A 142,553-nucleotide genomic window follows, 5' to 3' on the forward strand; every position below is an offset into this window, starting at 1 on the left:
CATTCTTTGTATACATTTGTTATTGCGCTGAATGCTCACATAGTTGTAAATTACCAAAAAACATTGTTCTTAATGAATCCTTGAATGCGTGAAATAAAAATGAGCAGCTGTCAATGCAACGAAGGTAGAGGGGCAATGAAGGTTTAATTTTAATATCGTTTGATGTAATTATAAGCTTTTAAGCAGCTAATTAAAGACAAAAATAGATTAAAACAATCGGATATTTTTTATAAAAAGAATCTGCGAAAAAGGATTGTTTGGACTGTATAAAATAAATAATAATAATAATAAACTTCAGCTTGCCTAAATACATTTTCTCCCTCGCTTCTGGTTATAATATAATAACTGAATTGAAAAAAAAACCCATTTACATTGTGTAATCTTGCAATTACAATCGCAATAATGTATATTTTCCACAAACCAAATATCTGGAACCGAATTCGATTTGGGTCAGTGGTTCTAGTAAAGTATGATTTAGAATCGATAATGCAACCAAAATACGATTGATTGATTAATTTCAATTTTTGATTACACGCCATCATGCAATCCGCAATGGAACAGGGTGTTAAAAGGGTCTAAAAGAGGAGGAGAACAGACAATCGCCCAACATTTTGAGTGAAATTTATGCGTCTGCAAAACTTAGTCCCTTGCATTTATGGGTTTTGTGCTTGTTTGCGCCGATTTGCCATCAATCAATCAATCAATCAACAGCTGAATCAACAAAGACCTCTGCTGTCTCTCATTTTATCGGAATAAAGCACAAAATATTCTTAGTCATCTTAAAAAGAGAAGATATATTTGTAAGAACACTTTACATGGCATTACTTTTTGTTTTTAAAAAGGAAAATAATTAATTTAAGAAAATAGGAGATACAGTAAAATAGTTGGTTTATTACGCCTTTTGAAATCTACATATTTACATTATTGCCCAACCTGATTTGGGCATTTTAAAGCATGGTAGCTCTGAAACACCTTTATTTTTATATGTATGTTTTATTCGTGGTAAAAAATATTCTTGTTCGTATACCCTTGCAGAGGGTATTATAATTTACGTCAAAAGTTTGCAAAAAAGGCGAATCAATCTAGCCTGTTATTATATCCAGTAATATGGTTTTAATTTTATTAAAACCGGAGGACTATATAATATATCACCCATATAAGCAACAGGAAAATTAAAAATAAAAATGACACCTTCGTTTTTTTTTTATATTATTCAGCGGATATTCTTAAAAGCTTCACTGTTTTAAATAGTTGTTTAAAGGAATATTTAATTTGTGCAACCGCATCGAGGGCATAAATATATCTGAGTAACACTTATTATTTTATATTAAAATATATAGGAAATTCTGGCTCTATAAGAAATGTCGGACTTACGAAGTAAATTAAATTAAATTTTTTTTAAATTTACCAGTTTTGCGGATCCTAAAAAGATGCGTGGGCAGAAGTGGGTTAAGTCTCCCAGTTTTTCCCTGCGACAGTCTCACACTAATCTCCTGCGCTTTTGCAAGTGTGTGTGAGGAAAAGTTGACGATACAAATAATTGGCGTGTTTATTTGCGGCGAAAGAGGCGCCAGCAGAAAAGCAAAAATAAATGGCAACGAAAGTGAGTGTGCGGCCCTCCACAGTAGGCAATGCCACTGTGACAGGAGAAAGGGGCGAAAAGAAAGGTGAAATGCCACTTAAATATGAGTTTTAAACCATGCACAATTAGAAGCCAGGCAATGCATTAGCATTAGTGAGTGTTCGTGTGAAAGGGATACACACACACAGTGTGTGCTCCACTTTGAAACACAAAAGCGCGTCTGTGTGACACACTTATTGCGCCTTATCACACACACACACACACACACAAACACACACGGGCAATGGGAGAGGGAAAGGGAGAGTGGCGCACCGCACGTACGTTTTTCTTCTTCCCTTGCTTGTCGGTCAATAAACCGTCAGCGGATCAACAAGAAGCATAGAGAGAGAGAGAGCGAGAGAGGAGGGAAAGAGCCAAGCGGCAACAGGGATAAGGACCTGCAGCTCTGGCATTGAATAATTGATTTGACTGAAAGCCAAGTAAAGAGAGACTAACAAAATAGAGCGTATTGATTGCGATTGAGATTGCTTACCCAAAATGTACCGCTATGCCATCCAACAACAGCTGGTCGTGGCTCCTGCTCAGCACCTGTGTGTGCGTGTCGCTCTCCTGGAATTCAATACGAATACGCTTGTGTGCGTAAGCGACTAACTCCGATTGCACTTGTCCCTTGTACACTCACTTTATTTTTGGCAATTTTTGTAATTGATAAATAAACACTCTCCTTTTATTCAGTTTTGCGAATTTTTCCCGATTTATCTTACGGCTGGTAAATGCGTTTCGTTTCGTTTGATTGTAACGTTTTTTTTCTATTTCTCGAGTTTCAGCCAGTGTGGCCGAATAACGACACTTAAATATTCCGATACATAACGCATTCGTTTAATATTACACTGATATACCAATAAAATTAATTGGGGTATTCTTTGCAGAATCAAACAATTTCAGCCAGCTATTCTATTCAAATTCAACTTTTTAGATATTTAAGCAACAACCTCTAAATATAAAATTTAACATGAGCAATTTAATGCCGTTCTTCAAATGCTTGAAATTGGTTTGACTTCTTAAATTTAGCTAATTAATCCTACTATTCAATTGAAATCATTTGATTTACTTGTTCACTCATTGTTTTAAAAATAAACTATAAGGCCTGCCTCCATATTTTGGAACCTCGTTGTTCTTTATGTTTGTAAGCAAATTTAAAAAAATTATATGTCTCAGAAAATATTGGTTGAAACATACATTTTTCGTAGATATATCAACATTTTAGCAATCCAAATAAATATGTTGACCATTATTTGTATTAGAACTTCAAATAATTATCTTGATTTTTATTAACAAAACAATTAATTTTAACCGATCATTATTTAATTAATAATTTATAAGGCACCTTTTTGCAAACAATGCCCACTGTAATTGTGTTTAGTACTTTGAAATTCTCGGTATGTTTTGGTATTTTAGTACAGATGCCCCGCCGAGTTGCCGTTATTTGTGAGACTTTAGCAATTATCGATATTATCTTCATCGATAGCATTTTTTCTTTTCTAAGGATTTTAAGGATTTGTAAATAAATATTATTATTTTATTTATTATTATACATATATATATATTATTATATTTGATATAAAAATTTTAAATATGTTGGTTTAAATTAATTTAAATTGTATTTTAATGAAAATAATTAAGTGCAAAATATTATTGAATATAATAATAATAATAATATATCTAAACTGTTGGGATAGTCTAAGAAGAAACAAACGTGGCGGCCGTAGCCCAACCGCCGATACTATCGATACGATAAATGACAGCTCTAGTTTTCAGCCGGATAATCGTTGTCGGTATCGAAGCCGCATTGCAAATAATTATTTATTATTTAAGCGGTTTTAAAGCGTGGCCTCGAGCGATTTGCCAGCGATATTTGCCAGCGTCTAGTCCGCCGACAGAGAAGGTACGATCCGGGCCAAAGTAGAAGTGAGCAGGACAGCGGCAAGGGCGGGAAAAAACGCCGGCAAAACGTCGGGACAAAACAACAACAAACAGTGCAGAGGCAGGAACAGGAAGCAACAACAACAACAATGTCGTCGGCAAGGGATCTTATCAAAATTGACATAGTAAGTGAAATTGGAGCAATTAAATGGGCAAATTCTAATGTTAATGTGAATGTAACCCAATGGCCACCAGGAATGGGGCATGGAGCGTCTGGTGCGGGCCCAACAAGTGGTGGAGCTGCGTCCCTACGACATCGAGTCCTGGAGCGTCATGATCCGCGAGGCCCAAACGCGTCCCATCCACGAGGTGCGCAGCCTGTACGAATCGCTGGTCAACGTGTTCCCCACCACCGCCCGCTACTGGAAGCTGTACATCGAGATGGAGATGCGCAGCCGGTACTACGAACGCGTGGAGAAGCTCTTCCAGCGGTGTCTGGTCAAGATCCTGAACATCGATCTCTGGAAGCTCTACCTAACCTACGTGAAGGAAACCAAGTCGGGTCTCAGCACACACAAGTGAGTATTGAGGTTATATGGTTGATTTAAGATTTGGCTTATTCCTGAAAATACCTAGTTTTACATTAGTTTCGTAAAACGAAGCGGTGAACTACTTCATACTGGATATCCGGAGGATTACTATACTCCTTTTATTTGTGCACGCAGATCAAGTTTAAGATCGGACTTATAGCTGTCATGGGAAAAATGCCGCTTATTTTGAGAAAATCTATTTGTTTTTGCGTAATAAGTTGTTTTAAAACCACTTTAAATTAAATTAAGACAAGCTTCAAATATATATGTAACTTACCTCCTTTTCCAGGGAAAAAATGGCTCAGGCTTATGATTTCGCCCTGGAGAAGATCGGCATGGACCTGCACTCGTTCAGCATCTGGCAGGATTATATATACTTTCTGCGCGGCGTTGAAGCCGTTGGCAATTATGCGGAGAACCAGAAGATCACCGCCGTGCGCCGCGTCTACCAAAAGGCGGTGGTTACGCCCATCGTGGGCATTGAGCAGCTGTGGAAGGACTACATCGCCTTCGAGCAGAACATAAACCCGATCATATCCGAGAAGATGAGCCTGGAGCGATCCAAGTATGTTTTCCACGCATCTCCGGCAGCAGTATCTTTGTAAAGTGACCCACTTTCTTTTTTTTTCTATAACCAGAGACTACATGAACGCGCGCCGCGTGGCCAAGGAGCTGGAGTACCACACAAAGGGCCTCAATCGCAACCTGCCCGCTGTTCCGCCCACACTCACCAAGGAGGAGGTGAAGCAGGTGGAGCTGTGGAAGCGCTTCATCACGTACGAGAAGTCCAATCCGTTGCGCACCGAAGACACGGCCCTGGTCACCCGCCGCGTAATGTTCGCCACGGAGCAGTGCCTGCTGGTGCTCACCCACCATCCGGCCGTGTGGCACCAGGCCTCCCAGTTCCTGGACACCAGTGCTCGCGTGCTCACCGAGAAAGGCGTGCGTACTAGTGGTGCAACCACCTTCTGCGTTCCTGAAGTCAAGCAAATAGACTGGATTTTGGCCATTGCCCCATGCTGGGCGACGGTCAAGATCAAAAACGAAATCAAACATAGTCTCTTGTTCGCTGGGAAGTGTCGCCCCTCGGGTAAAGGAGCACGCGGTGGCCGAATGCAGATCCGATCCCGTTCTGCCGCTTGCTCCATTGCCCTTGGCCAGGCCGCACGCGTTTTACTCTCTCTATTGACTAAGCCAAACTCTGTCTATTCCTCAGCTAATTGCTTTTGCCTACTTTACAGGACGTCCAGGCGGCAAAGATCTTTGCGGATGAGTGTGCCAATATACTGGAACGCTCCATCAACGGCGTGCTGAACCGGAATGCTTTGCTCTATTTCGCCTATGCGGACTTCGAGGAGGGAAGGTTGAAGTACGAGAAGGTGCACTCCATGTACAACAAGCTGCTACAGCTACCGGACATCGATCCCACACTGGTAGGAGCACATGATATTCAGGATCGCATGCATGAACAGAAAACTAATTTGAAACAATATGTGTGTAGGTGTATGTTCAGTACATGAAGTTCGCCCGTCGTGCCGAGGGCATCAAGTCGGCCCGTGGCATCTTCAAGAAGGCTCGCGAGGATGTGCGCTCGCGTTACCACATTTTTGTGGCCGCTGCTCTGATGGAGTACTATTGCTCCAAGGACAAGGAAATCGCCTTCCGGATCTTCGAGCTGGGACTTAAGCGGTTTGGCGGCAGTCCAGAGTACGTGATGTGCTACATTGACTACCTATCGCATCTGAACGAGGACAACAACACGCGCGTCCTATTCGAGCGCGTACTCAGCTCCGGCGGTTTGTCGCCGCACAAGAGCGTGGAGGTTTGGAACCGCTTCCTCGAGTTCGAGTCCAACATCGGCGATCTGTCCAGTATCGTCAAGGTGGAACGCCGCCGCAGTGCCGTCTTCGAGAACGTGCGTACTTTGATCATTTTCGTTATTGATTGGCTTAAGCTAAACATTTTACTTACTTGCTACTCTGCTTACTTGTCCTAAAGCTTAAAGAGTACGAGGGCAAGGAGACCGCCCAGCTGGTGGACCGCTACAAGTTCCTGGACCTCTATCCCTGCACCAGCACCGAGCTCAAGTCCATAGGATATGCCGAGGTGAGTTGTCCTGAATATTTATAAGTGTCTAACAAAAAACTATGATCGCATTCCTAACTTCTACATTTCTTGACGAAAGTTTTCCTAGTTTTATTTTATTTAACATACTTGAGCAAAATAATTTTGTTTTACACATATAGGGATAAAAAACAACAACTTGATGTTGAAATGATAAGATCCGTATTTTTTTTATAAGTAAGTAATTTTAATTACTTAATTACTTAATTTCTCTCACACATTGAAAAACTCTGCTTATTGAAAATGAAAGAATGAGAAGCTTCTGCTCTGTAAGTGGGAGCGAGAGTGAGATAGTTTAAAAATATATGGGAAATATATGTTTTTGGCAGTCCTAAGCGCATTTAATTATAAGAAATCAAGCTTTTCTTAGCTTCAACTCTTTGCTTAAATCATAATTATAAGAGTTCTTAATAAATTTTAGTGAGCTTCTCAAAATAACAAAAGCCACATTCAAAAAAAAAAAAATAAACATCCATAGATTAAAAATTTATTGTGTTATTAGCCTAAATATATTCATAATTTGATTTTATTGACCCAGATCACTACACTTTTAGTCACCGGATAAAAAATTCAGCGAAAGGACATTTCCTTGAATTTTTTTTTAAATAGGTATTAATATTTTATTAATAGTAAATAATTTTAAATAAAAAAAATGTTTTTAATATATGTTCGTTGAAATAATATATTTTATTCATAGTATAATAGTTTTCGTTGGAAAAATACCCGAAAATGTTATTTATTTTTAAAAGAGAAAACCCTTAAATATGCAATTTTGTATAATTACTAATTTACAACTTGTGATCTTGCAGAATGTGGGCATCATCCTGAACAAGGTGGGTGGTGGAGTGCAAAGCCAAAACAACGGAGAGACTGAGGCGGATAGCGAGGCGGCGGCACCACTGCCACGACCGGACTTCTCCCAGATGATTCCGTTCAAGCCGCGCCCGTGCGCCCACCCCGGTGCCCATCCCCTCGCCGGCGGTGTCTTTCCGCAACCACCTGCTCTGGCCGCCTTGTGCGCCACCCTGCCGCCGCCGAACTCCTTCCGCGGACCCTTCGTCAGCGTGGAGCTGCTCTTCGACATCTTCATGCGCCTCAATCTGCCCGACTGTGAGTGTTCTTGCTGGCAATTGTTTAAATTACACTCACTAATACTGCTTTTCACCTCCTCCCGCCTCCCGCCTTAGCTGCACCGCAACCGAATGGCGACAACGAATTGTCGCCGAAGATCTTTGATTTGGCCAAGTCGGTGCACTGGATCGTGGACACAAGTACGTATACGGGTGTGCAGCACAGTGTTACGGCCATTCCTCCGCGCCGGAGACGTTTATTGCCCGGTGGCGATGACAGTGACGACGATCTGCAGACCGCCGTGCCGCCCACGCACGACATTTACCGCCTGCGGCAGCTAAAGCGCTTTGCCAAGTCCAATTGAGGTCCTTTGTCCAGCCAGATTTGCACTTATTTTTTTAACTAACGCATTTACAACAAATACACGGAAATGGAACAAGACGGATTAGGTTTCATTATGCTGGAGCATGTATGGATGTATTGTCATCACGAAAAGGTATAGATGTTAAGAATTTCCAGGCACGAGATAACGTATTATTTTTGTCCACATAATTGTGTACTACATTTTTTTATTATTTGTTAAAAGTATATAAACTAAACAATTTAAGTACAACTACATTTTGTTCATTTCAAGATCAGGAAAATATAATCTGTGTAAATAAATAAGTGAAACCATAATTTTTGAATAACTACATTTACTTAATTTAATGGAAATAACAAAAAATTTATTAAAACAAGTAACCTTGCAGTTGTAAAAAATCATGAATTCTCTATGAAAGTCCTATAGCATGTTTTTCCATCGTTTATATGGTAGATAAACGATCTGTAAGGGAATAAAAATAAAAATTACAATAAAAGATATTGAACTAAAACTTAATGAAATAAAACAATCAAAAACGAAATAAAATAAAATACACAACATTAATTAATATCTTATGAATAACTTTAAAACATCAGGACGTATGTGTTATATATTGCAGTTATCATGAATTTTATACCTATCATGAATTTTCTACCTATTGCAACGAATTTAAAAATTTCTATGAGTATTTAGAAAATCTAACGAGAATATAGATTTTTATACAACCTAAGAATATCCCGTTTCATTTGCTCATATCTTTTAATTTTTTTTTTTTACCGATTAAATGAAAATTTTTTCAGTTAAAAGAGGAGTAGGGTTAAGTCGTAAAAAAGACCAATTTGTGTTTTTTTTTAAAGAGTTTAAATCTATTCCTAACAACCAATAATCATTATGGTAAAGCATTTGAGTTAAATATTTTGTTAACTTTTCATAAAGAAATATTTAAAAATCCGCCAATGACCGTAGTAATTTGTTTTTAAGTTTAAACAAAAAAAAATTCTTTATCGACTACAGTTATAATGCAAAAAATGTATAAAAATGATCTTTAAACCGTACTCCCCCTTAAAGGAATTTGCCTGGCTAAATTGTGGAAAGCTTCTGTGGGTTTTCCTTTAAAGAAACAAAAATTGTATATTTACTAAGGCAAACGAGTCATCCTCTTCAATTTTTTTATATATGTCATCCAAGTAGGATGTAGCAGGCTCAAGGATCACTTCTCGATAACTTCAGCTGGCAAGCATCTCCTGCGGTGGTTGTAGGATTCCTTTTTTATATGGGTAATCTGCCGGACATCTACTCTATAACTTGTTCATATAGGTTTTTTTTTTTTTGTATACTGGTAAAGGGATAGGAGGTGCCGGGTTCAAGGCCCACTCCTCCATAACTTGTGCTTGTAAGTTTCTGCGTCTTTTTGGGTAGGGGTTCCGGGCTCAAGGTTCACTCCCTTCAAACTTCTGCGTGTAGGTTTCCTTTTTCTATATGGATAAAGCTATAGGAGGTGCCAGGCTCAAAGCTCACTCCACCATTACTTCTGCCGGCAGACATCGCTTGTTATGATTGTGCGTTTCCACTTCCTATGTGGATAAAGGTATAGGAGATGAAAAATACAGAGCTCACTCCTCTATATATATGTTTTGCTTGTAGCTTTCTTTTTCCATATGGGTAAAGGAATAGGAGGTGTAGGGTTTAAGGCTCTGGCTCAACGCTCAACGCTCACTCCTCCATAACTTCAACCGGCAGACAGCGGCGACGGTGCTTGTAGAGACCGGCGTACTGGGCGAACCGCTTGCCGCAGGACGGGCATGCGTAGCGCTTCTCGCTGCGATGGAGGTTGAGGTGGGCGTAGTAGGCACTGCCCACGACGAAGGCTCGCGAGCAGTAGGGGCACACCTTGTCGCGGATGTTGAGATGGGCGCGCATGTGCCGGTCCCGCTCGTGGGCCGTAAAGAACGCCTTGTCGCAGCGGGTGCACGGATGGTCGCGCTGGTTGCGATGCCGCTTGACATGCTGGTTCAGTTTGCTGGCATTCACGAATCCCCGGGCGCAGTGCTCGCAGACGTAGGGCAACTCCTTGGTGTGGCTGCGCTCGTGGACTCGCAGGGCCGTCGAGCTGAAGAACTTCTTGGGGCACTCGCAGCAGGCGTGGGTACGTTGGCCCAGATGGCGCCGCAAATGGGCCAGCAAACTGTTCCGCAGGGTGAACTTTAGTCCGCAGATGTGGCATATGTTGGCCAGCTCATCGTTCTGCTCCTCCGTCGCCGCCCCCGCCTCCATGGGCTTGCGGCTACTCTGACGGCGACGTACCATGAAGTACTGCCCATCCAGGGACTTCTCCACCTCCGCGTGCACGTTGCGCTCGTGCTGCAGGTAGTCGGTGCGCCGCTTGAAGGAGGCCGGACACCGGGCACACTGGAAGGGGGCCACGTGGAGCTCGAGGAAGCGCAGCGCCTCGTAGTATTCGTACTTGGGCGTCCAGGGCTCCGACTTCTTGGTGGCCGCCATGCGGGCCTCCTTACAGTGGCGATACTGGCAGCGGAACTCGATCAGGCGACTCTTCAGCCGCTCCACCGTCAGCTGCAGGTTGCACTCCTCCTGCAGCCGGGTGCACAACGACTCCAGCTGGCGCTGACGCTGCCGCCGCTTCGTGTAGTCCGGATGGTCGGTGCACCACAGCTGGGCATAGCCCTGGTACACCGCTATGATCTTCAGGTTGCTGTCCCGCTGGTTGAGCGTCTTCTGCAGCTCGCTGCCGCTGATCGGTAGCACGTCGTCCAGGAAGCGGAACTCTGCGAACAGGTTCCACTGGGGCGTGGCATCCGCATCCGCATCCGCCTCCTGGCCCTGGGTCTGGGTCTGCGCCTGGCGCTGCTTCTCCCTGCGATAGTACTTGCTGTAGTCGGTGATCTTGCGGTGCAGCATCTGCCAGGTGAGGCGATGTGAGCCACCGGACGCGGAGTTCAGCTCCTCCGTGATGGCCTGCCAGGCCAGTCGTCGCTGGCCGCGATCATGGTAGTCCAGGTGATTGGGGTCCCACAGGCAGACATGCGAGCGGTACAGACGGATCAGCTCCAGCGTTTCCTGGTGACCCAAGCGATGGCGTTGCCCGCCCTCTGGCCGATCCTCCTCCTCAATGGCGACCATTGCGCTGGCATCCTCCAGTTGGGCAGCGGCACAGGCCTCGGCCAGGGTGATCTGCCCATCTCCATTCTCTAGGGGATCGGTATTGGGATCGGTATTGGGATCGGGTTGAGCCAGCTTTTCCCTCAGCAGTTCGACGGCCTGCTGGGTTTCCTTCGCCACCAGCTCCTTCTCCTCGCTCAACACCGCCCTGAGCTGCTCCCCCAGCAGCTGGTGCCCCGATGTGGTGCCACCCCGGTGATCCATCTGCCGCACCTCATCACAGCCCACCTGGACGTGCATCTGGTGACCCAGCAGATTCTCGAAGATCTTGCCGCACACGGCGCACACATACGGATCGATGTGCTTGTGCAGGAACTCCATTTCCGCATAGTGCTCGAATCCGGACACAAAATCCGCCTGCCTGCCCTCCACCACACTCTGCAGGTAGGCGATCTTCTCCAGGCGATAGCGTTTGCGCAGCGATTGCAGCCGCCGCTGGATGACCACCGGCGACAGGCTGATCCCCGACAGACGCAGGGCCAGCTGAAGGCCCATAATGGCCTCCTGTCGCCGGCGCACCGTCGCCGTGCATCTCACCCGCTTGTGGGCGTTGTGCCACAGCACCGGATAGTGCTCGTACAGCTCCAGCAGGCGGGCGTTCTCGCGGGCGTAGTGACGCTGCCGCTTCAGCAGCGACTGCTGTTCGCACAGGAAGCTCAGCTGGTCGAAGTGGGCGAACCGGGCCACCTCGTCCGCCAGCTCGCCGTCGGCCACCACACGCTCCCGCTGCTTGAGATACCGCTGGCACAGCGTCGACATCCGGATCCGCACGTCCGTCACGCTGAAGGTGCGGCCGCAGTAGGCGCCCCATGCGTCCGTGATCCGGCGCCAGGAGTCGCGGCACAGCACCATGTCGTGGAACTGCGCGTGCGTCTGGTTCCAGAGGCGCGGCTCCGAGCGGTACAGCTCGATCAGGCGGTCCACATGCTGCCTGGTCAGGCGCTGGCCAGCCGGCACGGGCGATGCCTCCTGGGGAAACGGGATTGGAAGGATGGAAACGGTGTTAGGATGGCCTGGCCATACGATATACAATATACTATATATGTATGTACATACATGTATGCAATGGCCATACAATTATTACATCGTAAAACATCTCTAGGTTATTGACCTTCATTTTCAAGTTGTTTCGAGAGTTAGTTTTGGAGATACAGCTTTTAATGTCACTTGAAACGCGTTTAAACACGTTTTTTTTGAACACTGTGTTTGTTTTTTAATTCGGTTGTCAGGATTTCTAGCGAAGTATTCAATTTTTTCACAGGCCCTTCAAGATTCAATTTACAGCCGATTTTTCTTTTTTCAATAATAACAATTAAACAAATTAAAAACGCCCAATAAAGTTTACAAAAATTAACATTTTATGTAAAATTGTCTGTCAAAAATACAATTTTCCTTTTTTTGTTTTTTCCCTTGTCCAACTCCTAGTTTATGGTCTTAATTAAAACACATATTTTTTATTTTTTACAACTGATTATCCTGCAAAAAGTTCTGCTGTCAAGTATTTTATATTTTTTCACAAAATCTTTATTGAATATATATATTTCAGAAACAAAAATGTTTGAATAAAAATGTAGTTAAATTTTAAAAGCTTTTAAATAATGTAAAAAATTATGATTAAAAATTTTGATGGCATACTAAGAACCAAAAGCGTATTTTTAAAGCTTTCTTAACATTCTAAGTATTTTTTTGAATTTCATTAGAAATTTGTACATTTTTACATCTTTAAACTGATATGTAGCCTGATGGGAGTTGTACACCCAAAAAAGGACGAAAGTACTTAGCAGATTGTATTTAATATTACCAATATTTGTACTTAATATTCGTACTTTTTTTTAAAATTATTATTTTATGTTATTTGATCTTTATTTTTCATTGTCTTTTGATTAGTGATTCGAAACGAGGTAAAGATAAGTGTTCTTCCCATTGTAATTAATTATATGTTAACTAAAAGTTTTTGTGTACCTTGATCCTCGATCTATAAACTCGGAATTGACGGATTTGTACTTGATAATGAAACTTTCGGATTTAAACGTCTTAATCAGAGATGATAATACTCTAGAGATTGCTGTATCACCCCCTAATACATACATAATTAGCTCTTTAAAAAAACGCACTCACCTCCACTGTGGAATCTGGAACTTGTAGGGGTTCTGTAGCATCTTCAATTCCCAATTCTCCTGTTTTTCGCGACGTTTTTAACAGTTCTTCGCCAGCCTTGCCCAGTTCCGCATCCGCAACCATATCCACTTCTGCCAAGTGCTCGTCAGGTTCACCTGGCAGCATCTCCTCCTCGATGGCGTTCAATTGCAGCACCAGTTGCTGCTTGAGTTCATTGTCCTCGCCATTGGTCCGCTGCTCCGCCAGCACCTCCTGCATGAGATCATCTTCGGGAATGGCTCCGGATGAGGTGGCCCCATCGGCTTCATCGGCTTGCGTTTCGGGTGCCTGCCAATCGGAGTGCCACACGTCCATGTGCTCCGGAAACTCGGAGAGGGCGCACAAGGGCCGCTCCTCGCACAGGGAACACTCGATGGCATAGAGCTCGCCGGCACAATTCCAGGTGTAAACGCTGCCGCACCGCTGACGCATCTCGTCGATTGGCACCTCCACGTGGGAGTATTCTAAAAAAAAGGAAAAAAAAAAGGAAAGGACACTGGTAAAAAAAGAATTATATCCAAGTATTTCATATTCGATTTATACAGGTTTTTAGTTTTGTTGAAATGTTACATTATATATATATAAATATATTTTCAAAACTTTATTTAAATAATAAGCATATTAATTTTAGTAAAAAATTGTTTAAAACAATGTTTTAATATTTAATCATATCGTATATGCAATCTTTCAATTTCAACAATTTTTATTTCGGGAATGCAGTTGCTTATTAAATTATTTTTGAAATGCAAATCTAATTAGTATTTAGTACAACTCGCCGCAAATTACTTTCTTTTAAAAAAGGCCAAGATGTAACAACTCAATTTTTTCAAATTTTCTTAATCTATAAATAATATATACATATCTTAAATAATTTTTGTAAATATACAATTTTAATTCAATTTCCATTTCAATCTATATTTTCTCGTAAATGTAATTATATTTAGTAAATGACAAAAATATGAACAAAACTTAATAATTATTGCGCGCAAGGAAAGTATAAAATTAAATCAATAAAAAAAATCAGGTAATTCACATACATTTCCTTTCTGAAAAGATAGTAAGTGAAAGTAAGAACTGGTGGCAATTCATATACATATGCAGAGCCTTTAACATTAATATTGTTCTGGGAGCATTTTGTAACGGTATATTTAAATGGTTTGGTTTAGGATTATTATACTTTTTGGGTAGTTTTATACATACATAACTTTAACTGCATTTATAACTTTATATATTGAAAGTCATCACTTGTATAATGGGTAGGAAATAAAATTCTAAAAAAGGCCCGGTGCTATTGTTATGTGTTATTATGGTTACAATATATTTTTCTCAGGTGCTATTATTTTGGACACCGTTGTATTCACCACATACATACACACATGTATGAACATACATATTTTAGCGTGATTCACATAGATGGCTTAAAGGTTAGTTAGAGACTCGGTACTAAGTGGATTGTTCCCTATAACGCCTCCTTGGGCTGCTCACCTGTGGGTCACCTGGCGTGGTCACCTCCGCGGGTGGTTTCACTTTTTAAGCCGCCCGAAAATGGCAAAACGCAGAGCGGAGAATGATAACAATAACAGCGGCCGTTTAAATCGGTGAAGTGCGCAAGCGCAAACGTAAACGCAAACGCAGCGCAAGGTGTAATCCCCGAGCGACTGAAGCGGCGACTGCGGCTGCGCGGCCTCTTTCAGTTGCGTTGCGTTGTGTTGTGTTGAATTGAAACTGAAGCTGAAGCTGAAGTTGAATCGACAATCGACTTGAATCGTCGTCGGGGGTTCAGGTTGTGAAAATGGAAATGAAATGCCAACAAAAAGACCGGAGAAGATGAAGACAAAGACAAAGACGAAGAAGCAAAGCAACGGCAAGAGCAGGGGCAACAAACTGGCTCGAATCTGGCTCATAAAAACAACACACAGTCACACATTTATGTATACATATGTACATACATCCATACAAACTTACATCGGCATCTCGTTCGGGCCATTCTTCGCTAGCCCACGTCCATCTCTGACTTCAATTATCCAGCGGCGCGGCAAAGGGGTTAAAGCGGTCAGGATGGGTCTTAAAAAAATATTAGTATATTTTTGATCACACAAAAATGTTGTTCAATAATGCTTAACAATAAGTTTTTGGAGCGTTAACTACCCAAGAGCGAATTTGGTATTGCCCCCATTCCAAACAAGATTATGACTACGTCCTTGTTTCTAACTGTGGTTGTCTCTGCAACTATCTCTTTTTCTCTTTCGGCTTCTTTGCTTTTCTCCCCTTCAATTGAATGGACTCTACTTTGATGTGTGTGTGTTTGTGTGTGCATAACAGGTGCACAAAGGCGTGTCGAAAAAGAGGGGGTAACATTTGCTATTATATTATATATTTACCTATTAGACAGTGTAGACTAACAAGAAGTTAAATAATTTTATTCGATAACCTGATAAATCTATTGTATTGCATACAACTTTATAAAAGAGAGTTTATGCAGTGGTACCTAAAAATTAATATTAATTCATTTTTTCCCATACGCCCATGAGTTTCCTATAGAGTTTTCACTTCTAGCCATATTCCGCTTGATTTTTTTTTTTAATATAATTTGGAAAGAATTCAGGTACTTCGCACACGACAAGTAACGATTTTGAAGAATAGGGGTAACCTTTTGTTTGGGTACGCACAATTCAATTCAAATGGGCAGCTTAATCAATCATTTGAACCCATAATACATACAATTTTTTTTTAATTGAAAAAGATAATTTTTTTAAGTTTTGACTAAATTTTATAAGCATGGTTTGACCTTACTTTTTAAAGTCGCACAAAATTTCTGATATCAGAAGTTTGACGCATATTTCCAACAAGAGTGCAACTAAGTGTTGTAATTAACAATATTCTTAGTAACTTTTACCGCCCCTTTTAGTGAACCAAGTCAGTTACTGCTCCCTGTTTGCATATTGCTTAATACCTTGATATAATCAATAAAAACTTATTATAACTCTATTTCTACTATGCCCCTCGCTAACTTGGCGGAATTGTTAACAAACAATACATTATTGCATTTTAAGACCTTGTAGTTGGACTTGGAATGTTTTACATATATCCCGGATGTTTTTATTGGCGAAAACCACTTTCCCGCCAAGGGAGTGTGACCATTACTTTGAAATAGAAAAATATCAAGTTTTCTTACTAATTTACATGAAAAATTCGCTGTATATTTTTAGTATAAATATAGAAAAATGGTATATTTTGGGGAGTCAGATGGTATTTACTTTAGACTTTTGCGCAGTCACACTGCTTAATACGCAAAACAATAACAAACAAAAAAATTACAAAAAACATAAACATAAACAAACACAAGCACAGGGAGCGAGCGAATCGAATCGAAGCGAAACGACGACGACGCCATGGGTTTTCCGCGCATCCTCAGCAAGAACAACAAGATCTACACGAAGCTGGGCGAGTTCTGTTTGTCGGGGGACAGCTTCTGGATCGTTTGCCACACGTGCCAGGAGGAGCTGCAGACGCAGGATCAGTTCTGGAAGCACATACAGGACGAGCACAACTTCCTGCACGGCGTGGCCAAGGTGGGTTTGCTATTGGTGTGTGACTTTCTCGCCGGCGGGCCCTTAATCTTTGCCCCCTTTGCAGCAGGAGCACAGCCGGACCTCCAGCTACTGCCTCACGGATGTGGAGGCTGCGGCGGCGGCGGCAACGCCCGGTGGTAGCTCCCAGCAGGGCGCCACCGCCGTGAGCGTTCCGCTTGCCCTGTACCACTGCTCCGCCAAGTACTCCGAGGAGGAGCAACGCGAGGTGGAGCTGCACGAGCAGCAGGTTCAGGTGCAGCAGCAAGTGCAGCAGCAGGTGCAACAGCAGCAGCAGCAGCAAGCTCAGCAGGCCCAGCAGCAGGCTCAGCAAGCGCAGCAGCAGCAACAACAGCAGCAGGCCCACCAGCAACACCAACAGCAGGCCCACCAGCAGCTCCAGCAGCAGCGGGATGTGGCCAAGGAGCTGGCCGAGCTGCATGCCAATGCGGTGGCCGCCGCCGCGGCTGCCGCTGCTGTGGTCGCCACTGGAGGCGAGGGAAGCACCCGCAGCAGCAGCGGCATCGACATCAAGATCGAGCCGGCCAGTCTCACACTAACCCCGGAAATGCAGGCTGCTGCAGCGGCTGCCGGGACCATTTACCATCTGCCACAGCTGGTGCCGGCCCCTGTGCCGCCTCCGCCGCCCACGCCGGGATTCGTGAGTGTCAGCGCCAGCACCAGCACCTCCAACACGGTCAGCACCACGCCGCCCAATGTGCTCCACCAGCAGCAACAGCAGCAGCAACAACAGCAGCAGCAACAACAACAGCAGCAGCAGCAGCAACTCAACATGACAGTCGTTCCATCGACGGCAATGGCCGCCGCCATGCTGGCCGCCAGTCAGGAGCAGCTGCCCAAGGACTCCAACAGCACGACGGCCAGCGCCGGGAGCGCTGTGTCCTCGGACGACGGAGAGCGCTGGTATGTCTGCGACTACGAGACGTGCGGCCTGAAGTTCAAGTACAAGTCGCGGATGGAGCTGCACCGGGTGGTGCACAGCAAGGAGCGGCGCTTCAACTGCGAACTGTGCAGTGCCTCCTTCAAGCAGTCGTGCAACCTGTCCACGCACCGCAAGAAGAAGCATGCGCTGAGGGGCATCAAAAGCGAGATACTGCCGCAGCGTTTTTAACTTGCCTTAAGGTCCACCCAATTATCCTCCCCTCCCCCTCCCCCATCACTTGTTTAGCTCACTGCAATGCGAGGCAGCCACTAGGACTAGATTCTAGACTGCAACTCGGCAATTTTGACCTAAGTTTAATGATTACTTTACAAACACCCCCACAGAACTCGCCTGCTTGCCACACGACTACTAATATGGTTTAACCTTTATTTTATGAAAGCCTTTAACAAATGTATACATCTGCAAGGAGCCCCAGAAATCTTTAGGTTTTCCCAGCACTGGAAAATCCGTAGGTGCCACCGAATCTCTATCGTTTCACTCTTGTTAATGAGCAAATGTATAGTTTTAGATAGTTATGTGGCACCTTGATTCGATTTTCGGTTGGAATTTGCTTTTAAAAGAGATTTGTGAGGTTACTTTTTGTACAAAACCTGATTGTAAATTGAAAACTTTCCCGCTGAAACACTCTTGTGGCAGGCAAGTGATCTAAATAATATATATATATATATATATATATATATATATATATATATATATATATATGTATATATATATACAAATATTTTATCTAATGTAGGCTTAGTTTCCCTTGTAAATGTAATGTTAATGTTTAATCGGGGTTATGTTAACCTCCCATTAACTTTTACGCTCTAGATGTACATGCAATCTTTTATATACGGGGTATCCCTAAAGTCTTCAACGATTTTCAGAAGGAATCCGTTGGTGTCCCATAATTTTTAGAGTTTTTGATGTATATTGAAGTAAACTTGCTTAAACTTTAGGAACAAATTTCAAAATTAACTCATTGGTGGGTTTTAAATCGATTCAAAAGTTGAATAGGCTTCTGGGACACCGAGCTTAGTGATTCATTTGAAATTTGGTTGGAAGAGATTTCTGGGACACTCCCGATAGTGGCTAAGATAGTGGCAGTTACAGTTGAACAGGTTAATCTACGTCAGTTGTTCAGTTAGTTACACTCTATATATAAATGTCCTGGGTCTAGTGCGATACGAATGGTAAATGTACCATAAGATCAATCAATCAAAAGCAACCAACTACAGCAGCAACAGCAACACCAATCGAAAACGAAAATACATAAAGAATACCTTACAAATTGTTCTAAACTCAAGAGTTTTTTTATTGTTTGGGAGGTCAAATATTGTTTTCTTAAAAAATCCAATGGCGATTTTCAGATATTAAGTTTCTATTCACCAAAACAATTTTTTTTTGAAACTTTTTCAAAGAATTTATATTTAAACTGTAAAAAGGCTGAAATGTTAAAAACTAACAAGTACAAAAAATTTTAAAAATTTAATTTCTAGAATCTAAATATTAGGTCCAAACAAATAGGTCGTATAGTTTTCGAGATCTCGATGTCGGCTACTGATCCCGACCAAGAATATATCCCAGAGACCGTTACAGACTCGAATTATCGAGATGATTTGATAAGAATCAAGCGGAAGTGTGGCAGAGCCCTAATTATTTATGATTTCCAAACATAATATCGATATATCAAGCCTAAGCTTAATCGATACCACCGGTAGCAACATCGATGCTTCGCCAGCTGCTATCGAGCAGCATTATAGAGCGGGCTTCGATGTTTTCGATGATTTTGGCGGGAAACATCAATGTCTCAAAAATGTTTGAAATTTATTTACTACAGTATATTGAAATAAGAGTTTTAAGAAATTTTGACCATCAAAATCCAAATTATATGATTGGGAAACATGTAATTTCCAATCCTATAATTTTGACTGCAACAGTATACATTTTATCTCATAATATCCTCAGTTTTTCATTTTTTTTATTTCGGCATTTATAATAGCCAATAAATTTTACAGTGATCGAAGTGCGTTTTGTTTTTATGTGGTAATTGGGTAATTTTAAAGTTCGTACAAGAAATGAAGTGGAACCGTTACCAGTGTGCAATAACTTGAGTGATATTTTTCGGTGTGACCATTTGTCAGTACTCGTTAGAGATGGATAAACACATAGTCTAAGCCGATAATTGAAAAACATCAATGGCATCGATGCTGGCATCGATGTTTTTTCACCTCTAGTCCCTGCACGGGCACACTGTAAACAATCAGCACGACCCATGAGCCCTCGCACCGCGCCGCCAGATTCTCCAGCTCCTCCCGTTCGCCCAGCCGCCATGTCCCAGACGCAGTGCAGCTTGTAAGCAGCAGCAGCAGCAGCAGCCGCCGCCGAGATAAGTCCGCCCGCAGTCAGAAGCGGGAGCAGAGCGTCCGGAGTGACCGGATCCCCCGGTTCCCGCAACAGGTTGTGCCCCCTACTACATCCCATTTGTGTGCCCTTTTGTTACGCCAAGTGAGCGGCCAGAGATTGGAAGTGGGTGCAGCAGGATGCAGCAGCGCCGCCCTCAGGCGAGTGGAGCCTGCCAGGTGGAGCAGACCCAGGATGAGCCCAAGGAACACTCAGTGAAGAAGCCGACGACGCCGCCGCCGGCGCCGCGACGCGGCTGCTACTTCTCGCTGGCCTTCTCCATCGGTTCGATGGGATTGGCCTGCGGCAGCCTGTGGCAGATCCCCAACAGCAGCGATCGCATCTCGCTGCAGCGCGGACTGGTCCTCACCTCGCTGGGATTCATCTACTTCGTCTCGCTGACCGACTTCTGCAACAAATACCTGCTGGAGACGAGTCATGGGCAGAGGTTCCGCCGCAAGTACCGCCTGATGATGTCCGACGTCCTGGAGATCACCAACAAGTGAGTACCCGATGGCCGCCCAAGCGTTCGTCTATTGATTTTCCCGCAATGCCGCCCACATACACGCACTCACTGCACTTGCGTTATGCAGTGGGTGGGCCTCATCTTCTGGGTGGCACTACGCAGGTCCCCACTTGCCCCTAAAAACCTCCCTGTCTCTCGCCCTTCCCCCAAATTCAGGTTGACCCTATGATTCATGCAATCGCATTACGCGCTCTCAATACTTATATAATTCTATATAAATAGAAATTTGCATTAGGTTAACTATTTCGGTGGGGTACATAACCAGTTGGTTCGATTGATTAGAGATGAATGGTACAATGGCGGTCATAGGTACAGGTACTTAAGGTCGGAAATAACTTGGCAAAGGTACGGTTATCTCTCACCTCTCCCAGTGATCAACTTGACCTCTAAATTTAATCAAATTAGGAATTATTTGGTGTTGTAAATGTACAATATATTCAATTGAGTACACGTTTTTAATACTTATATAAGTAAGTGTTTGCATTTGGTTCTTAACTATTAGTTTCGTTTGATCAGAGATAGATGGTAGTGTACAGTTCAGGTACAGGTACTTAATCTTGAAAATAATTAGGCAAAGGTACAATTTATCTTTCACCTTTCCCAAAAATCAAATTGATCATATGGATTCCATGAAATTATTAGTTAATGGATGGTTTTAAAATTACTTAACATCATTTTTAAGCATTCAATGATTTGTTTGTTTACTGTGCCCTTCCTAATTTTAAGAACCGATTCAGTGGCCTTCCTATTACTTTCTGTTTTCAGACACATTTAGACATACTGTCCCAGCTGAACGTTCGCTAATGTACATAATTGATTACGTTGTTATTAAAGCTTAGAAATGTTTGCATCATGTATTCTACTTAACTTAATTTTCTAAGCTTTCAATGATTTGTTAGACTTGCCTAGAGTTGTTTAGTACCGAATTTGTTGTGTTTTTAAGAACCGATTCAGTAGCCGTCCCATTACCTACTGTTTTCAGACAGTTTTAGAGATATTCCAACTTAAAGTTCGCTAAACTTAACTGATTACGTAGCTATTTAAGTTTATAAGTATTTGCCTTAGACATTAGGTATTCTCACTACCTTTTTACCTCATCGCGTAATCAATTTCCCGCCTTAGAGAATGCACGATTCACTCAATCAAATTAAGCGTTCAAATCGAGTATTTGTTGTAGGTAAATGTTTTCATAAAGTTCAACCAGAATGCGATTATTTCTTAATAGAAAATGCTGCTTTCATTGGTACCCTTGGCCTTATCTAGGCATTTTACCCAGTTTAAAGTACTTCTCGAGTGGAGAGTACCCTTCCCATCGTCGTCTGTATACAGAGAGATATAGAGAGATATAGTATATGTCCCAGCTGGAGTGTCCCCGACATTCGGCAATGGCGTTCCTTAGCCGAGGCGCTGATTTATATCATCATCTCGCACAGCGACATGCGGGTCAAGGTCTTTTGGCGGGCGTGGGATGTGGGAAGTGGGAGGTGGGGAGGGGGATGGCTTGGTGACGGGGTGGCGGGATAGAACGGGTTTGACTCAAGGCGAGTCGGTTTTGAAATGAATTTTAACCGGTTGAAATCCCATTTAACCGGACTCTATCAACTGAGATAAACGTCCTAATTTGGCACTCTTTTCTTCAAGATCATTTCGATCTTCCTTGCTATTTTCCAACAACTCTGACATATTTATCAACTCAGAACTTTTATCTTTTATCAACGCTTGAATCCAGAACAAAACAAAACGAGAATCAAATTTTTCAGCATTTCAATACGGTTGATTAAAATACTCAAGCCTTTAGTTTTAGTTACTACTAATTTCCAACTACTATTGCCCAACTGTTTTCCCCGCAGCCCAAAGTGTTAATTAAACTGTGTGTGTGTGTGTAGAATTGTTTAGCATTTACATATGTACTTGTCATGATGAAACAGAGAGTGCCGGTTCATATATTATAGCTATATGTGTGTGTCCAGGTGTTATACAACCCGATCTCTGGACGGGAATTGGCTCAATCTATTTCATCACTGCCATAAACTTGGATAAGCGCACATCACATGCTTTCTATCGCGTTCTCTTTAGAAGGGGTATCACCGATTTTTGGGTTTATTCTGGCTTCAATATATAAAATAATATAATAATATCTTGACCATTTGTTATTAGATCGCATTTCTAAGTCGAATTTTAATTGGAATTCAAATTGTTGTACTAATGTTTTATTATGTTATTAAGTTCTCATAAAAATTATATTTGACTATTAGGAAATATGTTTGTTCTCTTGATATTTAGGTCAATCGCTGGTAGAGAAGTGCCTTAGAAATGCATTCATTTTTAAAAAACAAGTCCGAAAAATGTTATTTGAATTTAATAGAACGGTTTACATTTTTCCCAAACAAATTATATTTGAATATTGAAAAATTTTGATTTTGATTAAATCAATAGCTGGCAGAAAAATGTATTATAAATGCATTAATTTTTAAATGTTCTTCTATAGTCGAATTTTATAGAACGGACTTTAGTAAATATATATATTTTTGTAAATGTGCAGTGAGTGTCTCTTAGTCGGAGCTTGCTGAATCTGGCTTTGATCATGCAATAATAATCACTTTCTCGGCAAATCTTTGCAAATCAAGCGGTCTTTCAGCATCTTCTGTGTGACCTGGCATACTCATTTAATCATTGAAGTGTCCCCATCAGCCGACCCAATTTCCTGGCTGGCTGGCAATTGCTTCCCCACGATCGTTGTAAGTCCAACGGACGCACTTCACATCCACGTCGCCGATAAGGCAATCAGCCCGGTGCTTTGGCTTTGTGGACTAGCGACTGACGGCTGGCGACTGGCAACGCCTATCTGTTCCTATCGCCTATCTGTATTCCGTCCAATCGATTTGGGTGAGCGAGTGCATCTGTCGCTGATAAGCGGCATGTCGTTAGATGTAGTTAGATGCTTAGAGTGTGAGACCTCCTCTATGTAAACAATTTGCGGGAAACTTTTCCACCCGCCGGCCCTTGACTTTCAACCATAAGTCTTAATTGGACATAGTTGTGGCTATTTTTTGTGTTATACCCCCAGCTAGCTGGGCTCTGGGCTCTATGCTCTATGCTTGTTTTGGATTGCCGGCGACGTCCGACGACCCAGTAACCGATATCTAAATCACATTCGATTCGCATGCGATTGCCCGGCAAGACCCAACCCAGAAAAGCACCCAAGCCCATGCCCATTTCCATGCCGATGCCCATGCCCATGCCCATGTAGTAAATACTTTGTATGTGCGCAGGCAGCATATTGACACCTTTGGGGCCAAACATTAGGTAGAAACGGCGGCGCTTCTAATTGGAACTAATGCCTGCATTCGATGTGGGGACTTTGCCTCGGTTCTGTTGGGCTGTGTCCGATTGAATGCTACTTCCAGGGGTGCTGCCGGCAGGGTGAGGCACTGGGGAGGGTGCGTCCAGGTTAAGTGATCACTTTGCACCAGTCGGAATCACGTCTAACTAATTGATTGCGTAGGCATATGGGGCACAGGCCATAGGTTTGTGGATGACAAATATACGATAGATTTAATATCAATATTCACTCACATTTGCAAACAACTAACTAAAATATATAGGAAAAAAAAAAAAAAATAATTGAAATAATAATCAAAAAGAAAGCAAACTTTTGCCAGCCGAAGCTTATATACACTTGTTACAATTACAAAAATAAAAAACTCTATAGAACGACTATATTTCGATGTGTATAAAAGCAATGAAGATATATCGATTTTCGATTAATTTTCCTATCGTTTTTCGGTTTTCATATAATTTAGAAAGTAATTCTAAAGTCTCGATCTATATTCGTATTTGTTCCCTTGGGAACTATATATTATAGTTCCAGTTTATATACTATCTGCAATAGAAATAAACTTTTGGGAATGTTTTATTTAGATAGCTTTAAAACTGAAAGGCTAGAAAAACAATAGATTCTTTTTGAAGCTACAAAGTTTAAAATAAACAAACAAACAAATGGAATACAATTATTTTCAATTATAAGCATGTATAATATATATATCAGAAAGTTACGTAACAGCCCAGACAGAACAAAAAGTATGTAATGGAAATAAACTAAACACTTAATAATATTAAAACATCAACCAATTGTATTATTTCCGAGCCACTTAAGCGTAATTCAAAGCTATTTTGATGAGTCCCATTATCACGAGGGTAGGGCTATCGCTTCCTATTGCTCTGTGCCCCAGTTCTTGTGCTAATGACCAACATCCTGGCATTGAGCAATCGCCCCAGCAGGGCCTTGACCATGTCCCACCTCCCTTGACCTTTGCAGGTGCGCCTGGTGAAGTCATCGCCGCCTCCATCATTGGGTTGAACCCTCCAGTCGAAAATGTATGGCCCATGAGAATATATATGTGGACTTTAATAAACATTCTGGTGTGCAAGTTTTTATGTTGGAATAGTATTTCTACTAGTTTTCTTAAGTAATAACATTTTTTAGCGTAAGTTTTACGCTTTTAGTGCCTTAAAAAATGGGTTCAAGTGGTTTGTTTTTTTCATTTCAGGCTTTCCTTAATTTTAACAATGAAATACGTTACTCAAATCAATCAATTACAAAAATAATTTTTGGAGGTTTGTAACCTATTCATATTAAAGCTTCAGTTTACTTCATAACAATAGGGTAGAGAACTAAACTCCGCGATTGCTTACACTTTCAATCATTTTTAATCTAGTGGGCTACATAAATCAATGAATAATTTCTGTAGCCATATTTTGAGCAGTATTATTGAAACATTTTTTTTTTTTAATTTTACAAAAAGATTTTTTATTTTACAAACCTATTTCTATTAAAGATAATGTGAATTGTACCAAAATTTTGTTTTACTTTTAAATTTTCAATAATTAAAAAAAATTCCAAATATCTAGTGGGCTACGTAAATCAATGATCAATCAATCAAATTCTGGGGCCACACTTTTTCCTTTGCGGATCTCTTCACCTGCGACCCTTGACCTTTCCCTTGGACTTGACCTTGCTCTTCCGTCCTTTGGACTTGCTCCTGTCGCAGCAGCTGCTCGAAGTGGAGCCGATGCTGATGGAGCTGCTCCTCCTGGTCGGGGCTTCACTTACTGTCACCTCGCCTGGATGAAAGCTCACTGATTTCACCATGACATTGGGTTTCTGTTGTCGTTTTACTGGAGAAAGATCCAGCAGCAGTTGATCAATCTGATCCAGTTGGTGCTCCGGCTGCTCCTGCTGCTCCTGCTGCTCCTGCTGCTCCTGCAGCTCAATATCATCGTAGGTGATGGCCTGAATCATGGGCTCGCCGGGAAGCATGAAGCCCTCCTCTCCGGCCTCCATAAACTGCACCGGCGGATGATAGGAGATCGGAGCTCCGGTGGCCGTGCTCAGGCGATTGGCTTCCGGTCGATAGTTGACCAGCGCTGGCAAGCGGCAACTGGGCTTCCAGATGGACGCCACCTGTCCCAGGGAGGGCATTGCATTCATTTCATTGATGGCGTCACCGCCGCCTCCAATGCCCAGGAGGCATTGCTCTGGTGGAGCCAACTGTTCGTCGCCACCGGCGGCGTGTGCTAGGCGATTGGAGCACCGACGACGACGACGACGACAATGATGATGGTGGGGTTGATCCTCGGGATACGGCATCTCAGCCAGCCGCTCCATCATGGGCTTAAAGCGGGCCTCCAGCTGGAGTGGTGGCACCTCGTACGGCGCATTGAGCGCTGCCAGAGGGTCTGGAATTAATGTTTCCCTGGCATCTGGTGGATCCTCCAGCGGTAGAGGCATTCCGCCCAGAGCCCCTAAAGCCGGATCCATCTCTGGCGCCTCCCCATCTGCCGCTGTCTGCTCCCGATCTCCGCCAGCTTCCTGTCGCTTCCTCTTCGATCGCCGCAAGGAGCGGCGACGCAAGGGCGACGTCGTGGTGGGTGCGTTGAGGTGGCGCACCATCGGACGGTACAGGTAGCGCACCACCTGCGGCTTCTTGCCGCGCTTGAGGGGAATGGAGACGAAGTACTGGTAGCTCGTGTCGATGCCATCCTCCATGGTGCGCGGCACCTTGTGCTGCTCCTTCCGCACGATCCTGCCGCCAGTTGTTGGGGCATCCGTCGGTTGCGCCACCGGAGGCGAAGGCGGAGGAGCCACATACGGACGTGCAATGGATGTGGCCGGCCGGCTGGTCCTGTTCACCGAAACGGACTGGCTGATTGTGGCTGGAGGTGCTCGCTTCGTTTTGGCTGCCCTTTGAATGTATGGATTCGTTGACGGGCTTAGAGAGGACAAACCGGACTGAGGCCACAAAGAACTTCTGGGCGACTGTGGACTTGTGGACTGGCTTTGAGATTGATTTCTTTCCAAGTTCCTTGGTTCATTCATATATTTACTCAAACTATGCCTGGCCTGTTGTGCGCTTGGACCGTTCCTAAAATGATTCGTCTGCTGTTTGCCTGCTTGACCCCTTGGCTGATCTCTATGCAAACTTGCAGATGGTTTCTTTGGTTGCTCCATTGCTTGGATAAGCCATCCATCTTTGGACTGCACTTTGTTTGCCGACTCAGCGGACTGGTATTTTGGCTGATTCATGAGCAGATAAATGGAAGGCTTCCTTGAAGGAGCCTTCGCATCCACCTTGGATGACTTATCCCCATCCTTCGACGGCATCGTCGCCGCCTCTTTCAGTTGAGCCGTCAGTTGATTGACCACATGATTCACCGACTGACTGAGGGGGCTGATCACCTGAACCCTCGGAGTGAACTTTGGGGGCGCTATTATTGATTGGCCAGTCATGGCCTGTCCTTTCTTGGCTTGTGGCGTCTTTGGCAACTTGCCCTGCTCCTTCTCCTTGGGAATTTCCGGTTCCGCTGTGGTGGGCATGATCTTGATCACCGTCGCGGTCAGCTTGATGGCCTTGCTTCCCTGCTTGATGACGCTCTGCACTCCCTGCACGCTGCTGTTACTGCTGAGACTACTGCTCTGGCTGCTGGGATTCGTGGCTGGGTGTGAGCTGGAACAAGGACTTGTAGTATGGCTAGTGCTCATCCTTGGACTCTGAAGGCGACTCAAACTGGGACTGGGACTGGGAGCGCCGGAAATCATGCCTGAGACCTCGATGGTATCGGGTTGTATCGGGGCTACGGCTTTGGAAGCATCTAGGAGATCCTCCTGCGACGGCATACGACTGAGAGTGGCAGGGTTCCTGGAGCCACTGGCTGAGGGACTTGGACACCGACTGGCCAGTTGAGAGGGCAATCTACTGGACGGCCAGTTGGAAGTCCTCGTCCGCCGCGGATGCATCTGGCGCAGCTGGGCCTGCAGCAGCTCCTCCTCGTGCATGATTCGCTGGCTGGGTACACAGAATATGCGCGAAGATCGCACCTTGGTCTTGGCCGGACTCACCTGGCACAGATCCTCGAGCTGGTGCACCTTCTCCAACCGCCCACTGCTGCTGCTCCTCGCCAGATCCAAATCCAAATCCAAATCCACATCCTGTTCATTGCTCTTGGCCTGCTCCAGGCTGTTGTCCTCGGAGGAGGAGGTCTCGCTGCACGGGACGAATCTCGGCGACGGCATCATGATCCACTTCACCTCGTTTATTTGGCGGGGAGCGGGAATCCTTACCGGAACCGGAGCCAGAGGTGCTTGTCTTCGACGCATCGTGGATGTGGCCGTTGTTTGGAGTGTTCTAGTCAGACCACCAACACCGCCAGTTGCTCTTTTGGACAGGACTCCGCTTAATTCGGTTGCTATTGTCGTAGTCCGCTTGGGTGCTCTTGCTCCACTCAATGGGACGCAATTGCGCCTGGCTGCGGATGGTGGTCCATCAGTACCACCACCCGATCCTCCTGATCCTTCACCGCCCGATGATCCGATGACTCGCTTCCCCTCCGGCTTTTTGGCCTTGATCATCTTCGATCGATCCGGCGGATTGCGACGTGTGCCGCCCAAAAATGTTGACATTGCCATTGCACTTACGCTGAAAATTTTGAAGACGATCTTTTTGGTCGAATGGGAATTTTAGCTGTTCTCAAATTTACACTGTGTGGGTTTTTGTTCGATGGTTAAAAACGATTTTGATTAATTTTTGTTCGATAATCTAACATAATGAGTGCTATATACGAGAAATAACAATGACAGATAATTAGAAACCTACTATGGTCTATGATTTATAAACGGATCAAGTTCCAAATGGGATAACTAAAAAATGGGGAAAAGTTAGCTTACTAAACAACACTTTATTTTAACGATTTTGATAGATTGCCAAATTTTATAAATTATTTTAGTTACCTTTTGGGAAATGATTAGCAATAAAACCATTGGCAGGTCTATCATTCATAAGGTTGGCAATTTAACTTAGTCTAGAAGTATATCATTCATAAATTTAGTAATCCATTTCAACAAAAATTCGAGTTTGGGATCTTAATACATCATCACATAAATCCGAGTTTATGAACTCAATCTAGAAGTATTTATTAAACTTAATATCTTGAGAACTATTATTCATACGATTAGTAATCCACTTCATATAAATACAAATTTTTTGAAACTTAGTGCCGACTTTAAACTTTATTCCACATTTATTTATATTCTATTGTCTTTGCTTACAATTTGACCTCAGGTTATTGCGAAGCATAGAGAAATTGGGTTTCTACCTACGTCCTGCGCTTGTATCGCGGCCTGGGCAGATACTCGCCGAGGATTTGCTCCTCCAGGAGTCCCGTGTAGGTGGATGGAAAGGCCATGGTCTCCTGCGCGGGACTGCGCATCCGCCTGTGCCTTAAGTCCAGGCAGTCATCCGCATCTGCGTCATCATCACTGGCGGACGAGGTGCCGTGGCTCTGGTGTACTTGTGTAGTTTTCGCTAGAGTTTTTCCCAGGATGGTGACTCCTCTGGGCTCCGGTTGTTGTGCCGTTTTAGCCACAATTTCAGAGGCAGCATGTTTCGCTCTCAAACTGTCCAGAAAGATGGCCAGTGGCGTGGACGTCTTAAAGGGCTCATCGACAAGAGGTGAAGCTCCTCCAGTTTGCCGTCCTCTTTTGGGAATGGAAGTCGTTCTCCTGTGGGAATCCATATCAGAGCCAAAGAAACGGAACTGAGACGATCTTCCACTTTCCCTTACTCCAACTGATTGTTCCCCATTCATGTTTCGTCGGTCATTGTAGCTGTTGGGCATTCCATCCGTGGGCAAGTAGTAGTTACATTCACCTCCTTTGTTGGGCCTCCTTGAGTAGACGTTGAAATTTGAGTAGTTGTTTCTGGGCAGCGAGGCCGAACTGTATGGAGCCTTCAGAGGTGCTGCCTCCATTGGAAGATTGCAGTTGTAGTCTGGTCGATTTCGCTCCTGTTCCACCTGTTCGCCACCATATCGAGCACTTTGCTGGCTGGGCACCTCTCTGGGGTCGATTGTCGTTTCGTGGTAATAATCTTCTTGTTGATTGCTTTCTCTAGGGTTGTGATTGTGTCGCGGTCTATGGCGACCTCCCCCCAAAGCATTCACCAGACCACGAAGTCCCTGAGCTGCGGCGGTAATGGCTCCAGCTCGATCCCTTCCCTGCCTGGCGAAGCTATTGGCTTGCCTGGGATAGGGGTTATGCCTTAGGTCATCATCGTTCTGAATCCCCTGCATTGGGTAGTTATGCGCCGTGTAGTGTGGCGTGTTTTCCACCAGCTCATCCCATCTTTGGTTAGTATCGCATGGACAGTGATTGTGGGCTTGGTACTCTGGAACCCACTCCCTGCGTTGTTGTTGCACTGCTAAACTCTCAGCTGGGTAGTGATGGTATCTTGTGTAGAACTGTTGGTGTTTCTGGGGCGGAGGACGTTGGGTGCGCAGTAGGGTGCGGGCATGGTGGTGCTGTTGTGGCTCCCACCTCAGAGCGGTACTGAATAAAGCTGGCTTGGTTCGTCTGCAGTCACACGCTTGTGGGGATGGGTTGGTGGAGGGCTGGAGATATGTGTTCTCCACTGGTTGTTGGTCTGAAGTTTGAGGCTGATAGCTGTAACAATAGCACTGCTCCTCCTCCTCCTCCTTTGCATTCAGCAGCTCAAGGGGTGGATCCACACTGGCCACCGATGGAGCTGGAGCACAGGGACACCTCACACTGTCCGTGTTGGAGCTGAGTGCCCGGATGGAGCTCTTCGAGCGCAGGGAGCGACAGCTGCACTGCCGTCCTGGCACCTGTGTGTCCGTGTAGTAGCGACGACCCGTCTCCAAATGCGAGGGTGCTCTGGTGGGATCTACCCAACTGAATCTGCCCGGAACCAAAGGAGCTTGCCATTGGGTCGGTGGCTTTTCGTTGACCGACTTCAAGTTCGAGCATTGATACTGATCCTCTTGTTGCCACGTTCTTGAATATTGACTGGAGTAGGCATCGGAGGTTGGAGCATAGGATGAGTTGGACTGGAGGCTCCGCCGGCGCTCTTGCATTTTCGAAGCATTCTCGCGAGTCTTTGGTGGCGACCAGTTGGAGGTGCCTGAGATGTTGTTTGGAGCTGGAGCTCTCGAAATGCAGCTGGCCTTGGACTTGCAGTAGTCACTCACTGCACTGAACGCCTCTGGATGCGATCGTCCAGAGGAACTGGCGGAGGAGCAGCGCGAAGGTGCCCACCTCTGACTCCGCCTCTTGCTTGCACTCCAATTAGATGGCCTGGGATCTGGTCGCCAATTCCTCGGACGACTGTCCCGGGGGCAACTAACCTTTGCCTCTTGCTTGTTCTTTGGGGATGGGGCTCTCGGCGATCCTCCTTGTAAAGTGTATGGCTTCCTATTACTGGGCTTAGGGGAATAGGTGCTGCTTTGGCTTTCCTTTTGTTTGTCGCTTGGTATCTCTTGGGGTTGGCCCCTCACCGAGGGAATGTCACTTCGCGAAGAGGCTTCCCTTGAGGACTGCACTTTCTTCTTCCTGATCTTCTGCATCTTGGGAATTTCGGTGGCCGCATAAGTGATGTTCAAGTGCTTGGTTGGACTCTGTTCCGGCTGCTGTGCTGCAATGGCCATTGGCTTTGGTTTCCTTTTGGGCATGGTTGGCACTTTTACTTGGGCTGCAGGATTTGGCAGTGAGGCATCAGTGGTCGCTGGTTCCTCTGACCTGGCAGCTTGCTCTTTCGTTTTGGTGGAAACACCCTTCACCTTGGGTCTACCTGGAACTTGAGTGATAGGTCTTGGCCTCTTCTTGGCCACGCGCCGCATCAGCTGGTGGAAATCATTGGCCAAATAGCAGGCCCGAACCCGATGGCCACACTTGGAGTAGTCCGTCTCGGTGGAGGACTTCCTGGGAATCCTGGTGCTTCGCTGCCGTCCCCGCTGTTCCGTCGGGCAAGTGCACCCCCTGACGGGCGGCAGTTGGAAGGCCTCCTGGGGCAGTCCACACTGGCAGTCCGCCTGGCATTGTGACGCCACCACAGACGTCGCCGGCGGTAACATTGCTCCCTGGTTCCATTCCGCCAAAGTTCGTTCACTTGCGGGCGTGCGAAAGGCCAGGGTCTGTTCGCTCTCCACTTTTTCCGTCTGGGTACCAACTTCGGATGGGACGGGGGGTCTCAGCGTGGTGCTGCTGTCCCTGTCCACCTGATCCTCGGTCAATCGCTGCCGCTCCCGCTCCCGCTCCAGCTCCCGCTCGCGTTCCTTTTGCCGCTTCTTGTTCTGACGCATCTGGCCATACCTCTCCCGGTTATGCTGGTAGTTGGCGTTCAAATTGTAGAACAGGTGGCGACCCGGCTCCATGCAGCGCTTGCAGATGCCGGTGAATCCGCCGAAAATGCCCTTGTTTGGTGGCTGGTGCTCGCTTTTGGTTATTACGTTTTGCGGAGAAGCAGTTGAATGATCAGTTGAATGAGCAGTTGGATAAGCAGTTGAATGATCGATTGAATGAGCAGTTGAATGAGCAGCTGGATGAGCAGTTGAATGAGCAGATGGATAAGCAGTTGAATGATCAGTCGAATGAGCAGTTGGATAAGCAGTTGAATGAGCAGTTGAATGAGCAGCTGGATAAGCAGTTGAATGAGCAGCTGGATAAGCAGTTGAATGAGCAGTTGAATGAGCAGCTGGATAAGCAGTTGAATGAGCAGTTGAATGATCAGTTGAATGAGCAACTGGATAAGAGGTTGAATAATCAGTTGAATGAGCAGTTGAATGAGCAGGTGGCTGAACCGGTTGAAATGCAGGCGAATCACCTAGTGAGTGAGCAGGTGGCGGAGCGAAATTTGAGGGAACACAGGCTGTCCCATATGGCTGTCTTGGCCGGCGGAAGCAACTGCCGAACTTCCTCCGTTTCTCGGGGAGATTGCTCGATTGGTCGTCCGACTGCCTGCTGACCTGCTGGTCAAGTCTTCGCCCCTGCTGATCCACCGACCGGCGACTCTCGGCGGGATTGGGATTGGACGATTGGGATTGGACATGCTGGCCAAGCCTTTGCTCCTGCCGCTCGTCGTCGGAGTAAACCAGAAATGGTGGGTGCTTGTAGCCATGCCTCCTACGCCTTTGTCCCTGCCGCTCATCCTCGGAGAAATTCGGCTCATCCTTAGACTTATTCTCGTTTTCCCTACCTAGGTGGCAGGATTCATTGGCGCAGGTGTCGTTGCTGCAGGTCTTTATGACCCTATCCGGATGGTCCTTGCGAGATCTCGCAGTTCTCTTCTCCGTTTGTCTCTTAGCGGGTGGCTCCTTCTCTGGCACTCCTCGGGACTCAACTGACGGCCAAGTGGGAGGCACAATGGCAGTGCCCGCCACCGCATCGTCGCCGAGGAAGCGCGGCTTTAAGTGGGAGTGCTCCTCGCATGGACAACAGGCCGCCGTCTCGCCCCAGTGCTGCATGGAGATGCCGTAGAGCGGACAGACCTCGCTCATGGCCGCCTCGTAGCTGGCCAGGATGCGGAAGAACTCCGGCGAGATGCGGCGAAAGAGGGCCGGATCGAGCCGCCGTTGCGGCGCCTGTCGCAAGTCGAACTTGCGGCGCTGGCGCGGCAGCAGCGGCTCCGTCCGGCGTGCTGCCAAACACTCGCCGGCCATGGGTTGTCCATCGGCCTGGAAGGGGCAGTCGTACGGGGCACCTGCTCCTCGACTCCGCAGGCAGGAGCAGCTGCCTCGTCCGTGCAGCTTCTTGCAGCGCCGGGGACTCGGGCTGCGCATTGGGAATTCCTCCGTTGGGCCTTTGCCGATCAGGAAGGGATTACCCGGACTTCTGGACTCCGTGGCGGGCAGACATGTGGCCAGCTTGCTCACTGGCCCCCCATCTGAATCCTTCCTTTGGCCTGCAAGGCCTGAACTTGCCTGCTGGCGATGAAGAGAGTCGCTGCCCTTATCCGCCGCCAGTCCATCGCTCAGGGCGGCCAGCTCCTTCGGCGTGAGCTTGTCCAGGAAGACCTTCTGCTTGCGGAACCACTCGGTGGCCAGATCGGGCACCAGCAGACGTTCCGACCTCCGACTTCCGCCGCACAGGAGCCGCTCGAAGAGGGAGCAGCGCGACGCCTTGCCTTCGATGGACGACGACGAGGGCGGTGACGGTGGCGGTGGCGGTGGGAAGTTGGTCATGCCCCTCACGAGGAAGCGGTCCAGGCAGCCCGTGGAGCGGGTGGTGCCGGTCTCCAACAGCTGGGACAGGTACTGCCGCATGGCCCTCTCCGGTCCGCGATCACACGGCTCCATTTCCGGTGGCTTGAACTTGGGATGAGGATGCAGATGGGGGGGCTAGATGGTTTTCTGCTCGGAATTCAGTTATTGTTCTTTTTTTCCTTTCTTATTTTTGCGGATGGGATGACGTCTTCCAGTTGGTTACCAAAAATTTTGAATTATTTCCTGTGAATATATGTATATGTATATTATGTTATGTCGAAATCTGAAGGTCTAGTTGAAATTTAAGTCGATTGTCTGTAATAACTAACACCAAATATGGAATATACGACATGGCATCATGCCGCAGAGTTAAAGTCTAAATGATCGATCTGTTTTGCTTTAATAAATGGTAATAACATGAATAATAGGTGCTAGATTACAACTTTAAAAGGATAAGCAACTCCTAAAAATTGTAGATGTATAATATGAAATTTGGAGAAAAGGTTTCTTAAGCTTAAGTTTCTTAGCTTTACATGTAATTAAGCAGATTTCTTTATTCATTGAGTACAGAGAAGCTCCGTAAAGATGTTGTAGAGGCCAGTTATTAAGCGGCTTATGTTTATGCGGTCTATATCTATCGACATACCAAACATTTTCAAAATCGCACAAGCTAAAGTTTGAAATATTCAGTGACGTCACGGCAAGCAGTTGGATTTGCCTTCATCTATGTTTCTTCCCAACAGATGGCGCTTTTGTCTTAATGGCTCGCCACGCAAAATTTGCTGGCGACATCTGCCTAAGAAAAAATGTATTTTAAAAATGGTTAATATAGTAACATTTCTTTCTGATTAAATATGGGCATATACATATGTATGTAGTTAATGGTCTCCAAATGTTGTTAATTACTTTCAGAATCGTTTCGGCCATCCAGGCTTCCTTCTCCTTCCTCGTGGGACTCATCGTCTGCAAGTCGACGTGCACCAAGTCCTTCGTTTATGCGTCGCACTTCTTGATGGAGGCCTACGGTTGGTTCGGCACCGCCTACTTTATGTACGACATCTGGTCGATGTACAAGGTCCACACCCAGAAGATCGCCGACAAGCTGCACCTGTTGCGCATTACCAAGGGTCAGGGGACGCCGGCGAGCAATGGCCACGCCAACGGCAAGGTCAACGGCCAGTCCCCCACCTCGGGTGGCAACAACAACGGCAGCACCCCGGGCACCCCACACGAGATCTGCGACTACGACGGCGCCTGCGTCCAGATTCCCAAGGACGGGCGTTGGGACTTCCTCAAGTATGTCGTTACGCACCCGGTCATGATGATTCACCACGTCTTTATCGGCACGTTCGGGCTGCTGGTGGTGACGGTAAGATCAAGTCGGATATAGTAGTTATACTGTGTTTTATAAATGTATACTTTTCTAAAATCTGGCCACAAAAATGTTCCTGCACGTCAGCGTTTTAGAAAACTAACCTCGAACTCAAAATATTTGAATTCTTTTTATTTTTTGTTCAGCAATAAAGGGCATTCATGATTGCAAAACGAATAAAAGATTTAATTTAGCGGAGCTATAAGTAGAAAATGACGACTACTTCGTTTTTCATACCTTTGAATTAAAAATTATTTGTTTAAAAAATGAGGAAATTAAACATAAATTAAAAAATAAAAATATATTTAACTCCTCTTAACTAAGCTAGTTGTTAAGGAATTTTAAAAGATAATCAATGAGGTTACAAACCTATCTAAATAAATAATTTTCCAACTTTTAGTTACAGTTTCTAAAAAAACGATGATGTAGTGGATCATTTTCGAATCCATTATAAAATTATTATTTTATTTATGTAAAAGCATAAGGATCACATTTTGTAACACAGTATTATTAAGGGCGATATGATATCTATGGGTCCATGTTACAACGCCTGGTGCAATAACGCCTGCAAGTAATATTGCATTAAAAAAAGTGCAACTGACTGACAGCCTTTAGTTTACATAAAAATATTGATTTCATGCTCATAATAATTTGTTTTTTATTGCATATTATTATATCACAGCGTGATATTGAGTTTTTGAGTCGTTATGACACTCAATATAATGCAATCACGCCGAAAGGCGTACGATGCTGAACGATGGTCGCATACTTATCCCAAACTTGGTTTCCATTGCAGTATATCCGCGGCGGTGGGCACTGCATCTACAGCTACATGTTCATGATGGAGTTCTCCACGCCGTTCGTCTCGCTGCGCAGCATCCTGAGCACCATGCGGCTGAAGGACTCGCGCGTGTACATCGCCAACGGACTGCTCATGCTGGCCACCTTCTTCGTGTGCCGCGTCTGCATGTGGCCATACGTGATGTGGCGCTACAGCCTGGCCATCGAGGCCGCCTCCATGTGGGCGGCCATGTGCGGGCTGCCGCGGGGCTGCCTCGTCAGCATCGCCATTCTGTTCTTGCCGCAGCTCTACTGGTTCTACCTGATGGTTTTGGGGGCCCTCAAGGTGAGCGATCTCTCTGCCCCCCCAGCACTCAACTAATTTAGAAATAAAATATTAGAAAGAATTAGGAAGAAAATCGCCAAATCGGGTTGGTAATAGTAGTAATAGATATCATTTTCATAAAACATGGTTTATTTTCAAAATCATTTTGATTTATTTTCCTTTATCTGCTATGACGGACTTTAATATTAAATAAAATTATTAAAGACTGTCCAAGATAAACGTTAATTATAAAAATCTGCCTGAGACATATATCACTTAAAACAAGTCCTTGTGTAGGTGACTTATTTGTTCAAATATAAGTAGTTTTGTAATTTTTCGCTAAATAAACCAATCAAACAATTTGTTTCTTAATGACAAAAATAATAAAAATCACTGATTTATATTTTCTAAGTTATATTAATGTAAAATCAGTCATGACTTTTATTTTAAACGCCTTTAATAACAGTTATAGCTCTTACTTAAGACTGTTATTTTGTAGGAAATAAAATACACATCTAAATAATATTTAAATATTTAAATGACTTGGAAATACTTTTTAAATTGTATTCTAGAGATTTTTAAAAAACTAAGTTATAATTGTATTAGAAAGTTCCTAATTTTAATGACAAAAAAACATTTTTGAAAAAGTTTTTTAATAACTTACTATTTATAATGGAAATGACATACATTCTATATTTTTCTATCCCGCTCAATTTCGTGTGTCCTTGTATTTTTCAGGTCTTTCTGCCGCAGAAGCGAAAGCCGCCCAACGCCGTTCTTCCGGCCACAATAGCGGCCACGCCCATCCCCACCGCCCTCGTAAATGGCAAAAACTAGTGCAAATTGTAACCTGTTTGTTTGTATCCATGTATTTATTTTGAGGCAGAGTTGCAGCCGCTTCCATTTTGCGGAGATCTTGCTATTGTTTATACATTTTTAACAATTAATTATACAACAAGGACCCGGACCCTCTACCCACAAGACAGACGCGTCAGGACGGACGGAAATTGAACACGGAACCGGAATTGAGAGAGGATTACAGAAAACAATGCGACCAGGGACAGATGTTTAGTTTTAAAAAGACATAATTTACTAAAACAAAAAAAAAACAAAAAAACATGAAAAACTAAGAACAAAAACGAAAACAAAACTAAAACCAAATGCAGATGAAGCGAATAAACTATGTTGCTTATTTTTTGAAGCAAGCCCCTAACCATAAACAAATTAATGTTGCATTCAATTCTTGCTATATCCAAAAAATCGATGTTGTTAATCGCCCCGAAAAAATTGTCAAGGGGCAAGCTTGTGCAAATGACATAATCTGTTAGAAATATTAATAGCGAAGATAACTGAAAAGCATATTAAAGCCAAAAAGATTGGCCAGATGTATAACTAGGAATGTTCGATGCGAATATAATACTGCATTTGCCGGCCTTGATCGATTGTATAGTGATCAAAAACGATATATGTAGATATCCGGGGACCGTAAAACAATTTTTGTGTTTTCTGAGATAAGTAAAACAAGCTTCTAAAAAAGAATGAAACATTGTACAGTAGGTTGATAGTTTGTTTAACTAGGAGCCGCCCAGAGAACAAATGCAGCCAATCTTTAAGTATATCATAATCAAATAAAATATACAGTACCTACACCTCAATCATGTAATTCCCCAGAGTAATATGAAGAGAAATAACAATTATATTGTATACGTATTTTGATTTACTTGATTTGATAAACTTGTAGCATACGATACCATTTTATAAAACTTTACATTTTTGGAAATGAATATATTTTTGGACAAGTCCATTGCGTTTATCTGTGGCAATCACATTTGCCAGATACCATTCGTTTGTGCAAACCATTATTTAAATTTAATTAAAAAATTAGAGTTTTATAAGCGGAAACCACATAAAAGTTTATTTTACCACCAATAACAAATACATTTGGTTATTCTTGGCCCTAAACTTAGTTTGTTTAGTTAACCAAGTCTAGAAATGACATTTTCGTTGAGAACTCTTCCAAGATACATGAAAACACAGCCCAAAAGCTAGAAAATGTATACGCATTACGGTCCCTGAAATATATAAGTCCTATTGGTTGCTTTTGACGAACTACTACCTATGTATGCTGACATTGGTGAATGTTTATTTGTGAAATGTATGTGAAACTAGCACAAAATCAAATTTTAATTGAGCTTACAAGATTATAATTATATATGTAGTTAACTATTTATATGTAATAATGTGGCGCAATGTCGCATAAGGATGCGCGTTTGTTTGGCTTATTGCCAAGTCCAATTGGAAAGCGCGGACTGGACCGGCAGCTCCTAGGCGAGTAGTTTAAGACCGGCCCCAGATCGGAGGCTCAGTTATGTGTAGATGTATGCGATCCCATGTACTTTTAAACGGTACAAACGGACGTAGCCGAGTGCGTAGATGAAGTGTATTTTTGAGAGGTATGGCGGCTGCCCTGTGGCCACCAAAAGAATGGACGAAATAAAGTTGCTACAGTTCCAAGACATCTGCCTGGACTAGTTTACTAGTTTGCCGGATGCCGGGATGGATCATAAGGTGGCCCGCTTGCTATTGGGCAGGACCTCGCCCTCGTCATCGCTGCGATCCGCCCGCCGCCGCTTCTTCTGGTGCTCCTCGACCAGCACCGAGGTCCGGATCTTGTTGCCCGTCATCTGCAGCCATTCGATGTACTGTAAATGAGTGAACTTGATTAGTAAGGTTGCAATTCCGGATGCCCTTTCCCCCCCCGTTAATTTGCCCACCTGGCTGTTGGTGCGCACACCCGCCTCATGGAGCTTGGCCTCTATGTTGTCCAGCCGGTGCTCCGCCTTGGCCGCCTGGCCGTCGCTCTTGGAGATGTCCAGCAAGTGGCGCACCCGCTGTCGCAGCGTCTCGAAGATGATGCGCCCGATGACGTGGTTGCGATCGTAGGGCGTCAGGTAGCGGCCGAACTCGTAGAAGTACGGATGCAGGCGCCCCAGCTCGATGTGGGTGGTCTCCGCCTCGCAGACGGCCTTGTGCACGTTGCGGTAGATCTCCGGCACGGAGACGGTGAAGTAGGCGTTGTTCACCTTCAGCTCCTTGATGTACCAGAGCGGCAGGTTGACCGTGCGCCCGGGCTCCAAATCATCCGTATCGGCGCCGGAGTCCAGGAAGCCTGCAAGTCACCGGGGAGTTGCATTTAGTGGACACCCAAAAAAAAGCACTACTCCTCGCGTGTCACTCACCCATCCGCTGCAGCTTCGTGTTCACCCGGCACTCCACCTTCTCCTGGGTCACGAAGATGTCCTCGATGGAGTAGTAGTTCGGGAAATAGTTCATTCCGGCGGCTAAACTATTATCTTATCGGCTGTAAACACAAGAGTCGTTCATTTTTGCGCGGTTGCCAGGGCTGCAGAGTCAGCGGGCGAAATGCGAGGGTGGCAAAAATACCGAATCCGCATATGCTAGTGCTCGAAAGCGGCGGATTATAATTATACGGAATTACCACAATATAAAATATAAAAACGTTTTTGAATGTTGTTAATCAAACATTTTTAATAAGCAGGTAAATAGTATACACACACACACACACCGACAATGTTTGTGTAAATAGGTTGACTTATTTTTTCTATTTGTTGCCCATGGTATATTTGTTGACTTTCCAAAAATCTTCAAATTTTGATTTTGAAAGCTCGCCGGTATAACAATGTTGTCTGATCGTGTTGCCCTTCCGCCAAGCTAGTGTCCCAATCCTGTGGTGTGTCCTTAGGCCACGCGGTTGGTGTGGAAGATGCGGAAACGCCGTTGAATAATCAAAGCTCCGACAACCAGAAGAAGGGCCAGTACAGCAGAAAGAATCGCAGTAAAATGGCTCCATGTGCGTCCTTCCCATTCAAGGTTAAACAGTTGAACCAAGTACTCTGCGATTGCGATATCCCATTCGCAGAAAGTCATCAAGCCGGATATCAAGAGGAGAAGTAAGGCCAATAGGAGTTGTTCCTTGTTTGCGACAATAAAAATCACAAAAGCGTTCCTTTCTAGCATCTCGTTAAGCATGATGGGATCGGTTGAAATTTAGAAAATAACCTTAGCGCAAGGAATTAGTCGAGTGATTTCAGAAGTATATCGAGCACGAAAATATGCAGGACGACTGAATCGTTGAATAATTTTCAGGTAAGTGACAAGTAAAAATTTTAAATGACACGCGCTTGACACAACGCACTTTGACATATCAGTGTCGCGTTGCTGAGCACTGGTTTAAACGTGCCTATCGGCCGCCTATCGATATGTTTCCAAACTTTTCCAGCCCTCCAGCGAACGGTCACACTCAGCTAGCTGGCGAGTCTGACAAGTTTTGTTATTGGCGGAGAAAAAACCAGAATAGAAATTACGGTGGTTTATAAATTCTCAGTTAAGCCGATTTCTCAGTCCCCATTATTCTCTGTTCTGACCGATCTGCGATCGACTCCGAATCCCAAAAGTCGAGCGGCCGTGCGTATTTTTTTCTGTTTTTGCCTCCTCGTGTGCAACATTCAGTGAACTAGAGCGGCCCACCGAAAAAGATAAAAAAGTGAAATTGCCTTTTGCGGCAAATAAGAAAAAATATTAGAAAAAAAAAGAAACGAAAACAACAGTTGGTAACTAAAATTGTTGTTTACAATAAAGTATTTAAGTATAACGGGCGTCGCTGTGTGCGTGCGTGTGTGCGTGTAGTTGTTGCGCCAAAAATTCCTATCGGAATTTTGGAACAGCTGGCCACAACAACAAAACGCGGCCAAGAACAATTTAGCTGCTGCAAAATGGGCGATTTCGATCTGAATGTGGACAGTTTGATACAGCGGCTGCTGGAGAGTAAGTACACTTTGACCCCCCTTTGGATTTTCCCTCCAGTCCCCCCTCCGTCCACGCCCCTGTCCTTACCCCCATTTTAATTTATAACCCAGTTTATCGGTGTGTTTGTGTGTGCGTGTGCGTGTGTGTGTGTGTGTGTGTGTGTGTGTGTGTGCAAGCGATTGCATTTTCTAATTATTGCACATTGTTCGCTTAAATGAACGTAGTTTTTCTCTGTTGAACCCCCTTTCTCCGCCGCCGCTGCTGCAAATGTTTGAATTTGACTCTTGAATCAATTAGTTTTAATTGATTTTCATTGCTCCTCTCGAAAAACAACAACAAACAACAACAACATCGACATACTGTTACGCTCATTAGCGTTTACATAACGCTAACAGTGATCGAGCTGTTTGTCGTGCTGTCTCCCTTTCGCCGCCTGTTTCCCAATGATTTTTGGCTATATAATTATCTATCTATATCGGACGCCCATGACGTCATCGAGCTGATAAACGCGGGTGTGATTCAAAAAATTGCCAAGAAATTGTCGGTGCAGGAGTGAAATCACATGAGTCTCGATAAGGAGATTAGCGGTAAAGGGGACCCACTGACCGTTAGAGGGGGACCACACACTCGATCGTGTCACGCGACCATCGCTAGGGGTACAGTGAATATCGGTTGAGATATTTTTTGCTGTTAAATACCAATTTGTTTTCGCTCCCTATAATGAAATTTAAATGTACGAACATATGATTTGTTTATTTTGTTTAGTGAAGGCGAATCAGGAAGACAGTAAACATCGGTTTATTAAAACATAAAAGAGCACTGAATATATCAAAAATAAAGCTATTTTTGTAAAGCTATCGATCAATTCAGACCACTGCCTCTAAAATCAAATCGAATTTCTGATATATGGTGAAAAATGTTGTATGTTTGACTCGCGTCCACAGCGCTTAGGTGCCAAATAATATTAATGCAATAGGGTCTGCTGTAGCCGATATCTACCGTGGGGGGCTTAGAAAGCGTGGCAGGGGTTGTGTCATCGTCGTCATCATGCAACCTTCCTGCAAAGCGTAAGAGCGCTAAATAGTTTACATTTTTGCACCGTCCCTTCGCTTCGATTTCAGTTTCCCTGCTGCCAACATCTACTAGTGTGTGCGAGGGTTGCTTAAGCCGCTTAGCGCTTGTCTCGTTTTGCAAGTGCCAGCCAATGTCGAAGATGCGACAGGACGGGTGCTTTCGTGGGGGTTAAGGGGGGGGGGGGGGGGGGGGGGGGGGTTTTTGCTTTGGCCGACGGGGAAATTGCATTTGAACATTGCGATTTTCGGTTCTGTTCATTTCCGCAACGAGTTTCTCTTTTCCCCGCCTGATTCTGCCTTTCGTTTTCCCTTTCCTTTTTTCGTACGACAAGATGACGACCCAACTACAGTGATTACTGAGAAGTAGAAGCAAATATATGTCTCAGAGTTATCTAAATTTAAACTATTTTCACAACCATTTTTTAAAAATTTGTTAGGATTGACAATTAGCTAAAAATATTTTTTTCACCAATTCCTATTCAAACTAACTTCTAAATTTGTAATTGATTGAGTGATAACTGTTATGTATTTAAATAAAAATTTTATATTATTGTGATACGAATTCGAAAAATAATAACTGAACAAGATAGTTGTTGGTAGATATTCTGTTTACAGAATGACCACTGTGTGTGTAGTAAACTGCTCTCAGATGACAATAAGGGGGAGATTGGGATGGATGGTCGTGGTAGACCCACCATTTGTCAAGGTCATCGAGTGGGCTAGGTCATGGCACTGCGGGCCCGTATTTCGTCCCCCAAAAAATGTCATTAATTTTGATATAACGTAGCGTCATCAGCCTCTGTCACCGGCAGTGGCAAAAGCAGCAGCAGCGACAGAGAAAAATTTCATTTGTCAAATTGCAAATTGAAATTGAATTTTAGGGCACTTTGCCGGACTGTCGTGTTTCTCGCTTTTCCGAGAAGGATGGCATTTTCGCTCTCGCTTTTCTTATTGTGTGTTTTATTTATGTGTTTTTGTTTTGGTTTAAGTATCCCTTCCCCGCCCAGTTTTATTTTCGTTTTAAATCTATATATATATAGATATATTATATGTGTGTATCCATCGAAAGACTTTAAAAAGCAAAAAGAGGCCGAAGAGCACGCCCAGAAGCTGCTAATCGCTCAACAATTGGCCGCCGCCGGCGGAGCGGCCACCGCCTCAGCGGCAGCCGCCGCAGCCGCCGTTTCCGCATCATCGCCCACGATCAGCAGCAGTTACTCGGCGTTGGCGGCCTCTTTTGGATCCGGATACGGATCGGTATCGGGATCGGGATCGGGTTCAGGATCTGGGACCGGATCTGGGACCGGAACTGGGACCGGGACTGGGTGTGGGGCCAGTTACGAACCGCTGGAAGAGCTCACCGAACAGCAGCGTCGACTGCTGCAACAGTACTCGATATCGCCGCCCAGCGAGACAATGATATCAGCCGACGGCGACCAGATCACCGTCCATCATCCGCGCGAGGAGCCCAAGAAATCCAGATTGAAATTGCGCGACTTTTTCGTCGCCGAGTTTGGTACTACCACCTAAAGTAACCTTGATCACTGTTGATTTTGATGTTGATGTTGATGTCAATGATCATCATCATATATCATTCCACTCTAGTGCAATGTAAACAACACCAGAAAGCGGGTGTTGTTCCCACCCCCCAAAACCCCACCCCCAGCCAATCACACTCCCTCGAAGTAGCGTGCTGTCGTCTCCCCCGTTTCCACGTCACTGGAAAAAGGACCCCTGGCGCTTGTTTCCCCATCAGCCAATCCAATCCGAATCGATCAAATCCAATCCACACTTATCAATTTAATGCCAGCTCACTCGCTTTTCACACGGCTAAAAGCTTGGAAAGCACAAAGGGATGCAATTCCGAACCAATGAGCGAATACATATCCACTCAATCGGCACAATCCTGGCTGCACTCCACTGACAAAAATTGGCTTTTATCTGCTACTGCATTTGTGCAATGTCATCAATCAATTCATAATTAACCATTCACAGAACAAAGCCCATTGACAAGTCGACTTTATGACTAATTCTCAGAAAGTTACACTGAATCGGTGGGAAAATACCATTTAAAAGTGGAATTCTACTTAAATTCTTATAAATGAATTCTTATGAATAAATTTTCTATGAAATTGAGTTCAGATTAGTAAGAAAGTAAAGTAATGATCAAAATAGTAGGAAGTCCAATAATGAGTAATCTCTTCAAGTATTGCATCTAAGATTTCCAGATATATATTTTTTTATGATCGATAACGCCAATTACTTTCTGTTTAGAATAATCTTTGGGCTGTCAAATACAGTAAACACAGATTTCGCTTTGCTTCGATCACCCAAAATACTTACAAATAAAAACGATTAAATGGGCAAGAATTTAATAATATTTATGATTTGGCATGCCTTGTCTGTTTACTTTCCCGGAACTGCAATCGCAATGTCAGGGCCAACGCTTGACCAACACCGCCTGCCCCGATTAGGTACATATCGTACTTTATAAAAATATATATGTGTTTGTTTGTGTGTTATGTAATGAATCTAAATACCCACACAATTCCCCGTAAAAGCCACAATCCAAATCGCCTTCATCTAATTGTTTTCACACGACAAAAACCCCACCATCGTCAAATGTAATGCGAAACAAATTATATAAATGAAACAGATAAAAGTGCAGAAAAGGGTTGCAAATTGGGATGGCATGGGGATTTGGGGGCAATTGTTGTCCAAAAAAAAATCCCGTTGAATGTGACACGCGACATTACAAACAACTGCAGCGCTTTCGTTGGGGGTGATAAACAATAATCATAAACTATATCAAAATTGATTGGTGCTGAGTGCGCAAATAGTTAATGTACAAACTCAGGGAACCTAGTGAAAACGTGCAAGGGTTACAAACCGGCAATGCAAAATTCATTCTATTTCGGTAACGTGACGGTTACCGATTTTGCTGGTCCTTCCTACCGATACCAATCAAGAATTGACCTATACAAATTACTATTTAAATCCCTGATAAAAATATGGTGTCAACCAGGTTCTAATGAATCAATTACAAAACATACACTACCAACTAATGAGTTGAAAACCTTAAAATTAAAAAAACTAAAATGAACATGAAGTTCAGAAGTTTTATTCAGTTTCCCAGTTTTCCCAGTTATTCCAGCTAATTTAAGTTCTATGAACTGGAACCCGTTGACAGTAAACAAAAAAGTTTTTCAACAGTTTAAAAACTCAAGAGTGCAGAGCAACAAGTTACCTTCCGAATATCGCAATTATCATGCCAAGAGCCTTAACCCCAAGCAAACTGAAGGGAAAACCTTAACCCCCGTGAATGATTGCCATCCCCCGTTGTTATATGCTGCACTGTGTTATTGATTGGCCTGTTGTCCCATTTTTCGCCCATTTCGCACGTGCTTGGTGCCAAGGCTCGGTGTTCTCCGCCGCTCCAACGAAAAAGTCAGTGCCGAGTCATCCTTGTCCCAGTGACAGTCGTTGTGTGCTGGTGGCTGGTGGCTGGTGGCCTCTCCAAGGGTTCCGTTCATTCCGTGCACTGACAAATATCCTTCGTTATTTTGATGCATTTCTAATGTTTGTATAATATTTGTATAATTGAGTTGGCAGATTCTCCGCCCCCATTTAAGGCTTTCTCGTGTGTCGTCGATGTCGCCAAAAGTCCTTAGAAATGCTCTCGCATGCCAGCGCTGTCATCGCTCTTGTCGTTGTGCGATTACATGCCCTGTAAAAACGTGCACAACAATAAGGTGTCTTGAGTTTGTGAGGCCTACACATGAATTCGATAATTAAATGTGTATAAAAATTTCAAAAGTTTGGGGACACACTTTTATAAAATTCAAATCACTTATTAATGACAACGACATCATTAATTTGATAATAAATTTATAAACTATTCACGTCAATATGATATGTTTTACGATTGGCTTTTCTTTTTGACCTTTCTTGCCCTTGCGACAGTATAATTCCCAACTGGTTTTATCCGTAATGTGTTAGCAATTTCAACTCTGATGTTCGTACATTTCTATCTTGTGAAACATTTATATATATGTATATATATTTAATTTTGTAATGAATAATAATTGTGACTATATAGTACACAATTATTATTCAAAATTAGAATTTGTTAAGATAACGTGGGTATCCAGTTGTTCGTATTGTTATTTCTTTTTGTTTAAGAGAAGGAATATCTTCAAGTTTGTTTGATTAGCGCGCGACGTTTATTGAAAATATAATAATTTGAATGTCATAACCTTCACTTGAGTCAATCAGCGAGGCATAATAATAATAATAATAGCGAACAGAATTCAAATTCGGCAATGCAAAAGAGCTGGCAATAGTGGAATAGGGCCCAAAAGCAAAAACGGGCGATAACTGGCATTGCGTGCTCGGTGATTCTGTTATTCTGTTAGCAAAGGGCCGTTGGTATTGGATTGGGCGATCGGTGGGGAGGCTCGCTAATGCCTCCGTTTCCATTTAAGTGGTTTTTGATTAGCTTTCGCCATCGGCTTTTGGCACATGCGGGGGGTACTGAGATATGGAAGGCGGGCCATGATTTGGGCGATTGGATAGTGGGTAATGAGAGCTGCTTCAATTGCAATCTGGCACAAGCTTTTCCTTTGACGCAAATACAAACGAGGGTGGATCGATAAATACCTACCCGGTTCCGACGATATTCTCAGTTAACACGACCTTTGACCTGCACGCCCATCTGTATGCATGATATTATTCAAAAAAAAAAAAAAGATTACAAATCTTTTAAATGCATAAGTCCCGTTGAATAGTTTAGTTAAATAGTTTTGTGTATGTAGCTGTAATATAAATATGCCGGCACTATCTTTGTTATATATTTACATTTCTGGCCAAAGACACCTCATGATTCTTTCAAAACTCAAGTATCTGAACGCTTTTTTTATGTTCCGAATGGTGGCCGAAATCTCTTTTTCACCTCCCTCCGCCTTTTTAATTATGTTTACCGCTAGTCCAGTCGAGTGCCATAAACACCGGGATGAAAAACCAACGAAACAGAAAGCCACAAACAAACAAAGCAACAACCGAAACAATCAAAACAACCTGGCCTGCATCCATAATCGAATATAGCTATAGAGCGCAGCGAGAGATATGAGGAAATTGAGTGTGAGCGGCCAAAGGGGCAGACATCAAAATTTAGTTGCAAAATTACAAAGAAATAAAACACCTCATGCATGCTTAAGCACAGTAAAGCCACAACCAAAATCCACACTTCTCCCTAATTTAGAATGGGCAACTAAATTATACTATTACGATTCATCTCTTATAAAGGGATTTCTTAAATTCTTTTTAATGAAATCTAGTTTAAAATCATCATTTGGGATTGTTGAAATGTTGGCCTGTCGGAAAGTAGGGAATATTAGAGGAAGTTCATACAATGTTATATATACATATTTAGCTTACAACAAAACATGTGTAATATTTGTCGTCAAAAATAAATCTGAATCTATGGTAATCACAGCTGCAATTAAATTTACAATTTACAATAGTGATAAACATAGAAAAATGCAAATTTAAAACATATTAAATCATCTGATGAAAAAGAACTTACGAAAGGGGTGTATTTTTTTTTTTTTTTAATTTATTGAGCTAAGAGTATTTCCAGAACCACTATTTTCTGCCAGTGAGGTGTGAGCGGTAAGCGGCTACAGTTAATACCACAACTGCAATTGTTTTAATTATGGTGTTTCCGCGCTTTCGCCTTTCCCTTACATCTGGTTCTATTTTTGTTTTGCTGTGCGAACAGACGTATATAGCACGTTATATAATGTGACACTATAATTCGCACCAGGGTCCAAAGCCACCGTGTCCGCTGTTCAGCACCCTAAGCACTGGGGCCAATTTCACCTGCCGCCGCCCACGTTTTGTCACATTTCGCGCACTTGGCAAATAAAAACGAGCGGCAACAGCAGAATGGGCAAAAAAGGAGAACGAATCGCCAGTGGCGCAAAAAAAAATGTTTGTATCTAATGACACGTGGGTGTGTGTGTTGCCTTCGTGTGTCTGTGTGTGTGGGTCTTGGCTAAAAGGATACTTGAGGGCTTAACAGGATACTTGGCCAAAATTTTGAAGGTCACCACGGCAGAAAGCAGGTGAAAAAGAAGGGGTGACCATTTGACCCAAAAAAAAAAAATAAATAAAAAATACAAAATTTCTCGTTTACTTTAAGAGAAGCACACCCAACACACAGCCACACACACACACACACACACACACACACACACACACACACACATTGGCAGCTTAATAATACATTTGACCTTTTGGCTTAGTTTTTTTTTTTCTTTTCTTAATTTTCGCTTTCCATTTTGCGGCGCCTTTGCCTTGCTTAGCATTGTAAGTTGGTTTTTTATAGTTCGGTCATCTTGGCTCGACGAAGTTGTAAATGGCTGTTGCATACTTAAGGGGGTTGAAGGGGCTTGAGGTCCTTGAGCTTGAGGATAAAGGAAAAAGGATAGGCGGGCAATGGCATAATTTCGGGTAGCGGATTTATTGCTCAATGTGTGAACAGAATGTGTAGAAAAACACAGTCAAGAATAGCGCACAAATATTCCGAATTTGGGTGGCAATTCAAAATTTTCGTAATGATATAGGTATTCAGTAACGTGCTTAGACCATAAGCCGTTCGAACCGTATTGAATATAACTATGAGCTGTTTTCAAAACACTAACTTTTTTTAATTATTTTAATACTCGAATTTTAATATGTACATTGTACACCCAGAGAATAACCTCGTAGTATTTTTTTTTTTTTTTTTTTAAAAGTGTATATTTATTCAAAATTAACAGGTATACTGCTACCTATGTGGCAGCTTGAGCAGGTTGTAAATATAGGGGATAACAAAATTTTGGCATATTAGATTATACATTAATTCTACTTGATTTACATCTTAAAACCTCGTAGTAAAATTGAACATAAATATATATTTTTTTTTTTAAAAATAAACATACTTATAAAAAATATTTAATTTTAATGACCCATTTCGTAATTGAACTAACAGTTTGGCAGTTGCTTTCGCAGTTACTATAATTGCTGGCCCATTTCTCGGAACCCTTTGGCCCCTTTCCTTTGCGCCATGTCCATTGCATACTTTTGTGTGCATTTTTTTTTTTTTTTTTTTTTTTTTTTTATATGTATATTTTTATTATTCGATTAGCACACTGCTACCCAAGTGGCAGCTTAATCTAATCAGTCTATTAATTAATTCAAATACAATTGTCTATAGTGTTTTTCTTAAGACTAGTAATTTAAGGTTACATTTTAGGTAGAAATATTGTTAATTTTGTTTTTCGAGTTAATACATATTATGTCAGAACCCGGTCAGGTAGGTCTTGAGGGTGGTGCCGCTTCAGTCTTCTTCTAACGGTTGTCTGAGGGTCAGCGTAATTAATGGCCGCAGTTCCAAGTTTCCTGGCTAGGCTGTTAGGATGCGCATTGAGTCGTTCCATGTACTTCTTTGAAATAGACTGCAGCTTGTCGCCGATTTTGGGCACCTTGAGGTCGCGTTCTATGTCGCTGGTTCGCATATACCAAGGAGCCCCAGAGATCCTCCTCAAAGTTTTAGACTGTAAAATTCGGATCTTGTTAAGATTAGATTTCGCCGCAATGCCATAAACTTGAAGACCGTAGAAGAGACTGGGCGCTAGTATGGCCTTGTAAATCATGACCTTGCAGCCCAGGGATAACCTGTTGCGTGGGGCAAGTAGCCATGACATACGAGCAACCTTGCTCCTGAAGGAGTGCTGTACAGCCGTGATATGCCTCTTGAAGGTAAGTTTCTTGTCTAGGGTGACACCTAGGTATTTATACGCCTGATGGTGCCTGATTGGACTTCCATTCAGACTGACTTTTGTGTGCATGCAATTTTAATGCCTATTGGCATTATACGACTTCCCCCCGCCGCCCACCTTGTGCAACTTTCATGAGCCAGGGAGCTCTGAAAATATAAATCAACAAAGTTTTCTCCCAGAAACAGTTCCCAAGGGTGTCCGGGGTCAGTGGTGAGCAGTTTCCAAAATGTCGCAATCTGCTGCTGTGCCGCACAAAAACATGACTTGTGGGCCCCCTAGGAAAACCAGAGGGCATGGGGTCCCCACGCTTCGGGGGAATTCACTTTAAGCTGCTTAGGGAGCAGTTCCTCAAAGGAACCTGTTCAAAGAAACCAATTTGTCTCTTATTGCTGATAAGTAAAAAAAAAATCACTAAAAGAGCGCACAAATAGAAAATTGTTTTCCTAAAAAGGTGTGATTTTGCTGATGAGAGTTTGCGGCCCAATAGATTTCTGTGAACGTACTTCGCTATATTTTCCAAAAGTATATAGCTGATTCTGTTCTTGGAAAGAGTTCTGCCGTAAATTTCTGTAAAAATTTATTTTTCGTGTATACAACTTTAACATTTTAGGTTATTTATTTGGCAAAGAAATACAAATTAGTCTTCCGTCGAACACTCTAAGTGCAATTCGTTACTTCGTAATCCTTTTTCTTTTCTACTCACTTCTTTTTTCTTCATGTGTTGCTATCAGGAAGCAATTTAGTTTAATGAAAGAGGAAATGGATTCTAGCCTTATCCCAAGCATCTATGTTGTTTGCACCTCTGACAAGTTGTTCTTATATTACAATAAGTTAATCAAGTTTCAATTTCTTGTCGGCTGCCAGTTGTTTTTGCACCAGTTTACCTCAATTGCTCAACTTTGTGACCGTCTTATTGCCACCCCACTACCACATATACACGGCACACGTGTGCCTAAAGAATTTAAGGTATTCCTCGACTCATTTTTGAGCCCCTAAAAGTTGTAATAATTTTGCCAAGTGCCTTGACCTTTAGCCAGGCACACACCCTAAATGGTCCTAAAAAGGCGTAGACGAGTTACAAACAAATGATGGCCAAAACGCATTTGTCTCGGGTTTCTTTCCGGTCATTGCTAAATGTGGTTAACAGTAAGCTCCATCACTGGTAAATAAAAACGATATTTCTTGTATTTTATAATCAATTTAAATAATTTTCGCTTTGATTTTCAACCATTGTGGTTTTTAGTTATTTTAAAAATTAAAATATTACTATTTTTCATTTCACGGTTTTCGGAAATGATTTTAAATCATTGAACATTGCATTTAAATCAAATTTATTTTAAATCTAATATTTTCCCGATAAATAACAATTTTTTAATATTTAATCATTTCATTTTATGTACATTTTAATGAATATTATGAATTAATATTTCATTTGAATATAAAATATAAAATTTTGAATTCAATATTCAGATATTTATTTTCACTTTTTCATATTTTTATGAGTGTTTTCATTTCCATGCAGAGTGGTTCCAACATCGCTTTTAAGGTATTCTTTTTATACACAACGACCGTAAATACAACATTTTACGAATCAACTAAATGAATAAAACTCATTCAAATTCAATTAATTTTTGCGATGGCAGCACTAGAAATAAAAAGGGGCGGAAAGCCAGCGTTGAAAAGCTTCAATGCCGTCGACACCCACAACTCACCTCAACTGGCCCGAATGTTGTTGAAAAATTAAAAAGTGACAACCCAATGAACAACAAAACAAAAACACAAGTGCATGTCAAAGTTACGAAATGAAGGATACAAAGGGTATAACAAAGTGTAAATTAGTAATTGAAAGCTTACGCCTGACAGTCGGCCATTTTCATCATTCAATGGATGAGACAGAAGGAAAAAGGAGTTAAATATTATGAAAATATAACTCAGACTCATTGCCAAAGACAATGTTTTAGACCTTAATCTGCACGTTGTTTTGCTACTGGAATACTTTTTATAGAGCAAAAATTATACAAAGTCTGAAAGTCTTATTTCGTTAGTTTAAATGTTGGAAATAAAAACTCCGCAACGTCAGCTAACACAGTTCAAACGCCAAACAAGCCGTAAATAACTTGAAACCGAAAACAATTTTCAAGGCGAAATGTAAATTAAATAAATGTATATAATGGTTTTCTCCGCACCCACAAAACTTGCGAGCAGAACCGAAGGAATTGGGCAGCGTTGTTGGGGCGTATCTTGTTTTTGTTGCGGCTTTTCTTGTGGCTGCTTTCAATGTTTTTCTTATGATTGTTAATTAGCAAATAGGCATTGCAAATGTTTAAACAATTGTAGCAGGGGTGACGGCCCGAAGGGATGGTTGCCAGTCCAATTGTGTAAACACTGCGCGGGGCGGCAATATAATGGATGATTCGATACACAGATAAGCTAAATGTAATGTTATGTAATACTTGTGTTTAGGTAGAGATCAGCGGGAGTTCCAACAAAATCTTAGAAAATAAATCAGAAGGTTTCAGTTTTATTTTATACCCATTATAACTAAAAGAATTGATAATTATTGAAGATTATACTGTACTACTGGTAGGGTTTTCCTAAAAGTGATAAATCTGGACTGTTCAATTATTTTTGGACTAACTAATAAATTAAATTGAGTACTTAAAGTTAAGTTACCAATTAATGCCGAACTGATTTAATAAATTGAAGACAAGATTGTCTTTAATGTATACATTTAAAAAGCTAGTTATGTGAGTTTTGAATAGTTTGGCATTCCTTTCCATATTTTTGTGAAACTACATAAATTACAGCATATAAAACATCTCCGCGGAAGTGTGGCAAGAAGCCGGCGTAAATTAGGTTATTCGACGACCCTCAGTTGAATGGAATTGAATCAAGGGAACCGAATTGTGCGAAGAACAAGAAATTCAACCACGGCCAACAAATATGTAGAAACGCTCATTACTCATACGCCATGTATGCGCGCCGCTGTCTTTGTTCTTCCTCGTTGACTCGTTGTTGTCGCCGTTTTTTCTTGTTGTGGTTCTTATTGTTGTCAAAATGGAATGGCTATTTTTAAGGTCGACCGAGATATACGCATGTGTATCTACTTCCAATTATTGGCGATAAGATAAGTTGGAAAAACGTTTACAGCGCTCAAAGGAAAAACAAGAAAAGAAAGTTAAATTTGACAAACCGAAGATTCTCTACCCTTGCATTTTGAGGGTCATTGATTCTTCAGAACAATTATATTGTTTTACTTACGATGTTTATATACCTTATAAGGTCAACTGCTGCACAAACATATGGCCAAAGAGTATGATACCATCTTCAGGGTGTAATAACAAAATAATCAGCCGCAAAATTGGGGATGCCCGGTGGCTTTTTAGTGGGTGGCATGGGTGGTTGGGGCGTAGTGGAGAACCGGGTGGGTAGCAACAACAACTGCGGAAAGCTTCCGCCTACCGCCTGTCCTTCGTTCGTTCGCTCAGCGTCTACGACACAATCATAACGAGGCGCTAATTAAGCAAAAGCTCCAAGTAAATAAAATGGAATTTGCACTCGCAGATATAGAAACAATACGTCGACGTAAATACCACCGCATGCATCTCCGCCTTGAAAAACCCCCTATTGAGCTATTGAGCTATTTCCCTGAATTATATGCAAGAAATTAATTCCTCATCCAACATCCAATTTAGCTGAAAAACTGTGTGACATTCACAATGATTTACACTAGAAAAGTTGGAATGTTAAGTTAAACATCCCATGATTGTTTTAATTTTAGTTAAATAAATCATGTAAGCTTTAGAGAAATATTGGAAAAGTTTTACTTATTTGTTTCGTAATTTAACAATCATTGCGAAAAATATATATTTTTTAAAAATTAATTTAAATTAATTGATATTCTGAGACAATCTATTAACAAATTTTTTTTTGTGTAATTACTATTGGCACGCATTTCTCAATAAGATGAGTATTAAATGAATACCACGAAAGTATCAAAATAAAACTTGTGTGGTTCAAAAATAAGACCTTAGATTACAGTCTTTGGCACTTATAGAAATGAAACTAAAAGGTAATGGTGTTTTATTATGTAGTATTTGATTAAAACTAATTTATTAAAACTAAACTTTAAGTTATTTTTTTGGGTGTAGGAATAGTTAGTGGCGTCGATCATCCAAAGTTGGTGCTGCTCTCGTTTCGCCGGCATCCCTTTGCTTGTTACAGTTTTGCAGTTATGTCGCTCGATAAATAGCCAAAGGCGATGACGACGACGACTACGACGACGACCAGTCAAAGCCAAGTCAAATGAGTGCAGTTGGTAGAACTTCGGTGGGCTGGTTGTTTGGCGTTCGGCGTTCGAGGTGCTGTGAGTGTGAGTAAGGGGAAAAGCAGGGAGCTTCTTACAAAATCGATCCTACTCAGGCGAAAGGCGAAAGGCGAAGGGGAGTGCCAGTGTTAGTGTGTATATGGCATTTTCAGTGGCTGGCCGAGCGCCATGCCCGCCCCCTTTTCACCCGCCGTCTTGCCTTTTGCTTTTTTGAGTTTTCCATTTACCATTTTCCAATTTGCCAGACCAGGCCAGGCCAGGCTGGCAGTCGAAAAATTAAACCAAAGCAACGGCAGCAGCGGCAGCAATATGCTAAAAATAAATGTTTATTTTATAAGATTCTTTCTGCCTTCCCTTGCTCTCGTAGTTGGTTTTGTTGCACGCGTTGGCAACTTTTTTCTCTTTTTCTTTTTCTTTTTCTTTTTTTTTTTTTCGTTTTTCAGATTGTCATTGTTTGTTTCCTGCGTTTGGGACACGCGGGGGAAAATTCGAGGGCAAGCTAAAGGGAAAACGCGCCAAGATAAGAAAGGAAATGGAGGGAAAACTGATGCCTACTTTATGCTTCGAGGGGGAGATGTTTTTCCATGGTAATCATTCGAAATCGCTTCGTGTGTATTTCAATAATACATATTATGAATTATTAGGTCAACATCGATGGGGGTATTATAAAGTAAATAAATCTGTTCTTTTCTTTTGGTTTTATGCCAAGTTGTACTCTTGTAGATTTATTATAAAGTATTATTTGGAGACATGGAAGGATACGTAAGTTGATAACTAAATTATGACTTTTAATTTCCTAATCTTTAATCGAATCTTGTTTACTGTGTTCTAGTGGCTGCAAAAGAATCGAATGATGTATGATGGTTTATTGTTATTAATGATGTTTTAAATTATGGAAATAATTATAATTGGTTAGCCTAATAAAAACATCTAGTCACTTGAGTTCAGAACGTTTCTCTCACGAACTAAAACATTAAATCACTCGGATTAAGTAGATATTTTTGCTTCCTCACCGAATTCCCATCCACATGGTTAAAATGCGACGACTGAAGAGGTTGCAGATGGAGAATTTATTGCGTGGATGAAACCAAACAAAGGAAAGTTAGCCAAGGCAACTTCCTACATTGCTCGGCCTTCTTCACCTCTGCTGAGTTTTATAGGCCAGTTGTTTTGGCCACGTTTAGCCCATTCTGGTGCTCTTGCCGTGTTTTAAACAGTGTTATTTATTTATTTCGCAGCTCTGTTTGTTTTCTGTTTGTTTGCCATTCAGGACGTCAGTGTTGTCGCTGCTGCTGCTGCTGTTGCTGCTGCTGCTGCTGTTCCTTGGGCGATTCTTTGCTCTGCTTTGGCTGCCAAGGCAGAAATTGATTTTTATAAATAGCGCGCATACGCAACGTGGTACGCACTGAAGTAGAAAGCACACGCGACTGTACACGAAACATTTTCCATGTGCATTTCGAATTCGACATTCCCCATTCCCCATTCCCCAGTCCCCATTCGCCATTCGCCAAGGCAACAACGCATAAACATCTACAATAGATCGCTCCAATGGCCACAGTGAATTCCTCCAAAGAGCTGCACAAATTTGATTTGATTCGATTTGTTCTACGAAATGCGTTGGAAAGCGAAAAGCGAAGGCGTCAAAGGGCAGAGCTCGAGAAAGCATCGTGTGCTCTTTTTTTGTATTTCTTAGCCGTGTGCTGAAGTGGCGTGAGTTTCCCCAGATGGCCAGCAATTAAGAAATAAGCGAACAATTTCCGGAAAATTCAATTCGGTTAATATTTAATGATTATGATTGCGTTTGATGATTGCAAATAAAAATTCCGAATTCGAGGTGATCCTAAAATATGCTGAACGGAATTGTAATCGATTTGGGTAAATTCTTGACTTCAATTAACTCCATGTGTTTATACCAAAAGGGCTTAAAAAAGTCATTTATTTTATCTCATCCGATGTCAAGTATACATAGTTTTCAATTGATAACTTTGGGCAAAGTCAAAATTCCGTTACATTTCTAAAATGCTTGTTATTTAAAATGGGCAAACGTGTTACGAAATCATTTTCTCTTTTATATTTAAAAATAGTATTTGATTATAGCGCTTGAGGATTTGTAAACATTTGCACCAAAAAGTGTGTATTCGTTATTGGAAACAAACTAAAAGTTTCAACACTTTGTTGCTTCTCCGTGCGCCTAAATTCATTTGTGCAGCACAAATTAAACAAATTTGTGGTATGTTTGGTTATATTTCCCTGCTTTTTCACGTCCCTCTCCGCCTCTATTTGGCCATCTTTTTGATCGCAATTCGCAACTTGTTTAAATTTAGATTTTCAAAGTTTGCTGCTCAATTTCATTCAACAATTTCCAGGATTTTTTGTGATTCTCTTGCTCGCTTCGTTGCGGGCTGAGTATTTATTGGAACAAATTACGCATACGCCATGTGGGCCCCCGCTCAACTTTGCACCAGAGCTTGTCAGCAACCCTTAAAACTGCTGTGCTGCTGTGTGATGTAAACGGCAAACGCCGTTATAATCAGCGCTAATGTGCTTAAATGCGGACTTTGGGGTAGGGTTTAGTGGCGTTGAGGAAAGGTTTTTGAGCTAGGCTTAGGTTGGGTAACCAATGAGTGCTGCCCGGTTTTGGTCCACCTTTTCTGCGATATGTGTATATTTTGTTTAGCCGTTTACCATACAAAACATGCCTTTTGGTCGGCCAATTAGTTTTGGCCGAACCCAAACCCTTCCCCCCTTTGACATTCACCCACCTAATCTGTGCCACCAAGTGGGTCAATGTTGAACGGAAGTATTTACGAAAGTTTATTTCGCCAATTTCTGGTTTTCTCTTTCCCTTGTTTTTTTTTAATCACTTCAAATCACGAACAACGTTGGCAGGTTAAAGGGAGATTTCCGGTTTGGAATTTTTGGGAATCGGTTAAGTAAAGATTATCGTCAGGCAAATCTTGCTTTTAATGGGTTGCAAATCTCGTTTACTTCACTTTTGCATTTCGAGTAATCGAAAGCGTTTTCTGCTGACCAACAAAGTGGGTCAATGCAAAACGGAAACAATTACCGATTTGCAAATGAATTGTTTTTATTGTTTTTGTTTTTCAAGGCGCCAATTTCAAATGAAATTTTCGTGTTCTCATCCCTAATCAACGGCCCAAAGGCGTTCATTATTCGATGGTTAGTTGTGGCTGTAGACGTTGTTATCTGTGCTTCATTTGCTCGAATTTCAACTTGAGCACGCAAAGGACGCAGGACGACCTAGGCCATGGTAGTGGTATAGTGTCGGTTGTAGTGCTAGTGCTAGTGCTAGTGGGCGTGGCACCTAATGGGCAACAGTCATTTGGTGGGCCGGAGTGGCATGGAAATTCAGCTTGGCAGGCATTAAAGTCAAAGGTCGTTGGGCCGGTGGTGGGTGGTCCAATTACGAAGTGGAGAGCGTCAAAAGAACGAGATTTCGACATTAAACCTCGCCCACACAGCAATAGTACACTGGGGGAAATAGTTATTCATTATATTTATCAGGCTTTTCAAGAATCTGTTCTGTTCTGGGTTTATAAATTGAAAACCGTTTAGAGTTTGGTAACTTGCTTGTTAACGCTGTAACATGTAATTAATAATAAAAACCTTACTAAAGTACTTAACACACTGTTGCTAACTTTTTCTTGACTAATAAAATTGAATACATATAATAAGTGCGGTTTTGTATCGTTAAAGAATGGTTAAATGTGATCAGATTAAGGACTTGACCCTTTGAAAAGTTTTATAAAGAAAAAATAAATAAAAAAATCTTGTCAAACTAAATTAAGGGAATATTATTGTTGGTAAAATACAAAAATCGTAAAGATTTGTAAAAAAAATCATTGTATAGTAACTTTTGTTACTTTGTTTCTTATTAAAAATTACAGTTGTCTTAAGATTTTTGTTCTGAACTTGAGTTATAAAATATTGCTTCGATTTTGTATAATTTACTAAATATGTTGTAATCATCATTTCATTTTTATTTTGAAAAATTAGAGATAACAGTACTTAATGTATTATGTGCTAAACAATAATCAAAATCAGATATTTGTAGAGCCACAGGAAAAACTGTAAACTTTGAATTTTATATATCACATACTATACATGTTTGATATCTAACTTAAGAAAAGTTTTAACCAGAGGGTGTTTTGATTAATAATCATCAGTTTTTAAATATATCAAAACACATACAACTTAGCGCTTAACGACCCACTCATCTTGCTCAACAATCAATCCATTTTGGCAAAGTGTTTGAAGTTATCCCCCGCAATCCATACCTGTAGTCTTTGTAGGCGTTTGGGAGGCGAAGAGGCTGAGTGACCGCACTGTTAATTAAATCGTTAGCTTACCTGCGCACAAATTTGTTGCAACCAGAATAAGGTGTATGCAGTATGTAGTGGAGAAGGATTCGTCTGCGGTCGAAAGTTGACGGGTCGAGAAGAAATAGGAGGTGACGGGATTTGATTGCTGTTCAATTTGCGGTGTGGAATCAATTTAAGCTTGATTGGAAATGTGAAATTAAATTTTACAGTCTAGAAATTCGTGTTTTTGGTGCTGAAGCTACTGTAATTAATACTGGCCTTAAGCTGCTGCTGGGAATCTTCGAAGAAGCTGAGCCTTTTAAGCAACCTTTTACCCTTTCTGCTATTGCAATGCTGCCCAAGCGGTCTTTCTCCAACTTTCTCCCTCAGAGTATGGCCTTTATTTTTGGGTGGAGAAAAGGTCCCTGCTCTTAATTTGCTTTTGCTAAACTTTTCCTGCGCCTTATCTACTCTCGTGTTGGTCGTGTATTTTCTTCGCCTCCTGCGCTATGTCCACAAACTTTCATCTCGGTAGTTTTGCTATCTAAATGGCTTAACATTTTCATTCAGCTCTTCCTGCCGTTCCTTGCCAAGTTTCCTGCTCAGTCCTTCGGCGAGTGTTTAACTTCTGGCAGCTGCTGCCCTACTTTGGCCACGCCCACAGCCCACCGCGCACCGCCCACCTCCTGGGAGTTAATCGGGTCATAAAATGTCTGACGCAGACGCTCCTTTGACTCCATCAAATGTCTGTGGAGCCATTCCACGTTGCGGGAAATTGTGAATCTCGTGATGGATTCCGTTTGCGATGTACGCTCTCGGAAATGAGTGAGTTAGGGACAGGTATCACGAGATCACGGGGTAGCAATATCATAAAATGTTTGTTATAATATAATATAAAAAGTAGGAGTAGGTTTCCAAATCTCTTTAAAATGTGTCCAAAAGTATGCACTTTAAAATTAATTTTCTCTTTCGAAATAAACCCAACGAATATAAAAAGTAGATGTAGGTTTTAAAATCTCTTTAAAAGGTGTCCAAAAGTATGCACTAAAAATTACAATTATTTTTCGAATTAAATCCAACGGACTTCTAGACTTTAAATGTATTGGTTGCATACTGTTCCACAATTTTAGAACTAATTTGAATACCTCTGTCATTTCCGTCGCATTGATTGAAATGGGCTTATCTATATATATATATATAACTGTTGCAGCTTCTCATTTGTATTCCTACATTTTTAATTTGTCCGCGGCACAAGAATGATGACATGGGGGCGATAATGAAGGGAAGGGAAGGAACAAAACCCATGGTAGTTCGCATCCAGGGAATGAGGAGCTCTGGGCTAAGACTTGTTAATCATGATGAACCAGTTAGATGTGACAACAGTCAGGCAGGAAGTTCCCATGTGGTTGGGCTTTGGAGTGGATTCGGCACGTACGATGTTCTGATGCCTGCGTTGCGGTGCTGCCTCCTCATGTAAAATGCATGATAAACAAACATGCGCGTCTTTTTTGCTTACGCATAATGTTACATCGTTCGCCCACCCAACAGAGCCACCCAACCGCCGCCCAAAAACCACCCAACCGCCGCCCCCTTCGTGATGTCTTCTTTATGCTGACAAATGCCTGACAGCCTGCGAGGAAGTGGGCAGCCAGCCGGGTTTCGTGTGGAGTGTGGAACATTGCGGAAATTTGCATAAAAATGAAAAATAAAGAGCTTCCCTATACATCCATATACGAGTATCTGCCCACATCCCATCTCCACCAATGTTTTTTACTTTTTCATTTTTTTTGCCACATGTGTGTCAAAGTGTTGAGCTTAAAGCAGCACAGATATGAAGCATAAATGACAGCTGTGATCACCAGCTGGGTCACAAAATTCCATGCGGCCAAATCAATTTTTCAATGGCTCTGTCCCGAAACAATAAATTGAATTACATAAAAGTTGTTAAGGAAAACTGTGATATTGTAATTTATACAACAGTATAACAAAAGAACTGAAAGTATCGACAAAATGTGCAGTTAGTTTTGATAGTACCCATTTTTATTAAAATTATAATATATTTTATTTATCTAATTCGATTTAAAAATATGATAGTAAACTGAAAATTTTGAAATGTTTAAGGAAACTTAAATAAAGATTACTTTTTTTTTTTGATACTGTTATAAATATATAGTTTTGATAATGGGCGTATCCTTTTTTAAGCCAAATAATCTGGGAGAAAAGTGAAGCAGATGTACTCAGAAATTCATGCACAGCCGGAAGTATTTCTGTGATAAGTTTGGGTCAGCGATTGCATAACGCAGTGCCTGAAAGTATGCAACAGCTTCGGCACAGACATGCCGGTAAGGAGTCTTGCATAACTTAAACGGATTCCACTTCTCTGAGTGCATGAACCCATGGCTTGCATAATTTAGTGTATTTAACTCCTCCTCCGTCGGCTGCACAACCACATCCATTCCATCCAGGGTCCATGCTGATGCTAAATTGCTGACACTAACCACATACTGCAGCAGCAGAGTGCAAAAAGTTCGCAGAAGAACTTTGCCCCGGTTTTCATTAAATAAACTTACGGCTTCCGGTGAAAGCAAACAATAAACTGTGATCTTAAGACTGCATTTTAAAGGTACGCAAAACAATTGAAATATATTGGTACTGAAAGTATTGAATTTCAATTCAAAACAAAAACTTACAAAAACTTAAGAGCTGTTGATCCTGATTAAATATATATATTTATGTTTTAAGGTCAAAAATGTATTTTTTAAACTTGAACCTTTCCTAGGAATTATAATATCATCATCCTTCAAATTAATTTTTTTATTAAATGTCTACTTCTCGTTAATTCGTCTTTAAATTATTCAATAAATCTGAAATATATTTAACATTATATATTTTTTGAAGTTATTGTATATATTTTTAAAGAACGAATCATATAAATATTACTATGTTATCTTTAATGCAACTATGACACGTTCACAGCCGGTATTATTAACTCTTAATCTAAATCCCAAGCACTTATGGCTATCAGTTTTGTGTTGATGTGTGAATTGCTGCTATCAGCGATTGCATTACATTGCCAATGGCTAAAACCTCATCACGTAATCAGACACTTATTATTACAAACAAAAACAATTTAATAAAATGTTTGGCTAGGTATTAAAAACTGAAAATATATTTGCAATTTAAACCAGATTTTTAACAACTATAATATAAACTTTTTTACCTGTTCCACGTGCAAACGTCATACACTACGTAAGAGTCTAATAACATAATAATAAATTCATGTATCGTTATTGTTTTATGACAGCTTTATATTAATCTCGATTTTCAAAACTCTTTTATTTTATTGTGGAACAATTATTATACATTTATAAAATGTTTTTTTTTTTTAAAGCAATTTACCTGCTAAATTCCATTCCTCATTTCTGCAATAAATTAAAGGCAATCCCGGACAGTCTTTCCATATCGATGTGCGATTACTTTAATTAACCATTACTGAAATCACAGCTGCGGCAAAGTGCATTGCTGACGTTTTGGGAATTGGCTTTGTGTGCTTGTCAGTTTCAGTTGCCGGTTCCACAAGCGACCAGCTACCCACTTGGCCAAGCCCACTCCCACTCCCATTTCCATTTCCAATCCCAATCCCATTTCCACTGCCACATCCGCATACCCTTCCCTGGGCCACATGGTGCTCCATTGTTTTTAGGGCAGCCCCTGCTCTCGACCCAAATCCAGAGTTGGCTCACAACTTCCGAGGCAAGGACGAATGGGGATTGGGCTTGTCTGTTTTCCGAGCCAAACGCTGGCCCAGCATTTTGCTCTATCCAAATTTAATTAAATTTTTTGTGCACGCGCACACACTCTGACACTGACAGAGGACGACCTACTTGTATTCCCTGGATAAAGGATAGCACTATCATCGTTTCCTTGGCTGGAGAGCGTTTTTCACACAAAATTAATTGCAGCATAGTGGGTGTGGAGGGTGGTATGGGTGGTTTTTTCGATATGGCAGCGTGACTACGCCCACTTGTTGGCCAAGGCTTCGAGATATGGTCTCCAAGTAATAACAACCTGCAATTATTCCCAAGAACAGGAAGTGGGAGCACACAGTTTCAACTTGCGCCATTGTCAAATACCTACGACTGCGGTCACAACAATAGCATTGTTTTGTTATGTTTTTAATACCAACTTAATTTTTGGTTAAGCAATTTGGTATGTCGTAGTTGCAGGTTGGTTAGTATTGTAAGGAAATTTGTAAATATATTGAAAATTCCGCTGCATAGATCCTGTTTTTTTTCAAAACACAAAGGAAAAGTGGGCATCATAATTGTGATGTTAATTATAACTTTAATTAATTATAACTTTCGACTGGTTTCAAACAAGTAGTTTTAAGAAAAGAGCAATGACATAAAGGACGCAACTAGCAAAGCCCGAAATTTTTGGAGTATGATTTAGGAATTATAAAAAAAATTAAAAACATATTTTTTGGCAAACCCCATGTTACCCATTTTATGCAATTCTTTCCATAGTGCTTTTTGTTCCCCGAGCCAGATTTAGAAAATACAATTTCTTATTGTGATTTTTTGAAAGCCATGATACAAAGCCCCATGCAATAGAATGGCAATTTTTTATTTAATTGCTTTTTTGCTTTGTAGAATATTTTTGACAACATAATTAAAAATATATACGCACCTCTTCAATTGTTTTGAGCGCAACTGGACATGCGCAAAAAGCATTCATAATTGCATGCACGCAGTTTCGCTAGCGCCATAAAAAGTATGCAAACATTTCGTGTGGCATTGTTTTGACTCGCCAAACCGAACCGAAACGAACCGAACTGAAACCTCCTCCTCTTGATTCTCCATTTGTGGTCCCTTCTCCTCCTCGTGTCTGCGTCGATAGTTCGTGCTCGTCTGTCCACAGTCCACAGTCCACCGTCCACCGTCCTCCGTCCACGAAGCGGTCTGTTTTGCTAAAACGTCAAACGTAGGCTAAGCTCTCTAGTTGCCATATGTATTTACCACATCCATCCAGCCGTGGAATCCACTAACACGCCGTCCACTTGCAGTGCGCAGCTGCCGAACGGGCAAACAGGTGCAGATGACCGAGGCCGAGGTGCGCGGCTTGTGCCTCAAGTCGCGCGAGATCTTCTTGCAACAGCCCATCCTGCTGGAGCTGGAGGCCCCGCTGATCATCTGCGGCGACATCCACGGCCAGTACACAGACCTGTTGCGGCTATTCGAGTACGGCGGCTTCCCGCCGGCCGCCAACTACTTGTTCCTTGGCGACTACGTCGATCGGGGCAAGCAGTCGCTGGAGACCATCTGCCTGCTGCTGGCCTACAAGATTAAATATCCGGAGAACTTCTTCTTGCTGCGTGGCAACCACGAGTGCGCCAGTATTAACAGGATTTACGGTGAGTTCGAAACTAAAATATGAGACCTTTTTGCACAATTTTGGTTTTAATAAATGCTCGAATTCTTTAGGATAGACTAACTTTATGCGGAAAAATTATTAACGAAGCAATTAGTGTGGGTCAACCTCTTCTAAAGAATTCGCGGTTGTTTGTTTCATCATTCTGTTACTATTATAAACTAAAAATAATTTTTTTTTTTTTTTTTTTAAACTCTAGTCTACCAATAAATAATTAAAAATTAAACAAGTGTGGGTGTGGTTTTTTTTTGTGTTTGTTCATGTATCCTTCTATCTTGATTTAAACAAAATTGCGGTTGTTTTGTAAAACTATTGGAATGCATTTGTAATAATAACTAGGAAAGGGGCTTTCCTGATTATGGCAATTTAAATATATTTGTTGTTATTTACCTGATTTCGGCAATTTTGAACATCTCAAATTTAAATTGTTTCATTTCCCTTTTGTAATGTAATAATTTGTCGGGGCATTTCAAAAAAAAAAAAAGGTATCCAAGTTACCAACAGAACCCATTGTTCCACTACTAATCTTGTATCCTGTGTGCAGGCTTCTACGATGAGTGCAAGCGCCGATACAACGTCAAACTATGGAAGACCTTCACGGATTGCTTCAACTGTCTGCCTGTGGCCGCGATCATTGACGAGAAGATCTTCTGCTGCCACGGCGGCCTCAGTCCCGATCTTCAGGGCATGGAGCAGATCCGGCGGCTGATGCGGCCCACGGATGTGCCGGACACCGGGTTGCTGTGCGACCTGCTGTGGAGCGATCCCGACAAGGACGTTCAGGGCTGGGGCGAGAACGACCGCGGGGTGAGCTTCACCTTCGGCGTGGACGTGGTCTCCAAGTTCTTGAACCGGCACGAGCTGGACTTGATCTGCCGTGCGCATCAGGTGGGTCAAATGAGTCAGGCTACGCAGAAACATGGAACCTCGCTCTTAAATTTAAAAAAAAATGCTATTTGATTTGATTGCAATGCCTAGTTAATTTACATTCAAAATCCAATACACAGTTTTTTTTAAAAACTAGCCTTTGGAGTAAAAAGGATTGAAAAACTATCTTATAACCATATTGAATTTAAGTGGATAGTTCTTAAAAAAAGAAATAGTTAAAATGTAGGATAAACTTTTTTTATTAGATCAAAATTAATAAAAATCAATTTCTTAACATGGGATAATAAACGTAATATTGAGCAATATATATATTTAACTTGATATAATTGGAAGATTTATATTAGCTCATTAAAAAAACAATGCTTTAAAATATAAATATGTAGTAACTCGCATTTAATTAAATAGAACTTAAAATTTTAAAGTTCTTTGTATTATCTTATTTAATTTGAATAAATAATCCTAATGAAGGAAATGGTTTACAAGGGATAAAAATGAATAGATAAAGTTTCCAAATTGGAAAGTGGATTTAAATTGGATTGGATAAACGAAATAATTAACACAGTATGAGCAACTCATCTTAAATACAAACGTTCGTAAAGTGTGATTTCACTAGTGCAACTATTATAAAATAATTAGATATTATTTATTCAAACGTTTTGGTTTATATTTTTCAAATTACTTAATGCACCTTTCCAAAAGACCAATTAACTATTACCGAGCCAATTTTAAAGGAATGGTTTAGCAAATGACATTTTGGGCTTCAAAAAATCCTAAGAGTATAAAAAAAAGACTGAGTTTTTAAAAATACTTTGTTTAACTGCCTTGAGTTTTCCTATTTCTAACAAGAATTTCGGTGGACTTAGATTGGTCGATTTCCCGAAACGAAATTGTTCTAAGATGACCCTAATTTTTGAATGGTTTTTTATATTTCACAGGTTGTTGAGGATGGTTACGAGTTCTTTGCGCGTCGTCAACTGGTCACATTGTTCTCGGCGCCAAACTACTGTGGGGAATTCGACAACGCCGGCGGCATGATGACCGTGGACGACACGCTCATGTGCTCATTCCAGGTGAGATGCCCAAACCACACACTGCCCAGTGAAATTTGCTTAAGGCGTCCATCTCTTGCAGATCCTGAAACCATCCGAGAAGAAGGCCAAGTATCTGTACAGCGGCATGAACTCGTCGCGACCCACAACACCGCAGCGCAGCGCCCCAATGCTTGCGACCAACAAGAAGAAATAATATATCCATCCGCTTCCATTTCCTTAAAGGTTCAACAAACAACAGAAATAAACTTTTACATAGATACACACATATATATACATATAAATATAAAGGGTTAGAGAATGAGAGTGGCAGTAGGCAAAGGGCAGATGATAAATTAAATGTGTGAGCTAACGATAACGAATCCAGCTAAATCGAAGTGCATAAAGATAAATCTGTAAACACATTGCTCGTCGATTCCTGCATTTGAAGATCTGTTGAATGGCAACTATGACAACTCTCCCTACCAGCAGTTCCCTTCCTCCAAATCATCCCCGAAACATGCAGATAAATAAATAAATTAAAAAGTACAGCGATGTTAAGCAATGAATTTATATATAGGCTTATAAATGTAAACTATATACAATATACTTATATATTCATAACTACAAGAGAGACGCGAAATCAAACCTTAAACCGACAACAAAAAACAAAAAAGGGAAAGCTAAAGCAAAAGTATCTGCCCACTGTGCGGCTTCTTTGGGGTTGGCACAGTGGGACAAACCGCATGGACTAGCTATCAATTTACCTTTACTTTTACTTTTACTTTTTAGCCGTGCGCCGAGCTTACAAAAATTCGCAGCAGTTGTTCGATTTTTGGTTTTCCTCCTATTAACTAAGTGCGCATTACAAATTTGTCTAACAAAATCTTAAGAAAAATCAAAAACCAAGAAAGCAAATGATAAAATAGAAGAAACGAAACAAAACGAAACGAAAAAAACCTATGTATTAAGCTTAAAACAGTTCAACTCTGTGTGTGTATTTTATTTATTATTTATCTATAAATATAAATATATATATTCTTTTTGTCATTGTTTAATTAATTTATTGCTTACACTACATTTATAAAATGCATAACAATTAAACTCTAACATCTAATTTTTGTCATTATACTCAGTTTAAGTGGCAAAATACTGTTAACCTGTTAATGGGCATTTAACAATTGGGGCTTGTTTTTCAATGCCTAAACTTTACCTAGAGAAACCCAACCTAACCTTAACTTGCCTCACACACAAAAGGAAAATAATAAAAACAAAATACAAAATATTTAATTTAACGAATTTTGAAAGCATTACTTCGAGTACTTGAAACACCAATTTTTGTGCATATTTAATTTATTAATAAGAATCGGATAACGAATGTAGAAAGCCGAATAAGTGAATGAGTAAACGTATGAAAATATATAAGTATATACAGAAGGAACGAAAGAGAAAACTAATTTTTTCATCGTCGTAACTTATTAGATATAGTGCCTTTTTTGCCTCCCAAATAAAATTCACAAACGATAACGAACATGTAAACTAACAAATGGTTTATACATATATACAGATCATATACATATACAAATACAGCTAATGACAGCTAATTAGAAGGGCGAGTACTGCGTTTATTTTGTAACAATTAACGTAACCACAGCTGATCCAATTGAGTATTGCTAACCTCATTCTATTCTGTAAACATTAATTTTCAATAGGTAACGTTTATATGGACAATTTATGGAATGATCTTGAGGGGCTAATTAAAAAAGAATTTAAATTGATTTAAAAATAGTAAAGTGTTTTCCAAAAGTGTAAATATACTTTTGTTTATTTCTATAAACGGTTTCAACTTATTTGAGCAGGGCTAATTTTAAAAAATTTTAAAGTAAAATACACTTTCTATGATTTAATGAAATTATAATTGTTTGATATTTAAAAACAAGCGATTCGCTATCTTTGCGTCCGGTGTACATTGTGGTTTTAAATTTATATGCATCGAAATAGGACTCGGGCGGCAAACAAGTCAATTATTGCATTAGAAGTAAACCAAACAAAAGAAGCATGAACAAATAAACATGGGAACTGTGAAGCGATTTAGCATTTTAGCTTTGAGCTGTTGCTTTCTCACCCTCCAATTTGTTGTTATTTCCGATCATTAGAAAACGCACCACCCAATTACCAGCATCAGTTTCGTGTGTGCGGAGGTGTGAGTTGCATTCGCATACAAGTTTTCACATAAATACACACACCTGCAACCATACGAGAATTTATATGTATATGTATATGTATATATATATATATATAAATAAATAAATAAAAATAACAAAATATACGATGTACTAAAGTGGGAAAACAAAACCATGCGAAAAATATAGAGAGAGATAAAGCAATACGAAAACACAAAACGTAAACCAGATAAATATATTTATTATTAAAAATCAAATAAAAATTAATTAAAACTTTATGGAAACAAAGCGTTGGGTGTTTAACAAGTTATTTATTGGTCTTACTGGCTTTGGATTCATTTCAAGTATTTATAAACTAGTGTTCATGTATCCCTGTTTAGTTATCATCTCCTATTTTAAAACAATTTTTATTGACTTATATGTCTGGAATAAAATTGCAATTTGTAATCATAAAATACAATCATTTGTGTACCCTTGCATAGGAGATTATAATTTCAGTGAAAAGTCCATTTCTACGCAATCGCAGCTCGCTGTTTTAACGGATCGAACGCCTACATAATATAGCTAAAAATATGTGTTGAAAAAACGACTAACCTCTTTTTGTACGCATTAAAAACGATTTAATTAAAAATTATATAAAAAAAAAAAATTATAAATCTTTAACTTTGGGGAACGACCTAAAATTTCTACAGAATTTTAAGCCATATAGAAAATTAAATTAAAATTATTCACAACAGATGGCGCTTTCGACTTAAAGGTGCGAAGCGCAAATATTTTGATGTTTTGAATGGTAACAGAGGAACTGGTGTCTCATAGTCGTTCCTTCTTATTTGTATTTGAATTATCATCGCTTGTGCTGAATATATAGTGAAAGAAAATTAATATATATAATTTGAAACAAGAAAGGAAGCAAACTTTGGTAAACCGAAGTTCACGTACAACGATTTGCTTAGCTTTAAAATGAAGTTGGATAAATACAACAAAATGGCGAGCCATTAATGAGAAACTAATTAGTTTTGTACATTTATTTGAAAAGCTAGATAATAGAGCACTTGCTCTTTAAAGCTTAGATTTTGTCATTTACCTTACCAATTATCACTACCAAAGCTTAAAAAAAGTTCCTAAACTTAGGTTCTGTAACTCCTTGCCAACAAAAAGCTTTACAAAACTTATTACTCCGAAAAGCTCTTCGAGCTAACAGCTTTGTTCCATGTTAGTTAACATGGCCAGATGCTAAGGAATCTGGCTAACTGAGGGACTTCTGATGTGTTTCCAGCTGGGAAAGACGTGGAAAGGCGCTGGGACAGCTCCATGCTGATTGTCAGAAGGTCAAGCCATGTTAGCCAGCTAGTGCGCTTAATGACTAGTTGGCTCGGGCAGCCAAATAATTGGGAACTCCCGCTGGGGACTCCATCTGCCAACCTCCGTCCCTTATCGACAAGCCCCTCAAACAAGAAAAAAAAAACCACACAGCCATGATGGGTGTGAAAACAAGCGAGATTTTGTGATACTTTATGTTAAACATTTATTTCATTATATTCTCGGGGGTTCAAGTGCGGTCTGTCTGCCCCCAGAAATCGCCATCGACACCAAGATTCATCATCAATCAATTGGCTTCGCTATCTGGAGGTCTGGGGACAGAAAGGACAACAAAATAGAAAGCATAGGAAAGGAAAGTAAAGGAAGGGGAAACAGAAATGCTTTCGCTATCCTGGCTGCGATTCGAGTCCAGCTCTTAAAGTAAAAATAATGCGAATGGGGATCGGATCAGATCGGATCGGAACGGATCGGATCGGATCGGATTAAGTCTTACAATTAAATAGCCATCGATACAGTGTATACATATATGATTGTATATGGGGTTATTTATTTTCTTTAGTGTATTCATAGAAATGCATCACATTTAAGTTTATTTTTTTCGCCTTTGCGTTAGTGTTGTGTTATCGAAATTCAAATCGTAGCTTGGCTTGTCAAAGCAACATACATCGAAATATATAATATATCATATAATCCACATGTCTGTATGTATATTCGAATGTCTATATATCGATCAGCATATTGATCTGCACACAGATGGCATAAGCCGAGCATAGCGATTACATTCATAAATTCATCTTTATTCAGTGTGTTCAATGTTGCACATTAACTCTAGACACATATACACAGAAATATATTAATACTTGTTTTCAGTTTTCATTTGCATTTGCATTTGCATTCTCATTTTTTGTTTTGTTTTGTAATATTCATATTCATAGGGATTTTCGTACATCTAACATTAAAAACCTTCGATATCATAGTTTTACTTTTCTTGGTGGTTTTAAGTATGCATTATACATCTCAGGACTAGAATATTTCCACGATTCTTTCCAAACTCTTTAGGTATCATCATCAGCTTTAGATGTTACAAGTGCCCACCTTATGGTGGCTCAATAAGTTTTAAAAAACTATAGCCATAGCGTTGATCCCTTGTGGGTCTTTAACTATTAACCGATGTTCGCATATTCGTTCTGCCTAATTTACCTAATTTGACAATAGGTTTATTTGATTCAACATTTAGCGACAATAATCCATTGACGTTGGCAACAAAAGCCAGATAACTCACAGATATGTGTTGGGGTTCTTCTGCACTTTGAGTGGGTGTCTGGGTTCTTTGTTCGGTTGGTTATTGATTTGAAATTTGTAAATAATTTTCGTGAGCTTGAAACCGCAACGAGATTTAAGCACTAATAGTTTGTTGTGTGTCTGCCCTTTGGCCTCTGTTATGTATTTCACATCAAACATTTAATATTTGGTAAATATATGCAAATGTGTATAATTATTTAGGTAATACAATGTCGAAAAACCCTAGTGGTGACATCTGTGCGATTTAAAAGGGCTTTTCAATTGGCATTGATGTGTAGTTGTACATTAATACGGATTTCATTTGAACCACACTCACTTACGATCTAGGTACATATTTAGGTGACTGTGTTTTTCTGGTTGGTTTCTTCTCCATTGGAATATCCATGGGGTCAAGCGACTTCATTTATGTCTTACCCATTCAAGCTGGAACATCCCGAGAATCCACTCAAAATATCATCAATTTCAACGCATTGCATGGCTAATATCAAATGATAAATCTTAGCATTGCTAACTTAGTCTATCGCTGCCTTTACGTTTCACTTCATTGCCGCTCTCGTCCACTTCGACTTAAATCGAAATCGCAAAAATTTCACCTCAATTCATTGTCTAATTCCTAGGGAATACCTTTGCCCACTAATTCTCAAATGATTTTGCCACATATGCTTTCGGGCTGCCCTCCACTTCTGGAAACCTTCATCTGGTAAGTATTATCTCTCTCCAAACTTCTAACTTCTAACTGCTCACGTTCGCCTTCTGAAACCTAAACTGAATGGTTTTGATTACATTTACAGTGGGGTTTGCTGCTACTTACATTTCTGACAACTCATTGTTATTGAAATTTTAGAATACAATGTGAGTCTTCTATTTAACTTTGTTGAGCCAGAAATGTAAATAGTAACTCTAGCTGAAAACCGTTTGTTTTACCCCTTTTTGGGAAATCCGTTTCGAGTTATTTAAATAGTTAGTTTTTCAGCTGCTTAAGAAAAAACTTTAAATTAGAAATTAATTCAATAATATACAACTTTAAGTCTATGAATTTAGTTATGTTAAAGTGGAAACACTTTTTGAATCAAAATTTATGGGTTTTCAAGTGATTTCAAATCACAAGAAATTCCTGTGATTATTTTTTAATTTTAAAATTATTATATTCAATTGAAATTATTATATTCAATTGAATAGCCTCCTTAAAATTATAATTAATTTTGTTAAATGAAAACTTATTCTGTTACAAACAGAAAACAAAAATATTTATTGATTTACATGCCATAGCAGCCAAGAAACTTAATTATATAAAACATATCTTAAGTTATAAACTGGTAAACAAATTAAAAGGTAAAAATAACTTTCTTGGTTAAATGAAATATAAAATCACAATATTTAATCAATGCATATAAAATTGCATGATTTAATATTATATATTTGGTTTAATATGCAAAAAAGTATATTTAATTTTAATTTGGGTTCAGCTAAAATAAAACTTTCAAGTATTAAAATCTTTTTCGAAAATAGTTAAATGAAATATTAAAATAATATGAAAATTTTCAAATTTAATTTATTTAAACCGAGTATAAAATACTTGCACTTAATAGGTTTTTTTTTTTACCAGTGTAATGCCACTGTGTGGCTTTGCATAAAATAAGTAAGCAATGGAAACTGGAACCAAATGGTTCACTTTTTTTTAAGCAACTTCTACTATGGCTTTCGCTTGCGTTTGGCAAACATCTGGGACCACAATCAGAATCACACACTCGACGGCTTGGGCACTGCCCCGGTCTCGGCTCCAGGGGCGTGGCTCTCCGCCCCCTGCTGCGGCACTTCATCCCGGTCGGGCGATACTTGCTCCAGATGGATCTGGACAATGTGCTCCTCCTCCCGAAGAGGCAGCTGCTCCTCCTGCTCCTCGAGGTCGCGGGCCAGAGTCTCGCTGCGCTGCAACCGCCGCTTGTGGGAGCCATTCCTCGGCACCGGCACCCGAATGTTGAACTCGTCGTCCAGGCTCTCGATCATGTCCAGCTGGTTGGACGACTGTTGCCCTCCGGCGGGCTGGGAGCCAGCAGCAGCAGCACCGGCGGCGGCGGCAGCGGCAGCAGCAGCGGCACTGGTGGATGGTCCATCTCCGATCTCCCGCGCCACTCGCCGTCCAGTCCGCTTGCCCACCGGTGCATCCTGCAGGGCCAGACGCTCCATCTCCAGCCGCAGCTCGCCCAACGTGGCCGAGGCGAATCCCGGTCGCTGAGTTTCGTCCACATGGACCAGGACGAAGGGCAGCTTCAAAGACAGCTCGCCGCCCATGCCGCTGAGGGTAAGCTTCACCTTGACATAGTAGGACACGTAGATGGCGAACACGTTGCGCTCCTCGCCGGTGGCATTGTTGTGGCCATTGACGCCGCACTGCCCCTGGCCTCCCAATCCCGATCCCTGGCCTCCCAATCCCGATGCCGAGCACGAGCAGGAGCCTGATCCTGATCCCGCACCCGATCCCACTCCCGATCCCGGCTGCCACAGGTGCGGATGGGGCGTGATCAGGGCGGGACTGCCCAGGGGATGGCCGCCCTGGCCCAGCAGCTGGGCATTCTGCATGACGAAGTGCGGCGATCGGATGGCCGAGGCGGCAATGGCGCCGGTAATCTCCTCCGGCTCCGTGCTGCGCTGCAATGTGTCCTCCAGGGCGATCCAGTTCTTGGTGGGCCCGCGCTGCGGCCGCAGTACCACCGTGGTGTTCAGCGAGGCTCCGGCGGCCACCGTGCGGTCCGTGGCCGGCATCAAGTTGTCCGAGTCGGCCACCACGTTTTTGAACTTGCCGTTGTTGAACATGCACACGTCCACGTGCTGGATGGCGCACACCTGCGGGCGAAGTCCCGGAAAAAAACGAATATAAAATCAGAAATCATGATGCAGGGGGAAATCCCCGGGAGAATAGTGGGTTAGGGGGTGTGTGTTATGTGAGAAGGCGTAGGTGCTGGCAATGGCAATCAAGTGGCAGATCCAAAGGGGAAATGGAGTGGCAGTGTGGTTCAGAGTGGTGCAACTTCCCAAGGGAGGAACACTCTTCCCTGAGACTTTCCTTAAAACTTTGCTTAAATCCGATGTTTCTAAATTATCTTGAAAATAGTTGTTAGAAATATTATGTTCCTCTTTTTATAATTTAAAGAGATTTATTAATTTACACATTTACTTAATTAAACTGTTAAGTAGTTTTTCATAAACCCTTTCGGGTTCTTCGTAACCTTTTATATTGACAATATCAGTTTGGCTAAAAATTTTTGGATAATAAGATTACTTTGTAAAAGCCTTTGGAAACCTTTCCCTAAATATTGGAGATTTGAGAAAAAATAACGATTTGCGAAAATAGTATTTAAGAGTCACCCATATAAATCGCATATATTATCGTTTTGGGCCTTGTTTGTTTTTGGACAAGCTGAAGCGATGGATGCGGCCAAAATGTCTTTGGCCCAATCGCCCAGCCAATCTAGGATAATGCACTCAAGTACAGCGACCAAAAAATAAATGTCACCATTTAAAGAAGCCGAAATGATAAAAACCAAGCGAACAAAACATGTTAAGAAATTAAGAAGAATTATGGAAGTTTTATGAATTGTTAATGTTTAGCTTTAATTAAACATTAAGTAGTTATAAATGTGACAATGCCTATTTAAACAACTGTATTCACCTTAATTGGCCAATTTTTAAAATTTAACTTATTTAGTTTATATTTTCCCCTTTTTTTTACAATAGCTAATCGATATTTAAATTAATTGAATAAATTCGTGTCATAATGTGATTTTAAAATTTATATATTTTTCCTCGTCAATCCAAATTCCTTTCAATATCAGCTTGAATAAATGATGAATCAAAATTAGATATTCAAGAACTCATTAAATTCTTCCGATTCTCGTCCATCGAAAAAATGATTAATTACTAATTGTTTTCGATATCTCAAATCGCTTCATTAAATTCGTCGTACCATTTACAGTTGCCTTTTTTGATTTTACCTATTCAAGAAGTCCCAAAACTCATTAGTTCTGCAGCATCCATCACAATTTATATTTTCCCCTTTGCTTGTGGATAAATAGTGAATGAATATTAATTGTTAATGGCAGCTCGAACTCGACTGTATATATTTAAAGGAGGCATTTTGATTTAATTCGTATTCGATAACTCATGAATCATTCCATCAAAATTTCTATTTTCCGCTTTTGTTTATGTTCGAATAATGAATGAATATTAATTGGTTTCGGTTTCTCTATTCCGTTAGTGAAATTAACTCGACTGGGGCCCATTTTGATTTAACGTGTCCAAGAACTCATGAAATTCACCCATTTTTCCCGCATCCAGCCATCAAAATGAGCACTCAAAATCCATCCATCGGCACATTCGATTCGCAGTTTTCAATTCCATATAGCATTTAAACGGCACTGGGAGCCCCTCGCGAGTCCTCGATCATCCGAGTCGGCTATTTCCTTTGTGCGACGGCTGCGGGACTTTCAATTGGCTGGAGGCCAAAGGACTTTTGGCGAACTTGTTGCAAGAAATTGGGGAGCAGATGTCCAAGTTACCAGAACCAAGGACCCAAGCACCCAAGCATCGAAGGTAATTTGCGACTTTCGTGGGGTGGCTACTTGGTGGTTGCTAAGAAAAGAAAAACAAAAAGTACAAAGCAATCTCGGCATTCAGAATCATCGCACACACACAGAAATGTACATATTTAATAAGGCGCAAAGTGCACGATGAAATAAAATAAATGGGCAGGAGGGCCGAGAGGTTTTGCCCACAAGAAATGTGGAAATGGCAGTGGAGTGGAGTGGAGTGGAGTGGAGTGGAGTTGAGGTGCCTGGGAAGGGCCATCAAATCAAATCGAATTATGCGATTGCATAAAAGCATAAAAGCTGGCACAAAACTTGTCACAAATGAACAAGGACCCTGGGGGGGGGGGGGGGGGGGACCCAATGGCCAGAAAGGACACGAGCACTTCTTTTGAGGCAAGGGCAACAAAACCAGTTGACATTATTAATTCCGAGCAATTTTTGAACACGAATTTGACAAAACAGGATGTGCCACAGACTATTTAAATTATGCAGAGCAGATGGTCATTAGTTTTCTAAGTAAAAAAATTTTACCTTGGACACTGGTAAATCCAAATACACACTCATAAAGAAATGTATTTTTTAAATTTGATTGATTTTTAATTTTTAAAAGCCCTACAGAGGATCAGAAATTCTTTTCGATGTAGACGCAATGGCAGCCGTCAATCAATCAAATGTTCGCCTTTTCTACGCAACAGCCGATTATCCCAAATGGTAATGTGCTTCAGTTGGCTCTTTGATTGGCTTCGTTTTGAATGCCTTGACCTTTCCTCTGACTTCTTCTCTGTAGCCTTCGGAAAGCTTAGCTCCACAGAGAGAAACTGCCTAAAAGTTTTAAATAAATAAGAGTTCGAATTATATTAAAACAAACCAAAAGCACAGCGCTCAAATTAAGATTTCGTGTTTGTGGCACAATCAAGCAAATGTGGTGGAACTTTTATTTTAAACAAGTAAATGTTTTCTTAACGGCATAATAGACTTGTGTTATTTCAAATTTAGATGCACAACAAATACTTAAGTCTTATGTAACATATTATGTGAAACAGCTAAAGTTCAGCTCAAGGGTCAGGTTATTTTTGAGTGGCCACATTGAGAACAAGGTAGAGAGCGGCATTTTAGAGAACAGTTTGAAGTCATTTAAGGCACTCAGGTATGCGGATGTCCTTGTCCTCAGTCCGGCTTTAAAGTCACCTGTGATTCGTCCTTTGCGGATAGTTATTTACGCTCACAGACAAGTTGATTCCATGTGCACACACATGTCATAACTTGTTTCTGCCGCTGACTATATTGGAACCGTCTGTTCCATGGGCAACGTCGTCTATTCATCAATGAACAATGCGCTGGGAAAATAATGGGGGTACCATAAAAATAAACAATAACATTTGACAGGCGGCACCATAAAACATTTTCCAATGCCTCAACTGAGTCTGAATTGAGCCGGTCCCCACGAACCGAGCCGTTTGTCTTCTGTTCAGAATTGAGTTGTGCCATGCATTTGCATTAGTCTCGAAGCTCGATTCTGTTGTGTTTGGATGCGACGCAGTCTGTCCCCATCTCGTGTGGCCCCATCTCGTATGCGTAATATCCGTCTCGTATACGTAATTAAATGTCGATTCGCCATGACACCAAAGCCACTCAGCCAGAAATTTAGTCGCCAGCTTAGTCCATTGCTTGGCCATTGTATAATGAACATTATATTTGGTTAAAACTCAAGCTCAAGATATTTTTGAGTAATTTACCTAGGCTAACAAGTAAATCATTAAACTAACCTAGGTAATAATCTTATGTGATGATCCTTATTCTAAATTATTAAAATGGTTATGTGACTTGGGCATTTCAGTTTTATTTCGTGAGTTTTTGGTCCGAAACAAAAAGTTTAAGGAATATTTCATGTTTATAATATCTGCAAGGGTAAATTGACTTCAGCTTGCCGAAGCTAGCCTCTTTTCTTGTTTCAATTAAATTTCTAGATATATTGAATTTTATCTTGTTTTTTTACAAGTATTTATTTCTGCTAGTACCATTTCTGCTCCATTTCCATACCTAGGCATACAATACTAGAATCTTTTCCGAAACTGAATTTTATGGTGAAAGTTATGCCGCCCATGACATTACCTAGTTACACAATACTATATTCTTTTCCAACACTGACAGAGTATTCAGCGCAATGAGAGAACACTGTGATCGAAACGTAATGTTGGTTCCTGCTAAGTGCTCGTGTAGCTACGCCAAAAGGGATAAACGAGGGGGTGGCGGGGGGTTTGGGACGGATTAGGAATAACCCGTCACAATGTAAACTGTAGCACACTTTTGTGTGCTCCATTTCTCGTTAAATACAGCATGGCTTTCAAAAGGGGCGGAGTAGGCTCTACGAATGCCAAAGGAACCGGGTGAAATAAAAATGAAGAACCGCCTCCAAAGAAGGTGTGTTGAGCTGTGTGCTTCGCACATATAAGGGCAGAAAGGCCTTTGGGGCACAATAAAAAGCTGCCGAGCTGCGAAGCCCGTCGGTTGGGCAAAGGTGTGAGGTGGAATAAAGCCCATAAAGTGTATAAACACAATTTTCACTTTAACTGCGTCTTTTGCCAGCCTTTCACTTTGACATCCCCCCTCCCCACCCTTCTGATGTCACAGCATTTCAGGGATTGAATCGGGGGAAAGGGCTCCTGTCTTAAACCATGGGCGAAATCAAAACATTTTTGTGGCATTTATTCAAAACTTCACTTTCAACAAAGTTTATACAGACGCGATCCTTTAAAGGATTTAGTATTTTTTCTTAAATTGTAAATATAAAGCCAAATAGCAACATTTTGAAAAAATCTTATAAAAAATTGTCATAAAACAAAACTAATGTTAGATGATTTTTAAACTATTGGGCATGCAAAATTTCTTACTAATTTCTTGAGTATAATATTAAAGACCATAGAAGTATTAAAATAAAACTTATGTGGTTAAAAAATAAGGCCTTACTCCACAGTTTTAGACTCTTTGGTTTAGAAATAAAACAAAAAGTTAAGGATTATATTATTCGGTATTGAATTAACACTTATGCTTTAATACTGTCTGTAGTTTTTTTTTTTGTTTTTGTGTAGAATGTGCTGGACTGTTCTTATAATTGATCAAATCAATGGGTAACTTACTACAAGTTATATGGTGACAATTAAAAAAGAACTAGTAAATTGTTCAACCTAATACTGTTTATAATTAAAAGGTTTTTTATCATTAGGAAATAATTATTCGCTTAAAAACACTTGGTGTAAGAGCTATCTTACCGAGCTGATAACTTTACAGTTGTGGAATAAAGACACCTTATTTTCAGGATTTTTCATAAATGGGTTTTATACTGAAAAAGTGCGGATTGGTCCCATTGTGCTTTGTCCTGACAATTTCATTCGGCTAAGCGCCATTTGCATATGAGCGTGAGTGGGTGTGCTTAAGGAATCAACTGCCTGTTCCGGACCCAAGGGACAGGGATCCTTTCGATTTGTCGCCACCTGACTTGCTGTCCGCCTTTCCGACCCGCAATCCCCTTCATTCTCCCGCATCCACCTGGTGCGTACGTAATCTTTCCATGGGATGGGTTAAATTTCAAAAGCGTATTGCTCTCCATAGTGACACAATGAGCTAGCCATAGTCATACAGTCCGAATTCCATTTAAGTCGTCTATTGTTCTTCATACCATATGTTTGCTTACCGGCTAATAATTGATTTTACCAGCCGTATTGGAGATTTATCTTTCGTAATTGGTCGGCTAAATCAAGAATGTGTTTGGGGGGAACGCAGCGGATCAAAGCAAAGACAATAGCGTCGGCTATGTTTACTTAAGACTGGAAATCAATTCTCGTCGTTGACCAATTTTCAGCTTAACTCGTTCTTCAATTACAACGACCAGGTCTGGGTAGAACCCAATCAGCTTAGCTCCACTCTCTGCCCCTGGAGAGTGTTTGATTTGCTGTCATAAATGTGCACTACCAAGTCCCAGCGTTTTTAACAAGAATCATACTGAACCTTTTTGGTCCAGTGTCTCGTCTAGAGGATGACCAGTAAGCGCTTGAAAAAAGGTTTCCTTCCCTTTAGAAATATCGCCTTTGAGTTGTTTCAATCAATTCCTGCTTCGAGAAATATTAGCTTATGGAATGGTCTTCCTAACTGGTGAGTTTTAAAGAAGTATAAACTCAAAGAGAACATGCTTCTCTAGATTTTATGGGTGAAAAATAGATTCTTGAATACATGAAATCAAAATAATTTAAATTAATTAAAATTTACCTTACCTTTCCACCTACTGCAAAAATCAAATCAAAAAAAAAATATTTAAAAAAATGAACTTTGACAGAATTAATGTCCTTTACCCCACAATTTGCAAAAACAAATAGAAATAAACAAAAATGCATTGAAAAAAATTGTATATTTTTTTCGGTCTGAAGGGGAATCTCCCTTTAATATTCTGAGTTTGAAACCTTAACGCTGCAAGTCAATTAGAACTTCTTTAATTTCATATCCTCAATTTAAAAACAAAACGCGCTCAATGTGTGGGGTGAATATTTTAGAGTAATGGGTACGAAAAACTTCTGCCTTTTCCTGATTTCAACTACCCCTACCTTTGCATAGATGGAGTGCCAATGCAGATTATGCGAGCTAGTGTGTGTGTGTGTGACTCGCACAATTTCCCCGGAGTAAAGTCGGCGATGAATAGAATATAGTTCAGTTTTCTCTTCGCTGCGTTGCGTTGCGATGCGATGCGAATGTAGTGGAATCATGAGCACGGACAGGTAAGTACCCACCGGGGTCTCTAATCCTTAAAACAAAAGCTAATTGCAGACTTAATAAGCAAACTCTGGTTTGTAAATTAAGCCTTCATACCATGTACTTAATTTCTTCAACAGAGCTTAGTAGGAGGAGATCTATTTTTGTTGTGTAAGCCTGAATATTCTTGTAAATTTATGATTTTGGGACAGCAAACGTATACTGCGTGCTAAGATAAGAGTTTGGTTATTATTTTAGTTATAGAATATCCACTTGTACTACATTTCAGAATGACCATATATATGTTCCATAGTCGTTGAAGTAGTTTTCCGTCTTAATACTCTCTTAATATTAATATACGGTTAAATACAATTTTCTACATTCTTTTCATTTACTGTGACAATCACTCACTAGATTCAGCCACTTGGAATGCAATTATTTTTTTTGCGTCAGACCAAAATGCAACAGTTTGTTAGCCTTCACCTGGGCTGCACCACGTTGCGTATGCGTTATGCCAGCCCCAATGATTGCCTGCGTTACCAAGGACTGTGTGAAGATGTGGGGGGTCTTCCTCAGCAGGATTGAGGGACAAGGCTGCCACAAAACTTACCCGTACTTTGCGGACCGTCTTGCGGCTGTCGTTGCGTATATTGACGGTCACTTGGACGTCCTCGCCGTGGGTGTACCAGCCCTTGTCCAGGCTGGCCCTCAATCCGACGCGGCCGTCGTGCAGCAGGAAGGGCTTGTCCACGGACCCTTGGGGACCACCGCAGGGACCCACACTGACGCCCCCGATGCCGCCGGTCACCCCGGCGCCAGTGTGCGGTGGCAACATGCTGTCACAGTGCTGAAAATCGGGACAACAAACGGCTCAGTTGGGTCCCAAACATGGAAAAAGTGCTTGCTATGGTTATAGTCTCCCCAAAAAGATCTTACGGAAATTATGAATTCTGTGACAGTGCTGCAAAACGGGACAACAAATGGCTCATTTGGGTCCAAAATATGGGAACATTAAGCAGCTTAGGGCCCAACTACGGCTAAGTTCAGAGGCACAAAATACACATATTGATGCCACATTTTCTAAGTGTTATCATCGCAATTTATGTGTGCTTGCTATAGTTAAGTCAACTTAAAAATCTCACAAAATTTTTTATTTGTCTTTAAGGCTTTTGCAGTGCTGAAAACCGGCACAAGGCGTGGCTCATCTGGAATATCAAAGCAGCATAAAACCCCAACTACGGTTTAGTTAAGAGTCACTAAAATTTATGTATTTATGCCACATTTTCTAGGAATTTTCATGGCAACTAAAGTTTATTTTAAAGAGTTATTTTTCCTTTCAAATCTTAACCCAAATTTGATTTAGCTTGACACAGCCACCATAAACGATACTCAAGAACTTGCCATAAAATATAAACATTTTCAATATCATTCTGTGCATTTAATTCAAAGGTAAATAAGTCATTTAAGTTGAAATGGTTGTTGGGCTGTGATGCCTATAAGTATAAATAATTAATGTTAAAATACTTGTTCTACAGGATACTATTAAATATATAGATGTAAGTGAAATCAGTTTTTTTTATTAAAAATGGAAAATAACAGTAATATAAGGAGTATTTCATAATTTTTATTACATAATTGAAAAAAAAAAAAATGATTTATATACGAATTAATGCTAAATATCAAATTTCTGGGAATCCCTAATGATAACGAAAAAATGCTTGTTAATATAAATACCTCATAAAAAAATTGGCCTACATGTTATCTCGCTTTGTCTGAATTTTTTTTTTGAGTGCATTTATTTTTAAATTCATCCCTCTTTTGCAGTCCGTAATGAGGAGTACCAAGTCAAATAATCACATTCCTGAAAGGGGCCTTAAGGCTTTTTAGTTTTTAGTTACTCACCTCCTGGAAGGACTTGCTGTAGCTGTGGAACGGATCGTTGGGGCACTTCTCGATCTCGCTCTTGCTGCGCCCGAATCTGCCGCTGAACCGGAAGGACTTGGGCGAGAGGCGCAGCTTGGGGAAGGAGTCGCCCCGCTCGGACTTGGACTTCTGCTTGGACCCACTCGACGGCTGCGACTGTGAGTGGTGCGTATGGGTGGCCTGCTGGTCGCCGCCTTCGCCTCCAGAGGGGGGCGTGGCACTGGCCGGGGGCGACTGTGCGCCGTGCTGCTGGCGACCGGCGTACGCGGCGAACTGCTCCGGCGCCAAGTGCTGGTGAAAGACGTCCGTGCGATAGATCACCCGTACGCCCATCTTTACGGATGCCCGGCGATGGAACTTCTCATCCGTTTTGTCCGCTGCAAGATCAGTTGAGACCAGAAGGGGCGGGGCGGGGCGGGGGCGGGGGCGGTTGCGGGGAAGAGCAAAGGGAAACGAAGGGAAAACGGGTGAAACGGTGTAGGATAATCACAATTAGTCATCGATTAAACAAAATATGTATATTTCGTTTGCCGCTACCGTTGCCGCCGCCGACGCTTGCTAAGCTTTTCAATTGATGCAAGGATTTTCGATGCGAAATATCCTTCAATTTTGGGGATTGTCTCAATTTTTGTTCCAGTCCCAGGTCCGTCAATCGTCCGAATGGCAAGTGATCATGAGTTTTGTTTTAACCTCAGGCAGGCAGGCGGCCACTTGAACGGATGGCAAACACATTGAACATGAAACAAATGAAGGCGGAGCACACAGAAGTGGTGGGAAAGAAACAGGTGGCGAAAGTGTTTGTGAAAGTGATAGATGGAAAGATGGGAAGATGAAGAGATGCAAGGCGGGAGGGAAAACGGAAACGGAAACGGAAACGTACTAACAGACGAGCTTTCAACAGCAATGGGGATGGAGCACAACAACGGAAAGGAACAGGCGTAGGCGAAAAGCCAGGGAGACCAGTGTTGGGAGAGCAACCAAGGTCGAACTTCCGTAACTCGTAATACTACTTACATAACTCGAAGCCTTCAAGTTCATATTATTTCGTAACAAATAGTGTTTCGAATTATGTAGTTTTTATTTAGCTATGTAGTTAATTTAAGGGGTTTTATACAGTAAAATGTTTTCTGAGAAAACTATTGAATTATCTGATAGTTTGTACACATAATATGTTGTATTTTAACTGTTTTTAAAGACTGTCAATTTTAATATGTTTGTGGTGTCATACTAATATCACTTTAATAGTGAATTATTTAAATATTGGTGCAAAGGAACTCGGGCATTTCCCAACACTGACATGGACAGATGCAAAACACTGATAAAGACAGAGAGAAAGAGAGAGACAGAGAAAGAGAGAGAGAGAGAGAGAGAGAGAGAGAGAGAGAGAGAGAAAAAGCAAGCCACAACACCAAAAAACTGCAAAACGAAGAAATGAATGAAAACAGAGTGCACCGGAACGGAAGAGATCGAAACGGGTGGAACGCAGAAACCGAAACGGAAATGGAAATGGAAAAGAGTACGATCATGAGCAGCAACAGGAAAACGACACCGATAGCGTGGCCGATTCGATTCGATTCGATTCGATCAGATCTGATCCAATTCGATTCGATTCGATTCGATCCGATCCGCTTCCACATCCACAATCGGAACTCGATTTCGGACCTCGAAATCCACATTCCACAATCACAATCAGAATTACAGCCTGATGTACCTGGGTCGAGGGCCGTGCACATACAGGCACAGCAGCCGTGGCAGAAGAGCCTTAAGACCCACCTGGCCAGCGGATTGGACGGACGGCGCTTGATCTTGGCGGCCTCCGCTCACGGTAGCTCGTCGTCGGTCAGGAGCTCTATGGGATTGGATAGGGGGCGATACGAACGATACGGGATGAGGGGCGTACGATCATGAGTGGGGCTATAAGTAATATGTGGTCCACCTCCACCCAAGGATACAGTACGTCTCCCAGCCCAGCGAGCGCCTTTTTTTTTTTTTTTTTTTTGTGTGTTGTATTGTTTTTGAGCTTACAGGTTCACTGGCATAACAGCCCAGTTATTTTTTTTAAATAAATTATTTTTCTCATTTGCGTTAACAAGTTTATGGAAACTAGTTTGCGTGGAAACGGACGGACAGACGACTATCCTAGTGATGCTCCTCAAATTATAATGCCCTCTGCAAGGGTATAAAAAGAAATGAACCGAATCCATTACCATTCTATATTGTGAGCAGCCATGATATCTACCTCACGTTGGAATAATCCTAATTAACAAAGCCTGCTCATTTTACTGATTTTGTTGTCCAGTGTAACTAAATTGCTGCCTTGCAATCATTTTTAGTTTAAGCTGGCACGTAAATTGAAATAAACACCCTGACATCTTTTATGGTCATGAAAATTTGTGGAAATGTAGGTTTTAGTAACGTTGAATTGGGACCCTTTAATTTTCCTAAAAGTTCAAGCTGCTCAAGAGGAGCACTCTCTAGAGTAGTACTTGCAGTTAACAATCATTTTCCAGCCATAAGTTCGCGAATTCCAAGATAAATAAAACACAAAGTTGAACTAAGTGAGTACGTATAAAGTAATAATCGTAAATGCCTTCGGGCATAACAATCGGTTGGCAATCGCTCAACAACTTTAACTACAGTAAATCCTCCTTGTTATTCAACACAATGCCAACAGGCAATCCGTTCCTTTGGCAAGGGGCTTACTCATTCTGTTCATAAATTTGCTAGTTCCTATGGTAAGTTGTGAAACGCACCGTTGCCTTCGACTTTCGACCCTCGTCCAGCTGACAATGCGGAGAATAATGGTACTGGAGGCACAGAGTAATTATGGAGGTACAGAGGAGGAGGCAGCAGCAGCAGTAGGACCTGGCCAACCCATCCCCAATTTCCGGATGCCCTGCGTGGTTTGCCAGGGGCAACCGCAGGAGCAGCTTTGCATGCCGGATCTAACAATTGCACGACTGCCTGGAGACAAAGGCGATGGGCAGGGGCTCGTACCATGAATAGGGCCTCGGGAATTGGGGATCGGGAGTGGGGATAATTCTGGACCAAATCTCGTGTTGGCTAGCGGCGATGGCCAAGTTTCATTTAACAGGATATTGCATGGCGCAGCCACTGTGCGTATATCCTTGCCAAAAAATAAGAAAATAAAATACGGAATCACGGACATATTTCGTACGACCTCGGGCGCCACGGAGCGACTAAAATAATATCAACAGAATCACAATCTGGATCTGAATGTGATCCCAATTCGAATCCAAGCTGACGGCTTCGACTCGTAAAAGTATTTAATATTGATTTAATTATTATACCCTTGCAGTGGGGTTGGCTTTTTATTTTATATTTTGGCAAATCAATGAATATCATATTAAAAGTTCATCTAGTAATGTCTGTGTGTCCGCAAAAATTTTGCTAACTTCGCTGTCTTTTTAATTTTTTTTTTTTTTTTTGGTATTAATTAAATATTTCAGAATTACGGTTTTAAAATTATTAAAATCGGACGACTTTATCATAGAGCTCAAATAAATTTTAATTTTCAAATTAAATTTAAACTAGAAGAACAATTTTTTTTTTCAAAAATATTTGTATTTTTAACAAAGTTCAAGTTTTTTTTCCACAAAAAAGTGACAAAGTTGGCAAAAGAAAGTAGTTTTTCTCGGGAAAGATTTTCGTGTTGTAGAGAGTTAAGGACAATTTTCACTGTAAGTGTATACAAAATTTGGCTTTGCCAAGATAGATTTCTTTACCGTTTTTTATCAACTGTTGTTTTCCACTTTCAGAGCATTCCATCGAAAAGAAAAACAAAATAAAAAACAACAGAACCCAAACGAATCGTAACGAAAATCAATCAAAAATCCCCCCGTGCTGACGTCAAAGATTGAAGGGGGCGTGTCCGCTGGCGGAGAGATGTATATTTATACACATATAATTGAGCCGAGTTGATTGTCACAGTCGAAGTCGCCACTGGGTTCAGTTGGTGACGATGTTTTGATCTTTGATGGCGCTGGACTGGGTTTGATTGGGAATGAGGGTGGTGTCTGGAAGGCGATGGCTGCTGGGTGGTAGTGGTGGGTGGTGGGTGGTGGGTTTCAGGTTGTTAGCATTGCGGGTGAGTGCTTCAGGTGGAAGCCTGATGTCTGTCTGTGACCCAGTCCCAAGACATTCCGCTCCAGACTGTCTCAAATGGAATGCTCACTTTAAGTTTGCCCAGTGCTTTAAACCTGGTTTATGCCTATGTTACTCGACAAACTCAAATTGTCAATTTAAAATATAATCTTTTTTTTTTAATTCTTAACCAATTAAATTAAAGTTGTACGAAAAATGTAGATATTGTATATCACTAAAACGTATTTACCAAATTTCTGCCAATCCATTACCACAATTAAGGGTAAAAAAATATTGGGGCTAATAGAAAAAATGTTGAGTATCATTTTCTGAATCAGTTAGACCATCATATAATTGATCTATAGAAATACAAACTTAAATCCTTTTTCCTATCGTTCAATGTATATATATTTTGGGGTGTGTTACTATGACTCATAATTCTGTGGCCCTTGAAAAGCTGATTTTAAAAACAGGCGGGCATTCCTTGGCTGAAGTTTCACCTCCCAACTGGCTTGTGCCCCCTGGAAAAGCAGGACTCACCGATGAAGCAGCGGACATCGTAGCTGGTGCCGATCGGAGCTCCGTAGTACCGCTTGGCCGGAACCAACTGGACACTGGGTGGTGCGTAGGAGGACAGCGACAAGGTGAATGGGTGGGCGCCGTCCCCCAAACGCTTCATCAGGGCCTCCTGAAATGGGAAAAAAAAACAAAGGGTGGAAGTATTTGCGGCTTAGCATTGCGATTGAAGTTGAAACTCGAAGCCGAATTCAGTATAATCGCGGAAGCAAGAATGTAATATGTTGATTTATTTATCACTTTGCCATTTGGGTCGCAAATAAAATTCCCGACTGTCTGTGTGTTTTTGGTCAGCATTTCATTTGCATATCATTTTCGCAAGTACATACAACTGTGTAGAAACGTTCAATGGAGTGGACCCTTATAAGAGATTTATAAGAGATATTTTTGTAATTGCAGTTCCTCAACAAAAACAAAAAGTAAACATGCCAATATAACTTTTAAACCTTAGTGCTGTTAATCAAATTAATTAATTTAGTCTAAATTTATGTTCCCCCTCAGACGGGAATGTACCCGAAATAAGGGCTCACCCAAATGTATAATTTGAAATAAAAACATGCGTATATCTAGGTAAACATAATCGTTGGCACGTGTACTCTCAGGTTGCCGGGTCAACGAAAGCCGTGTCCTTCGGGCTTTATGTGTTCCTGATTCTTCCACAAAATTCAATGTGGTTTATCTGCCTGGTTGCAGTGAGCATTTATGAAAGTAAACTCTGACACATGACTCTGTTGTCTTGGGGCAAAGCTTTTTATTACGGTTTTCGCATCATACCGTTTAGATGAAAAATGGCATCAAATTGCATTTTTCAAAAGAATCCAAGGAAACTGAGTTTTATTTCATTTAAATTCTCAGCTGCGTCGTTTGTAAGCATGTTTGGTTTTTTCATAAGCCGCAAAGCTTGACAACAACTACAAATCAGTTTCTGCACTTTTGCAGCTTTAACAAAAATGTTTCATTTAAAAAATGTTTCATTTAAAAAATGTTACAATATATAATTATTCAATTTTTATGCTTAAAACAATGGCGCTATTGCCATTTTTGCAAATACATCGATGGTCCTGATTTTTCCAATAGCAGCTATATGATATGCAATCCATTGACTAAAACTAAAAACAACCTCTGTATAAAAATGAACGCTTAACAAGAACATTTATCTGTTTATATTTTAGACGAAAAAATCAATTTCTCTCAGTGTGCTATTCAATCTATACGCACCCCCTTCTCACTTGTCTCGTCTGTTTGTTGAGGCCTATTTTTGGCCGAATTTCCTTTATCTTTGTGGGCTCTTGTCGTTCGGCAAGTTATTAAAATCAAATTTATTTAATTATGCGTGCGCCTGTGTGTGTTATTGCATATATTTGTGTATTTGTGTGTGTGTGGGTGTGTAAGTGTGTCTAAGAACCCTAAAAGAATACGGTTGCCTGCGAGTCCATTATGACGAAGTGGAGCGAGAAAACCCATTGGCCAACCGAATTCGTGCGGGGAGTAAGTTGTCGGAAATGGGATGGCAAAAAAAAAAAAAATTATTCCATGTCAAATTTAATAAAAATGCGAAAAGTTGAATTTGAAATTTTCGGTCAGCTTCCCCCCGTTTTTTGACCTTTGTCCTTCGGCCACCATTCGAACCATGGAAAGTCCGTGCGAGGATCCGAAACAATGCACAAAGAATTTGGAGGAGCAACGGCAACGCCAACATTTGTTTGGCTTTTAGTTAAATGAAATTGATTTTCAATTGGTTTAAGTGCACCGAACAAACTCTCGAAGGCAGGGAGAATCCGGTGAAAAACGGTCCCCATCACATTTGATACATATAATACACAAATCTATATGTATGCGCACTAGGGTGGGCCACAAAAACAAAAAAAATACTTTAAACTTTTAAAATAAAGCGCAAAAACCAAAAAATATTTTTAATAATGTTCTCTGTTTCAATCCAATTACCTATGTGTTACATGCCTACAGTTGGAAATTTATACAAAGAAAGACATTCCTGCTTTTGCAATTTTCTCAACTTATTGACCTCTTTCAAAATTAAAACCAAAATATGGAGAGCAAAAATTAAATTTTTTTTAATTTGAAAAATCTTTTTTATATTAATGAAAAAATTGTTGTATCATGATTTATAACTGAAACTAAAAATATATGATTATTACTGGTGCTTGCTAATCGAAAGTCACATCAAAAGTTAAAAAATATAGGTATTAAATAGAAAAAACAAAGTTTCTCTTAAATAACACCAAGTCCGTGCCACAAACAGTAAAGTCTGAAACATATTGTTTAAAAAAAATACAGTTTTACTTTCCCTCAAATTCTTGAACCCTCGCCACCCTCACGAAGGACATTGAAATATTTACACAGTTCTGGACCGCCCTAGTGTACACATATCCAGGGGCGCACGTGAGATGTCGGCATCCGGACGGACGAACTCAACGTGCTGCTCATAAAAATCCAGGACAAGTGCCTCCGGACTTCATCCGACACTCTGAGTTGGGTCTCGAGTCGAGACAAAAGTTAGTCATGGGAACAGTTAAACATCAAGTAAATGCTGAGTTATGTTTAAATTCCGGGGTGCTGAAATGCACATACGTAGTTCCTTGGTAACAGGCTAATTACATTTGAAAAACAGTTGTCTACTGCCACTATTAAAACATAAACATAATTTATCATTATTGCATTGGCATGTTTTTAACGATTTCAGGAGGACATTTTGGATACAATTAAAACTTGCTTTTCACTGCATGGCGATATTAACTTTCTTGCTGAGTTGAATATTAATTATATTCTTCTCCATGGCAGCGGGTGAATCCGTCCCCTTAGCTTAAGTTAATTAGCTTTAACTTTTGTCCACAGTGTACAATTAAGGAAATTACTAATTCATCTGAGGAATGTGCACTCTTTCTTGGAAAATCGGAAGCGAAAACACTTAAAGAATGCTTTAACTAAAGGCTTTCTTTAATCAGATTTTAGTTGAACTAAGTGCAGCTTTTAACGCAGTGAACTGAAACTCCAGCCGCGTTTCCCTCGAAATTTCGCGAAGTTGAGGTGCCAAGCTATGGCGTTGCAAGCCCCTGCAAATTGTCCAAATTTTTATGGTCTTTCCCGGGCGGAGTGATGGCGTTGGTTCGAAGGATGGTGGATCAGTGGCTTGTACGCTGGCCAATCCGCAGCGTCATCAATTGTTAATGCCAAAGTTGGACAGCTCCAACCCCCCCCTCCTCCCCCAGAAACTGTCGGTCAAGCGCTCGTCAGGATCCAGGAGTTGATGCCGCCAAGTGTCGGCAGATGGCAGAAGGCATGCATAATTTCAATTTCTATGATTACCTGCAGGGGACTGAGGGACTCCGGCGTGGGCTCCTCGAGTCGTGGCCAAATCTGGTGCAGCGACATGATGGCCTCGTTGTAGAACCGCAGACCCATCACCTCCTCGTCCTCGCGGCCGTATCTAAAATGGGGAATCGAGGAAGGCGCAGCAGTTGTGGCAAAGTTGCAGTTTCTGTGTTAAAACTGAAGCCGATGCGGCGGACTCACCGGAATGTCAGCGTCAGCTGGGCGTATACGCGATATCCCTGGATGGCCTTGGGGTCCACGTAGACAATGCCACGCAACACGGACGGATTGTTGCCGGTGAGCGTAATCTCGCGAGTCGGCAAATATAGGGTCAGCACGCAGTTCGGCGAGGTCTTCTTGTAAACGCGCTGGGTGCCAAACTCATCCCTGTGAGTGGATCTGGACGAGAAGGGCAAATGTACTGGGATTAGGAAGGCGATTTATTGGGAACTGCCACTGATGGCTTAACCAAAGATGCCAAGTAACTCACTCGAACTTCTACTTTCTTTATTTTCTAAAGCGCCATTTAGTTGAATTTCGAATGACACTTTTTTCTTAAATGATTTTCAATTTTGAGATCGTTTTAGCCCCTTTTCTTTTCAGGCATTTCAAGCAGTTCGAATGATTCACATTTGAAAGAACAAAGTTCAACAGTGCCAAACATAAAGTTAAAGACAAAAGTGAAAAGTCAAAGCCAATTGTTTAAAGTTGAAAACGAATCTAAAGTTTTATTTTTTGCATTTTTAAAACTACAAAGAAAAGTTTGTGGTAAATGTTGATTAATGAGAATTTGGGTGAAGTGATGTGTTTTGTAGTTTATTTTTAGTATGGTGAATTGTTTGAGATGTGAGGTGCATCATTGCAGGCCCTATACTTTAGTTTAACTACCTATAAACTATTCATAGCAGTTATTAAAATACGTACAGTGGCTTACAAATTGCATTTAAGCATTAAGGGAAAAATATTTTGGAATTAGCTTGTTTTGATTGCAACATGGCTTTGGCAAATTTATATAAATTACTATCCAATCCTTAAGTATTCTGGTTGCCTTATGTTTAATCATAAAAATAATATATATTAGTTTTAGTTGGGAAATATTGTAATATTAAATAAAAACGTTAGTTCACATATAACATACGAATTTAAGCTGCATTTATTTCAATGGTACAAGTGACCCCCGGTTCGCCAAATGTGCGGTTAAAGCCCTATTAATTATTCATGCAATGATGGCCCAAGCGGTGGCAGGTTGACCTTTGACACGGCGACCATTAGTAGGCTCAGGAATTAAATTTCCTTTCCGCAGGGCTCTGCGGCAAAAATTAGAATGCTGTCTGTTCGGCAAATTATTGCTACCTGTGGCAAAGACCCTCAATTTCGCACACATTTTGCGGGGCTACAATGTGCAACTCGGCCTCGCCACACAATGAAATTGTCACCTGGCCGCAAGTCTCGACCCGTGCACACACTGAAAAAAACACTATTTGTTTCACTTAGTTCATGAATGCTTAAATACATTCATGCCTAGGAAACAATATTATTGCTCGAAATTAAAATAAAGCAACACATATTTAATTGACGTTCATTTCGAATTAAAAGTCTTCACATGGATTATTTTTGGTCCATGTCTTTTTGACCTATTTGCTAAGCATATGATTTGAGATGCCGGTACACCGAAAAAAATAGTCAGAGAAACGAAGCTTTTCTAGAAATTAAATTTTACAAATAAAATCCCAGATACTTATTATTGTATTTTTGCAGAGGGTATTTTATTTTCAGTCAGAAGAATGCAATAATTTGATTAATTGAGCTAAAAAGCGTCATAGCTTCAATGTATTTAAATCGAAATTTAGATGTTTTAAAGAGTATTTAATTATGGCCATTAATTTTTTTAATTTGTAGTTGTAATACATAGGCATATAGGATGTACATGCAGCTCAATCATGGTGATTTGTATATTTCTAGTGAAGCTCGTCAACCCAGAAATTAAACATAAAAGTGTAGGCATGGGCTTAAAAATAATGCTTATAAGGGGTTTAACTGGCTAAAAAAAAGGTGTGTAAATAGTGTGCATCAATATATGTTAAATATAAAAGTCCATTGGATATATTAATAAAAAGACGTTAATTTTTTTACTGCATACTCTTGGACACCTTTTGAGGTGATTTTAACACACTTTGATGTCTGTAGCACTTTGCTTTTTGGGTGCAGTGACAAATGGAAACCTCACTCGAATGCCGATTTTATTTCCAGTGCACAAACACGTTAAATCAGTCAGGTGGGCATTTATCAGGTGCTGCATCTGCAATCAGGGCATCGGTATTCCCAGTCCCAGTACCAGTCCCAATCCGATTTAGATTCCCATTCCCTTTCCTTGCTGCACTTGGAGTCCATAGAAGTGGCTTAGCAACCAAATTCTAGCTGCCAGAAATATGCAATTAAAATTCCTGACTGGCGAAAACAAGAGAGTTCAAGACCACGACAAATGCAAATGAGGTGGTGCTGGGCGGACCATCGTCGAGGTCCTCAACGGAGGTCCTTGAAAGGAAAAGCCTCTGAGCTTAGCGTTTTAATTAGTTTCACTTCTGATAATTTGCTCTCAAAATCTTTCAACATAATTTTCGCAATGTTGCAAATGAAAATTTGCCACCTCGCTTCTGCCAAAGTAAAATACTATTACATTTCTGTGCCATTTATTATTGGCTCACTGAAATGGTGAAAGTCTATGAGATTGAAACATAACTATTTTCCAAGTGAAGGCAAATGAGTGGCAATCTTTAATGAAATTATGAACCACGGGAAGGTATATCTTAGCGAAGCCAGACATCACACGAGTGAAAGTTTTCTTTTTTTTTTTGTTGTTGACTGCAACAATGGCTCAAGTGCCGGCTATACGAGCTGACTTGAAAGACCACAGTCTCCCCAGCTTAGAGCATAGTCAAAATTTAATGAGGAAACGAATCCCCGAAGAACAGTTCAAAACAGTTGAGGGGCAATGGTGAAAGTTTCAGTTTACAGGGTCTTGCGGCTTTTTGCAGTTCTCGCTGCAGACTCATTTGCCGCTGAGTTCGACAGCCAAGTAATACAAAATTTCCCGCGAATTCTGTCACTTTTTGCTGGCGCTGAAAAGCCAGCTGGGGAAAATGGCCTGATTAAAACTGCAATCCTAGATGCCGATGCAGCAGGAAACTCAATTTCCATTTCTGCATAATGGCATCCGTCTGCTTCATCATAATAACTGCCAAGTTAAAGGCTGACGAAGCCAAACAATACGTTATGAACGTAGCATAGGTCTTAATTAAAATCAAATTTAGTTGTTTGCTCTCATTTTTATACAAAGTTTTCCCACTCGATAATTAATTTTCCTTCCCCACAATAATTCTGGACTGTGGCATTCTTGTGGAGAACCTAATACTTAATAGCAATAACACGATTTATATTGCTTTTTTTTTGTTGGCAGTCATGCTTTAAGTAAAGGATTTTGCGAATATTTGCATAATTTTCAATAGTCCAAATTTGGATTAATTTACAGGAATGCTTGCATAAAATCGTGATTAAATTTTAACTTAATGTAATGTAAGTAATAATATACAAATTATACAAATAATTTGTTTCCGAAACTAAACTAAATTCGAACTGCAAAGAGTTTAGCACAACTTGTTCATAAAATTCGATTATCCCGCTTTTGTGAGACTGCCTTTTGGACTTGAGTGCAATTTAATTTGTGACAGCATCATTAAGTTGGGGATATTGTTGGGAAAAGAAATCATGGTCATGAATAAGACGTTGCGAAGGATAAGGATAAATATAATTAAAATGAAATAAGTTGAAAAGCAAAAGCCATTTAAACAGTACCGCTATTGGTGTTTATGCTTTAAAAATGAATATCAATTATTTGCATATCGTTAAATTTAAGGACATGATACATTTGTTTAACATATTTTTTTAAAGTAATTCTTTAACGATGATTGGCTGCTAATCCGCTTACGGACTACTGCAACTGCATACAAACTGGGCAGCACAACTGTTTTGTGGGAGTGCCATTATAGCTGGAGACGCATTATTTATGGCTTCTATTTGAAACTAACACCACCCAACATCCTGTTGACATTCGATTACTCTCAGGTGGATATCCCAGATGAAGATAGAGCGGAATGACAGCAATGAATCTCAGCTTAATGACACGAACTTGAAAACCAATTCGCCGAAGGATGAAGATAATATCCAAAGCTATGACAGTGGTTGATCGATGCGATTGGTTGGTGGTGGGTTGGGTTTGTGTTTGGGTTTGGGCCCCACCTGAAACCATTGTGATGCAATTAGCGGCCCAAGGTCAATGTCAATGTCAAGGACAATGCTAAATGCTGAATGCTGAATGCAGAATGCGCGAATTAAAAAGCAAATCGAATGAGCGCCATGTCAACAGGAAGAGCCAAGGTCGACTGGTTACTACTTCCTTAATTGTCTACACTGGCTGCGGTCACCACTCGATGAGAGACCTCCCTTCCCCTTAATTGCATTGCCATGTTGCCGAGTGACCTTGAGTGCCGGCTTTCACCACCGCTGACCGGTCATCCAAGTGGGCATCGCTTTCTCCGCTAATTCGATTTACACAGTTGTCAGTTGCGAGAAAGTACCGCCCCGTCCCACGCCGTCTCAAATACATTATTCAGCCACTATTCATCAGCCCGGTAGCTGGGTAGTAATTAATTAATTTGCCCTTATTTTCCTGTGATTGATGAGGCGCTGGCCCGCCGCGGAAGTGGCAAAGGCCAAAAGGCGACAGTTCAATCCGCTCATTTCGCTCAAACTTGCAGTAGGTGCACCGTTTTTTTCCCCAATTTGCCAATTAAATAGTAGACTGATACAAAACGAACTGCAATTTGAATGCCCATTCAGGTGCTATTATGATTTCTAAATTTTCACGATCCAATTGTACAATTGATAATTGTTGAATATTCAATGAAAATATTTTAACTTCTCTTGAAATCTTAAGTTTTCTGTGGAATGTAATTTCGGATAAAGCCGCATTCATTTTATTTTTTCCTTTAAATCACAATTTTTGGGAACTAAATTCGATAATTTGTTTTCCAATATTAAAACCGTTTTTACTGTTTAAGCCGAAATTAAAACGAACATAGGAGTTTAGATTCCAAGAGAATATTCCATGAAATAAATATTTTTAAATCGTTGAAATTGTGTAAAATCAGAGATTTCAGCTTTGACGGCATTAACTCACTCAAAAGTACCCAATTACCAAGATAAGTACAAATGGTTCCTGGAATTAGTTGGCTGTATACCTGCGTAACCTGTTGAATTCTCTTAGAAAACCATTAAAATTGCTTCTTCTAATTTTGGTAAAACTCTTTTCCAATTCTAAGTTTTCCATTCCTCGCAGAAAGGAGACCCCTAACTGCACTTCTAGAGCCCATTACTTGGCTCAACAAATTCAGATTTTTAACCTCCTAACCATTTAACATTTTTGGAATTAGTATTAAAATTAATCTTTTTATTGTTGGTCAAGTTTATGGCCAGCACAAAGTCGTAAATCTTTACCCTTTTATGTCCCCAGAAAGCTTATTTTATGGTGGGAAATGACTAAATCAACTTGGCTTTCCTTCAAGCAGTTACAAACGTTTTAAAATTCTTGGAAAATAAACCTGCCGAGTGCATCAAACCGGCATACTCGTTTAGTTTCAATTAAGCCAGCGTTTCCCGTGATAATCTTATATGATAATTGCTTCCCACATGGCTTAAACACCACAACTACTTCATTTTCGCTGGAATCGAAATTTAATTTGGCTCGATAAAAATACATTTAGGTGGGTGCCAAAGTGGGCGGTCAAGCTCCGCTTGTGGCCACTGTCACTTAATCCACTTATCCTCATTGCGAGCTCTAATCCCTAATCTCTCATCGCCACAAAGGTGGTTCGCGTGCTTAAGTCCCGGGTTTTGAGTTCCCCCAGCAGGGTATTGTGTTGCCACCATGTAGCCACCGTTTAGCCACCAACACCCCAGGACCCCAATCCCTGTCCATCCATTTATACTTTGATTTCTGGGCTGCCGCATTGTTTTACTGATGTCGAGTACGCATTGTCGCAATTGCTGCGTGATTTGAAGAGAATTTACTCACTCTAACGTTCAACAAGTGGGTTTCAAACTGGACTTCACTTCAAGCCCCAGTCTTTATTAACAATCTGTTCATGCTGGGGTCGAAATTCTACAAGTATTTAAACAAATTAAATCAATAAACATGGCTTCTGGCTCTGATTTAAGCGCTCACTGCAACAAGATTTAAAGAAAGTTTTGCAGATAAAGATAGCTTCGTATAGCGTGTAGGCAAAGAAAACTTTAAACTCCTGTTTTGGACTTTTAGTATAATCAGTATATGTATGTGACTGACAAGGCAGAAAGGTTGTAAGTCAAAAGAAATAACAAACGATGAACACCATTGCCATACAGACATTTATCCATCCATGGCGTGCCTTTGTAAAATATAGATTAACAACAAGGAAGCTAACTTCGGCTCGCCAAAGTTTATACACCCTTGCAGATAATAAAAATTAAATATTTTTTAAAACATCCAAATCTAAAACATTTTAAACATATGCCTATATTCTTAAAAACATTGAAGCTATAATGATTTTACACCTCAATTATAATAAATAAATAGTTGTTAGTCATACTTATTTATAAAACGCATCATTACGTAAAGTACAAAATAAGCTATGCTTAAGTGATAACTTATGAGGGAGTATGCCAAACAATTAAATCTTAAAAATATAAAAATGTATATAATTGTTTGTAATATTCTTATTGTTACTCAGTCATACAAGCTTTAAGTAATAATTTGTTGATTTATAGAAATACGTATAAGTTTGCTGTTGAAATAATTTGAATTTAGGTTGAACAATATCTCAATATAATTTTACTCATGAGTCAAATAAAATTTATTTGATTTACTCAACAAGTCCATTTGTACTTCTCAACATTCTTTCGTCAGCTGAATATTTTGCCCGCTGTTTTTATGCCTTTTTATCCCTAGCTGTTAAGCAGGACATTAAGTATGCGCCCGAGTGGCCCGGGCAGCATCTGCAGTTGCCGTTCGTGTTTGAATACTCATATCAGGTGTGTGTTGTGTTTGGTGTATGATGTCTGGTGTGTTTTTTGTACATTGTGCCAGGTGCTGTGCACCCAAACGTCCCCACTACCTGTGCTGCAGGTCACGGAACTCCTCGCCGGTCACCACGTCCAGGAGCAGCTCCTCGGAGTGGAAGCTAATGGATCGTTGGAGGCTGTCTCCGGCAGCAGAGACCTCCAGCTGCGAGCTGCTGAGATGCGGGCTGCCCAGCGACGGGGACATGGATACTGATACGGATGGCTGGCTCTGTGATTGTGATTGTGTTTGTGATTGTGATTGTGATTGTGACTGTGGTGACGACGATGTGGTGGCCAGCTTGACGGAGCTGGAGCTGAGTCCCAAGGGCAGGAGGTCCAAAAACTGGGTGAAGCGATTCAAACGCTTGTGGCTGGCGTTAGTGCGGATGCTGATGTTGCTGCTGTTAGCACTGTGGTATAATTAGAGTCAGAGTCAGAGTCGGAATCAGAATCAGCATCACATTGTCATCAGCAGCGCACAGTTGGACAGGTTAATATGAAGAAATGACAAGAAGTTGGTTACACACCTTGCCGTACTGTCTATACATATATAAAAGGGAGGCTTAAATACTATATAGAGGCATGGGATTATATATGTACACATTTTACTTGCATATCTGCGCATTGCGTATTTAATTTCATTTGATTTCTTTTCGGCTTATGCCCCCCCGGTCGAGTTTTTACTGCCAAGGAGGTTTATTTAGTGTTCTTTAGTATTATACATATGTTTGTCTTCTTTGTTTGCTCGCCTGTTTATGTATTTGTTTACTCCGGTCTATTGGATGCAGTGTTTCTTTTATATTTTCGCGCTCATGATTTGGACGGGTTTTTGTGCCATTTCGCTTTTACGACCTTTTATTTTGATGCGTCATAAAATGAAAAGTTTTTGCTCTTTTTTCCATTCTTGTCGCCCCTTTCGCTTGTTTGGCTTTGTACACAAATGTTAAATGGTGTTTTTATTTCGTTCGTTTTTACATATTTGCAGAGTTGGACAGGCATTTTGTTAATCTTCTCAAATGATAGAAGTTGGAGGCATGCGGGTATAGGGATCAGGAAGAAGGAAGTGGGTACAATGATATGCTTTTGAGTTCGTTCTCGTCTAATTAGATACCATGTTTGGGGGCGATACTATTTATATGGCGAATAAGTATTTAAAGGCACTTTTATGAGTTTGTGGAGGTGTTTAAATATGCATTAAATTTTCAGGAGACCGTAGGTCTTTTTATACACTGTTAGCCTTATATGATTGTTTATGTAAGTTAAGCGCTTAGTCGGAAAAAGAACATTAAGTAGAGCTACTCAATTAAAATTGTATTATTTATTTAAATATGCCCTGATACAAACTTTTAATTTCGTGTCTGTTTTTTAATGACTTAACTGTTGAACATTTACAAATGACAATAAGGCGGTGTATTACGCAATCGACTCAATAAACGAAAAATGTCCGCTATTAAATGAACTCGTTAATTTGAGGTTTTCCTTTCCTTTCACTCCATTTTTTGTTTAATTTTGGTTATAATATATATGTATCAGACTTAAGCAATTCTACTGCCAAACGAGAGCTTTATGAAAGAATATTTACTCAGTGTAAACTCAGATATTTGATTAAATTCTTATTTTAATGTGCTCTTTGAATTATCCCCCTCGAAATACCTCTGTTTTTTTTTTTAATAAATAAACATAAAATAAAATTCACTTAAAGGTGTTTTCACACAAAAAAAAAATTAAAATTAAAAAAGTTAAGTAATATTTGAAAAATCGGCACACCTAAATGTGAATTGTTAAATTACTTTTTGTTAACTCGACTCCCGACCTCGAATGTTCATCCCCAGCTCTGAATGGATGTTGTCAAGTTTCCGGAATTATTTTCTTTTGCCTTGGATTCCTATGACGAGATTTATGTGAGTTTCCGGTGCGTTTTTTTTTTTCTGCCTTGGGTGTGTGTGCGATATTTATTTTATTGTAATTTAATGAGTTCTGAGCCTAGGGCAGGCCTTGCCGAGCTGAGACATCCAGGCACCGGGCTGGGGAATAGGGAAGTGGATTTGAGGAGTGTGCGTGTGTGGCTTTGGGGGAATTTTGTATTTTGCGGCAACTGGCAAAGCCCATCATCATCAGCAGCTGAGTCAGCTGAGACAGCTTCCAATTGCGCCTTAATCAGTCAGCTGTCTCCTGCCCCGCCCACTTGGTTATCTCCTTCGTTGCCTCATAACTTTCACCCCTGGTGAACTTAACTTTCTATATTTTGGCCTACCTTTCAGATTTCGAGCATTTCGAGATGGCAAATGTCATGCGAACTTTATTAAGCAAATAGCTTTTATACTTGGCAGTTTATTTACAATAAACAATTAATACAATTGTTTTTGACTGCCAAAAAGTTTAAATTTTTGTGTAAAAATCTGTAGATTTTACCCCATAAAGCTGGCAAGCTAAAATTGGGGCAGGCCCCATTTTAAAATATGGAACTTTTCAACAAACTTAAATACATTTTTTGGATTTTAATATGATATAGTTTATTCAAAGCCTATCCTAAATTGACTTATGCCCTGTTTATTGTAAGTTATTTCCCTTTTTTTGTATACTTGCATTTTGCAATTATTTTTCTACTATTAATTAGTTATGTAATTAGCTAGGTCTAGTTAAGAAGCCAGTAAATGATTATTTTGTTGGCGAAATAAACAAATAAATAAATAAATACTTGTACCCTTCTCAAGGTCACAAAACCTAAGCACAATTAAATGCATAGGCATACAGGTAAAGTATTCGAAGCTCTTTGGAAAATGAATAAGGCGTGAAAGGAAAGCACTCAGTTGAGTAGGGAAAAAAAAAGAAAGGTAGTTCTCATGCATGTAAATCAATAAGCTATCAATTACTTGGCCAGGGTAAATATTGATGAGAACCTGAACGGATGTGCTCCACATGTGCCCATGTGTGTGTGTCTGTGTATGTGTGTGTGTGTGTGTGCGTGGGTGGGCAACACTCTATTTATTAATAACTCAAAACGCCAGTCGCCCAGGAAAATGGAACAAACTTGTTAGCCAAGCTCAAAGTCTTCGGGGCACAAAGCGAATTCCCTGGTAATGGAGTCCGATTGTGCGAGTATACATGTTGCGTTTGAGTTTGCGTTCGTGTTTGCGTTTGCGTTTGCTTTTGCGTTTGCACTCATTAAACAACAATTTATGCGCTCGGGGCGCTCTCATGTATATTTAACGACACTTGCCCGTTTATGGCCGAAACGGGTAGGAAACTGCCAATCGAGAGTGAAAGTTTTGGAGCACTTGAACTTGGGCGAAACCTCAGCAAACAGACCGTCGGCAGCCACTCTACACGTAACCGTACTATTGGTGAACATCAAGTGCGAGCCAACTTTCTTTCCAAACCATTTGGCTGGTTATCAGGTCGTTTCTTGTTGCCTAGTTCATCATTTTATGCAACTAAATGACTTTTAAATAAGAGTTGCTAATAACTAAAATCAAAACAATCCACTATCAATTTGGTTTGCGGTGAGAAACTTAGTTTTATAAACAGATAAAGGTTAAACTACCTATCTGTCTTTTAACTTTAATCTCGTAAAAACTTCAGAAATATTTTCTTGATTTTGAAAGTTTTTGGTATAATCCGTGTGCTTAGTCCCAAATCTTTAGCTCCTATATTTTAAAGAATATATAGACTTTAAAAGATCGAAACCCCTTTTCTACATACTTATCATCCTAAGCAACATATCATTTTAACCTACGAGTAAGGTGTATAAGTAATAGGCAATGGCAACAGTGCGTATGAGTAATATACTTTAAAACTATTGCGCAAACACCTTAAGAGTGCCTATACCATCAATATTCCAACGCAAAACGTTGAAAGCGATAACAGAACGGTCTTAAATTTTCTTTGATGACACATTCTTTGAAGATAGTGTTCAATAGTTTCAAATTCGTTTATTTCAGTTCAATTAATTTAACTAGTTTGTTTGAAATAAGGTTGACAAAGATTTTATGTTTTAACAAAAAAAAAAAAATAGATAAACTCAGGTTGCACAGAACTAGCTCTGAACCAAATTCCAATATCCACCAATGGACTTAACCTTATTTAAGGCTCCCAATGCGCATATTGATTGGAGTGTTGTGCCCGCATAAGTAGGCAATAGTCCCAAATGAACCTTTGGGCCGCAAGTCGAATGTTTCCGGATTTAATTATGTTGGGCCAAGAGGCCGAGATACGGTGCTCCACTTTTGGCAACTTTTGTGGGGGGCCAGAAAACAAAAAAAAATGACAACGAGCAGTTGAGCAGCTGAGCAAATGATGAGTGGGGGCAGGAGTCGAATTAGCAAAAATTTTGTGAAATATTTACGTAAAAAGTCTTCTCCTCCGTCAATTGGCCAAGCCCAGCGATCAAATGAGCCGCAGCTGAGTACACACCACTGGGTGTATGTGTGTGTGTGTGTGTGTGTGCGGGATGTCGCATCCTGTCTTTCAGTGTTTGTTTGTTTGTGTGCTTGCCTTTGGGCATTTTGGTTAGAATCTGGAAGTTTGCCGTGGCCAAATTCTTCGAGAAAGAAGGAGATGTGTGCCAACAACTTAGTAACAGCTTGGAAAAACGACAAAGTTGACTGGCTGTTTTGTGTTGTGGCTTGCAATTAGACTTCCCATCAGCCAGGTTACATTTCAAAACGAATTAAATCAATGTTTACTTTGCCTTTTCACTTAGCTAATGCAACCCGAAACATATAGTAAACTTTTTACGACTTAAAAGCCTTAATAAAAAAAGTTGCAAGGATTAATCCAGAACTCTCTTTGTGATCTCATTAAAGGTGGAAGTCATACAGCTACAAAACGGCATGATATCTTTGGTAATTGTTAGTTAGAGTGCTGATAAGAAACTTTAATCAACTGGAAATTCTGGTTGCTAATATGAAAACGAAATAAAAACCTAAATTAAATTAAACTAGGGAGCAAAACACGTGAAAGGGGAATAGAATCAATAAATTGAAACTGTTGGTAATTCACCCTGTCGACAAATGTAAAACCGCAAAACAATATAAAAACCGCCTGTAAGCCAGCCGTCAACAAGAAATAAAAAAAAAATAAAAACCGCTAAAATGTGCAAAACAAATAACGAACTCAATCTGTTACACTTTGGTTGTAATAAAAAGGGATACCACAAGAAAGGGGAAAATTTGATATGTACTATGACATGAAATGATTTGCAAAAACGTTTTCATGCTAAGCCAATTTGCACTTGACCCGGCGAATGTCACGCATCGAATGCAACGCCACGTGTCCTGGATCACGATCCCCTGCCCCTACCCCTCCCCCTCCCCCTCCCTCTGCCCCCCACACCCTCAGCTTAGCAAACGCTTAGCCAAAAGAGAAGCGTAACAAAATCTGTGACAGCGACATCAAGTAGCCGCCATGGAGTCCCCCGCCCTCCTCTCCGTTTTCGTTTGCACTTTCGTTTCCGTTTCCGCCCACCCGCCTTTTCGCCCTCTCGCCTTTTTCGCCATGTTCGTGTGTGTAGCAGTGCGTGTCTAAGCACGCTAAGTGTGTGTGCTTTGAAGTTTTTATATCTGCATACAAATACGAGCCCGTGTGGCCGGCACTCATCCCTAGCAACCTTTTGGGTAGTGTGTTTGCTTTGCGTTTTGTTTTGTTTTTCTTGCGTTAAACCAAAAAAACGATAAGAAGTGAAAAGAGAGAGTAGGCCGCTTTCCAAACTACCCTCGCAACGGCGTCTCTGAGCCTTTGAGGCCAACTAGCATTCAAGTTATATTGTGAAATGTCCTGCAAAAGATTACTGATACATAAAACGAAAAGTAGCAAACGTAAAGAATGTCTGAAGTTGGATATTTCGTTGTTACAAATAATACGAAGAGTTGTTCGTGTAAGTTGATTTAAATAAATTACGAAAAATTGGCGATGGAATAATATTTATATTGCGAAAAAGTAATTAGTAACGAACTTTAACATAAGCAAGTGCTATGTTATTTAATGCAACTATCAGTAATTTTTTTGAAAATTATAAAATGAGTAGATTTTTGATACATTTTAAAACACCAGACACATTAAGTTTAGGTTTCTTTAAAATTTAAATTTAAAAATTATAATTCTGTATTGAATTTGTTTTTGTGCAACAATTTAAAGAATTCTATTTTTCATAAAGTTTAGTGACAGAAATGTAAAACTCCGAAGGACACGATGGATTCCTTTAACAGTTTTTTAAATAAAATTGGTCATGTCGGCAAAGCAAAGAACTCAATAGCAATACAGGTCACAAAAGCAGTGGGTCAAACTTTTGCTCCTTGTGGAAATGCCACTGGCATGGTGTACACTCACAAAAAATCATCAATGTCTTTAGCTTAGATATTGCTAAAATATTTGCTCCTAACACCAAAAAAAAAAAAATTTACGTCACAAAAGCTTACATTGTGCTGAAAAAAAGGGCAATTTGCAACAAAAAACTAATTTTACATAAAAAATATTCTTTCATTGCATCATTCATTTCTTGGGAAAACTTCCCTCAGATTTTGTCAGCGATTAAGACCAGACCTTCTACTGGGTTTTGCTAACATTTTTTGTTATTTTTCCCGGTGTGAAGAACGAGTTCTGCCTTATGCCCTTTTTCTGGGGCCCTGAATTTAAGTGCTTTGTGTGGATTTCGTTTCATGTTTGCATTTTGTTTCGTTGGTTACTTGTCCGTTTATTTCCTATTGGCTTTGCCAAACGCAAAGGCGACGAGGGTCAGTCCTGCCGAGCAAATTAATGCGGGCAGAGTTTAACGCTCCAACGAGAATTTGGCGCTGCCATCGCCCCGAATGACAAGACAATTTCGAGACATTTCGAGACAGAAGCACAGTAGCGAGGGTGGCGGCCATTGCATTTCGCTTCAGTCGCGCGTCTAATTTGCTATGAATACAAATTGAAAATTGATTTGGAAAATGACTGAAGTAACGGCATATAAATGGAAGCGATTTGCGATTTGGGGGCCGGAGGAATTTACCTGCCGTTGTCGCTGGCATTTTTTGCCAACCCACCCGAACAGGGTGCTATTGATTTTGCCACTCTGACCCAAATCCAGCACACACGAATGGCGGCGGCGGCGGCGGCAGTCTGCTCCTCGTAGCATGCATAATTCACGCGCCTTAAATTGTGCTTCAACCATGATTGAAGTGGGGAAAAACCTGGCAGCTGAATTGCAAGTAGCTGTGCACACTACTCCGCACCAAATTAGTTAATCTTTGATTTAAATTCCAATTAAGTCTGCCAGCCATTCAGTCGTTGCGTTTTTCGGACATATTTACATTGCCAATGGGCCACAGGGCGGATGTGGAATGCTTTGTGTGCAGGGTTTTATTAGCTTACCCCATTTGATATGCTAGCAATAGCAGTTTTAAGTTTTAACTATGCGTATGCACTTGCTTTTGAATTATTAATACGCTTATTATCATAAATTGCTGACTTATTTAACTGCAAATATCCGCATCCAACAGTAAATAACGTTTATTTTGTTAGGGCTAGATATATTTAAGCAACATGCTTCAATCTATCATTATTTTATTAGCATTATAACAGGAAACACCCCTCCATTTTTATAATTTATGATGATTACACCATTTATGCACACCCAAGCCAGCCAAATCACGTACTTGTTGAAGGACATTAGTCGCAATTTAAATAATTTTACATGGGATCCGGTTTGGAATGAGAATCGAAAATAAACGCGACTTTTAGTTACCCGATACTCAGCTAACCAATTTCAAAATAAATATGCTGCCTTAAAAATTGATCGAGAAATGCCGGAAAATGTATATTAATGCTGATAACTTCTATATTTAGATAATTCGGGTGCTTACCCAAAATAGAAGCAACAATCCGCAAACATTCCCATTAACCAGAGAAATGAGCCACTAAACATTTTGGTGAACTTTTAAAGTCGAAGCAAATCCGCTTACTACAAATTAAATAAATTATTTGAGGTAGTATACGTTAAATGCATTCCATGCAAACAACCTCGACGCTTTTGACTGTGTCTAAGGATTATTTATGTTTGCCTTCGTGTTAAAATATTCACACGCTCTCATTACATCCAGTTACCTGTAGGTTAATGCAGCTCCCTTGCAAGTGAGTTTCATAATATTTAATTATTTGAACTTATTGGAAAATATTAGATTAAAAATTAATTAATATGGTTAAAATTAAGATACAATTTTCAGATAATAAAATTTTGTTGTCCTACCATTTATCCATATGTCTGTCCGTACACCCAAAGAAATAAATTAATAAATACATATTCAAAATCATTAATAACCGCAATGGACACAAAAAAAAAGCGAATCTTATTTAAATTGGGTATAAATTACTTGGATTTACTAATCTATTTTTTTTTTACCAGAAAGCTTGTTTTCTTCAAATATGAATTTTATATGTTAAACATATTTTACAGATATATTTGAACATGTTGTTTTAATTTCTGTCTAAATAGAATGTTGAATGCGACATTACATTAAATCCGAGGGTTCATGTAACATTTTAGAATCAAAATCCCAACACGAAATATTTTTTATGTGAACTTCCTTTGTGGCTTGTGCCGTTCCTAAACGTCCTTATTGATAAGGTAAATCCAAATAAATAATAAATAAGCCGCTGTTGCTTGCATTTTTTTTTTTGGTGGCTGATGGTTTGAGTTTTGGACTGGATTGGCTTTAACAAAATGCCGAACGTGAAATACTGAAGAGACCTTAGTAAAAGACAAAAAACAGAATACCTACACATGCCGAACTTATGCAGAAAAGGATACACCTGATTCGTTTCAATGGCCGTAATTGAAATCTTAAGCTGAAATGACAGATGCCTCAGCATTATAAGCATTTACTGGGCTTAGCGCCAAAATTAGACTCAACTGGCGAAGGGAAAATGGCTAATAACTTTTATTTGCACAGCGTCCTTGTGACATAAGCCCAATGGGGAAATCCAGGCATATTCCTGCCATAACTTTTTTATGGCAAACAGGGCAGATCCTTTAATTGCTTAACCACGAGTACGGTTCATTTAGGCAAACAAAAGGGCGATTGTATGAAGCTATCCTCATCACTTAGTTGTTGAAATAGGAACGGCCGTTTGTTGAATTTAACGCAAACATTAAGGCTTAGCGTCAGATGAAAAAACAACGTAGCTTGCAGAGCTTTTTCTTGGCTCGTATCTGGTAGCCTGTCCGAAAGGATGGAGTATGCAATGCCATTACATTTTCATGGCACACTTGGCAGCGTCTTCAATTGCCAGAGCAGGACCAATTCATTGCCGCCCCTCAACTCGTCCACATTGAGATCCTGGCATCAGGACCTCGACTCTCGGCTGACAGCCTGGGTTTTTGTTTTTTTTGTTTTTGGACAGCTTCAGCCTGGCAGGGTTTTAGCTTTCGCCTATTTCGTTGCTAAATTGTTGCTGAGCACTAATCCCTTTGAGGGCTCTACTTAAATCCAAAAACTATTATGCAAAAATGCGAGGGGTCAGAGAAAGGGAATGCGAAATGCGAGCTGCTAAATGGAGAATGATGAAGGATCCTATCCAGATAGTAACTACTATTGCTGGACTGCCCTGACGTCACATAATTAAATACAAAATGCGTTTAATTATGAGTGCCGTGTCGGAGCCGATGGGAAATGAGGAAAAACAACAATGTCCACACACACCACCGCACACACTGTCACACTGTCACACTGTCATACAGACAATCGCGCGTTGATGCATTGCATTTTAATGATGCTGTTCGCCTGTTGTTGCACCATTGCTCCACTTTCGTTCTTTGCTGTTTTGAATCCTTTCCGCCCCCTCAAGACCCCCATCGTCAGCAACCCACAATGCTGTGTACCGCCTCCCCCCCCCCCCCCCCCCCCCCTTCCCCCCTCGCCCTCTCTTTAGCAATTTGTAGGGGCGCCTTTAGGAACTTGCTCACAACGCTTCTGCCCGAAAGCCTACTGCATTTGCATCATTAGCAGTCAAAGCTCAATCAATACATTTTATGGGCGTTGCTGAGAATAAAAGCAAGTGCTATTGCGATTTTTTATTTTTTGCTTTGCCGGCAACATAACCCTCAACACAAGCAGATCAGCAAATTTTTTTGCTCTCACAACCATATATATGTAGGTATGGCAAGTAATAGTAAAAAACAAACAAAAGCCCATTAAATAAGATTAAACCAAAATGTGTTTAGCTGAAAGGCATAAACAAACGAAACCAGAAATCGAAATAAACTAGTAATTCAAATGCATTCAAAGGAATATTGTTTTTTTGAAATTATAAAATTATCATTTCCAAACGTTAATTCATCATAAGCCATTGACAGGCGTGGGTTTTTTGGCTTTCAGTGTAGTGTAGAAGTGTGTATGGATGTTCGGCAGAAAAGATACTGTGCTCGAACGAGTTGAGAATTATAAGGCACAAGTGGGAAAAAAAGGCAAAGAACCCAAACGAAGGCAACAAAAAACTACACATATTTTAATGATAAATAGTTAAGCAAACAAAAAGAGAAATCTTTTTATAATATGTAGTTACAAAACTATTTTCTCACAAATTGTTTTGCGTGTACCAATTTGATTTCAATTTCCACTTTGTTATCGTTGATTATGTTCCTCGGTCGACGGCCGTTGCTGTTTCACTGTTTTTCCCAGTCATTTGATTAGTGCGAGGAATTGTGGGAAGGATAATGAAAATAAATAGCAAAAAGTGTCGATGATGAGATTGCTTTTGTGGTCCCTCTGGCACGAGATTGTGTGGGTTGCAAATAAACAATGTGGCGAACGGCTATTTTTGTGACAAATAATGGGCTTAAGGGTGGAATAACTGCCTTCTCGTAGCAAATAACAATCTGTGCCTTTTTGCCCAAGCATAAAATTTAAAAGTTTCTTTTTTTCTCAACGGTTTTCTTAAAGGATACGTTCACTTCACCTCATCGTATGTAATCCATTCAGTTCCCAAGCTAATTTCCATCACTCACGTCGCAAAAATATCATTATTTACGACCTCTTCTAACGTGGCTCATATTTAATGAATTAACTTTTGATAAAATTGTTTTGCATTATACAAAGTCATTGTATTAAAAAAGAGTATTTCATAAATAAGAACTTTAAAATGTTAAAAATTTGACTAAATGGGGATTTATAACTTACGAAAAGATATTGTCGCCCGCTGATAGCAAATTTTGCTTTCTTCAAAAGTATTCAAAATTATACTTGGAGTGTTTTTTTTTTTGAGTTGGCTGTTTAAATTTATTTACAATGATTTAATTTAACGTGTTCACTTTCAAGGCTTTAATTTAAGCGATGGCAATTATGTTGCAAACTTAAAAATTATTTAATAGTTCGGTTTTTTTAACTTCATAATTGTTGTGTTTTATAAAAAGAGAATTTGTATGCTTTGTGAAAAAAACACGTCGGCATTTAATTTTATTTTTTTTCTCTCTGCTTTTGATCTTTCAATTGCTTACATTTTTTTTAACTACTAATTGGACACGTAAATATTTAATTTCGTGCCTGGATGCCGCCTTTCCCTTGGTCTTGTATTTCCTTGTTTTTGCTCGGGGTTTTTAATTATACTACATAACACAAAACAACACAACGCCGCAATACAAATACACAAGTTCACATACGAATTCTGGGTTTTGTATGCCTACCCCAAAAAGAAAAGAAAGTACGAGAACAGAAGAGCAGAAGTTTTGGGCTCGGTAGGAAATGATGGCGCCACTTGGCCGCCATTGTTGTCGCGCTAAATTGCAGAAGGATCCCAACCCCCAACCCCCAACCCCCAAACCCCAGCCCCTTTTCTTTTTTCTCCTTCACCAGCGAGGACACACACGCTCCTTCGCTCCTTCGGCTTTCACCCATATTTTTACTTTCCCACATGTGCAAAGGGGAGGTCGAAAATTTCATCCTGCAATGCTTGGCTTTTACGTCCGCCTGTCACAATGGCAATATGCAGATGTCTGGAAAACCCTTATGGCCTAACCGCCGCCCATCTGCCAACGCCACACCCCCCTCTGCCACCACCAACCTGTGACGTATGCGCACCGTTTTCATTTGTATTTAAATGACAGCAAAGCCTTAAACGGCGCAAATACAATCGCCAGGGAAAAAAAGACAGCTGAAAAGAAAATCATTTCATTTGGCTCAAAGACCTTAATTAATTTAGACTTAGCCCCAATCGTTTTGGATTTAGAAAAAAAAATCTATGGGTTATCAAAAATGTTAAATGGATTAAAATGTTTGGCTTATAAGAGAAATGCTGAAAAAAAGAATGTCTTACCTACATTTCATCACTAGAGTTTTGAAATCATTTACAAATAAACCTAGAGTATGCTGTAAGAAAAATAAGGTATATCGTAATCATCCTTTGGACTTTCGAACTTAAATTATATTCGTGACAATTTCTCTTTAAAAAAAAAAAAAACTGTTTAATGAAGGCTTTTTTTTATAAATCCAATAATAAATATCATAATGGTTTTCATAACTTTAACGAATTTTAAACGCTGATTAAAGGTATATATTGACATTGAAAAAAAATAATTTGGTTGAAAAAATCACACAATTTGGAAATTGATACGTCTTTTGGCACAACATGCGGCTCGAGTTGCCTGCACACATTAAAAACATTTTCTGCCTTAGCTCTCAGAGCAAAAAAAAAACATTTAAAAAAATTATTTGTGGATGAGAAACGAGCTAACAGACATTTTTGCTGCGACAATTTGGTGAAAATTCAGACGACATGCATAATTTTAGAATGTCTTTTAGCAGGCACTTGTACGAAGTGAAATTATGGCAGGTCCCACATAGAAGCCCCGAAGTGAGCATAGCATATCAATACTGAGCCCCAGGGAGCGAAAGTGAGGACAGAATTGGAGTCGAATCCGAGGCATTGGAGGCAGCACAATCTAAAAGAGGCCCATCTTCCCTTCCTGATGGGCTGCAATCATCTGTAGGAGTACCTCAGCGGTAGGAGTACCAGGATTGTACGGCTTCGAGGACGTGCATGTACATTCTGTTTGCTGGGAGCCCACTTGGGCGGCCTGTTGCATATTTCATGGCGCCTCAAATGAAGCACTTAAGCTGACAACATCTCGAGCGGCCCAGACATGGTTGGCGTCGAACTTGGATTGGCTGAAGTGGCCTGCCTGCATGGGCACAGTGGGCCAAAGGACACCAAGAGCTGCCCTGCTAAAACAAACGATAGCACTATCGATACTATCGACGGTTATACAACTTAACAGACATCGATGGTTTGGGCTCACCATCGCCCTATCAAATTTGTGATAATTTGCTTTGTATAAAAGCCTCAAATAAAATAATTTATGAGTTTGGATTTGTTTCTTTTGATATTTTGTTTATTGTTTTTTGAGGCTGAACAATTTTTGATACTTTTGATAGTCAAAACTATCGATAGTGCACACTACCGATGTTTTACCAACCCTACCTGCTACACTTTTGTCTTTTCTACCCACTGTGAAGTATATGAAATTGGCTTAAGCACATTGGAATGCAATCGCAGCCCCTAATTTTGCTTGCTTTTGGGAAACACTTAGGCGCAACACGGAGGACGTGTCGCGGGCTTATTAAATAAGTATCTGCTCGAACGCTGATGCCAGGCGCATCTGCAGGATGGAGAGGAATCTGCAGGGATTTCATGATTACATCTCTGCAAGGACAACACAACACACTGCGCAGGATTGCGGAAAAGTCTGAGAATGAGTAGTGTCAACGACAAATGAATTTAGCTTGATAAATCCTTTGATTTAATCTGGTCGGCTCCAAGTAAATCGCATCCATGACAACGAAATTGCATATTCCACAAACATAAATAGACTGCGAATAATAGATTATTGGCAAATTGTATCATTAATTGACTTTAAGCTTCGAGAATTTCTGCATCGCCATTGTACACTGGCACAACAAAATAACTCCAAAATAATTGCCTCGAAATACACCTTCATACAACAGCCATGCACATATGCATGCTGAAAAATCAGTCATGAGAATATCAAATCAAATGGATGCGGTATAAAAGAAATAGAGCAGGCATAATGGAATCAATTGTTTAATCAAAGGGAAACTCGATGAACCGTTTAAGATTGAAATACCGGCTTAAGTGGCAGAGTGCTCCTCTATCGATGGGTCAGCAATCGATTTTTCGACTGGGAAGAGTTTTAGACGAATGCCAAAGTTCAGGGCGATATCATTTCATCAAGAAATTGGCCTCGGTTCAACAACAAATTGGCCCCAAAAGAACCCAAAATCTTTAAATATAAAAAAAAAATAAGCGCCCAGCAAACAACAATCGAATCCAATAAGGACGAACTGAATAACAACAGCAATAAATGAAACACGAAGGCGGCGAAGAAAACGAAACGGAAAACTTTTAAGTACGCTATTAATGTTTAATTCGAGTTATTTAAGTTGGGCACTTAATTTAGCCGGGCCCAGATGCGACTGGAATGCTGTTGATATAGTTTTCTCCGGCAGGGCTGACCATACCCTATCCCTGTCCCTATCCCTAACCCAATCCCTATTCCTATTCGAATTACTCGCAATCAACCCACCGCCTTTCGGTGCGTGACCTTTTCTTATTAAATGTTAATCATAAAAGCCCAAAACCAAATGGCCGCTGCCGGGAATGGTGAAAATTGAACTGAAATGGGCTTATCGCCTTGACTGCCACGCCCCCTTTCACTGGCCCAAACACCCCAGCCGCCGAGACTGGCCAATGAAGTTGTCTAATAATCCGGTAATTAATTTCTGCGGTCTCTGGATTCGCAGAGCAGGGAGGAGAATCTAATGAAAGGCAATGAAAGCGGCCAAGTGACAGGATAACAAATTAATAAACTTTCGGCTGCGGCAACAGCTCGTGAAATTCAACTAGAAAGCACAGCCATTGATCATTGTGGCCAACTGGCTACCACATGGCACACTGGGCGAAAAAATGTGCTAATAGCCCATTTAATAAAAGGGTTGCATGAAATAATTATAATAATTGTGATAGAGAAATCATTAGGGTTTCCAAATTATTTATAATGGTGTCTGTAATTATGCAATGAAAAAAAGGATTGTCCTCTTCGTAATTAAAATATGTGGAATATTAATGTTCAGTAACACTCCCCTTTTAATCAAAAAAAAAACAACGCTATTTAAGACAAACTAATTTTGATTAAGCTATTTAAATAAATTAAGTTTTCAGTACAAATATTTAAACAAACTTAAGCTGCAAGTGCTGTGCAGCTACGTTTCATTGGACTCCGACTGTGTTTGACAGCCCGGTTGTTGCCAACGTTCCAGCCTCGTAAAATATGTCCCTGAAAATTTTGTCAATATGAAGGGCAGTGGAACTGGTGATGGCCCAGTTCAAGGCCGATGTGAAAGGGACAATGATTGGAGTGGATTCGAATTGGTTGACTGCTTGTTTTTCATTCCTACAAAGTGTCAAACGGTGAAAGATAAGCTCTGCCAGTGTGAGCCACCATCAGAATGGTTCCGGGAATTGATCATTAGTACGGAATTTGTTGCAAGGCATATTTTTAGACCACACATTCAATATGTATAGAGCTGTCTTACATTGGCAAGGAGAAAATCGTGGTTCTCGGGAACATTTAACGTTCACTTTTGCGTCAATATTCAGGGATAACTTCTAAGGCAAAAAGCCACTGCAAATACTTCCATATAATTGCAAAAATGATTTGGTAGCTCTTTGTTGTTCATTTAATCTGACAAATCGTGGGTGCGTTACCAATTGCACTTTGCAGAGGCAAAGATAAGTACTTTCCCAAGCTTAGATATGCAAGCTGGCAATCGAGAGATTTAGTGATTCGTGAAATGTATGTGGCAGTCGCCTCCTGGGATTAAAAAAAATCAGGGATTGGGTCAGAGAGCACACACATCTGGCCATCTGGTTAAGACAGCCACCTGCACATTTTCCACCGCTCAGCTGCACAAACAAATTAACAAACAACATTGAAAACAGATGCGGGGAGCAACTGCAACTGAAACTGAAACTGAAACTGAATTGCAATCGGAAGAGGAACCGGATTTGGAAGCGGAAACGGAAACGGAAACGGAAGTCGTTGGAGCGGCCAGCGAGAAAAAAGAGCAGCAACCGATAAAAGGCTTGTGCAAAACAGCAGCTGCAAGTGACTGAAGCGGGGACAGGATTCCAAGACTCAAGGACTAAATACTGAAGGACTCTAGGTCTCAAGGACTCGAGCGGCAACAGGATAAAATAACATTTGTTGCGCTTTGCTCTGAACTTTGTCCATCGCCAGTCGTCGGACTTTGGAAATGTCAATCGCTGGTCCTTAAAGTCCTTGATCCTCCTCCTCCTCATCGTCCTCCTCCTCCTCCTCCTCCAACTCCGCCCAATATTTTTATTTTGCAGCCAACCGTCTACATTGTCACACGCCCATGCTCCACGCCCACGCTCCACACAGTCAGCCTAATCGATAGCAATCAATACATTTTGTGTGCGACTCCGAAAACTGTTGCACACACTGTTCTCCGGCCGGAGACATTCGAGCCACGCTGGGGGTGGAATTTCACCTGGTGGAATTTCACCAAGGAGGATTACGAACGGAGCAACGCCAATTAAACGCCAATAAGCCCGGCCAAAGTCTGGGCCAACACTAATTGATTCGCAGCAGGTTGCTTATTATTGTAGGCAAAGCCAAACATTTTCCCCATTCATATCTCGACCAGCTGTCTATTGACAACAATCCGCAATCCGGTGGTATTCGTTATCATTAGTGTAAAGCAATTTTCTCTGGCAATCTCTCGATGCTCTTTCAATCTCTTCCCGGACATTTAGTATTTCGTTTTTCCTTAAATATGTATAATAACGCAACGATTATAATTTGTATTTAAAAATCAAAATTTAAATGTCGTATTTTGATTTGTATTTTTAATATACTAATGAAATATTTACGAATATTTTTGATTTTAAATTTGATTTTGAAATTTGAAGGGTACTCAAAAAATAAATTGTGTATGTATATATATCATATGAGTGATAAGTGATTCACTTATCTCTTTGATTTTTTTGTTAGCAATAACTTTTATTTTCGAAAGTTAAGCAAAACAAAAAAAAAAGGAAATTTTTCATATCGCAATCTTTTGTATAATAAATTCAACAATTTTTTTGGCGCATTCAAAAACGAAGTTTTAAATTAATACAAATTCTTATGTAAAATGCCCTTAACAGCCTCGATGGCTTGGAAAAAATTATATCATAGCTTAACTTTTAATGCATACAAAAAGTAAAATAAAACCCATTTTAGACTTATTATAATTAATGCAGTGCAAAATGTGCATAATGTTACTCATCTTTCCATTTATGTTCAAATACTGAGCTGAGGGTTCAGCAACGTTTTAGTTTTGAAAATAAATGATTGGGATTTAGTTACAAGCAAATAGGCAGAGCAATCCTACCTGTTTTGGGAAGTGTGTGATAATAAAGCGAAAATCGAGAGCGGGCAAACTGAACAACCAAATTTCAATGGCGATTTATTACCGTTGCCAACGTCAATCATATCTTCGTATGTATGTATGCATGTGCTACACTATGTGTGAGTGTGTGTGCGTGTGAGTGTGTGTGTGGGCGTGTGTGTGTGGGCGTGTGTGTTGGCTAGAGCTCGCCGTCACACAAAAATCGATGATGTGGTGACCAAAATAAAAGCCAAAAAACACAAAGGGCCCAAACAGTACGTTGCGCACATAAACTTTATTTATTCCACCCGCTCCACTTGAATCCTGACCTGCGATTTTGGCCCAAAACAGTTGCTAATAAGTCTATTCTTTCACAGCCAGAGCAACGAGATCAGAATGCTGCCGTTGATGTTGCTGCATCGTCTGTTGTGACGTCAGTTGGTAACCGATAGCCGGGCCAAGTTGAATAGGACGGGTCCAAACTGAAAACAGGGCGCAGACAAAAGACGTCTGTTCTCGACTGCCGACAATGGCACAACCAAAACCAAAAGCAAAAGCAAAGGCAAAGGCAGAATATTCATTGAACATTGGCAAGGTTAGCCACTATTTAATACCTTAAAAAGTTTTAAGCTGAAATAAAATAAGCTAAAATAAAATACATTTTCAAGCCTAAGAGCTTAAGTTTTGCACTATTCTGATACTATTATTCCTTTTATCAATATTTAATAAAACAATGTTACAGAAAAGAACTAAACGGATGCTAAAACATTTTCAGACAACTTTTTGCTTTTGTACTATTATAATTTCTATCAAAAATTTACTTTTATGTAAGAATTCTATCGCTTGAACTTTTCGGTTGCCCTTTACATTTTTTTTGCACTGAATATGTCTGTTTCCAACCATTATGTTTCACTCCTTCATTATATCTGCATGATTTAAAACATTCATGGCCTTAGGGTGATTTAAATTGCAGAAGTTCAACTATACATAAGCGCATTTCACAAGCAAAACAGTTTAAGTTTGCAAGTTTGTATTGTTAACGTTTGTTTCAAGATCAACTTGTGGGCAACGTGGCGTATACTTAACACAACAGTCGTAACTGATATTGAAAAGCAACTGGTAGAAGAGGGTTTTTTTTTTCAACATAGATTCCGATGCTACCACACCTTGTTTCTTGTGGTCTGCGCTTTTGTTTTTTTTTTTTTTTTTCAGAGGCAGCTCTTTGTCGCCTTTGTCGGTGTTCTAAGCAAAGCCACCCAGTTTGGTCGGCTATGATGTCCTTGTGGTATTCCGGCATGCGTTCAACGCCGTTTGTGAATCCCGTCACGTTTCTGGGTTTACTTCGAATACCATTTTGGCCAATTGCTCCTTCCGCCCCTCAGTGGCAAGGTTACCATTTTCTCTTAGAACTAGCTCTGTTCCAGGCTATTAGCATGTTGACATGTTTCACAAGTAATTCACATCAAAATAAACAAATAGTTTTCTGTGATTTCACTGTTGAAATGTCACCTTCGAAATAAGTGCTATTTGTTTTTCAGAAAATTTATTTATGCAGGAAAGAAAATATTTAAATAACTCGTCAGTGACCTTTTTTATTCAAATTTTAAACCTATCGTTTGAACTTTGGAAAGAACAATGCTTATTCGTTTTTTTAAAGAATTTTTTAAAAGAATTTTATAAGTAAATATTAAAGAATGAGTGGATTCAAAATATTATAATTTTCATTTGTTGTTGTTATTAAGCATGTATGTATTAAATACAAAGAAAATATTTATGGCATATATTTATGAAATTTTGAAAAGAAATTTATTATTATTCTCTGAGAATTATTCAGTAATTATTCTATATATTTTTATTATATTATAACAATCAAAAGCTAATCAAGCTTATTAATGGAACATTAATTATTAAGGCTATGTTTTTTTGTTTTACCAATTTCGTTTGTTTGAAGATGAAGATACAAATTCTTGGAATATGTTAGTGGTGTTTTCCAAAAAATAAAAGTAATATAATGACTGAAATGGTGGGGTATTGGGTGTCCCTAAACGATGTATGTATAAGCCTCCCCAATTACTCCCAGTGCATTTCGAAGTCCCTGCTGCGAGAAACACGGTGTCAAAGGTCAGCGTTGGGTTCGTTTGTGTGGCACTGTTGCCGCCCTGTGCCACTCGGAACGCCCCACATTCGCTTTCGCATTCGCATCCACGTCCACGACCTCTTCCATGACCATGTCCTTGTGCGTTTAATTGTGGCAGTGTGTCTCCGTTTGGCGGCGGTGTCCACACTCAGGAGTGTAGTGGGGAGAGTGGTCAGGGGCACGTGGTGGGGTCAAGTTCTGGCTTTCGGATTGGCCCTGCAGTGAATGCCAATGCCGAAACCCGCTGGGAGCTGAGTACTGTTAACTGAGAGCTGAGATCTGGCATCAAGCGGATTTTTCGAGACCGTAAATCACTGGTCCAGATCTGGAGCTGCTGCCATAATCGCAGTCACGGCCAGATTCCCGGCGAGCGACTCACCATTGATTAGAAATCACATTCGCATTCGCTTCTCTTAGCAGACTGTTTGGTCAATTGAATCGGATTCAATTGTGTGTACAGTTGATTGCCAACAGACGTCGATTTCCCTACTTTTGTACTCGCCTTTCGCATTGAGCCACGGCTTAGGAGGGTATGGCAATACCTGCTCGATTTTGATGCCAATGCCAGCACATTCCATTTCGGTGCTTAACCACCCGTCCGACCGAGAAAAAATCTCTTCCCGTGAAAACTTAATAATTCGCAGGCGGCCAAAAAAAAAAAAAAAACGGAGAGATTCAAGGATACAGATACAGATACAAAGTGCGCATAAAGTTGTGCCATCGAAAAGGGGTTTTGGGATGGCGAAACGGCAACGGAAGTCGACTGCCTTTCACGACTTGATACAAATATTTTATCAGTGATCCATTGGATTCAGTTCGGATATATACTGCTTGCAGGAGGTGGAATTCATCCCAATTCGGGATTGACTTGACAAACTAGTAATTTGGAGATTTTCAAAAATAAACTGGATTATTGAATATTTTGTTGACTGATTAAACTCACGTTTGCATTCGTTCCCTAGAATAAATATTTAAAAAATTGCCTAATTTTAAATTATTTCAGAATTTTATTTCTTCGCTATTTAAATCATTGTACAAAGTTCCGTTCCTTAGTTAAATTATTACTTATTTAGGTCAAGTTCAAGTCCCAGCTGTAATAGTATTAAAAAACCCAAATTAATGAACTTAAAGTGAGCCAAATAATTATCCCTTCTCGTTTCTATCAATGCTATCTACTGGCAACAAGTTAAGGTAAGTAAGAGTGGAAAAACACAGGAGGCAGGATTCATCAAAATATGCAAAACAGCTAATAACTAGTAATTTCCATTAACAATTTGGCAGGGCTGAATGGTGATGGCAGTGCGTGTGGGAAACATGGGCTCCCAGTTGGCTCATCTGGCAGCCAAATCACGTGCCACGTTGGATAGCCAGGGGCTCATTGCCAATTCCGAGTACATCCCAACTCCGATCCCGATCCCAATCCCAATCGCAATCGCAATCCCATCCAGTGCCCAATCCAGTCCATTCCGGGCTTGCTTAAAGACATTGTTAATGCTCGGGCAGCAATAAATCGTGGGATTTGGCCTGAAAAATCCACGGAGAGTAGGAAAGAATGTCTGCCGAAGAGTTGCTAATTATGCTGTCGAATCTCGTGGGGCAACAGGATGTGCCATGACAATGCTGCCCTGTTCACTTTCCTCGCATTCCTGTTCGCTGTCCTGGTGTTTGAACACCACAATGCAGTGACTCTTGGCCGGAATGTCCCCTTACTGTTGCCCGAAAAGACAACGCTTCATCGGTTTGATATTCCTCCAATTAGGTATTTAATTAAAAAAAAAAATTGTTCAAACAAAAACGCGCAACAAAGTGTCAATTGCAGTGCTGAATGCTCGGAATGGAGCAATGATTGAGTGCGACACGATAACGGGAATGGGAACGGGACGAGGATGAAGATGAGGAAGTGGCCCCCAAGGGACAGTCCGGAAATAACAAGAAGAAGAGGACGAAGGAGCCAGCTGGAGGGAACTCAGCCGGAAGGGAAAACATAATACCAGAAGTACAGGGGTTGGCACGGGGGAAAACTCGGGGGAAAACTCGGGGGAAAACACGGCAAAAGGAGTCAAAACTTTCTGGAGTGGGACTCTTGCCAAAGTTCAACTTCAAATAGGATTTTCCTTACTAATTGACCCGAATGACACAAAAAAACACACAGACGATAGAACTTGATTATGTCAGTTGCCAACTTAACTTTAGTATGATTAAGACTAAATTTTAAATAAGGTATAAAACAAATGCTAGACAACCATTTATTACAAAACAGGACTTCTGTTTGATAATTATTTTAAAGAAATAAAAAATATTCTGGTATAATCGTAAAAGGCTTTTAGGGAAAGAGAACACATTGGTTCCAAAAAATACTAGAAAGATAATCCAATGAAGTCTGGTTGTAATAACACGTTAAAATACACAACATTATACCTTGCATTTGCGTTGGAATAAACTTATCTTCAAGTTTTAGTTAAATTATGCTATTTTTTATTAGCATATTTGCAAAAATTTGCATGAAAAAATATATAAAATAAATAAAAATAACTAACAGAGCATTATCTTATGATAAATACAAATCTATAACTAGGTAAGTGAAAAGGAAGCAACATATTTTTCTCCCATTTATATCAATTCACTTAGGTACAAGTATCTAACCACACCTCATCGATTTTTCAGTTCGGTTTTTCTGTTAATTGTTTCAAGGACTCATCCAATAACGCTGATACAATTTAAAGAACGGATTCGAAAAAAAAAAAATAACGCGCAATTGAAATTTTTTCCAAAAATAAAAAAACAAACAGAATGTGGCCGAATCAATTCAAGGTGGAAGCTTTAGTTTTGGCCATGGAATATGCATTGGAAATAAATTTATGTTGATCCGGCCGTAAATTACTTTGCGATAGGGCAGATAAGAGATGGTAAGCAACTGCACAATCAGTGGGTAATAATGGCAATAGAGATAAGATCCCTTCACTTTTCATCCCTGAACCAAAAAACGCATACACATCAGAAGCTCTCAGACGAATTAATTAATTTCTGACAGTACTTACTATAATTTATAATTGAAAAAAGGTATTATAAAGTATATTCCGACTGGCAAAATAAAAAGGACAAAAAAGGATTCAGGACACCTGTGAAACCGAGGATATCCTCCCCATCCCTGGCCAAGTATTCCAAAAAGATTTGGTTCACTTTGTGCTTTAAGGTCCAATTTGGGAGTGGCTGCTTTCTATTTATAAAGCTTCCCTAATTGGAATCCCCCACCAGCCGCAAAATGTGTTAACACAGTGTACGTAGTATACAACGGAGGTTTTTGGCCCAGGTAAATGGGTTAGGGTATGGCTATGGCTACGGCAATGGGATTGGGATTGGGATTGAAATAGGGATAAGGCTTGGGATCTGAAGAGAGGGTGCACTTAATGAAAATGACATCAGATCGAAAAGAGTGGTGTAATTTTGTTATGTAGCTGGGCTTTAAATAGGCTTGCTATTTAAAATATAGATTTTTAAGTTTGAGTTAAATAAATATTCCTTATATCTTAATGAGTAATATTGGGGGGTATAATATATATATTTATGATAGGCTTTGCTTAAAAAGTAACAATGCAAAGTATATTTAATGGTGTTTGATTTACAGTATGGGTACTCTCATAACTTTACATAATTCTTTAGATTTGCTTGCTGTGTTTGATGGGGGATGGAACGCTTGAAAATGTTAGTATTACGCAATGACGATGCAGATGAAAATGCTGATATAATATGCATAAAATGTGGATTATATAATTAATTATATACGCATGCTATGGATATTGTAATTGGGTTGATTTAATTTGGGCCCGACTGCCTGACATCGCATGCCCAATTAGCTAATGGATATTGACAAGGTCGCACGGTAGGTGCGTGGCTGGAGATGTTTTTCCCCGCTATCCGCTCGACTCACCTGTCGCCGTGCGAATCCCTGTCCCTGTCGCGCTCCAGCTCCGGATTTGGATTCGGATTCGGAGTTGGATTTGGATTTGGATGGGCCGGAGCAGGTGCTTCGGATCCGGTGGCCGATCCCGATGCCTCCGATTCTCCCACTGCCTCTACCACCTGCACTTCCATTTTCACTTCCGGTTCCGGTTGCGGTTCCAGTTGCGGTCCAGATCCGCAGCTGCCATTGCTGCTGCCAGTCACCTGCTGCTCCTGATCCTTCTCCTGATCCTTTTGCTTGTCCGACATCCTTTCACTTCTCACGCTGCTGATGCTCCTGATCCTCCTGATGCTCCAGATGCTCCAGATGCTCCTGCTGCTGTTTTGGAATTCCAGGTCGCGATGAAACGGTACAGAGCAGATGCCCAAGTGTTGTAATTGTTTTTTAATCAAATCAGCTGGCAGGTACCCAATGCAAAGCAAAGCTAAACAAAACAAAACAAAAGAAAAGAAAACGAAAGAACGAAAACAATGCCATGCGAACAAAGGGAAATTAATGTAAATTAATTGCCATGGCTGGTGGAAAGCCTCTTGCGCCCAACTCCCGGTTTCTCTTATTTCTATCCTTATTTCCTCGCCTTCTTGTGTCTTTTGTTGCACCGACGGTCGGACTAAATTAGCCGCAATATTAAAAAACAAAACAGAATAAAACAGAAAATAACTCATCCTTCCGGAGGACGGAGGTATGAAGACCATAATAACGTTTTAAAGCTTCGGGTAAGCAAGATATTTAAGATATTTAACCCGGTCAGGTTGGCTTTCGAGAACCCTTTTAAAATGTCTGTCTTGATGGAATTGCTTGCTTACAAAGCATGCTTTTAATCTAACAAATTTGAATCGATTTCACCGTTTGCTTATTGATGAAAAGGAATTTACTTCGATGGCCAAATCCTCAAATGTACCTGCAACTATTAATTAATAATTTCATTTTTCGTAAATTGTCGAAACTTTATTGATAATATTTATTGGTGCCTATTTAACTTTCATTTAATTTAATTTAAAAGCCAACTCTGCTAACAAATATCAAATAACCATATTTAATTGCGAGCATAGACCGTTTTATTGGTCAGAAATGGCATTTAACCAGTACGGTCAAGACGGGAAAGGACTAAGGCCCTCAGTTGATGATTGACAAGTGGCTTAATGCGTCAACATGACAATCGGGAGCCGACAATTGATCACCCAGAGCAGATTAACGCCCACGTTTGCACAAATAAACGACCAGACCAATGCAGTTCACTTTTAAATAAGTAAGTACGCCAGAGTCCCACTCCGGACTTTGAAGTACTCGGCACTTGGCTTAAAACATTTCCATCGCTTTCATTCCGATTTAGTTTTTTTTCATAGGAAGGGTTTGAAGTTGTTCTACCAATCTATCCAGAAAAAAAAGTGAACTAAAGTGAAGAGTGCTTTTAAGCTGACATTTACTTAAAACAATCAAAATATTATTATGAAAGTTCTATTTCAGCAATGCTCTTTATACTAGGGTTTGGGCACTACATATAAATAGTATGTATACACTATAAAAGTGAGTATACATTTAAAAACACCAATGATGACCCATATGTACCTTTTTTAAATATGCTCATAAATTATACTTTAATAAATATTCTCTGCGTGTAGAGATAAACATTCAAATATTTGAATCTAGCATTGTTTTTCAAAATCGGACGACTATATCATATAGCTCCCATAGAAACATTAATATATAAAAACATTTTGTTTAAAAATGAAACTTTTCTATTTTGTAATATAATTTTATTAAAATCGGAAAACGATATTATATAGCTGTCAAAGGAATTATTAATTAATTAAGCTGCAAATCATCATAACTTCAAAGATTTTAAATATATACGCAAGTAAATCATAATTTTAATGTTTTCAAGAATATTTAGGTTTTGCAAAAGCTACAAGGATATATGAACTTCGGCTTGCCGAAAATATTAATATTTTGACGAATTTTTGCATTTTTGATAAGGGTGGGAGTCATCAATTTTTTCGAAAATTTGAAAATATGAAAACAAATTTAACTGGGAACCCCATTTGATTGGGAATTTAATGACAAATTCACAAAGGTATGACATTCCATCTTTTGGCCATTACTTCTCAGCGTTTTGATAGAAAAACCGATTTTTAAAGTTTTTTTTGGGGTTTTGGAGACTTGTCAAAAAATCAAAAAACCTACAGAGTCCTTTCGTTGTAACTTGGCCAAAATTAGACGCATAGCCATAAGAGTGACCGTTTTGTAAAGCTGGCGACCTATACTACCCATCCACATTCGGTTTAGATAAATAAATTTTGTTTTGATGCAAAATCCGATTTTTAAAAATCAATATTTTGAATAAATTAATATTTTGACCAATTTTTGCATTTTTGATAAGGGTGGGGGTCATCAATTTTTTCGAAAATTTGAAAATAAAAAAAAATTTTAACTGGGAACGCCATTCGATTGGAAATTTAATGACGAATTCACCGAGGTATGACATTCCATCTTTTGGCCATTACTTCTCAGCGTTTTGATAGAAAAACCGATTTTTAAAGTTTTTTTTTGGGGTTTTGGAGACTTGTCAAAAAATCAAAAAATCCTATAGAGTCCTTTCGTTGTAACTTGGCCAAAATTAGACGTAAAGCCATAAGAGTGACTGTTTTGTAAAGCTGGCGACCTATACTACCCATCCACATTCGGTTTAGATAAATAAATTTTGTTTTGATGCAAAATCCGATTTTTAAAAATCAATATTTTGAATAAATTAATATTTTGACCAATTTTTGCATTTTTGATAAGGGTGGGGGTCATCAATTTTTTCGAAAATTTGAAAATAAAAAAAAATTTTAACTGGGAACGCCATTTGATTGGGAATTTAATGACGAATTCACCGAGGTATGACATTCCATCTTTTGGCCATTACTTCTCAGCGTTTTGATAGAAAAACCGATTTTTAAAGTTTTTTTTTGGGGTTTTGGAGACTTGACAAAAAATCAAAAAATCCTATAGAGTCCTTTCGTTGTAACTTGGCCAAAATTAGACGTAAAGCCATAAAAGTGACTGTTTTGTAAAGCTGGCGACCTATACTACCCATCCACATTCGGTTTAGATAAATAAATTTTGTTTTGATGCAAAAACCGATTTTTAAAAATCAATATTTTAAATAAATTAATATTTTGACCAATTTTTGCATTTTTGATAAGGGTGGGGGTCATCAATTTTTTCGAAAATTTGAAAATAAAAAAAAATTTTAACTGGGAACGCCATTTGATTGGAAATTTAATGACAAATTCACAAAGGTATGACATTCCATCTTTTGGCCATTACTTCTCAGCGTTTTGATAGAAAAACCGATTTTTAAAGTTTTTTTTGGGGTTTTGGAGACTTGTCAAAAAATCAAAAAAACCTACAGAGTCCTTTCGTTGTAACTTGGCCAAAATTAGACGTATAGCCATAAGAGTGACCGTTTTGTAAAGCTGGCGACCTATACTACCCATCCACATTCGGTTTAGATAAATACATTTTTTGACCAATTTTTGCATTTTTGATAAGGGTGGGGGTCATCAATTTTTTCGAAAATTTGAAAATAAAAAAAAATTTTAACTGGGAACGCCATTTGATTGGGAATTCAATGACGAATTCACCGAGGTATGACATTCCATCTTTTGGCCATTACTTCTCAGCGTTTTGATAGAAAAACCGATTTTTAAAGTTTTTTTTTGGGGTTTTGGAGACTTGTCAAAAAATCAAAAAATCCTATAGAGTCCTTTCGTTGTAACTTGGCCAAAATTAGACGTAAAGCCATAAGAGTGACTGTTTTGTAAAGCTGGCGACCTATACTACCCATCCACATTCGGTTTAGATAAATAAATTTTGTTTTGATGCAAAAACCGATTTTTAAAAATCAATATTTTGAATAAATTAATATTTTGACCAATTTTTGCATTTTTGATAAGGGTGGGGGTCATCAATTTTTTCGAAAATTTGAAAATAAAAAAAAATTTTAACTGGGAACGCCATTTGATTGGGAATTCAATGACGAATTCACCGAGGTATGACATTCCATCTTTTGGCCATTACTTCTCAGCGTTTTGATAGAAAAACCGATTTTTAAAGTTTTTTTTTGGGGTTTTGGAGACTTGTCAAAAAATCAAAAAATCCTATAGAGTCCTTTCGTTGTAACTTGGCCAAAATTAGACGTAAAGCCATAAAAGTGACTGTTTTGTAAAGCTGGCGACCTATACTACCCATCCACATTCGGTTTAGATAAATAAATTTTGTTTTGATGCAAAAACCGATTTTTAAAAATCAATATTTTGAATAAATTAATATTTTGACCAATTTTTGCATTTTTGATAAGGGTGGGGGTCATCAATTTTTTTGAAAATTTGAAAATAAAAAAAATTTTAACTGGGAACGCCATTTGATTGGAAATTTAATGACGAATTCACCGAGGTATGACATTCCATCTTTTGGCCATTACTTCTCAGCGTTTTGATAGAAAAACCGATTTTTAAAGTTTTTTTTTGGGGTTTTGGAGACTTGACAAAAAATCAAAAAATCCTATAGAGTCCTTTCGTTGTAACTTGGCCAAAATTAGACGTAAAGCCATAAAAGTGACTGTTTTGTAAAGCTGGCGACCTATACTACCCATCCACATTCGGTTTAGATAAATAAGTTTTGTTTTGATGCAAAAACCGTTTTTTAAAAATCAATATTTTGAATAAATTAATATTTTGACCAATTTTTGCATTTTTGATAAGGGTGGGGGTCATCAATTTTTTCGAAAATTTGAAAATAAAAAAAAATTTTAACTGGGAACGCCATTTGATTGGAAATTTAATGACAAATTTGAAAATAAAAAAAAATTTTAACTGGGAACGCCATTTGATTGGAAATTTAATGACGAATTCACCGAGGTATGACATTCCATCTTTTGGCCATTACTTCTCAGCGTTTTGATAGAAAAACCGATTTTTAAAGTTTTTTTTTGGGGTTTTGGAGACTTGACAAAAAATCAAAAAATCCTATAGAGTCCTTTCGTTGTAACTTGGCCAAAATTAGACGTAAAGCCATAAAAGTGACTGTTTTGTAAAGCTGGCGACCTATACTACCCATCCACATTCGGTTTAGATAAATAAATTTTGTTTTGATGCAAAAACCGATTTTTAAAAATCAATATTTTGAATAAATTAATATTTTGACCAATTTTTGCATTTTTGATAAGGGTGGGGGTCATTAATTTTTTCGAAAATTTGAAAATAAAAAAAATGTTAACTGGGAACGCCATTTGATTGGGAATTCAATGACGAATTCACCGAGGTATGACATTCCATCTTTTGGCCATTACTTCTCAGCGTTTTGATAGAAAAACCGATTTTTAAAGTTTTTTTTTGGGGTTTTGGAGACTTGTCAAAAAATCAAAAAATCCTATAGAGTCCTTTCGTTGTAACTTGGCCAAAATTAGACTAAAAGCCATAAGAGTGACTGTTTTGTAAAGCTGGCGACCTATACTACCCATCCACATTCGGTTTAGATAAATAAATTTTGTTTTGATGCAAAAACCGATTTTTAAAAATCAATATTTTGAATAAATTTATATTTTGACCAATTTTTGCATTTTTGATAAGGGTGGGGGTCATCAATTTTTTTGAAAATTTGAAAATAAAAAAAAATTTTAACTGGGAACGCCATTTGATTGGAAATTTAATGACGAATTCACCGAGGTATGACATTCCATCTTTTGGCCATTACTTCTCAGCGTTTTGATAGAAAAACCGATTTTTAAAGTTTTTTTTTGGGGTTTTGGAGACTTGACAAAAAATCAAAAATCCTATAGAGTCCTTTCGTTGTAACTTGGCCAAAATTAGACGTAAAGCCATAAAAGTGACTGTTTTGTAAAGCTGGCGACCTATACTACCCATCCACATTCGGTTTAGATAAATAAGTTTTGTTTTGATGCAAAAACCGTTTTTTAAAAATCAATATTTTGAATAAATTAATATTTTGACCAATTTTTGCATTTTTGATAAGGGTGGGGGTCATCAATTTTTTCGAAAATTTGAAAATAAAAAAAAATTTTAACTGGGAACGCCATTTGATTGGAAATTTAATGACAAATTTGAAAATAAAAAAAAATTTTAACTGGGAACGCCATTTGATTGGAAATTTAATGACGAATTCACCGAGGTATGACATTCCATCTTTTGGCCATTACTTCTCAGCGTTTTGATAGAAAAACCGATTTTTAAAGTTTTTTTTTGGGGTTTTGGAGACTTGACAAAAAATCAAAAAATCCTATAGAGTCCTTTCGTTGTAACTTGGCCAAAATTAGACGTAAAGCCATAAAAGTGACTGTTTTGTAAAGCTGGCGACCTATACTACCCATCCACATTCGGTTTAGATAAATAAATTTTGTTTTGATGCAAAAACCGATTTTTAAAAATCAATATTTTGAATAAATTAATATTTTGACCAATTTTTGCATTTTTGATAAGGGTGGGGGTCATTAATTTTTTCGAAAATTTGAAAATAAAAAAAAATGTTAACTGGGAACGCCATTTGATTGGGAATTCAATGACGAATTCACCGAGGTATGACATTCCATCTTTTGGCCATTACTTCTCAGCGTTTTGATAGAAAAACCGATTTTTAAAGTTTTTTTTTGGGGTTTTGGAGACTTGTCAAAAAATCAAAAAATCCTATAGAGTCCTTTCGTTGTAACTTGGCCAAAATTAGACGTAAAGCCATAAGAGTGACTGTTTTGTAAAGCTGGCGACCTATACTACCCATCCACATTCGGTTTAGATAAATAAATTTTGTTTTGATGCAAAAACCGATTTTTAAAAATCAATATTTTGAATAAATTTATATTTTGACCAATTTTTGCATTTTTGATAAGGGTGGGGGTCATCAATTTTTTTGAAAATTTGAAAATAAAAAAAAATTTTAACTGGGAACGCCATTTGATTGGAAATTTAATGACGAATTCACCGAGGTATGACATTCCATCTTTTGGCCATTACTTCTCAGCGTTTTGATAGAAAAACCGATTTTTAAAGTTTTTTTTTGGGGTTTTGGAGACTTGACAAAAAATCAAAAAATCCTATAGAGTCCTTTCGTTGTAACTTGGCCAAAATTAGACGTAAAGCCATAAAAGTGACTGTTTTGTAAAGCTGGCGACCTATACTACCCATCCACATTCGGTTTAGATAAATAAGTTTTGTTTTGATGCAAAAACCGTTTTTTAAAAATCAATATTTTGAATAAATTAATATTTTGACCAATTTTTGCATTTTTGATAAGGGTGGGGGTCATCAATTTTTTCGAAAATTTGAAAATAAAAAAATTTTAACTGGGAACGCCATTTGATTGGAAATTTAATGACAAATTCACAAAGGTATGACATTCCATCTTTTGGCCATTACTTCTCAGCGTTTTGATAGAAAAACCGATTTTTAAAGTTTTTTTTTGGGGTTTTGGAGACTTGTCAAAAAATCCTATAGAGTCCTTTCGTTGTAACTTGGCCAAAATTAGACGTAAAGCCATAAAAGTGACTGTTTTGTAAAGCTGGCGACCTATACTACCCATCCACATTCGGTTTAGATAAATAAATTTTGTTTTGATGCAAAAACCGATTTTTAAAAATCAATATTTTGAATAAATTAATATTTTGACCAATTTTTGCATTTTTGATAAGGGTGGGGGTCATTAATTTTTTCGAAAATTTGAAAATAAAAAAAATGTTAACTGGGAACGCCATTTGATTGGGAATTCAATGACGAATTCACCGAGGTATGACATTCCATCTTTTGGCCATTACTTCTCAGCGTTTTGATAGAAAAACCGATTTTTAAAGTTTTTTTTTGGGGTTTTGGAGACTTGTCAAAAATCAAAAAATCCTATAGAGTCCTTTCGTTGTAACTTGGCCAAAATTAGACGTAAAGCCATAAGAGTGACTGTTTTGTAAAGCTGGCGACCTATACTACCCATCCACATTCGGTTTAGATAAATAAATTTTGTTTTGATGCAAAAACCGATTTTTAAAAATCAATATTTTGAATAAATTAATATTTTGACCAATTTTTGCATTTTTGATAAGGGTGGGGGTCATCAATTTTTTTGAAAATTTGAAAATAAAAAAAGATTTAACTGGGAACGCCATTTGATTGGAAATTTAATGACGAATTCACCGAGGTATGACATTCCATCTTTTGGCCATTACTTCTCAGCGTTTTGATAGAAAAACCGATTTTTAAAGTTTTTTTTTGGGGTTTTGGAGACTTGACAAAAAATCAAAAAATCCTATAGAGTCCTTTCGTTGTAACTTGGCCAAAATTAGACGTAAAGCCATAAAAGTGACTGTTTTGTAAAGCTGGCGACCTATACTACCCATCCACATTCGGTTTAGATAAATAAGTTTTGTTTTGATGCAAAAACCGTTTTTTAAAAATCAATATTTTGACCAATTTTTGCATTTTTGATAAGGGTGGGGGTCATCAATTTTTTCGAAAATTTGAAAATAAAAAAAATTTTAACTGGGAACGCCATTTGATTGGAAATTTAATGACAAATTCACAAAGGTATGACATTCCATCTTTTGGCCATTACTTCTCAGCGTTTTGATAGAAAAACCGATTTTTAAAGTTTTTTTTTGGGGTTTTGGAGACTTGTCAAAAAATCAAAAAATCCTATAGAGTCCTTTCGTTGTAACTTGGCCAAAATTAGACGTAAAGCCATAAGAGTGACTGTTTTGTAAAGCTGGCGACCTATACTACCCATCCACATTCGGTTTAGATAAATAAATTTTGTTTTGATGCAAAAACCGATTTTTAAAAATCAATATTTTGAATAAATTAATATTTTGACCAATTTTTGCATTTTTGATAAGGGTGGGGGTCATCAATTTTTTTGAAAATTTGATTCAAAGTGAAAATATTTGGGTTGACCATGACTTTTCTGTGTGTGTAGCAAGTGTAGTAATACGTACAACTTAAATGACACACCTGGAGCGGACAGAACCGCAAATCTCGAATCATTCACACACGATTAGCAATCGCAGGGGCTGGCGGGGAATGGCGATTAGATTAGGGCGGAAAGCGGTTAGTCATGGTCGCAAATGAACTGCTCGCCGGCGTAATTGGCCAGGACAAACAAAGCAGAGCTATCAGAGCGACGGGAGCCGATAAATAGGCAGCACTTAGTGGACACTAAAATGTGGCCCTGCCCCAGACAACACTTTGCTCTGCCCACTGATCGCATCGCCACCGAATCTGACTCTGAATTCGAACTCGAATTCGAATCCCTTCATCTGGAATTAAGAGCCGCAGGACCATGGGACTACTGCTGCCTCAGGAATCATCCGCTTACGGACACATTCATGTGGCTTCTGCGGGATTCCTCAAAACATAAATGAGAATTTTCACAGCATTTGCATATGAATGATTCACACGGCCATGCATAACAAAAGGCCACGGTCGGATGGCTGAGTGGGCGGACGAAGCGGACGGAGCGAACAAATAAATAAGTATAAAATGATGGGCGGCGAGCGCCTCCCCTGGCGAAGCTGTGAACTGGAAGCGGACTGGAGCTTCTGTTTTTAGGAGCATATATAGGTGACACCCCTTGGGCCCGGCCAACACGTCCTCATCAAATATGAAAAGGCAGGGAAAATTTCGCCCAAAAGAAAAAGGAGGAAAACCGGAAAGGAAGGCGAACTGAAATGAAATAAAAACCTGCATAGGTCTGCATAAACTGGGTTCAGCTCGAAAGGGCCGAGGCAAGCACAAAAAGCGGTGCCTTGCCTTATAATAGCTGGCTGGACAGGGTGCCCACAGACACCTGACCTCCGACTTTCCCGCTCGGCTTGGTTACTTTGTTGTTGCTTATTTAGTTTTTATTTTTTTTTTTTTTTGTTTTGTTTTTTGTTTAAAAAGAAAGCCTCTCATACAAACTTTTCATAACACGCACGCACTGTCAAAAATACAACAAAAAAAAAACAACAAAAAAAACAGGCACAAAATGAGGGGAGAACCGGAATTCAAACCTTGAATCTGGTGAATTTTCTTTCAGCACGAAACTGACGCTCGGGGAATTTGGAAAAAAAATTTGATTTAAATTTCGAATTTCGAATTTGAACTTGAATTTAAATTTGAGTTAATTTGGAGTGTTTAATTGGTTGGCGATGATGCCTCAGATTTTAGATCTGATTCTGACGGTGATGCGGATACTGATACTGCTCCACTTTTCCTCGACACTTTTCTGGTGCTCGGTTCACGGCAAACGTAACCGACTATGGCTGAACAGGAACTGAGTCGTCTTGTCAGAGGACACGTTATTTTAAATCGGCCAGCGCACTGTTGCTTCTCTGTTAACTTGGCCGTTTACCGTTTTGGCCAGCTGTTGACAACAGACGGACCTGTTACTGGCCCTCCGAAAGCTTTTCCGAAAAGCTCTCGTCGATGTATAATTCTCACAGTTCTTACAGTTCTCACAGCAGCCATGATTTCGGATAGTTTTCTTCAAAAATTTCGGATCATAAGTACAACATATACGACGCTGAACTTAACTTAACTTAACTCTAATAATTATTTTTCTGTGTCATATCTATCGGTAGACAGAAAAATTGAAAAACGAGCTATTATTTAAGAAGTTATAGGGTTATGAAGTCCTCTGCCGATGCTCGGCCGCTGCTCTGCCGGTAATCGCAGCAGTAGAGTAACAGAACGAAAGAACTGTTAGCGGGGGGTGGGGGTGCTGCACGCTCTTAGCTTCTAGTGTTGGCCAAGCAGTTCGACAGTTGGCGCTACCTATACCACTGGTTTACAAATTGAAATCGATGAAATCCTCCTGAGATCAAACTTGGTGCAGATCGACTCCCTGATTAAAAAAATTAATTTTCGCCCGTTTTTAATTTTATTAGCATTATATTTATATTTTGCCTTTACAATCGCCATCTGACAGAATATGAGCCAGATTAAAAGGGCGCAAGAAATAGTTGGGTGATTTTGCACCAAAAGGGTAATGATTATGACACTTGGGGCATCAGTCAGTATGTCACAGAAGCGCTTGCCAACGATGCTTCTGCGGCAGAGCTTGATTATGTCCGGGTTGTTTCGCCAAAGGCGGCGGAACGAGTTGAAGAGCCGCAGAAAGGTGCGATGTCAACAGGAAGACGTTGGCTTGAAGAGAATTGAGTGAATTCCATATGCTGGGCAAAACAAAGGCATAAATCAGTTTGTAAATCAGTGTGATGAAAATTTCGGGAATGGAAAATAATAGCAAAGCATTATTAATTGGAAATGGCTTCAAGATTTTGCCTTGATGATCAGTACACTATTGGTTTCTTCGAACCATTTGTCACAGCAGTTCACCCATTCATCTCAAGTCACCTGCAAAACATGGTTTTCTAACACTTCAACTGCTTCTTCGGTGCTCGCAAACCGTTAGCCCCACAGTTTGCATTTTGTGATCGGGAACAAGGAAAATTCATTGACAGTTGGTTTTACGTATTTCTCCGATGAAATCCAGCTAACAAATGGTCGTCCGAATTAGCCATTCGTTGTTTCTCAAAAGCAAAAGTGGACAAATGCTTCTGGCACAAACAACTAAGCTCATTTTGACTACTGAAATAAATATAAGCTTAACCTTGTCGCACTAGTATAGTGAATATATAAATTAAAATAATTTAAATTAAATTTAATAAATTAAATTAAGCTTCTCTCAGGATATATATAGTATAGAGTACAGAATCATATCTTAAAAAGTTTGAATGTGTGAGTATCCTTCAGATGGACTCAGTCTGCGGTGTCCAACGCTGCGTATGCTCGATAACTCAATGCTGAGCACGCCCCCTTTAACTCCGGCCAGGGAATAAATATGTTTTTGGCAACTTGCAGCCGGGCAATAAATCATCATCATTGACAATGGGCCGCTACATCATCTCCGCCAGCAGGTTGCCCAAAAAACGTTAAAAGTGAAAACATTAAGCATATAAACTTTGATGGTTCTATTACTCTTTTCTCCAGCGTGCGTCTTTAGCGGACTTGTGAATCCCACCTTGGAGGAATCCGCCTCCCGGAGTTACACATCCGTGGACATGGTCGCGTCCGGTTTGATGGCCCTGGGATAGCGCAGCTTGTCCCGACATTATGGCCGCAGTCGTTAAACTCCGGCGCTACTTTGTGACCGTTTTATGAAGCCAGCTTGAAGTCACAGGACATGAACAACAACATCAACCTGGACAGTCAGGACATCCAGTTCAATCCATGAACCTTGGGCACTCAGCATACTGACATTTGGGAAGTGGGCGCCCGCGGAAATTATGATCACACATCAACCTTAAACCTTGGCCTAAATATGAGTAAAATCCTAATTTATTAGATAAATTAAATAAATTAAAGTGCCACAAAGACAGGGCACATATATTTGAGAACATTTCTTCGCCCTCAATATGTCCAGAGCAAAACACTGGATAGGATTTAAAAAAAAAACACGGCAGGGATTTCAGTGCAATTTGTAAACTTTGAGAAATGAACAATGCGATTCTTCATAAATCCACATCAATATACATCAATATCAATTGGATTTAAAAACAACAGAACAGAAATGTTGTGAAACGTGAAAAGTTTATAAATAACAGGAAAAAAAAAGAGCAAACGTCGGCCGAAACTTATATACTCTAGCTTTAACAGAAATTAATAGCTATTGATTGCAATGTTCAATGTTTAAAAACAATAATTTAATGTAATTAATCAATTCCTTTATAAAACAGCCGTTCGATATTATAAAATAATATGTTTGTTTTTCAAACAAAAAAGCCTAAAAACGAAAATTAATTGTATCGCTGATTCTTAAAGATAGTACATTAACATTAACATTGAGTATCTAAGCATTAACATTTTAATTTGACTAGTTTTGTAATGCCAATAAGTTATAACACCCTCTGCAAGGGTATACCAATAAACATCACGTAGGAGACACCAAATTATACCTGTTTTTTTTTTGCCATAGGCTTGGATCCTGACGAAAGCCGTTGCACTTTGCATTGTTGAATATCAGATTTTATTGGTGAAACACGTGCTATTTAATAATCAGCATCCATGTTAATCAATGCCGCCAATTGGATTAAAGCTACCAATTAAAGCAATGGCAACTTTAATCAATATCCTGTTTGGTACATTGCTCATGTTATTTTTGGAATTCGAATTTTTATTTTTACTTACCAGCCCTTTTTAAATTGCCCAGCTAAAACACAAAGGGAAATATAATTGGCATTTCATGATTTGGTCAACACGGGTGGCCTCCATTGCATTCAAAGTCAAAAGCGGCAGGACAATAGAAATTCAAAACTAGATGAAAAGCAGGACATGCAGGGCATTTGTGTTCGTGATGAGAGGTGGAAGGAATATGTCTGTAGTTCACAGCTAATTAATTCACCGGCAGTTCAAAACTCCTGCCAGCGAAACCCACTTTTGTTTGCGCCCACGAGCCACAAGTTGTGAAAACAGTTTATTTTCTTGCCTTTTTTTTTTGTCTTTTCATGCACAGTCGGAGCGTGCTAGCTTACGCTTTATTTATGCTCAATCAAGGCGGTTGCACAACACACGCATATTTCAAATAATATTTATTTGTTTTGGGTATGAGTGGTTGGTTGGCTTTGTTTCGATGTTGGCCAGTTCAAAAACTTTACAGCACATTCCGTCGCTATGCAATGCAATAAATCATGACCAGGTCCAGGGACATTTCAATTGCGTTTATTTTGCTTATTTTGCTTATTTTGCTCTGCCAATCTATCCAGTTGTTGTTCCTACCAAATCAAGACTAGCAGGACCTCAGTGGGAGAAATGGAAGGGTGACATGGATGACAAACAAATTCAATTTTGGCAATGTAAATCAAGAGCTGTTTAGGGGGCAAGCTGCGATGATGTCAGGTAAGGGGCATGAAATTAAAAGCACGAGGCCCCAGACAAATTCAATCGAAAACAAGAAAGTCTTTGGCATTCATGGTGCTGATTTATTTATGACATCTATACCGAACATAAAAATTATTCACTTCTTTTTCATTTATGCATGTATTAAAGCACAAAGTGTACAATTAAATAGCATCTTCAAGATGGAAATACTAACCAAGCCATTACACTCGCCCATAATTTGCAGCATGATGAGCCGTAAATGCTGTGAGCCCCATGGCGTATACGTAATTAAGTGCGTATGAAATGGTGTTTCAAAGAGTGGGAAACAGCTGGCAATTAAGGTGCATCGGGCGTGAAACGCGGTGCACGGTGTATGATGCTGGGTGGTTGAAGTTGTAGTTGTAGTTGTAGTTGTAGTTGTAGTTGTAGTTGTTGTTTCCAACACGGCAGCCCAGTGTTGCGTGTACCCAAGACCTTTGCATGCAGCAGGGATTAACTTAGCTCCGCCGGATTCCTCATCCTCCATCCAGATTTGGCCATCATCAATCACGGATCGAATAGGAAATCGTTACGGCCAAGGAATACGGGTGCTGGGCTGACTTAAAACGCAAAATAAAATTCTGTGCACCGATATCGCTTGCAATCTGCTCGACTTTCCCCGGACTCCAATCCCCACCTGGCCTTTATTAGTTACCAGCTAAAAGTAGCTCAAGTTGCAAAATCCGATGGGTTGCAATGGATGGCGGTGGGTGGTATGACGTCTGAGCTCTACCTTTATCCCAACTAATTTCCCTCTTGCTGGCTGTTTTTCCTGGTATTGCCTAGATTGCTTGGATCGTTATAAAAATACAAAGAAATGAAGTTAGCAAATTAAACACAAACGAAGATAAACAGATACATTTACATTAACAAATATTATTTATTGAATTTTAGAATGTTAAGTTTAACTGCTTCAAAAAATACCTTATAAGCATTACCAGCATTGAGTAACTCACTGAGTTAAGAAGTTTATAAAATGTATCGTTATGATGTTTATAAATGTTGAGCCACTATTTTTTTTTTGTTGGTCAATCGACCGTACATTTTGCAAGTAAAAAGCTTGTTGCTGGGTTGTTTGCCAATGTGTTCTTGATAATATCAATCCTATTTGCTGAGCTCTTCTTAAACTGCTTTGTCACCAGACACATCTGCCTAAAAAGCTGCCTCCTTTGGATCCGTTTTTCCCCAGCGTTCTTCGTTTTCAGGCATTAAAGGAGCGCAACATCATGATGTACGACACGGCGGAGCGGACAATCTGCAATGAAAGTGACACAAAACAGACGTACACAGAAAACAATTGTGTTCAATTTTGATCGATTAAATATTGATTAACTCTTATTTTGTAAATCACGCAAGAAGATAAATACGATATACGACGTATGTATATAGGTATGTATGCATATGTTTGTGTGTTAATTTTTTGAATATAAACATGTAACCATTAAAATTTATACTCCAAAAAAATATGTATATATATTTCAATCTGGTTAATCTTTGCTTATCTATCAGCAGGAAATATTCAATACTTAATTTTATTTCAAATACATCAATACAATATTTTATTGTCAGGAGCAAGAAAAGCTCATTCAAAGCCGATTACAGTGAAATGTTTGTGTTTTTAATAGCAGATGTTGAACGCAATACCATTGAAAGCAACACCAAGGATAACTGCTTTAAAATACAAATAATAATAAAAATAATAATGGCCTACAATTGGATTTAAGTGAATAACTGGAACAAATGTTATAAGTAGGAGTAAGATTTAGGTGAATAATTGGCTCTTTAATCAAATTGAGTAGTGCATATATATAAGCTAACCCTTGTGGCACTGAATTATATTATAAAAAAAATATATTAAACAAAATTATCATAGGACTCCAAAACTAAAGCAAAAAGGCTTTAAACTGCAATAAATCAAATACTTGTTGCCTACTTTTCAGGGCCACATTCTCAATCAGCTTTTACCGGAATAGAAGGGGGCTTAAACCCCCTTTGCCAACGTCACTGCTCATAACTAGACGTTGGATTATGTGTTAGGCCATATTGTTAACATTGGATTCTTTGCGATAATTGATTGCACACGAATTTGGTTCATAAAATCATAATAAGGTTAAGCTTAAAAATAACTATAGTTGGATGTGAAATAACTGTGTTAATGCATAGATCATTTGGAACTTAAGGTTTAAAATATGAATGCACATAAAATCCGAAAGGTACACAGAAAAAAAAATGATAGTATCAATTTGATATTCACAGGTCAACAAACACGTATTATTTTTGCCATTAAACAACGTAAAATTGATATAGAAAAATGCTCTATTCGAAGATATCAAAGTGATACGCCAAGTATAAAGATGTTACACGGAATGATACACAGATTAATCAAAATGATTATTATTTCTCATCAGTTTTTTTTTTCCTGTGTCTCGCTGTGTCTCGATTTTGCTGACTGCCCTTTTGGGGCACGTGAAAATCCAGCTGGCATTCCAGTTGGCATTCCAACTGCCACTCACCGCCGAGAAGGTGGCCATGCTGGCCTCGAAGAAGTAGCCATTCATCTGGCAAGGTCGTTGGGCGCGCATGGCGGCGATGAGGAGCGCCCGCTTGGTGGGTGGCGCGAAGGCCGTCCAGTTGCTCTCGTACAGTCCGTTGCCGAAGTCCAGGCTGGCACTGTTGATGTTCTCGCCGCACTTCGAGTAGATGAACAGCGCGATGAGCAGCGAGCACACGAAGGCGACGAAGTAGAGGCTCTGCGGATTGGGGAACAAGTCGGCCACCTGGAACCCAATGAAGCAGATCTGCAGGGCCGACACGAAGAACTGCAGAAAGATCAGTGGGCGGTACATGTCGGCGATGTTGTCGGCGATCTGGAGGCCCTTCTGGTGCAGCAGCAGCACCTGGATGAGGCCCTCCAGCTCCTCCTTTCCGCCCACCGCCGGCAGGCGGATCATCCGGTGCTTAGCGATCTTGAAAATGGCGCAAACGTTGTACGTGAAAAAGAAGAGCAGTGTGTCCACGCAGAGCGCCATGGTTACCTGGTCGAAAGACCAAAAGGTACACGTATATACATTCAAATCGAACAGCTCACAATACCTACATATGCTAAAATAACAAATCGGTGCCAAAATAATTGAATTTTCTTTTTTCTCTTCTCTTACCAAAATCATCCTATCACGGTTTTAAGTTAAGTTTAAAATATGTAAATATTACGATACTTTGAATTTTGGTATAGGTAATATTAGGTTTTTACAAGTAAAAATCCAATGTTTTCTACATTAATTAAATTGTTTTTATATTATATTTTCAAACAAAAACCCCTTTAAACGAGTTAAAAATGTACAAAATTAATTCATATTTTTTGTGTGGAAAAAAAAAACACGCTTAAAAACAGAAATACATTTTTTTGATCTATCTGAAGATGGATTAACAAAGCCAACAAGCTATTTAACTCAAAAATCCGCCATGAGAGCATTGTTTTGGCCAAGTTCATATATGTTTTTATTCCTAAAATTAATGCAATTTTCCTAAAATTAACGAAATTATCTTTCTAAATTTAGATCTACACATGTATTACAACTTAAGCCTTATAGACTTAAAACACAAGACACTTACAGCACTATAGCTGGCCATCACGTTCCACAGATAGGTGGGCACGTACCACACGACCACCTGGAGATCATACGGATACACCCCGTTGTGGGGCAGCTCCAGGTGAATCTCGTCGCCGCGAATCAGGGATATCACGATGCCCACGAAGGGCTTGATGGCCGCAAAGATCCCCGCCAGGCCGAAGCAGCGGGTGTACGTCAGGCTGAGCATCTGGTCGCTCTGGTTCTCCGCCTCCACGATCTGCCTCGCATCCGGCCACACACTGATTTCTGTTGGGTCAGCACAGTTTTTATTATTAAAGAAATACCTCAAATAAACCCATATTTCTCTTATTATTAATGTTAATTTGAATTCAAAAAGACAATCACATTGATTCCACATTATATACAACTACTATATTTTAATTGTTGTTTATTTTTTTTAATTTTTTCGATCGTTCCTTGTTATCATAATTTTCAAGTAGTAAACTATAACTATATCTCGGAGGTTATTCGTATCAATTTAAAAACAACAAATAGGTATACCTATTTAAAATTTATTATTCTGATTATTCCTTTGGGTAGCTATATGATATAGTCCTACGATATGGCTTGTTTCGACTTATATGCATATTAAGTAATATAATTATATACTGCCTAAAGTAAAAAGAAGAGTTTTGGAAAAGTTTTAGCCAGATAACTTTAAAACTGATAGATTTGCGTGGAAACGGACGCACGGACAGACGGACGGACAGACGGACGGACAGACGGATAAGCAGACGAACGGATGGACGGACAGCCAGACAGATGAACAGACAGACGAACACATTACATATGCTCAATAGCCGTTGACAGCCCAAGAATCGCAGTTCTGCCAAACTTTCATATCTGGAGGATTTTTTCCATTTAGTTTTGTAGGCCAGTGTAATTTAATAGTCCGTGGGACACTAAGCCCAGTCCATCCCAACCAATCCCAACCCACACTCACCCTTGTCGAGGATGCCCCTGATGCGGTAGATCAGCCCGACGAACTCCTTGCGGTGGTAGCAGAACAGCAGGAACTTGACCAGGGTGAGCATGCTGGCGAAGGTGGAGCCGAGCGTGTCGGAGAGCAGGCTCACCTGGGTGATGTACTCATGGGCGGCGAAGAGCATGGGAACCATGAACATCAACAGAGGGCCCATGGTGACGAAGGTGAGCAGCGGACGATCGTTGGCCCTCGTGGGACTCCACAGGTCGATGCCCATGCAGCGGTACACGAGGATTTGGACGCGCAAGGATTGGCCCTGGTCCTCCCGATCTCTATTTAGATTCCTAACTCGATTTCTTCCCTGCACGTGGTTGCTCATCTTGAACAGTCGGATTGTACAGCCGCGTCCTAAATGTCGTTTGGCTTTTATAGGCGCTGGGCCAGGGGCGTGGCCGTTGCTGTCATGTCAAAGATACAGTCAAACTTCTAACTTGGCCATCCAAATTGCCCTAAGGTTTCGCCAGAAAACATATAACCACCAGTTCACAGAATAAAATATATCAAACAAAAACGTCTCTTAACGATGAAAAAAATAACGTGACGAACGCACAAAATTTCTGATAATAAATTTTGTGACGAAAAATTATTAAGCATTAAAAACAACAAAAAAACAAATTTACCTCATTTGCTATTTTCCTAAACTTCAGGCTATTTTGACAATTGTTTGGGCAATTTTTTGGGCTATAAATTAAAAAAAAAAAAAGAACAAAATTAAAAATTGTAGTTTACGTATGATGGACTGTATGATTTTTTTTTTTTTGTTTTTGAAAGGATTTGTACTCCGTTTAGTGGGTTAAATGGGTGTGGACTTGGGTGGAATTCGAGTGCATTTATGGCACTAATTACACGATTTTTTTCGCCCTTCGCTGCATTCCATTTAATGTCGACCCTTTCTTTTGCTCTTCTTGACAATGCAATGGCAGCCTTTAGTTCCCAGGAAGTGCATTATATTTTTAATGAGTCTGCGTTCATTTGAGCCACATGACCCAGCGACAACTGGTGGGGCGCCTATTTTAAGCCCCTTAATTAGATGCGAATTTACAAAGGTGCCTTTGACATTTGATAAGTAACCCGCAATTTGCAGTTACAAGAATTTCAAGATGAATGTGTTATCGCTGGCTAGTTTAAATTGCTGTTGCTTTTCGTCATTAATTGGCTACATTGCAATTTATATTAGACAAGAACAAGTTAATTGGAAAAAAGCCAGAAATCCAAATGAAAGTCCAAAAGAATTAAAAAAAAAAAATTAAAAATTAGAGACAAACATTTTTGTGTCATTTATTTTCATATTTTATTCGCCCCGCTGCATCAAAAATATGCCTTTGTAAATAAAAAGCTTTGTGTATTTCTTAAGTTGAATTCTTAATAATTTTTCGTCACAAAATTCAATATCAGAAATTTTCTGCGTCGAAGGTGCGATCGTCACGTTTTTTTTTACCTCATTAAGCGGTATTTTCGATTGATAGAACATTAAACTTAAAAACATTAAGAACACTTTGTACTCAAAAGTTACGTTCTGTTTTGAGCACGTTTTTCAGCTGAGAACGTCAAATTTCTCTCTGTGTGGATGAATGCGTAGAGCGTTTGCAGGCACAATTGGAAGCCCAGTTGGACACAGGCTTCTTCTTTGGTGGCCAATCTAAATCCGGGACCCATCCACGCTTTTTTGCAGAGCAATCAGTCCAAGATAGAGATAAACCTTCTGAAAACCGTAATGTCCAAGGTGGACACCTTTCTGGAGCTGGCCGATGTGCAGCTCATCATGTCCAGCAGTCATCCGAACTGCAAGCAGATCTATGGACAGGGTTCTGTTCCCATATATATTGTATCTATAAAGCAATCTGCATATGGCTGTGAAGTAAACGAATACCGATAAAATTATGCAATACATCGAGTTAGATCGGCGTGTGGCATCTATATATATATATATATATATATACATATATATATAAGATTTTCGCACACGAATACACTAATAGACATAGTCGTTTATTTGATGCTAAACTAAACTATTACTACAATTGTGACTATCTAGTCAGTGGTGGGCTCTCGGAGAAGTTTCTGGGTAAGGTTGGCAAAGAATGAAGGGAAATCATTGTTGGTCAGATATTGATGAATGGGCGGACAAACGGTTTGCGAGTAGGACGAGTCCAGCACAGACAACCGGCGCGATCTGTAGAGGGTGATGTCCAGATACTCATCCGGGTGCTTGGCAAACCGGCTGGCAATGCTGCAAACAAGAACGGGAATGTTGAGTTTGAAAACGAGACTGATGGAGGATAGAGTTGTGGACTAATGCACCCACCGATAGCTGCTTCTGCCGCCAATGCAATCGATTTTGTAGCCCAAAAGCCAATAGCACACATTGCGGTACGCGTTCTGGGCCGCCTTCAGGTCATCCTTCTCAGTTTTTAGCTGCTTCAGATCGGCCAGCAACTTCTTGTTGCTCTGCTTCAGGTACTCCATCGAGTTATTGCTGTCCTCAGGCGCGTCGGCAGCGGGATTTTCCTCCAAATTCAGCACCTTGAAGTTCTTCACTTGGGCTTCAAGGCGATCCATCATCGCCAGCTCCAGATCCTCTTTGCGGCGTCGCAGACGATCGTTCTCCAACCGCAGTGTGTCCATTTCCTTTCGTACACTATCGTAGCCAGCGCCGAAGGGTGCCGCCGGGACTGCCTGCTGTCGCAGGTCCTCAATTTGGCTCTCCTGCAGATCACACATCTTCTTGTAGTCGGCGACGGTGCGTTCGAGAGTATTCACGCGGATCCGCACCTGCACGTCTTGCGTCGAGTCCATCACACTGATGTAGCTCATTCTCATGTCCTTCTCGAAGTTCTTCATTAGGTGCTTGCTTACGTCACGCTCCTGGGAGACTATCATCAGCTTGCGCTGCAGTTGCTCCTCGTAGTTTGTGTGCCGTTTCAGTTCGATGTTCATATCCTCGATGTTCTTCAAGTATAGGGCGCACTTGACCTCCAAGTCACTCACAGTTTCCTGAACAATGCAATGTACATGGAATTGGAATGAACAATGCTGATTGAGCGGTTATTGAGTGGCGAA

At 40.1% G+C, this 142,553-nt stretch overlaps 11 protein-coding genes across 20 annotated transcripts in view; 4 read left to right on the top strand and 7 right to left on the bottom strand.

The window, feature by feature from the left end:
• The first annotated feature begins 3,391 nt into the window (after positions 1 to 3,391).
• Positions 3,392 to 7,979, top strand: LOC128261073 (protein suppressor of forked). The gene is made up of 9 exons (XM_052994517.1): positions 3,392 to 3,690; positions 3,761 to 4,083; positions 4,385 to 4,660; positions 4,734 to 5,037; positions 5,337 to 5,528; positions 5,597 to 6,010; positions 6,094 to 6,201; positions 7,029 to 7,329; positions 7,407 to 7,979. Exons 1-9 carry the CDS (start codon positions 3,655 to 3,657, stop codon positions 7,652 to 7,654), a joined length of 2,202 nt encoding a protein of 733 aa, XP_052850477.1. The 5' UTR covers positions 3,392 to 3,654; the 3' UTR covers positions 7,655 to 7,979.
• Positions 7,980 to 8,116: 137 nt separating this feature from the next.
• LOC128261069 (uncharacterized) lies at positions 8,117 to 14,901 on the bottom strand. Its single transcript, XM_052994509.1, has 3 exons — positions 14,474 to 14,901; positions 12,950 to 13,452; positions 8,117 to 11,800 (listed from the first exon to the last, which is right to left on the bottom strand). The coding sequence occupies exons 2-3, from the start codon at positions 13,418 to 13,420 to the stop codon at positions 9,365 to 9,367; spliced, it is 2,907 nt and encodes a 968-aa protein (XP_052850469.1). The 5' UTR covers positions 13,421 to 13,452; positions 14,474 to 14,901; the 3' UTR covers positions 8,117 to 9,364.
• A 1,356-nt stretch (positions 14,902 to 16,257) lies between these two features.
• Positions 16,258 to 18,167, top strand: LOC128261086 (AT-rich binding protein). Of its 2 annotated transcripts, none has more exons than XM_052994538.1 (2): positions 16,258 to 16,560; positions 16,625 to 18,167. In XM_052994538.1, the coding sequence occupies exons 1-2, from the start codon at positions 16,381 to 16,383 to the stop codon at positions 17,687 to 17,689; spliced, it is 1,245 nt and encodes a 414-aa protein (XP_052850498.1). In that variant the 5' UTR covers positions 16,258 to 16,380; the 3' UTR covers positions 17,690 to 18,167. The 2 variants fall into 2 exon arrangements, with proteins under 2 accessions (XP_052850498.1, XP_052850499.1); XM_052994539.1 differs by having other exon boundaries at positions 16,628 to 18,167.
• Positions 18,168 to 19,724: 1,557 nt separating this feature from the next.
• Positions 19,725 to 38,978, top strand: LOC128261085 (ceramide synthase). The gene is made up of 4 exons (XM_052994537.1): positions 19,725 to 20,408; positions 34,896 to 35,352; positions 36,152 to 36,481; positions 37,199 to 38,978. Exons 1-4 carry the CDS (start codon positions 20,047 to 20,049, stop codon positions 37,295 to 37,297), a joined length of 1,248 nt encoding a protein of 415 aa, XP_052850497.1. The 5' UTR covers positions 19,725 to 20,046; the 3' UTR covers positions 37,298 to 38,978.
• On the bottom strand, positions 25,277 to 28,725 carry LOC128261068 (uncharacterized). Its single transcript, XM_052994507.1, has one exon. It carries the CDS (start codon positions 28,396 to 28,398, stop codon positions 25,411 to 25,413), a length of 2,988 nt encoding a protein of 995 aa, XP_052850467.1. The 5' UTR covers positions 28,399 to 28,725; the 3' UTR covers positions 25,277 to 25,410.
• LOC128261065 (uncharacterized) lies at positions 28,952 to 34,886 on the bottom strand. The gene is made up of 2 exons (XM_052994504.1): positions 34,313 to 34,886; positions 28,952 to 34,226 (listed from the first exon to the last, which is right to left on the bottom strand). Exon 2 carries the CDS (start codon positions 34,074 to 34,076, stop codon positions 29,085 to 29,087), a length of 4,992 nt encoding a protein of 1,663 aa, XP_052850464.1. The 5' UTR covers positions 34,077 to 34,226; positions 34,313 to 34,886; the 3' UTR covers positions 28,952 to 29,084.
• On the bottom strand, positions 38,582 to 39,886 carry LOC128261092 (DNA replication complex GINS protein PSF3). The gene is made up of 3 exons (XM_052994547.1): positions 39,700 to 39,886; positions 39,235 to 39,629; positions 38,582 to 39,162 (listed from the first exon to the last, which is right to left on the bottom strand). Exons 1-3 carry the CDS (start codon positions 39,791 to 39,793, stop codon positions 39,022 to 39,024), a joined length of 630 nt encoding a protein of 209 aa, XP_052850507.1. The 5' UTR covers positions 39,794 to 39,886; the 3' UTR covers positions 38,582 to 39,021.
• An 882-nt stretch (positions 39,887 to 40,768) lies between these two features.
• Positions 40,769 to 68,477, top strand: LOC128261081 (serine/threonine-protein phosphatase beta isoform). Of its 3 annotated transcripts, XM_052994531.1 has the most exons (7): positions 40,769 to 41,305; positions 43,430 to 43,876; positions 44,799 to 44,834; positions 63,898 to 64,245; positions 64,807 to 65,150; positions 66,086 to 66,220; positions 66,282 to 68,477. In XM_052994531.1, exons 1-7 carry the CDS (start codon positions 41,254 to 41,256, stop codon positions 66,393 to 66,395), a joined length of 1,476 nt encoding a protein of 491 aa, XP_052850491.1. In that variant the 5' UTR covers positions 40,769 to 41,253; the 3' UTR covers positions 66,396 to 68,477. The 3 variants fall into 3 exon arrangements, with proteins under 3 accessions (XP_052850491.1, XP_052850492.1, XP_052850494.1); XM_052994532.1 differs by lacking the exon at positions 44,799 to 44,834; XM_052994534.1 differs by lacking the exons at positions 43,430 to 43,876; positions 44,799 to 44,834 and having other exon boundaries at positions 66,282 to 67,473.
• Positions 68,478 to 72,550: 4,073 nt separating this feature from the next.
• On the bottom strand, positions 72,551 to 131,214 carry LOC128261070 (uncharacterized). 6 transcript variants are annotated; one of them, XM_052994511.1, is made up of 9 exons: positions 130,970 to 131,214; positions 120,907 to 121,254; positions 97,451 to 97,807; positions 90,444 to 90,641; positions 90,237 to 90,357; positions 86,877 to 87,024; positions 82,212 to 82,609; positions 80,920 to 81,156; positions 72,551 to 73,827 (listed from the first exon to the last, which is right to left on the bottom strand). In XM_052994511.1, the coding sequence occupies exons 2-9, from the start codon at positions 121,185 to 121,187 to the stop codon at positions 72,724 to 72,726; spliced, it is 2,844 nt and encodes a 947-aa protein (XP_052850471.1). In that variant the 5' UTR covers positions 121,188 to 121,254; positions 130,970 to 131,214; the 3' UTR covers positions 72,551 to 72,723. The 6 variants fall into 6 exon arrangements, with proteins under 6 accessions (XP_052850471.1, XP_052850470.1, XP_052850472.1 ...); XM_052994510.1 differs by having other exon boundaries at positions 120,907 to 121,257; XM_052994512.1 differs by having other exon boundaries at positions 120,907 to 121,363.
• Positions 131,215 to 135,849: 4,635 nt separating this feature from the next.
• On the bottom strand, positions 135,850 to 139,873 carry LOC128261087 (odorant receptor 9a). The gene is made up of 4 exons (XM_052994540.1): positions 139,452 to 139,873; positions 138,489 to 138,754; positions 137,390 to 137,911; positions 135,850 to 136,131 (listed from the first exon to the last, which is right to left on the bottom strand). The coding sequence occupies exons 1-4, from the start codon at positions 139,810 to 139,812 to the stop codon at positions 136,078 to 136,080; spliced, it is 1,203 nt and encodes a 400-aa protein (XP_052850500.1). The 5' UTR covers positions 139,813 to 139,873; the 3' UTR covers positions 135,850 to 136,077.
• A 1,584-nt stretch (positions 139,874 to 141,457) lies between these two features.
• LOC128261074 (mitotic spindle assembly checkpoint protein MAD1-like) overlaps positions 141,458 to 142,553 on the bottom strand; it is a 3,188-nt gene continuing 2,092 nt past the window's right edge. For both annotated transcript variants that reach the window (XM_052994519.1, XM_052994518.1), the window contains 2 exons: positions 141,799 to 142,487; positions 141,458 to 141,723 (listed from right to left, as the gene is read on the bottom strand). In XM_052994519.1, the coding sequence (XP_052850479.1) occupies positions 141,525 to 141,723; positions 141,799 to 142,487 (888 nt within the window). In that variant the 3' untranslated portion in view covers positions 141,458 to 141,524. The remainder of the gene's footprint in view (positions 141,724 to 141,798; positions 142,488 to 142,553) is intronic.

This window comes from Drosophila gunungcola (assembly GCF_025200985.1).
Source record: "Drosophila gunungcola strain Sukarami chromosome X unlocalized genomic scaffold, Dgunungcola_SK_2 000050F, whole genome shotgun sequence".
Classification (NCBI taxonomy): Eukaryota; Metazoa; Arthropoda; class Insecta; order Diptera; family Drosophilidae; genus Drosophila; species Drosophila gunungcola.

Coding starts and splice junctions, on each gene's coding strand:
- LOC128261068 (XM_052994507.1), bottom strand. CDS start 28,398: ATGGCAATGTCAACATTTTTGGGCGGCACACGTCGCAATCCGCCGGAT.
- LOC128261085 (XM_052994537.1), top strand. CDS start 20,047: ATGCAGCAGCGCCGCCCTCAGGCGAGTGGAGCCTGCCAGGTGGAGCAG. Junction 20,409..34,895: donor GTCCTGGAGATCACCAACAA/GTGAGTACCCGA, acceptor AATTACTTTCAG/AATCGTTTCGGCCATCCAGG. Junction 36,482..37,198: donor TGGTTTTGGGGGCCCTCAAG/GTGAGCGATCTC, acceptor TGTATTTTTCAG/GTCTTTCTGCCGCAGAAGCG.
- LOC128261070 (XM_052994511.1), bottom strand. CDS start 121,187: ATGTCGGACAAGCAAAAGGATCAGGAGAAGGATCAGGAGCAGCAGGTG. Junction 90,358..90,443: donor CAGCTGACGCTGACATTCCG/GTGAGTCCGCCG, acceptor TCCCCATTTTAG/ATACGGCCGCGAGGACGAGG. Junction 82,610..86,876: donor CGATGTCCGCTGCTTCATCG/GTGAGTCCTGCT, acceptor CTGATCTTGCAG/CGGACAAAACGGATGAGAAG.
- LOC128261073 (XM_052994517.1), top strand. CDS start 3,655: ATGTCGTCGGCAAGGGATCTTATCAAAATTGACATA. Junction 4,661..4,733: donor ATGAGCCTGGAGCGATCCAA/GTATGTTTTCCA, acceptor TTCTATAACCAG/AGACTACATGAACGCGCGCC. Junction 6,202..7,028: donor AGTCCATAGGATATGCCGAG/GTGAGTTGTCCT, acceptor GTGATCTTGCAG/AATGTGGGCATCATCCTGAA.
- LOC128261081 (XM_052994531.1), top strand. CDS start 41,254: ATGGGCGATTTCGATCTGAATGTGGACAGTTTGATACAGCGGCTGCTG. Junction 41,306..43,429: donor GATACAGCGGCTGCTGGAGA/GTAAGTACACTT, acceptor ATCCATCGAAAG/ACTTTAAAAAGCAAAAAGAG. Junction 64,246..64,806: donor CAGTATTAACAGGATTTACG/GTGAGTTCGAAA, acceptor TCCTGTGTGCAG/GCTTCTACGATGAGTGCAAG.
- LOC128261092 (XM_052994547.1), bottom strand. CDS start 39,793: ATGAACTATTTCCCGAACTACTACTCCATCGAGGACATCTTCGTGACC. Junction 39,630..39,699: donor CACGAAGCTGCAGCGGATGG/GTGAGTGACACG, acceptor GGTGACTTGCAG/GCTTCCTGGACTCCGGCGCC. Junction 39,163..39,234: donor GTGTGCGCACCAACAGCCAG/GTGGGCAAATTA, acceptor ACTCATTTACAG/TACATCGAATGGCTGCAGAT.
- LOC128261069 (XM_052994509.1), bottom strand. CDS start 13,420: ATGCGTCAGCGGTGCGGCAGCGTTTACACCTGGAATTGTGCCGGCGAG. Junction 11,801..12,949: donor TTCCAGATTCCACAGTGGAG/GTGAGTGCGTTT, acceptor CCGTTTCCCCAG/GAGGCATCGCCCGTGCCGGC.
- LOC128261065 (XM_052994504.1), bottom strand. CDS start 34,076: ATGGAGCCGTGTGATCGCGGACCGGAGAGGGCCATGCGGCAGTACCTG.
- LOC128261086 (XM_052994538.1), top strand. CDS start 16,381: ATGGGTTTTCCGCGCATCCTCAGCAAGAACAACAAGATCTACACGAAG. Junction 16,561..16,624: donor TCCTGCACGGCGTGGCCAAG/GTGGGTTTGCTA, acceptor CCCCCTTTGCAG/CAGGAGCACAGCCGGACCTC.
- LOC128261087 (XM_052994540.1), bottom strand. CDS start 139,812: ATGAGCAACCACGTGCAGGGAAGAAATCGAGTTAGGAATCTAAATAGA. Junction 138,755..139,451: donor CAGGGGCATCCTCGACAAGG/GTGAGTGTGGGT, acceptor CTGACCCAACAG/AAATCAGTGTGTGGCCGGAT. Junction 137,912..138,488: donor TGATGGCCAGCTATAGTGCT/GTAAGTGTCTTG, acceptor TCTTTCGACCAG/GTAACCATGGCGCTCTGCGT.